Source organism: Saccopteryx leptura, chromosome 1 (assembly GCF_036850995.1).
Source record: "Saccopteryx leptura isolate mSacLep1 chromosome 1, mSacLep1_pri_phased_curated, whole genome shotgun sequence".
Lineage (NCBI taxonomy): Eukaryota > Metazoa > Chordata > Mammalia > Chiroptera > Emballonuridae > Saccopteryx > Saccopteryx leptura.
Genome location: NC_089503.1, coordinates 309753841 through 309873784, shown reverse-complemented (window position 1 = coordinate 309873784; position 119944 = coordinate 309753841). Strand labels below are relative to the sequence as shown.

At 51.3% G+C, this 119944-nt stretch overlaps 5 protein-coding genes and 2 pseudogenes across 13 annotated transcripts; 3 read left to right on the top strand and 4 right to left on the bottom strand.

Annotated features, from left to right (window-relative positions):
* The first annotated feature begins 429 nt into the window (after window positions 1-429).
* On the top strand, window positions 430-2437 carry LOC136388397 (PAT complex subunit Asterix pseudogene; annotated as a pseudogene).
* Window positions 2438-4378: 1941 nt separating this feature from the next.
* Window positions 4379-10126, bottom strand: PDXP (pyridoxal phosphatase). The gene is made up of 2 exons (XM_066358357.1): window positions 9510-10126; window positions 4379-5720 (listed from the first exon to the last, which is right to left on the bottom strand). Exons 1-2 carry the CDS (start codon window positions 10069-10071, stop codon window positions 5404-5406), a joined length of 879 nt encoding a protein of 292 aa, XP_066214454.1. The 5' UTR covers window positions 10072-10126; the 3' UTR covers window positions 4379-5403.
* A 6293-nt stretch (window positions 10127-16419) lies between these two features.
* Window positions 16420-30217, bottom strand: SH3BP1 (SH3 domain binding protein 1). 2 transcript variants are annotated; one of them, XM_066358355.1, is made up of 18 exons: window positions 29722-30217; window positions 28515-28557; window positions 28171-28275; window positions 26913-26989; window positions 26492-26603; window positions 26328-26404; window positions 25700-25844; window positions 25210-25278; window positions 24960-25050; window positions 24377-24522; window positions 23524-23635; window positions 23105-23186; window positions 22937-23017; window positions 21240-21356; window positions 20487-20584; window positions 20004-20163; window positions 18637-18731; window positions 16420-17251 (listed from the first exon to the last, which is right to left on the bottom strand). In XM_066358355.1, the coding sequence occupies exons 1-18, from the start codon at window positions 29778-29780 to the stop codon at window positions 16839-16841; spliced, it is 2082 nt and encodes a 693-aa protein (XP_066214452.1). In that variant the 5' UTR covers window positions 29781-30217; the 3' UTR covers window positions 16420-16838. The 2 variants fall into 2 exon arrangements, with proteins under 2 accessions (XP_066214452.1, XP_066214453.1); XM_066358356.1 differs by having other exon boundaries at window positions 28484-28557; window positions 29722-29779.
* LOC136390322 (U6 spliceosomal RNA) lies at window positions 22690-22790 on the top strand (annotated as a pseudogene).
* A 5883-nt stretch (window positions 30218-36100) lies between the features above and the next one.
* GGA1 (golgi associated, gamma adaptin ear containing, ARF binding protein 1) lies at window positions 36101-57855 on the bottom strand. Of its 4 annotated transcripts, XM_066358354.1 has the most exons (18): window positions 57674-57750; window positions 56132-56235; window positions 53011-53095; window positions 51823-51898; window positions 50705-50803; window positions 49602-49725; window positions 49013-49113; window positions 48255-48335; window positions 45495-45635; window positions 45336-45417; window positions 43783-43890; window positions 43109-43261; window positions 39887-39951; window positions 39249-39415; window positions 38597-38781; window positions 37519-37688; window positions 37199-37309; window positions 36101-37107 (listed from the first exon to the last, which is right to left on the bottom strand). In XM_066358354.1, exons 5-18 carry the CDS (start codon window positions 50786-50788, stop codon window positions 36997-36999), a joined length of 1683 nt encoding a protein of 560 aa, XP_066214451.1. In that variant the 5' UTR covers window positions 50789-50803; window positions 51823-51898; window positions 53011-53095; window positions 56132-56235; window positions 57674-57750; the 3' UTR covers window positions 36101-36996. The 4 variants fall into 4 exon arrangements, with proteins under 4 accessions (XP_066214451.1, XP_066214448.1, XP_066214449.1 ...); XM_066358351.1 differs by lacking the exon at window positions 56132-56235 and having other exon boundaries at window positions 57674-57855; XM_066358352.1 differs by lacking the exon at window positions 56132-56235 and having other exon boundaries at window positions 43109-43210; window positions 57674-57855.
* Window positions 57856-80100: 22245 nt separating this feature from the next.
* LGALS2 (galectin 2) lies at window positions 80101-84788 on the top strand. The gene is made up of 4 exons (XM_066358345.1): window positions 80101-80256; window positions 82982-83064; window positions 84140-84299; window positions 84467-84788. Exons 1-4 carry the CDS (start codon window positions 80251-80253, stop codon window positions 84611-84613), a joined length of 396 nt encoding a protein of 131 aa, XP_066214442.1. The 5' UTR covers window positions 80101-80250; the 3' UTR covers window positions 84614-84788.
* Window positions 84789-85281: 493 nt separating this feature from the next.
* CDC42EP1 (CDC42 effector protein 1) lies at window positions 85282-104309 on the bottom strand. 5 transcript variants are annotated; one of them, XM_066358341.1, is made up of 4 exons: window positions 92988-93149; window positions 92253-92393; window positions 87694-88448; window positions 85282-86402 (listed from the first exon to the last, which is right to left on the bottom strand). In XM_066358341.1, the coding sequence occupies exons 3-4, from the start codon at window positions 88154-88156 to the stop codon at window positions 85801-85803; spliced, it is 1065 nt and encodes a 354-aa protein (XP_066214438.1). In that variant the 5' UTR covers window positions 88157-88448; window positions 92253-92393; window positions 92988-93149; the 3' UTR covers window positions 85282-85800. The 5 variants fall into 5 exon arrangements, with proteins under 5 accessions (XP_066214438.1, XP_066214439.1, XP_066214440.1 ...); XM_066358342.1 differs by lacking the exon at window positions 92253-92393 and adding an exon at window positions 90137-90279; XM_066358343.1 differs by lacking the exons at window positions 92253-92393; window positions 92988-93149 and adding exons at window positions 90137-90279; window positions 91381-91748.
* Window positions 104310-119944: the final 15635 nt, after the last annotated feature.

Here is a 119944-nt window from a genome sequence, read left to right as displayed (position 1 = left end):
TGTCTAGCTGTTCATCCCTATCCTTTATGGTATCCTTTATTACCTAATAAACCGGCAAACATAAGTGTTTCCCTGAGTTCTGTGAACCATTATAGCAAATTATCCAACCTGAGAAAGGGGATCAGGGTACCTCCAGTTGGTCAGAAGTACAGATGACAACCTGTGACTTATGATTGGCATCTGAAGTGTGCGGGGGGAAGTCTTGTGGGACTGAGCCCTTGACCTGTGGGTGCTGCACTAATTTTAGGTAGTATCAGAATTAAATGAAATTATAGGACACCCATTTGGTGTTCGCAGAAAACTGGAGACTTGCTTGATGTAGAAAACCACACTTGGTGTCAGAAGTGTTTTGTGGGGAGAGGAAAATTTTCTCCTTTTGTTGGTGTCAGAGAAGTGGGATTTGCTAGAATGGCTCTGGCTCATGGAAACATGTGGTTTGGGAAGGGAAAGGAAGAAATAGAAAGGAACCTTTGATTCCTGGGTGACGCCTCATCAGTCACCCATGGCATGGAGCAGTAGCTGTGCTCCACAGCTACTGTAAAAGCTGTCGACAGAATTTACAGATGGCACTAACCTTTGGGGAGCTGGTTTATGAGATGCATAGAAAATACAAAAAAAAGAGCAAAATATATAGTCCTTGCTTAGGGTTATTGGTAACAGCTAAAATGAAATAGAGTTGTGGACCTGACCAGCTGGTGGCGCAGTGCATTGAGTGTTGGACTGGGACACAGAGGACCCAGGTTTGAGACCCTGAGGTCTCTGGCTTGAACACAGGCTCATCAGCTTGAGCGCAGGGTTGCTGGCTTGAGCATGGGATCATAAACATGACCCTATGGTCACTGGCTTGAGCCCAAAGGTCGCTGGCTTGAAGCCCAAGGTCAATGGCTTGAGCCCAAGGTCGCTGGCTTGAGCAAGGGGTTACTTGCTCTGCTGTAGCCCCCAGTCAAGCACATATGAGAAAGCAATCAATGAACAACTAAGGTGCCGCAATGAATAATTGATGCTTCTCATCTCTCTCCCTTCCTGTTGTCTGTCCTTATCTGTCCCTCTTTCTGTCTGACACACACACACAGTTGTGGGGCTTGAGCCCAAGGTTGCCGGGTTGAGCAAGGGGTTACCGTCTCAGCTGGAGACCCCCGCCACCAGCAAATACGAGAAGCAATCAATAAACAACTAAATTGCCACAACTTGAGTTGATGCTTCTCACCTCTCTCCCTTCCTCTCTGTCTCTGGCAAAAAAAAAAAAAAAAAAAAAAAAAAAGTGCGGAAGTCCCGGGTTTGATTCCCGGCCAGGGCACACAGGAGAAGCGCCCATCTGCTTCTCCACCCTCCCCCTCTCCTTCCTCTCTGTCTCTCTCTTCTCCTCCTGCAGCCGAGGCTCCATTGGAGCAAAGATGGCCCGGGCGCTGGGGATGGCTCCTTGGCCTCTGCCCCAGGCGCTGGAGTGGCTCTGGTCGCAACAGAGCGACGCCCACAAGGGGCAGATCATCGCCCCCTGGTGGGCGTGCCGGGTGGATCCCGGTTGGGCGCATGCGGGAGTCTGTCTGTCTCTCCCCGTTTCCAGCTTCAGAAAAATACAAAAAAATAAATTAAAAATAAAAAGTAGTGGGTGGAAACGATGCTAGATCAAGCTCATATTTCAGTGAGTCTAAGCTTGGGCCACAGCCTCAAAGCCACCCACAAAGGGAAAAATTACTCAGGGACAACAACACCTCTAAGACCTCTGGTTTCCAAGAAAGGAGTCAACATGGTGGGGGAGGCAAAACCGGGAAACTACTGAAACTGGGGGGTATAGCATGAACATATTGTTTCATCTTGTGGATTGGTGTTATCAGCTTCCCGAAATATTACCTTGGAATCCAGGTGAAGGGTGTTCACGGTACCATTCTTGTGCTTTTTCTGTCAGTTTGTAAATTCTCTAAATTAAAAGTTTAGAAGGAAACAACCACAAGTTCTTCCCATCTTTTTGCTCTGCAGAGTCAAGAAGCAGAGAAATCTGTTGGGTCACACATTCACAGAATGGCTATAACAGCTTCTATACCCAAAGCTAGAAGAGTGAGTCTCCACTCCATGTCCTTTAAAGGTGGGGCAAACACGTGAACAATATGTCAGGCCCATGGAGCCCGAATAAAGTGCTGAGGTAGAAGCCTCTGCCAAGTGAGTATAACCCAGCCTTGGACAACCCTTCCTCTGTCTCTGGCTTAAAAAAAAAAGTAGTGACACCAGACCATGTGAACCTGCTCGGCATGGTCTTCAGCACATGTGGCCTCGTGCTCAAGCTGAAGAGATGTGCTTGGGTCAGTTCATTGCTCCTTCATCAGCTTCATCAATTCCTGGAGCTTTAAGGATACTAAGCAAATGATGAGTAGCTTCATGCTGTCCATCTCTGCCATGGTGATGCTGTCTGCAGAACCCTCAGCCTATGACACCCCATTAGTGATGTCACACTAGAGGGGTCACATGCTGGACCCCTCCATACACCTCCCTCCAGGGCTGACCCATGGCAGCTCAGCCTCCTGCTCTTAGCTGCCGGTTGCCCTGGGCTTCCCTGGGTGGGACAGTTGCAGGGCCTGCAGCTGGATGGAGGGATCTGAACCTTTCCCTGAGGTCCCACTTCTGCTGGGGCAGAGAGGAAGAATACCTGAGGCCTGCTCCTCCTGCCTTCCTTCCCTACCCTGCCTACTGCTGGGAGAGATGCTGTCCATGTTTCTAGGTATAACCATTCATTTTCTTCTTTTTTTTATTTTATTTTTTTAATTTCATTTATTCATTTTTAGAGAGGTGAGAGAGAGGGAGAGAGAGAGAGGAGACAGGGGGGTTGGAGCTGGAAGCATCAACTCCCATATGTGCCTTGACCAGGCAAGCCCAGGGTTTTGAACCAGCGACCTCAGCATTTCCAGGTTGACGCTTTATCCACTGCGCCACCACAAGTCAGGCTCATTTTCTTTTTTATTTATTGATTTTAGAGAGAGAAACATTGATCTGTTTCTGTATGTCCCCTGACTGGGGATCGAACTGGCAACCTCTGCACTAATCATCCAAGCTATCCGGCCAGGGCTCCACTCATTTTCTTGTTAAAATCAGTTTGGCTGTTTTAAAAAAAAAAGAAAAAAATGTGAGGCACATTCCTAGAATCTCCCCTCAACTTATTGGTCAGAAGTGTACCATGAGTCCATGGTTAAGCCAATCACTGGCTAGAGGGAATCAAATAACCATAACTGGCTTAGACTCAAGCTTTAAACAATTAAGATTCACTACTGGGACAGGGATGCCCACCCCATCTGACTCACGTGCCACCAAGTGCTTCCCTGAAAGAAGTCAGGATTCTGTCAGCAAGAACGTGAGCATAGCTATGTCCACAGGGAGGCAAGTACTGCCCTCCTCGGAGGGACAGGGCTCAGGCTGGTCAGCAGCTACACTCCATCCCCTTGGGCACAGGTTCTAAGATGGGCATGAGACCCAAGCCAGGCCAACCCATCTGCCCTGAGATGTTGGTCGAGTGAGGCACCCCATCTTGGATGCAGCACAGCTGAGAATACACCTGGAATGCTGGACCACCTCACTGGGAAGCCATTACTTCTTCATGCCTTAGCCAGGGTGAGCTGGAAGTCACGAGGACAATTTGCTGACTTCAAGATGTCGCCAGGTTCTGTGAAGCACTCCCTCTTCCCAACTGTAGATAATTCTCCAGACCTCTAAGACCCACCCCTCATTTTACAAATGAGGAAGCAAGCTGAGCAGGAAGGGGCTTATGTAAGCTCAAGTGACAAGTAAATCGGTGACAGCCAGGCCTAGAACAGTCACAGTATCTCTGCACTCGGAATCTGATGGCCGTTCTGGGCTGCCCTGCAGCCAGCTCACAGCTGAGCACCCCTCCCAGGAGGAGCTGGGGAGACGGGTGTGCGCCTGGCCTGGAAGAGCTCAGGGCCAGCAGGGCAGTCACAGTGGCACCGTGGTGTGAAGGACACCCCGAGGGGGATGATGCTACAGCGAACGGAGGACAGACCTGTCTCCCTTGTCTCTACCAAGAAGGGGCTGTAGCCTCCTGGAGCAGCCAATACAAGTACAAATCCTGTCTCAGGCGATCACTCTTTCTAGATGAATGCCCTGTGAAAGTTAGCATCACATTTCCAATCTTCATTCCCCAAGTACCTTCCTAAAATGGGATGAGTGATACACTAGCTGGCTTTTCTGAGGGACTGAGATAAATCGCTAAAAGCCTCAGTGTTACTGAGTTAGGTATTACTGCAGAGAATACCCTGGAACCGGGACGAATCACTTCATGCAGGGAAGGCTGTGGTGGGCCAGTTCTGGGGAGACCAGGCTCAGCCAGGGGCTCCACCTCCGGCGCCACCGCGGACAGACTTGAACCCACACAGGGGCTCCCACTCGCACTTTATTAAGTCCAGGAGGACTAGTTACAACAGGGGTGTAAGGAAGGCCCAGCCCCCACCCCCACCATCACTGGCACATAATACATAAATAAATAGCTGAGGCGGGGACAAGGGAGAAGTGGTACAGCAAACACTGACGGCACAGGGAGGGACACAAAAGCCCCCATTCTGAGCTGTGGCCACCATTAACACTGGACCAGTACCATGGTCAGGGAAGGGCAGGGCTCTCGGCTACAGAAGCCCCCAGAGCTGTTAAGTGGGCCCTGGACAGCAATCATGGTTGGGGGTGTCCTTAGTATGCAGACCTTATTTACTGACAGAAATCTGGAACCCTGGCTCATCCAGTCAGACCCAGATTGTCATGGACCCACTGATTGTCAATAGTCTTTCAGACTGCTGCTCTATTCAGGATCCAAAAGACCAATGGGTTATTATTATCTGCTGTCCTGATTGGTCTACCTAGGATCCAGGACACGAAAGGGTCATTGTCACTTATACTACCAACTGGTCCAGTCAAGACCCAACATCAGTGAATCACTATGACTTAGTCTTCTCATTGGTCCATTCAGGGCTCAGGACAGTACTGGCCTGTGGTTACCCAGACCTGATTGGTCAACAGGAACCCAAGGCCAAGACCTGGGGAGTAGGTAGAGCTCTAGGCCCCAGAGAGGGTTGAGGGAGTTAAGTGCTATGATTGGGGGAAATCTTCAGTGGGCATCAGGGCCCAGATTTCAACAAGGGGAAGTCACAGGGCAGGAAATAAGGCCACCTTGGCTGGATCAGGCCAGGCAAACCAGTAGGGTGAGGGGAATAGCTTCTGGGACAGCATAGTGCCACCCCTGGGAGGGGGTACAAGGGCCCTAAAACCTTCCCTGGGTCCCAGCCCCACCAAGGTGTAGATAGTGGGGCTGGAGAGCCAGTGGCACTTAATGCAGCTCCCAGCCCATCACCTCCACCTACGGGGTCAGTGTGGGGAAGGGGTGGAGCTGCAGTTGCAGGCCAAACGGGCTCAGTCCTCCAGCCCTTCCATTAAGTCTGCGATGCTCTCCACATAGTAATGGGGCACCAGGTCATGCTTGCCGGCTGCCAGGTAGGCTTGGGCCTCCTCCAGACGGGAGACACCTGTGAGCGTGAGCACGGTGGTCATGCCACAGCGGTGGCCGAACAGGATGTCGGTCTCCAGGCGGTCGCCCACCATGAGCGTGCAGGCAGGGTCCACGCTGAAGTGCTCTGTGATGCACTCGAACATGTAAGGGCTGGGCTTGCCCACCACCAGGGCCTGGCGTCCTGAGGCTATCTCCACAGCAGCGGCCAGGCTCCCAGTGCCTGCAGGGAGATGGAGACTTGGTCAGTGAGGGAGTGGGGTGGAGTGGGCAGCAGGGAAGAAATACAGGCCCTGAAACCAGAATTCTCAGGGAGGCAGCTTGGCATGGGGATACAGTTATAGGCACTGGAATTAAAATTTTCCAAGTCTTACTATAGTGGTAAAGAGTCCAAACTCTGCAGGCAGCTGCCCAAATTCAGACTCCAACTCCACCTTTCGCGGGCAGGCTGTCTAACTCTCTGTGCGTCATTTTCCCCATCCCTAAAATGATACTTATCTTATGGGGGTATTGGAAGGACTGAATGAGCCACGCACATAACTGGGCCTGGCTCAGTCAGTCCGCAGGAGGTTCTCTATTTTACCCTGGAGGCTGTGTGCCTTCGGGTAAGCCATTCCACCTCTCTGAGTTTCCTTGGGCTTGCAGGCAAAGGGGATCCGAGTGACCCTTCAAAGAGGCACTGTGGGTATCACAGGAGCAAATGCTTTGGAAACAGAAAAGCACTTCAAAACAGCAGTTGTGGTTATTGCAAGAATGTGCACCCCTGGCATCTGACACTGGCACAGAAATGTTCGCACCTCTGACCCAATCTCAGCCTCCGCCAGGACAGAAGTCACAAGACAAGAGTTCAGACTGGAGACAAAAAGCTCCATGCTTGAAGATGCCTGTGGCCACAATAACTATAATACCCAAAATCGTGGAGCAAGCCCAACTGCTAACAATAGGACTGTTTAGAAAAGGACAGTTCTGACTCCTGGCCACCCGCCCCACACAATGAGTCCACTGTGCCCATCCCACAGGCACATCTTGGTGCCAGAATGTTCTGCCTTCACAGTAATGTTCCTGAACAAATGATGATGATGATAATTATAATTTACTGAGTACATTCTAAAGTGCCAGGGGCTATGCTGGGTGCTTATGGAAGCCCATTTTATAGATGTGAAAGCTGACACTCAAGTGACGTTCAGTAACTTATCCAGAGTTACACATCTTAAAAAGTGGCAGATAAATTGTATTCAGGTGGGTATGACCCACTCATGTGCTGGGTCAGCTTGGACTCCTTTGGGAGTGCTGAGTGTTTCATTTTCAAGAATTCTGTGAGCTGGGGTTAAATAAAGCCATTATTTAAAGTCCACTTATATAAACTTACCATCAAATGAGTTATGTTTAAAACAAACATAATAAATTCTTAAAACTCATCACTTACTAAAGACTTTCCCATTATCTGTACTCTTAAGATGATTTATATTTTACCAATAGAAATACTATATGATGGTGTGCACGCATCTGCCCAAGTCTGTATTCAGTGACTTCACATTGGTAGCTTGAAAATCCAATGTGCTGCGAGTATTTACACCAGACACTGGCAAATGGTATAAAGCAGGGCTCCCCAAATTACTACACATTTATCAGTATACCATTGGTCTGATCCCTAGTGCAGTGGCCTCCTATCTCCCTTCTCATAGCATAGTTAAGTCAAAGGCTCGAAGGTTCAAGTGGCCCCAGATAAGAAATAGGAACTTCCCCAGTGTAACAGGGCAGAGCTGACCTACAGCAACACCACTGAGAGGTTCTGTCTGACATCTGACTTAAAACTTGCCTACTTAAGAACTGGGTAGGAAGAAAAGCTATTTGCCCCATGTGAGAGATTTCTGTCCAACTGAGTCACCTGAGTGTTTCTCTTGGTTCAAGAAAGTTCTCAACTCTCACCTCCTTCCTTTCCCACTAGGACAGAGCTGATCACCCTTGGCTCCTCATGTCCCATTTCATCCACTTAGCTAACATTTACTGAGGCCCAACTACACATCAGACACTGTGCTAGGCACTGGGATAGAGCAGTGAACACAACAAAGAGCTCTCCCCTGGGGGAGCAAGCTTCCTAGCAGGGGAGTCTATGGACATAATTTTGTCTTCAGACCACCATGACTGCCTTCTCTCAACATTCTATAATCCGAGACTGTCACATGTTTTGGTGGTGACGTATTTCTAAGACAGCAGGCATTTCTATTCGCCAGCTCAGTGGTTGCCGTATGGTTATAAGGTAAACATACAAAATTTAGGAGACCAGGAGGAGGGGAAATTGGAGTGAGAGATTTGCATTATTTCAGATTTTATGCATAATAGAGGCCTTTATTAATAATCACATACCACTGTCTCAAAGCTGCATCATTCAGCGTAGACACGATAGCAGCGCTGTGTTTCTGTATTTGGTAAGCCTCTGCCTCCCCCTCTAGGCTGTGGGAATGACCAGCAGGCCGGGCAGGCACAGCCAAGTGGGTGCTGAGATGAAGACACCGGTGTGGGCAGGGCCTGGTCTATTCCCAGCTTGTCTATACCACCCTTCCTGAGTCCTGGGGGTCTCTTAACCCCCAGTCTTAACCTGAGATCTGAGACTTCCAGGGAAATACTACTTACTTTTCATAGCATGGACTAAGACAAGTAGGAGCTGCTATAGCTGGGGGAGCCCTCACCTTGGGTTTATGGGAAAAGTGAGGCTGAAGTGGTCATGCAGCAAGTAGATATGCAACAAAGCTGGGACAGACCTGTAACTATCGATTCCCAGGCTGAAGCTGGTTTTTTTTATGATTCAAGCCCTGTTCCATGTTTCATCCCCTAGCACCCTGTTCTTCTATTTATTTTTTCATTTTAATGGGGTGACACTGATCAATCAGGGTACATAGGGCACCCTGTTCTGCAAGATGTCTCCTCTAGGTAATCTTCCCAGATCTCCTAAGGTCTAGGCTAGGCCCTTCTTGCCACCCCATCATATTAGTGTCTGATCCTCAATGAACACCACCCTGCCCCACCAGGATTTAGTATCGACTGTCTGGGTCAGTCATCAGCAAGGAGGGAGTGAATGGGAGATTTACTCCTGCCATCAGCCTACTGACTGGGGTACTGACTTGTCCATTACACACTCACTACTGTTGGCCTCTGCTACCATCTGCTCTTGTGTAACTGGAACCAACCGAGATGTAGGAGCCTCCGCTTACTCCTGCCTCCTCTGCAGGTCTGAATACCAAGATGACAGCAGTGAAAAATGACTTGCATGGAGGAGGTGGGTGGCCACATGATCCAAGTTCAAGTCCCTATACTCTTGGGGTAGCTCACTCTCCCTCAGCCTCAGTTCATCTAACTGAGAAGTGGGAAAATACCAGCATCTCGAGTAATTTCGAAACTAAGAACAGAGACCAAGGTAACATGACAGGGCTCTGGAAACAACTTACATCTGAGCACCTATGCACACAGATCATTCTCCCCTCGGATGAAAACTGGCATGGTTAGCATTCCCAGAGATGCTTTAAGGTTATGTAACGTAGTAACAATACAGAGCCCTGGAACTGGAAGTGGACTCAGGTCAAACTCCAACCATCTCCTTGTTCCTGCATGCCTGCCTACAACCTGACGCTGGACATGACGTTCCAACTCTCCAAAAGGAAGACGATCCTTCTAGACTTTGTTCCCAAATCTCCCACCTCACTCCAACAGCGGGTGAATCAAAATGACAGGAGTCCGTGAAGCTGGTTCATGAAAGGTTAGGGTTGGGAGTTGGGGGAGCTGGATTCCGGCTGCAATTCCAAGAGCGACAGTGGGCCTCAGTTTCCTCATCCGTCAAACAGGGACACCACTGCTGTCCCTCAGTGAGGCGGCTGCAAGAATTACCAGACCTCGACACGAAAGCACCCTGGGTTCTTGCTTAGCGGGTGCCAGCAACCCTCCTGTTCCCTGTCACCTGGAGATGCCCCTTCTCCGACCTTCACCTCCAGGTCGCTTCCGCCATCCCCGCGCTCACCAGGGGTCCGGCTGCCGTCGCTAAGCGGGTGCCACGGATCGCGGTCGGTGGCCACGAGCAGGCAGTCGGGGTCCCGCAGGTGCGCGCACGCCTCGCTCAGCTTGGCAAAGGAAAACTGCTCGTCGTAGCCCACGAGCACAGCACGTACGCGCGGGGCCGCGCCTGGGTCCCCGGCCAAGCGCAGCCCCGCCGCCCGCAGCTCCGCGCACAGCCCCTCGCCGCCCAGTACGAACACTGAGCCCGGTGCGTCCGGCGGCCCGAGGAGGCGCTGGTGCAGCAAACGCGCGGCGCACAGCGCGGAGCTGAAGAGCTGCTCGGCGCGGAGCCCCCGGAAGCCGAGGCGCGCGAAGCGGAGGGCCAGCTCTGGTCGCGCGCGCCGGCTGTTGTTGCTCACGAACAACGCCGCCTTGCCGGCCCGCGCCAGCCGCTCCACCAGCTCCGGGGCGCCCGGCACGGTCCGCTCGCCGTTCCACAACACACCGTCGCAGTCAAACAGGACCCCCTGCGCCCGGCCCAGCACGTCGCGCAGGGCCGCGCCGCGCAACCGCTCGCAGCGCGCCATGCAGCCAGCTGGCTGCCCGCCCTCCCGCGCCGCGCCGCGCCGCTTTCTTTCCGCGGGCACGGTGCGCTCTCCCGTGTCCCGCCGGTCCTCCGTACCTGCCAATCGACGCGCTGGAAGGGCCAGGGGGCGGGGTCAATGGCTGGCCTGGGGCCAATGGGGGTGAAAGTCTCGGAAAGGAGGGAAGCCGCGAGCAAACGGAGCTTGGAGAAAAGGGCGGAATTGCGGTTGGCACTAGGAGAGGGGACCAATGAAGATTTATTTCACTTGGTTCTTCGCCCCCCGGCTCGGCTGGCCCTGTAGCTGCTGAATTTTAACCCGGATTAGTTTCTTGGAGGGGTGGGAGCCTAAGAGAGTGACGCTCTTCTTGGCCAATAACGAATTAGAAGTAGGAAATACCGGTCGGAATCCTGCGTCTCCCCAGGCAATCAGAAGTTTAGGAGAGCCCTGGCCGATTGGCTCTGTGGTAGAGCATCGGCCTGGCGTGCAGGAGTCCCAGGTTCGATTCCCGGCCAGGGCACACAGGAGAAGCGCCCATCTGCTTCTCCACCCCTCCCCCTCTTCTTTCTCTCTGTCTCTCTCTTCCCCTCCCACAGCCAAGGCTCCATTGGAGCAAAGTTGGCCTGGGCGCTGGGGATGGCTCTATGGCCTCTGCCTCAGGCGCTAGAATGGCTCTGGTTGCGACAGAGCAACGCCCCAGATGGGCAGAGCATCGCCCCCTGGTGGGCATGCCGGGTGGATCCTGGTTGGGCGCATGCGGGAGTCTGACTGACTGCCTCCCCGTTTCCAACTTCAGAAAAATACAAAAAACAAAAAACAAACAAAAAAAAGTTTAGGAGAGCTTGTTGCCAAGTAAAAACAGATGCTAAAGGGGATGTTGTTTTTGGATCAAATCTCCTCGCCCTCTGAACCGTGGATGCTACAGGTCTGAGCGAAGTCCTGATAAGTGTGTAGTTATGACGGGGAGAGAGCAATGGAGCTCTTGGTCTACACCAGTGGTTCTCCAGGTAGAGTCTTTTTTTGTTTGTTTGTTTGTTTTTGAAGTTGGAAACGGGGAGGCAGTCAGACTCCCGCATGCGCCCGACCGGGATCCACCCGGCACGCCCACCAGGGGGCGATGCTCTGCCTATCTCGGGCTTTGCTCTGTCGCAACCAGAGCCATTCTAGCGCCTGAGGCAGAGGCCATAGAGCCATCCTCAGCGCCCAGGCCAACTTTGCTCCAATGGAGCGTTGGCGAGAGACAGAGAGGAAGGAGAGGGTGAGGGGTGGAGAAGCAGATGGGTGCTTCTCCTGTGTGCCCTGGCCGGGAATCGAACCCGGGACTCCTGCACGCCAGGCTGACGCTCTACCACTGAGCCAACCCGCCAGGGCCCTAGGTAGAGTCTTTTTGAGCACTTGATATTTTTAGATATAATTAACGTACAGTAGGATGTGGAGATCGTATGTGTAAAGTTTGATGATTTTTTTTTTCTTTTCACAGAGACAGAATCAGAGAGAGGGACAGGAAGGGAGAGATTAGAAGCATCAGTTCTTCGTTGCGGCATCTTAGTTGTTGCGTTGATTTTTTGTTCATTGATTGCTTTCTCATATGTGCCTTGATGGACGGGGGGGGGGGCTACAGCAGAGCGAGTGACCCCTTGCTCAAGCCAGCGACTTTTGGGCTCAAGCCCGATGAGCCTGCACTCAAGCTAGTGACCTCCGTGTCTCCAACCTTTGTTATCCGCGTCTTAGTCTGACGCTCTACCCACTGCACCACCACCTGGTCAGGCTTGATGCTTTTTAAAATTTTCAAATGCTTTTTAAAAATTTCATCTACTGAGTATTTATTTATTTATTTTACAGGGACAGAGAGAGAGAGTCAGAGAGAGGGATAGATAGGGACAGACAGGAATGGAGAGAGATGAGAAGCATCAGTAATCAGTTTTTCGTTGTGACACCTTAGTTGTTCATTGATTGCTTTCTTATATGTGCCTTGACCGCGGGCCTTCAGCAGACTGAGTAACCCCTTGCTTGAGCCAGCGACCTTGGATCCAAGCTAGTGAGCTTTTTTTTTTTTCTCAAGCCAGATGATCCCACGCTCAAGCTGGCGACCTCCTGGTCTTGAACCTGGGTCCTCCGCATCCCAGTCCGATGCTCTATCCACTGCACCACCGCCTGGTCAGGCTTATCTACTGATTTTTAGAGAGAAAGAGAGAGAAAAAACATCCATCTGTTTCTGTATGTGTCCTTACTAGGGACTGAACCAACAACCTTTGTGTATCAGGATGAGGCTCTAACCAACTGAGCTATCTGGCCAGGGCAACAAATGCTTTTTAAAAATACCAGTGTGTGGGCCCTGGCCAGTTGGCTCAGTGGTAGAGCGTCAGCCTGGTGTGCGGAGGTCCCAGGTTTGATTCCCGGCCAGGGCACACAGGAAAAGCGCCCATCTGCTTCTCCACCCCTCCCCCTCTCCATCCTCTCTGTCTCTCTCTTCCCCTCCCACAGCCAAGGCTCCATTGGAGCAAAGTTGGCCCGGGCGCTGAGAATGGCTCTGTGGCCTCTGTCTCAGGTGCTAGAATGGCTCTGGTTGCAACAGAGCAACGCCCCAGATAGGCAGAGCATCACCCCCTGGTGGGCATGCTGGGTGGATCCCGGTTGGGCGCATACAGGAGTCTGTCTGACTGCCTCCCGACTTCCAATGTCAGAAAAATACAAAAAAATAAATAAAAATACCAGTGTGTGGTAAGACCCCAGAGAGTCTGCTGTAATTGTCTTGGGTATAATCTGGCATTTTTTGGTTTCTTTTTAATTACCAAGGATTCTACTCTGAGGCCAGGGTAGAGAGGCACTGGGCTAGAGGCAGCCTGTCACCAAGCACCCCGGGAAGGGAAGGAGCCAGAGCAGTCGTGGCCCTTGATGGCGTGGCCTGGCTGTGAGGCCCTCCCTTTGGGAGGGAGGTCTGAGAAGGCTCTGGAGACCTAGTTGACCTTCAGGAGCAATTGGAGCTCCAAAGACCTGGGAAACGCCACATCCCATAACCCAGACTTCGCAGCTACTTTCTGGTCCTCAGTGCTCTGGCCTGTTCCAGGTGCACAGATGGTCTCCATGGCTTGGAATCTTCTTCCTTCTTCCCTTTTATACCTGGCCAGCTCTTGAAAGACTCCCCTTAACTATGATCACCTCCAGAAGCTTTCTTTGACCTACACACTCCAAACACACTCTACCAGCCTTGGTTAGATGGCTTGATTCTAACTAGGCCCATATGGGCTCCATGTTATGTCACTTGACTCTAATTATCAGTTGTTTGTATGTTTCCAGGAACAACTTGGGTGTAGGGCTGAGTTGGGGACTAGCGCAGGGTCTGACAGAGCGGCCTGAGGGAAGGTTTGCAGACAGACCCATCCAGGCTCCTGCGGGAAGCCTTCCCTGCCTTCTCTAGGAACACTACAGACTGGGGGACTCAGCATCAAGAGCAGCCATAACTTATAGGTACTTTTGTATGCAAGGGTGTTGCTTTGGTCTTGACAGGAGTGTCTCATTTAATCAACAGAGCAACAATTCTGCAGTGGAAGTTGTTACCTGATTTCCCAGATGAGGAAACCAGAACACTAAGAAATTAAGTAAATTGCCTAGGATGTGAGTGACAGACCCAGGCTCTGGATTCAGTCAGACGTGGGTCCTAATCCCAGGTCCATGCCTCACTCACCGTGTGACCTTGCCAGGTCATGTTCTCAGCCTGTCTCACCTTTAAGAGGTCATGGGATTTCCTTCTTAGGGAGAGGATTAAATGGGAATCATGCACAGAAAAGCAGTGTGTAGCCTAGAGCAGTGGTCAGCAAACTCATTAGTCAACAGAGACAAATATCAACAGTATAAGGATTGAAATTTCTTTTGAGAGCCAAATTTTTTAAACTTAAACTATATAGGTAGATACATTGTTATTAACTTAATTAGGGTACTCCTAAGCTGGCCTTTGCTAAAAACGTCCTCAGTCTGATTGAGGTACGTTCGCTGAGGTCAACCCCTTCCAACTCTCCCATCCACACTCGTCTTGTATACTTGTTTCATCTATCTCCTTTCGTTCATCCTCTCTGTATGTCCAAACCATCTCAACATACCTTTCTCAATCCTTGACACTACATCTTCTTTCACTCCATAACACTCCCTAAAATTAACTTAATAAACTTTTAAGTTTTTTTTTTTTTTTTGTATTTTTCTGAAGTTGGAAATGGGGAGGCAGTCTGACAGATTCCTGCATGCGCCCCACCGGGATCCACCCGGCACGCCCACCAGGGGGCGATGCTCTGCCTATCTCGGGCTTTGCTCTGTCGCAACCAGAGCCATTCTAGCGCCTGAGGCAGAGGCCATAGAGCCATCCTCAGTGCCCAGGCCAACTTTGCTCCAATGGAGCCTTGGCTGCAGGAGGGGAAGAGAGAGACAGAGAGGAAAGGAGGGGTGGAGAAGGAGATGGGCGCTTCTCCTGTGTGCCCTGGCCGGGAATCAAACCCGGGACTCCTGCATGCCAGGCTGATGCTCTACCACTGAGCCATCCAGCCAGGGCCTAAACTTTAAAGTTTTTTTTTTTTTTTTTAAGATACCATGTTTTATTTTTTTATTTTTATTTTTTTCTGAAGCTGGAAATGGGGAGGCAGTCAGACAGACTCCCGCATGCGCCCGACCGGGATCCACCCGGCACGCCCACCAGGGGGCGATGTTCTGCCCATCTGGGGCATCGCTCTGTCGCAACCAGAGTCACTCTAGTGCCTGGGGCAGAGGCCAAGGAGCCATCCCCAGCGCCCGGGCCATCTTTTGCTCCAATGGAGCCTCGGCTGCGGGAGGGGAAGAGAGAGACAGAGAGGAAGGAGAGGGGGAGGGGTGGAGAAGCAGATGGGTGCCTCTCCTGTGTGCCCTGGCCGGGAATCGAACCTGGGACTTTCGCATGCCAGGCCGATGCTCTACCAGAGCCAACCGGCCAGGGCCATTAAACTTTAGTTTTAAGTCTTAGTTAAATTATAGGTACGTTGAATAAAACTTGATATACTTAATAAAGATATTATTTATTGATAAAATTAAATTGTAAGGTATCCATAAAATTAAATCATGACAATGACTGACAAACACTAATGTGAACAATGGCCTTGCATCTCCTTGGAAAGTTTGGGTAAGTCAGGTTTGTATGTTGTTTTTAATTTTAGACACTATTCTAGGTTCTCATCAATAAGACAACTTCTCAATTTACTTTTTTTTTTTTTTAAGTTTTATTTTGCAAGTGTGTGTGATTCTTTTTTTTAATTTTATTTATTCATTTTAGAGAGGAGAGGCAGAGAGGAGAGAGAGACAGAGAGAGAGAAGGGGGGAGGAGCTGGAAGCATCAACTCCCACATGTGCCTTGACCAGGCAAGCCCAGGGTTTCGAACCGGTGATGTCAGCATTTCCAGGTCGACGCTTTATCCACTGCGCCACCACAGGTCAGGCTCAATTTACTCTTGATAAGGTTCATGCTTGAAAATGATTGTTCGCATGAATATGTAGACCCGAATAAGGAAAGAACAGCAAATGCTAGTTTTTTCAGCTGATTATACGAGTCAGGAATACTATTCCAGGTGTTAAAAATCAACATACCTTCCTTCTCCAGGTCTTTCAAAGCAGACCACTTGTGCTGTGAACTAAGTTTACATTTGTTTTTCTCCAATATTTCTTTATTTTTAATTTTTTTAAATGGAGACAGAGAGTCAGAGAGAGGGATAGATAGGGACAGACAGATAGGAACGGAGAGAGATGAGAAACATCAATTATCAGTTTTTTTGTTGTGACACCTTAGTTGTTCATTGATTGCTTTCACATATGTGCCTTGACTGCGGGCCTTCAGCAGACAGAGCAACCCCTTGCTCGAGCCAACGACCTTGGGTCCAAGCTGGTGAGCCTTGCTCAAACCAGATGAGCCCGTGCTCAAGCTGGTGACCTCGGGGTCTTGAACCTGGGTCTTCCGCATCCCAGTCCGAAGCTCTATCCACTGCCTGGTCAGGCTTTCTCCAATATTTCTTTATGCTTCAAGTAGGTACTTTTGTCACCCACGCGATTTGCGGACGTGACTAGCACTAACCACTGCACGAGACTGCTGACTGACTGGCTCACTCAACTCGTTCATTAATCGCATGCCTTCCCCGTGCTGCATCTCCCGTTTGCTGGCCAACCTACGATACCCCCGCGCATACCTGCGCGCTGGCTCGTGGTATTTTGTGAAGAGCCGCACTCAAGGGGCCAAAGAGCCGCATGTGGCTCGCAAGCTGTGGTTTGCCAACCACTTGCCTAGAGTAAGGGCTTAAAAACTTCTGCTGTTATTTCGGACAGGAAAAAGGAGAGAAGGCAAAGAACAGGCAATTTTCCCCCTTTATTTCGAGTACAGAAAATAAAGCTATCTTTTGGGTAGCTGCTCCAGTTTCGTCCAAAATAATTTATTTACCTGCCTTACAAAAAAAATACGTTGGCAAGAGAAACATCAAAGTCCTGTAGGAGCAATCAAGATCTCCTTCCTTCTGGTGGCACCCCTGGGACCTTGTCAGAGTGGGGAGTTGGTTGAGCCCCCCAAGCCCTGGGTGAGTCCAAGAGGAAAAGGACTGGAAGTGGAGGACTGTCCTGAGTCCTCCTTGCCATGGAGGCTGACCCAGCAGGCACCAAGGCACTTGAAGGCAAAGTGGGTCCCCACTCCTTGGGAGGGGTGAGGGCTGTGTCCTGGGAGGACAAGATAGGAGGGAGGGGACACTGAGGGCTGTTAGGGAGGAGCCACCAGTTCATTCAGTCTCTGAGGCAAGGCTCCTGGGCCGGGGCTGAGGGGGCACAGCTGTGGGAGTTGGGGTCCTGCCTACGGCCTCAGGGGTCCCTCCATCCTCTGTGGCCACCCCCAGGTCCACCTGCGTAGGCATGCTCAGAGAGACAGGGCTGGGGGAGGCCGGACCTGGGGAGGTCTGGCTGGGGGAGGCTGGCGAACGCCGGCTCTGGCGCCGGGCAGGTTGGGGTGGAATGGGGGGCAATGGGGGTGGCACTGTGGGGGCCCGGAGGCTGCTACCAACCAGACGGCGGGGCAGAGCCCGGGGGGTCACGGGGCTGCCAGAGCCAGGGGGCAGGGGTGGAGCTGGAGGGGAGCAACGGGTGCTGGAGACCTGGGGGGGCGGCATGGTGGGCCGGGCTGGTGCTGGGCGCTTGGCTGTAGAGGAAGGAAAAGGGCAGTAAGGTGTCCATATCGCCTGTGGCAAACCCACCGAGCTCGATCCCATTTCAGGAGCTTGGCATCTGCTGTTCCTTCTGCCGAGAACTGTTTCCACGGCTGGCTCCTCATTACTCAGGCCTCCCTAGCTGTCTGTCCCCCCCACCAGCTAGAGTATTCCCCCGCCCTGTCACATTTTCCAGTTCCGCTTTCTTTACAGGACTCTGTCCTCTGAAATGATCTTGCCAGTTTTTATTTTGCTTTGGAATTACTTGTCTCCCCTATTAGAACATAAACTAAGTGTGGCCATCTTGTGTGCGGCTGGCTAGCGCAGTGCTGGATGAGGAGCAGGTGTTCAGCATACTCCTGTTTAGAAATGCTACCTGTTCCCCTGACATGTGGGTCTTGCTCCCCTCTTCTCACAAGCCCACCAGAACTACCCCACCCCAGCTTGAAGATCCCACTGCACAGTTCTGATGTCCAGAGGCAGCTGGAGGGCTAGATGGGGCCAGGAGGTCCGGACTCTGGTCCTAGCTCTGCCTCTACCCACTGTGCGAATCATCTGCTCCTGGGGCCTCAGTTTCCTCATTGGTAAGATGGGATGAACGCCTCAACCTCCTAGGGCTGCTGTGAGGACCAGCTCAAGTGATGCAGTGACAGTCCCTCAACTTGTGCGCAAGTGAGCAAGTATCTCACTTGCCCCCCATCCAGGAAAGGTGGCTAGTCGCCCACCTCCTGCAGGAAGGTTCCTGTGCCAGCCACCAGCTCCTGCTGTCAAGAGGCTCCTGCAGCTGCTCCATCTAGCCTGGCTCTACACTGTACACCCAGGTGGAAAACTCTAGAGCCTCCTGGGCTGGGTGGGGCCTCCCAACAGTCCTAGTCACCCGGGCAAACTTTTGTACCTGAACCCTTGGCTTTCTTACCTGCCTGGCTTTCGCCCAACTCAACAGGTGAGTGCACCAAAGGGTTCAGAAGAATCCCCCCAGGTCTCTCCTCCCCCACTGCCCTTGGAACTGTCCTCCCTCCTCACTTTGTGACCTTGGGCTTTTTGAGGAACTGGAGCCCACTGCTCCCCACGCTCAGGATAGCTGACCCTTCTCAGGCATTTACTGTGTGAGCCAGGCAGCACCATTTAATTGTCCAAACAGTTCTACAAGGTAGGTGCGGTCATTGTCCATTGTCCATGCAGTCATTATGCAGAGGTGGGAGCTGAGGTGCAGAGAGGTGAAGTCACCTGCTCAAGGTCACAGAGCTGGACTTTGAACCCAGAGTGTTTGGCTGCTGACCTGGCTTTTAACCCCTGGATTCCTGGCCTTCCCGGCTGCCTGGAAACATGAGAAGATCTAGATTGCCCACCCCCACCCACCCTCTGTTGGCCAACTCACTCCTCCGAGCCATGTCCTCTGCTGGGGTGGCTGCCTCCGGGGAGCTCCTGCTGACCTTGGGGGAGGCCGGTCTGGGGGGTGCCTCAGACTCTGTCCTGTAAGAGGAGAGGGTCAGGGCAAGGTTGACCATTTCTCAGATGTCTTCTGTAGTCTTGGGGAGACCTCCAGCCAACAGGCTGAGTTTGGGTCCTCCACCTGGTGGCCGGGCCTGGGATCTGTCCCCAGGCTGCCCCCTGCCCCCAAGACACTTCTGGCATTGGTCAGGGTTTGCATCCACCGAGTCTCTGGCTGCTGTGACAGTGTCCGTGGTCCACTGCGGGGCAGGAAAGGAAGTTAGAGTGCAGGACCTCCCTTCTCAGCTTCCTTGTGACTTTAATGGGATGGCCCAGCCACTAGAAGCCAGAGTGGACAAGAAGCAGAGAAGGCTTCCTGCCTTCCTCCAGGTCTCTGCTCAGTTGGCTCCTCCTCAGGAGGCCTTTCCTGACCCATGTTGGAAGCACTTCCCTCAGTCTCCTACCCTGCTCTATTCTCCTTTAAATCAGTGGTCCCCAACCCCCGGGCCATTTAGTACCGGTCCGCAGAGAAAGAATAAATAACTTACAAGAATAAATAACTTACATTATTTCCGTTTTATTTATATTTAAGTCTGAATGATGTTTTATTTTTAAAAATGACCAGATTCCTCTGTTACATCTGTCTAAGACTCACTCTTGACGCTTGTCTCGGTCACGTGATAACATTTATCTGTCCCACCCTAAAGGCCGGTCCGTGAAAATATTTTCTGACATTAAACCGGTCCATGGCCCAAAAAAGGTTGGGAACCACTGCTTTAAATCACGCACCCCTGCTGATGTTCCCTTTTTTTGGTGTACTTGTTGATTCTCTCTCCCTGCCCCTGGAATACAAGCTCTACGGCAGCATTTGTCTATCTTGCTCACCTGAGGAAATTCATGGTTTGGGCCCCAGCAGTCTGTGACTACTGAACAATACCTGCTCGGTATGGAGGCACCATGGTACACGCAGCCTTTCCAGATTTCAAGGATCAAAGGGAAGACTGAAAGGTATTTACAAATTCCAACATGTTCAGCTTTCTAGTTCCCTACATCCTTGGGATCTGAAACAGCACCCAGCACATAGTAGGTGCTCAGTGAATAGCCACACAACAAGCAAAGAAATACGTCAGACGCTGGGAGGAATTTTACCTCAGAGCTTCTACCTCACCCACTCCAAACTGGGAAACCTGGTATTTTGGGTGAAAATACAACAATTACATTTCCTAAAATGCTGCTGGAAGCCCTGAGAGATGGTGCCTCAGGCTGGGCACCCTGGGGTCAGGACAGGGGCCATTTGTATCTGTGAGTCCTTACCTTTCCTTGGTAGCCACTGAGGCTGGCGTAGGGGCTGGGGCTGGGGCAGCAGCTGGGGTGGGCACGGCAATGGCTGGAAGCTCCTCAGAGGTTGGTTTGTTGCTGACAGTGTCCTGGGGCGCAAGGGCTGGGAACAGGCCTGACACGTTGAAGTTGATGTCTGCAGGCAGAAGGGAGTGGGCCTTGGCTTTCAGAGTGTCTGCCAGCCCCCCTTCTCAGCCAGCGCCAGGACCGCTTTCCCTTTTCCCTGACCCTGGACCATGTTTTGCCTTCCCCTCCCACAGAAGCCCCACAACATCCCTTAAAGCAGGCAGCAGCATCCCCATTTTACAGATGAGAAATTGAGCCTCAGAGTGGAGAAGCAATTTTATCCAGGCCTCATGGGGTGTGTAATGGGCGGCCAGGGACTGAAGCTAGTCTGGTGGGTACCAAGTTGGGCACAGAGGGCACAAAGGGGCATGTGTACATGGGTAGGAGTCTCACCTCCAGGGAAGAGGGTGTCTGCATTTTGTATCAGAGCCTCCACCACACCCACCACCTGGATGGATGACACTGAGGCTGCATCCAGCTGGGCCTGGTCCCTGGGACAAAAGGAAGTGACAGTGAGTTATCATTTAGCAAAGTCTAAGTGGCCCCAACAATCACTCAGTCACATCAAGTCCCTGTTCTTAAAAGCTCACAGACACCGTGGATAGCAAACATGTCGCTCACACACGACAGGCATCAGCAGCTGGTCATGGCTCCTGTCCTCACAGTTCTTGGACCTAGGTAGCCTCTACCAAAGAACTGTATTCGGCAAATGGATGGTGTCCTTTTGCCATCCATAGCCAGGTGAATGACGACCCTTCACAGATGACAGCACTTTACAGTTTATAAGGCATTTCTCCTTTTGTTATCTCACTTAATTCCCAAAGTAAAAATCCTCAGACCTTGCATAATTTCTAATTTACAGACAAGGAAATGGAGGTTGAGAGAGTGACTTCCTAAGGCTGTCTCTGGTGGAGGTGGGGCTAGAACCAGATCTTGGGTAGCCAGCCTGCCAAGCAGCCCATAGCTACCATTACTCAGAGTGCTCTCTCCAGAGCCCTCAGGGGTCCAGGATCCCTTTGGGCTGTCCTTCAGCCTTGAGAATATGAGCTGCTCAACTCATTCTAAGGATGAGGAAACCGAGGCCCAGGAGAAAGACAACAGAGTTGGGGTGGGAACTGCCACCTTTCCCCCACCCGTGCTCCTCACCCTTCTTTCTCAGGGGGCCACAGCAGGTTGGGCCCCAGGACGATGGCGATGTTGCTGGGTGTCATCTTGTTCACCTCCTGCTCCTCGGCCAGACGTGCCAGGAACTTCATTAGGTACCTGGGAAGGCGGGAGGTGGGCTTGGCTAGGGGCACAGCATCAGGCCACAGACATCCATCAGCAGCCCCCAGACCAGAGACTTTCCTAGGCTGGGTTTTCCAAAGTGTGGCCGAGACAGCACATGGGCTAGTTTTAAAAATTGTACTAAATTAGCCTGACCAGGCGGTGGTGCAGTGGATAGAGCGTCAGACTGGAATGCAGAGGACCCAGGTTCGAGACCCTGAGGTCGCCAGCTTGAGCGCAGGCTCATCTGGTTTGAGCAAAAAGCCCACCAGCTTGAACCCAAGGTCGCTGGCTCCAGCAAGGGGTTACTCGGTCTGCTGAAGGCCCGCGGTCAAGGCACATATGAGAAAGCAATCAATGAACAACTAAGGTGTTGCAACGCGCAATGAAAAACTAATGATTGATGCTTCTCATCTCTCTCCGTTCCTGTCTGTCTGTCCCTGTCTATCCCTCTTTCTGACTCACTCTCTGTCTCTGTAAAAAAATAAAAAAAATAAAAATAAAATCGTAAAAAAAAATTGTACTAAATTAGCTGACCTATTGAGTGCCACCTCTGTGTCAGGCACTGAGCTAAGTTTACAGGGTAGGGATTTTTTTTTAAAGATTTTATTTATTGATTTTTAGAGAGGAGAGAGACAAAGAGAAATGGGGTGGGGGGGGGGGAGAGGCATCAACTCATAGTAGTTGCTTCCCATATGTGTCTGGAGTGGCAAGGCCAGGGATTTGAACTGGTGACCTTGGCATTCCAGGTTGAATGCTCTACCCACTGCACCACCACAGTTCAGGTGGGAGGGACTGTTAATGCTCTGCATTTTCCAGCCTAGGTACAGAGAGGTCAATTTACCTGCTTGGGACCATGCAATGACAGAGGTGGGATTTGAAACCAGGTGGTGTAACTTCTTTTCTTAGACTTTACTCATTTTAGAGAGGAGAGAGAGGGGGAGAGAGACAGCGAGTGAGAGAGAGAGAAGGGGGGAAGGAGCAGGAAGCCTCAATTCCCATATGTGCCCTGACCAGGTAAGCCCTGAATTTTGAATCGGTGACCTCAATGTTCCAGGCTTTATCCACAGCACCATAGCGTAGTCAGGCTGATAGTGTAGCTTTCAAGGTTCAAGATACATGTTTAATTCAATGTCTAGTAAAAATATGACTAGTGCCCTGGCTGGATAGCTCGGCTGATTAGAGCTTTGTCTGGGTTTGTGCAAAGGTTGCCGGTTCAATCACCAGTCAGGGCATATTCAGGAACAGATCGATGTTCCTGTCTCTCCTTCTCCCTTTCTCTCCAGTCAATAGATAAATATTTAAAAGAAAAAAACCCATGACTAGTACAATGCTTGTTTTGGCAGCACATATACGAAAATTTGAATGACACAGCTTAGCATGGCCCCTGTGCAAAGACGACATGCAAATTTTGAAGTGTTCCATATTTTAAAAATATAATTTAAAAATATATGACCAGTACACCTAAGATGTACATCTGAAATATTGCTCAGGACAAGGAGGAAGGACTGAAACCCAGGCCCCAGAATCTCAGCAGGGCCTGGCTCCGCGGAGGCCTGGGCCAGCGTGGGGCTCACCTGAGGTTACCGAAGTTCTCCTGCGGCAGGCGACTGCATACCTCTTGGAGGGCCTCCAGCCGGGCTCCGGGCTCCTTAAGGCTGGGGAGGGGGACAGACCTGGTGAACCAGCTGAGGGTAGCACCTCTACAGCCTCCTCTCCCCCAGGACCTCTACACCCAACCTCACCTGGCTGCCCTCAGCCAGTCGTCATAGAGGTCAAAGGTCATGAGGGGCTCCGGCAGCTCCCGCAGGTAGGACTTGAGGGCGCCTGAAGTGGTGGTGTAGCTCAGTCACAGCCAAGCCTCCACCTTCACCCCAGTACCCAGCTCTCTCCATCTGTTAGGATTCGTTAGGCCCTGTTCACACTAACACATCTAGGTCTATCCTTTCTTGGGCCATGGGGCCTTTAAACAGAATAAAGACTAGTGGTCTTTCTCAGAAAAGCATACGTACATTTCAGGAGAGTCAACACAAACCCTACTTTAAGGACCCCTATGTCTCCTCAGCAGATTACCAGGCCTTGAACCAAACTATTATGGGATCATTCAGGTATCTGGTGAAGGGATTTGGAGGACGCCCCACTCAGGGCTCCTTGTAGTGGGTACCTGCCATGGCGTGGGGATCAGAGCAGAACTCCTGCAGGCTGCACGGGTCCGAGGCCATTGTCTGCTTGAGGCGCTTCAGCACTGAGGCCCCAGCAGTGAGGCGGAAGAGGCCCTGGGGTGTGAGAAGGACCAGGTGGGGTCATGGAGGGGTGGCTGGGACAGGACACCCTGGTCGGACTACCCTGCCTCACTCCTGGCTTGAGGTAGGTGGCTGGCTGCACCCCCACTCTGGCAGACAGAGTGGGCACCAGTGCCCATGGATCCTCTCAAATCATCAAGTCTTGGATTCTGGGCAAAGGGGGAAGTCTGGGAGGGGCTGGGAAGAGCAGGAAAAGAAGCATCTGGTTAGGAGTAGAAGGGAGAAAGGGAGCCCTGAAGGATTGTGGGAGCCTCAGTCTTTTGAGTAGTTTTACCTCCTAAGGGTCTGTCCTCAAGAAAGGAGCCAATGGACTAGCAACACTGAGGCACAAAGCATGGATGAGGGCAGTGTGCAGCAGTGACTGCACCTGAGTCCCTGACTTCATCGGCACCTTCTCATGGGCCACTGAGCATGTCTACCTCTTGATCTCCATCTCCCCTTGTGAAAGGAGCAACAGGGCTCCCTCCAAAGGTTACTGGGGTAATTCAATGGACAATTAAATTCCTCAATGCAAAGGGCTTACAGCACAAGCGCCTGGCCCACGGGAACATCACCAAGTGGAGGTGGTAGCACTGTAGCAACACGAGGCTGTGCCTTCTCCTGGGACTAGTGCTTGAAGGGTGGGATTATGGGAACAGTACAGGCAGCATGGGGGAAGTCTGGGACGACTGAGGGCCCCAGTGCTCCCACCCCACCTGCCCCAGTGGGTCCCACCTCTTCCTTCACGCCCTCAGAAAGCAACATCAGGACACAGGCTTCAATGGGCAGGGCAATGTCCCGGCCCAGCTCTTGCAGGTGAGCTCCCAGTGACACCCCATACACCCTGGAGAAGGGGGCGGCCGTCATCGAGGGGGAGGGGTCTGTAGGGATGAGACAGATCAGTGGCCCAGGTTACTCCCACTTGTGGAAAGCCAGGGGCACCCCCCAGATATCCTCAAATGACTATTGCTTTGGCTAACAGTACCACCCCCACCTGACCATCCATGCCACACATCCTGAAATCATCCAACACATCTCTCAAATCTGATCACTTCCACTGCTTCCACCCCAGTCCGGCCACCACCTCTTCCCTTCTGCCTCCTAACAGGTCTCCTGGCTCCAGTTCTGTCCCCGCTCCCATTCCATCCTCCATGCAGCAGCCAGCACAATCTTTCTACCACAAATCTAATCGAGCCCTCCCCTGCTCAGAACTCATGTGTGGCTCCCTATTGCCTTTCAGGATAGAGTTCAAGCTTCTTAACATGCCTGAGCATGTGGGGGTCAGGAGTGTGGGGTCATGGCCCATCTGTGTCCCCACCTGCTTGGCCGTGGTTCTCCTTCAGCTCAGCCAGGGCTGTGTCCAGTGAGCTCAGAGACTTGCGATGGTAATCAGCCTGAATCTCCATGAGCTGTGAGGGTAAAGGGGCACCCCCAGGGGAAATCAGGGTACTGAGCCTCCCTCCAGGTCTATAAGAGCAGATCCTTCCCTCCCACCATCTCACAGAGACCCCCTGGCTCTGGTATCTACCCCTGAGCTCTGGATGGCTGGAGACCAGTCTTGGACTCACGTTTATAAAATAGTTGGCATATGTGTCCTCCTTGGTGGCAAAGTGGTACAGGTCGGCCAAATACTCATCCTTGGGGACAGAGAGGGGAGGGCTTATATCAGCAAGGCTAGGGCCCAGAGGGTAAGCTGAGGCTCAGAGGAGTTAGTAACTGGCGCAAACTGTATGCCAGTTCTCCTCTCTCTGCCAAGGTTTGTACTTGGGGACAGCTCACTGGAAACCCCTTGAACTTCTGAGGAGCTTTTACAGCTTCTAGTCCTCACCGCCATCTCCCTACACTCTTAGCACAGTGCCTTGTGTCATGCACCATTCATTCATTAACTCGCCTAGCAAACACTCCAAGACCCAGCGAGCCCCAACTCTGCTGCTTCCTACTTATGTGGCCCTGACAAGTCTCATCACCTCTATGAGCTTGTTTCCTTATCTGTGAAATGAGGACAATGCCTACCCTTGCCACCCCCACACATCCAGGTAACCCCAAGTGCCCCCTCACCTTGCACTGCTCCACCTTCCTCTTCAGCTCCTCCTCCTCTTCCTTCAGCGTCTCCACTTTGTTGGCTGTGGTGGTATGGCTGTAACTGCCTGGGCCGCCACCTAGGCTGTGACCGCTGCCTGAGTTCTTAGCTGCCTGGCTGAGCCTGGGGATGATTATAAGGTGGGCTCGTCACTGTCCCCATTGCATGTCCGGAGCCAAGTGTCCTCTCCAGATGCCTAACCACACAGGATTCCGGGATTTATAGCTGCAAATCCTAGAGCTCCACTGGGCCTGGGCCGTGAGTGCTTGGGGGCGCCACCTGGTGGTAGACTTGGTGGTCACAACCACCCACTCCAGAGTACAGGGTTGCAGTCTTCCATCAGGGATCTTGGAGGATTATTTAGGGTTATCTTAGGCTGTGAGGTCACCCCTAGCTGGCACGAGCAGGTACACACACACATGCACAGAGACACCTTCACATGTAACATAACCATGTGCATTCCTAAGGGCCAGATGTGTGTACAAATACACACTCTGTACCCAGTGGGCCCTGCGGTGTCCTATTGTAGGAAGGGCCTTGAAGCTATGCGGCCACCCCTATGGGCTGATCTAGGTATGGACCCCACCCCAATGCTGTGGTTCCCACCTGCTCTTGAGGGTATTCCAGTCGGATACCAGCTTCTGCAGGCTTTTCTTGTGCTTGAGGATGGCTGGCAGCTCCTCCTAGGGGCAGGCATGGGAGGGAGGGGATGAGTGGGCTGGGGAGCTGGGGGCTAGAGACTGGGGAAGCTGGGGGTAGGGTAAGGTCACCTCGCTCAGCCTGCTGAGCGGCTGCAGGACATCCTTCTCCAAGGTCATCTCAAACTCAGCTAGGATGCGAGCCAGCTGGTTCTGAATGGCGCAGCTCATCTCCAAGGCCTTCCTGTGGACATAGCACCCAGTGGACCCAGGCTCCTACAGCCCAGCCCCTTGCCTTGATTCGGAAGCTGGGGCTTCCTCTCTCCCCACCACCTCCTGCCCCTTCTAGCTGTCCTTCATCCTCACTGAGCCCGACACCCTCCCAGGCCTGGCTGCCCTCACTGACCTGGACCCTGTCCCCAGCCCAGACACTGCCCCCAGCCTGCCTGGTCATCTTTCCAGTGTGGCTGCCCTCCCTGGCCTGTACCCCCTCTGACCCCAGATCCCTCCTTGGCCTCTCCAGATGAAGGCTAAGGCCCCTGTCTGTGCTCACCCCATGCTGGAATCAGGGTCCAGCTCCTTGAAGCTCTCGGCCATCGTGGTGGACAGAGCCATGAGGGGAAGTTTTTTCTGCAGGGAAGGCAGGGCCAGCTGTGAGCATAAGTGCCTGTGCTTGCCTGCTGGGCCTCCCTTCACCTGCTCATGTGTCTCTTGGGGGCAGAACCTCACCAAGGCACTGGGCATGAACAGGGGAGGGAACCCAGGAGGGTCACAGTCACGGGTGAGAGTGGAAGTAGGATAATGACAAGGCATGGTAAGGGTGACCTTTCCTTGAGACCATGTAAAAGCTCTGACCATGTTGGGGGCCCTTGCTGCTGCCCCCCCAACAGGGCACCTGGAACCCAAGATGTCCTTTTCCTGCTTCCAGAAACCACTTTACTGGGGTAGAAGGAATGATCAAATCCCAATACAGACTAGAAACCTAAGAACAAAGGGCATGGAGTGTGCCAAGGTCACACAGCTGGAGGAAGAATGGAGGAGCTGGGAATCAGAGTGGCCTCTCCCCAGCCCCAGGGCGCATGTGTCTGATACAGCGGCTGTGAGCCTCAAACCTTCCAGGGCACCTATAGCTCCTTTCCCCCAGAGGTCTGGCCACACTGAATTGTTGACTGGTTCCAAAATATGCCCGACCCATTCCCACCTAGAGTTACAGAGAGCACCAGCTTTGGTCAGATGGGTCTCGCTTCAAATCTGCCACTTACTAGCTTGTGTGACACTGAGTGAGTCACTCTACCTCTCTTAAGTCTCTCTTTCCTCAGCTGTACCAGTGCTAAAGAAGGCAGCCGCCTCCCCACATTGCTGTCAGCACTGAGTGGGGCAACGCACTGTGACACATCTTAGCAACAGACTAACAGTCTGTAAGTGCTGATTGTTGATTAATACCAGTGAGCAGGACTCAAAATCTGGCTCAAATGCCAATTCCTTCAAGAAGCCCTCAGAGACCACCCTAGTTGAGAGGGCCAACTCTATTCTAAGGGGTGATTGGACAGAGATGTTCAGGTGCAGTCAGAGGACTGGCCTTAGCTCAGATGATTGGTGCAGAAGGGGGCAGGAACAAGAACAGGATGGGGAAGACATAGGGCCTCATGTGTGGGGTGCCGGAGGGCCTTGGGGCAGAGCAGTGTTTATCCCCTTGGGGCCAGAGGCTCAGACTGGCAGGGAGAAGAACCCAGCCCACCCTCATTCCCTTACTCCCCCATTAGACAGAAGTGTCCTGGCCAGGCCCACTCCACCCTAGGACCCCCACTCACCACCCGCTTATCCATATCTGCCCCGCTTTGGCCCTGCAAACAGGCTTGCAGTCGCTTATGGACATTTTGGGCTGCTCGCTTGGCTGGCTCCAGCCGCTGCTCCACCTGAGAGGGGACACGGGGAGGGGTAGTTATGGATCCTGGAAGGTTGTTGTCCCCCCTCCCCACTGCTTTGTTTTTCCCCAGAGCAGGAACCACCTTTGTCTTCCCTCTTCCTGGGGACCCAATGGCCAACAGCCTGGGGAATGACTCAACTGAGGCCCCCAACTGGCATCCCCACCCGGCCCTCTGTTGACAGCCTGCATAGACCTGCCTTGCCACCAGCAGCTGGCCCAGGCATGTACCTGCTGGAGGTCCTCACCCAGGAACTCGGCAGTCTCCGGGGTGCTGCGGGGGGGGGGGGGGGAGTGAAGGAGGGAGAGAGAGAGCTTCTGCTGAGCTGGTCCAGGTTAGGAAACCCCTTGCCACCCCCCACCTCCAACAGGGCACCTGAACCCCAGGTGCTTCCAGTACCCCTCCCAGTTGGGGCCCGCCCTGGGTGGCCTGCCTGCCTCATCCCAGTCTGAGCACATTCCATGGGGATGGCAATAGGATACATGGTTTTTCCTCCTCCACCCAGAGCTGAGTTCCGAGAGAGGGTGGATACAACCAAAGGAGAGACTGGGGGAGTCACCCCAGGGCCCAGCCTCTCTTTTCTGTCGACCTGAAGAGAGGAGGCCTGGGCTGGCCCCAAGAACGGGAAGTGTGTGAGCTCAGACTCTGGGGCTGTCAGTCACACAGGACTCTGGACTGTAGTGGGGGCAGGCCCTGGGCCCCTTTCCTGGGACACATGTAGACACAAGTCCAGAGAAAGGTAGTCTGACTGCCCAGGCCCAAACAGTGTGAGACTAGAACCAGGTCTCTGGATACCGGGTCACTCTCCCTTGAGCCCAGAGATGGGAAACACCCAAAGCAGGGGGAAGAGGAGAGAAGACAGGCTCCCGGAGCTCCCCAAACTTCCGGCCTCCTCCACCAGCTCAGGCCCTGGGGGTGGGAACAGGGAGGCCTGAGGATGTTTCCACCTGGGGATGGGAAAGCAGAAGCAAGACACAGAAGCAGACCTCGGAGCTGGGGGAAGAGGGGCACACAGCCGGAAGGTAACAGGCCCCTCCCACCACGCCAGGACCCAGTCTCCTCCCCTCCCCCAAAGTCTGGGGCCCCGGACTGCCCCCCCTCCAAGACAACCAGAAATGGTTAACTGTCCCCATTGTACAGAAGGGACAAGTGAGGCGAGGAAGGAGCGTTCACTCTGAGGCCTATGAAGGCAGAGAAGATTCAGAATCCTTGATGCTACCTGCACCCCCTCTTATCAGGGGTGGGGGTGCCCCTTCACCCAAAAGCCAGCGCTTTTCCTTCTATTTCTGGCTGGAAGATTCAGAAGGGAGGAAGAGTGGCAGGACTCTGGTTAGTCAGGGGGTGGCTGTCTAGCTATCCCCAGCCTCCCCCACTCCACCTTCCCTCGGGTCATGCAGGGGTGAGCGTGGGGCTCGAAGGGACGGGGTGGACACTCACCGTCCCAAGCTGCCCGTGTGGGCCAGCTGCCGCATGCGATGCAACTGCCTCTTCATCATCTTGGGGGCGAGCTGGCGGTTGCGGGGTCACGGTGGGGCTCGAGGGCCGGTAGCCCCCGGCCCAGCCTGCCTTTGCCCGCAGCTCTCTCGCCGGGGTTGGGTGGGCGGCGCTCTCCGCTTCCTGGGCCAGCGCACTCCCGCTCGCGCTCGCTCCCGCCTCCCCGCTCCCGGCTCCGCCCCCGGCCCCCAGGTCACTCCTTTCTCCAAGTTTGGGTTCTCGCTCTCTTGGTCTTCCGGGCTCCCCACGGCCCCTGGCCGTCCTGGAGAGTGTAGGTCGGTTGGCTGCCTGGCCATCCACAGGTAGTGTGCGCAGCTCCTCCCCGGCCGCCTCGCCCAGCCCCGGTGGCGGGAAGCAGGTAAGCCCGCTCCTGCCACGGTGCCTGCCCCAGGTTCCTGCTCCACCCACCGGCCTGCCCGCCGTGGGTATAAATAACCTTTACACCCCTCTCAAAGGGGAAAGAGGGTTCCATGCTTAGGAGACAAAGCCAAGGAAAGGCCTAACCCATACTGGCACCATCCAAAGGATGCTGCCCTGGACTCCCTAAAGGCTCTCCTGGCCTGCTACCCTGCTTGATGATTGGCTGGGGTCTTTGGCTTCCGGGGGCCACCCTGCTGCTGTCTGCCCTTGGACAAGTCCCTGGAACTTATGACTTGTTCTAATGGCCTGATGGGCCAGCTGTCCTCACCCTGTCTGACCAAGAGTAGACGGGATACCTCTGCCCACTCCTCCAGCATTCATGCTCCCCCTCCTTTCAAGGAGGGTGTCCACCACCCTGCAGCTCCAGCAAACACTCCCAGATGACACCCTGCTCTCCCCCAGCCCCAGCACCGACAGTTTTTCTCCATCTGTAAAGCCCCTTTTGGCAAACTTCCTCAGTCCCTGCCCTTCCTTTCTGTAAGGCATTAATGTGGGTGCTGCTGTCCCTCCAAACTCAGTAGTAATTTCTGGTTCTGCACACAGTTGGGCATACAGTAGGTGCTCCATACTGCTAATTAATACAAGATGAGAGCCTTTGGGAAACAGTAGGTTCTCCTTACTCTGACCCCTTCCTCCAGAGGTGGGGTTAGAGGGAGGGGCATAGGGTAGAATCCTGCCACATGCACTGTACTTTGATCTGCTGGAGTTTCTGTTCAGTTTGAGGATTACTTGAGCACCTACCTATGTGGGTGGGCAGACTGGGCAGTTCTTTAGGGCAGGAACTTGGCCTCAGGCATCTGTTTCTGTGCCCAGCATGGCACCTCATTCATAGTGGGTACTTGCTGGCCTATGGCTGCCTCTCCACTCTCCAGAGGGAAAGCCAGACTGGCCCCAGAGGGGTAGAGAAGGGAGTCCTCTCAGCTATCACCACTTGGGCCAGAGGCTCCCACTTGGAATCCTGGCCAGAAGTTGGGAGGCTGCTGGATTTTAAAAGCTCATGCCAGGATGAGGAGATTCCAGGCAAGGTTCCCTTGCCCACCTCCCTTCCCCCAACTGGAAGGCCCCTGGAGGGGATTCTAGAGAGGGGACAGGGCTTGAAGAATGCCTCCATAGAGGGAGACACCTGAATTCAGTGTAGACCTGGCTTTTTTTAAAATTGTTTTTAAGGTTTTTATTCATTTTAGAGAGGAGAAAGAAGGGGGGGGAGGAACAGGAAGCATCAACTCCCATATGTGCCTTGACCAGGCAATCCCAGGGTTTCTAACCTGCAACCTCAGTGTTCCAGGTCAATGCTTTATCCACTGCACCACCACAGGTCAGGCTAGACTTGGCTTCTTAAAATGTGGAGCTGGTATAGCAATGTCTGAGTTCTAGTCCTATCCTCTCCACCTTCCTCACGAGCCAGAACCCTGAACTTTTTGGTGGCTCAGTTCCCCGTCTCTGCAACAAGCACCATCTACTGTGTGCAGAATTGGGAAACTGAAGACTCCCAAGCCAGCAGCTGGACACCAGGTTACCACTGTCCTGTCATCTGGGAACTCTGCAGGCTACATAGTGTCCCCATCCTGTTTCAGCCTTGCCTGCAGCCTGGACCATAGTGAGTCTGGACTTGTCCACTTCCCCAGCTGTTCTGAAGGTCCCTGAGGGTAAGGCCTGGCTTCTACTTCTTTTCCTCCTAGACTTGCCCAGGCCTGAGCCCTGGCTCCAGCCTGGGGAGGGTCAGTCCATGTGGGCTGTACAGCTGCTGCTGTGGAAACACCCTGAGCCATAATCAGGCCACTTGAGCTCCAGGCTCCCGTCCAGTCAGACTTAAGAGTCTCCACGAAAAGGCACCTGGCTCTTTCCTATAGGCCTGGGGTGAAGCTGCTGCTGTGCTCTTTGGCTAGGTGAGGGGTACACTTTAGGGTATATTTAAACTTGAGCACACTTGGATGTTGAATCATAAAAGATTGGAAGCCCCACAGGTTGGATCATAGGCTGTTCCTTCAAAGGATGTTGTAAGCAGAGATCTGTGGATTCAGAAGTTTCAATCCATGGATGTTAAGATTGTAGTTTTAGAACTGCAGATGCAGAAGGGGGACCTTTAGAGGTCACCAGCCACCCCCCATTATAATCATAAGACCTTTCACTCTGCACTGCAAGAGCTTGTTGACCTTGCTGGGTGCCTCTCCATGAGGGCTTAGGTCCTATCTGGCTCATGCTGAAGCCTATGAGGCTAGCAATAGCCCATTGTCTAGGAGCTCAAAAAAACACAGCTAACTTGAATCACAAATAAAGATACTGCATCAATGGACTTACTTCCAACCCAAAAGTCAGCAAGAACAGAACTTAAAGGTGTGGATGGAGATTGCTAGCTGGGCCCAGCCTCTCAGTTGCTGGGTGACCTTGGGTGATGTAGTTTACTTCTCTGAGCCTCATGGTCCTCCTTGGTAAAATGGGAGTAATGATAATAACATCTGCCTATTATGAGGATTGAATTAATATGTAAAATGCTTAGAACAGGCCCTGCTAGTTGGCTCAGTGGTAGAGCCTCAGCCAGGCATGTGGATGTCCCAGGCTTGATTCCTGGTCAGGGCACACAGGAGAAGCAATCATTTGCTTCTCCATTCCTTCCCTTTCATCCTCCCTCTCTCTCTCTTCCTCTCCTGCAGCCATGACTTGATTGTTCTGAGCACATCAACCCCGGGCACTGAGGATGGCTCTGTGGAGTCCCAGCCTCAGGCACTAAAAGTAGCTCAGTTATAAGCATGGCCCCAAATGGGCAGAGTATTGGCCCCAGTGGGGGTTGCTGGGTGGATCCTGGTCAGGGTGCATGTGGGAATCTATTTCCTGTCCTCTCACTTAGAAAAGAAAAAAAAATGCTTAGAGCAATGCCTGGCTATTTATTATTCAGCCTGCAAAGTCAGGAACGTAAGGCCCCCTTATACCCATTCCTGCTTCAGTTGCCCCCTAAACGTGTCCCGCTTCTATGGGACAATGGCACTTATCGTGTACTTTAGCACATCCTCCTGTGAGGTGGTATTGTCCCCATTTTACAGGTGAGCAGATCAAGGTTCCTGGGTAAGTGGTGGAGTCCAAATTGGAAAGCAGATCTGACACCAGGTCCCTAAAGCCCACCAGCTCTCCTTCTGTGTCAGAGGGCACCGCCCAAAGACCCAGAAATGCTGGCCCCTGCTCTCACTTGAGTCCCCATAGCGGCGTGAGGAGCTGAGGCTCAGGACAGGCTGAGAAAACCTGTGACAGTCTGGAACGTGTCTGCTGGTGAGCTAGAGCAGGATGTGGGCAGGAAGGCCAGTGGCTAGGCAGTGAAGTGGCGGTAGCAGGGGTCAGCTGTGGGGCCACAGGACTGAGCAAGAACATCCAATTTTAGACACATTGATATATTGCTTGTTTGTGGCCATATCAGTGCTGCCCTCTGAGTGGAGGCTTCGGCCCAGAGCAGTGAGGCATGTGGTATGATGTCTGGGGCTCTAGAACATTCTTTGACTCCTCAAATCAAAAGGACAAAAGGACTTTCCAGGAAACCCTGGGGTAAGCTGAGGCACAAGGACTACAGCACAGTCTTGAAGACCCTAAAGAGCCTGTACCTTTAACCACAGCAGCAGAGGCAGGCAGTGGACAGGGTGGTGTGTGTGTGTGTGTGTGTGTGTGTGTGCCCACGCAGGTTCAAGAGGCAGGTGGCAATGTGCCCTCAGGACAGATACCCCACAGGAATGATGCTCAGGTTTGGGCCCTACAATGTATACATAATACCGACCCTGGAGGGAGTGCTAAAGTACAGGACAAGTGGCCTTTATATACTCTGAGCCTGCTTCCCATCGCCACTGGGCATTTATGAAGATTCAGGGACAGGTTGCATGCAGCAGGTCTAGCACCGTGCCAGGCCTATGAGAGGCTCCTGCCACCTGCCTGGCTGTGCCTGTGTCCCAGCCAAGAGGCCTGTGAACAGCAGGGCAGGTTCCCAAGGCAGCAGTGGCCTGTTTCTCTCGGCTGCCACGAACAGATGAGCACAGTGTGCTGTGTGGTTGCTTAAAAAAAAAAAAATTAGCTTCTGCCTCCAGCCACACAAATAGAAGTGGAAGTGTGGCTTCAAGGTGGGAAGTCCCACTGCTCCTGGGGTGGTGGTGGGGTCACCCTTCAAGAGGCAGAGCACACTCCTTCCCTGTGCCCCTGGTCCAGCCCATGTTCACCAGAGGCTCTGGGTTTCCTGCGTTGGGCTCTGAACCTCTGCCTGAAACAGTATTTGGGAATGACTCCTCCAGAGCGTAGAAGCCAAGAGTCCCCTCCTCTGACCAGATTCTCGAGCCAGCCCCTCAGATGTGGGCCTTGCTGGGCCTCGTGCCCCTCCCTCCCAGCCCTCATTCAGTGTGTCGTGCTGAGCTCCTGGTTCACAGGTTCCTTGCCAAGCTGTGAGTAGAGGACAGGGCCGTGCCTGGCACAGGGGCTGCTCAAGAGGCACTTGCAGTACAGACAGACAGCTGGATGGATAGAATAAGAGTGGGGAAGGTGAGAGGTCTGAAAGATGGAAGGAATCTCCATGTCCCTGTAATAGCTGACAGCCTGGGGAACCCTTTTGCTCCTACTCTTCAGAGGGTCCTTACAGCTCACAGGGCCCCTCCCACCTTTTCAAGCAAGGAACCTAAAGGCCAAAGAAGGAAGAACCTTGTTCAAAAATCACACAGCAAGCTGGGGATCCCACCGGAAGGAGTCCCAGACTACCAGCTGGCAGTCACACACATCCTCACAACCTTTCTTCATCAGCCAGCATGAGACTGAATGCTTCCGGGACCCACGGAGACCTTACAGGGGATAGTTGTTTCATTTAAAGGAAGCTTCCAACTAGACTACTGTCTTTTGGGGCCATCACAAGTGTTAAGGGGTTCTGCCTGGGGGGAAGGGGCAGGAGCTGGGAGGGCAGAGTCTGGGGAGGCTAGAAGGCTCCAGCAGGCAAAGAACTGGAAGAGCCACTTGTCCCCTCAGCAGCATAGCAGATGTGGAGAAGCTCTCCCTTGACCTTCAGTGTGTCACCCGGCACAGAGAAGCGGGATGACATCCTCACTTGCTGGATGGAAGCTGGGAGCCAGACGTGCTAGGCTGTCTCCCAGTACATCTCAGTAGTATCCAAGGAAAGGGGTTCGGTGGCCCAGTTCAGATGGGACCACTAGGTTAGACGTGTAATGGCTTTTCAAATTCAGGTCTTCCCATCATCGGCTAGGGAGGAGAAATGGCAGGCAGCCTGCCCTAGACTCATCTGAGCAGGACCCCTCTCCTGCAGAGCAGCATAGAGGGCCGGCTCCACACCACTGGGCAAGTCCCTGTACTAGCTCCCCTCAACTTGGCACTGGGTGGCTCTCCGCTGCAAAGCCTCCAAGCCTTCCCTGGGCCTGGACCCCAGCCTCCCAGTTAAGAGAAAACACTAACACCAGGGGGAAATGAGCTGCAGCTGGGAGTGGCAGGAGGCCCAGTGCAGGGTCCCTGGGCTGCTCTAGCAACAAGCTGCTGTTAGTACCTTCCTTCCTGGGAGCAGCTTCTGCGGAAAGTGAGAAGCTGAGGCATGTACCTCTGGGCTGGTGCTGCACTGCAGTTGTGTTTTGAGGTCTGTGCAGCAGGAGGAAGTTGTGAGCAACTAGGGTTCCTGGCAGGCCCCAAGCAAGCAGCCACTCACTTCCAGCTGGGATGGCTCTGGGCCCTCCATAGCCCTAAGCCCTCTCTGGTGACTCAGCAGTGGCCACGGGTCCCCAAGCAGGGCCTCTTCCTGTGCAGGGCTCAGGGGTGGTGAGGAGAGGAACCATGGCCTGATCTCCAAAGACAGAGGTAGAGGTCTGCAGGGTTGCACCGGGACCTCCCACTCCTGGACCCCTCCTGTCTCCCTCCATCTCAGAAGGGCCATGAGAGCAGCTGGTCCAGGAAAAAGGACATTTTATTTCCATAAATACTCCTGCTCTCACTTACACACTGACCCCACTTCTGCCCATGTACAGATGGATGGACAGAGGTGAGATGCCCACAGGAGGCCCAATAGAGCCCAGTAGATAAAGGAGACACTGAGAACTCTAGTGCAGGCCCTCCCTTGGCCAGAAGTTTCAGAGCCTCCGGCTGGGGCCACCTGCCTATGGCATTACCCTCAGGCCAGCAGTTGCATAGCCCCCACTGCTCCTCAGGAGATCTGACAGCAAAGGGGCCAGGTAGGTAGAGGAAGACCCCCAGGAGGTATAGGGGACAGGTGGGACTGGCTCCCCCATTGGACCCCCTAACACAGTAACCACAGGGCACTCAGAAAGAAAAGCTGAGAGTCAAACCACACACCAGAGAGTGCAAACAGCTGGGGGTGCACACATCACTCCCCAGTCACCCACTTCCTACAGAGGGGGCCTAAGCTGGTCCCTGGCTCCAGTGTGGCCCCAAGTTATGGCTGGGCCTTCCCATAAGGCATAAGAGACAGGGGGGGATGGCCCCACCCCGGGCTGGGGTCAGGGCTGGGCCTCAGGTCCTGGCCCTTGCCCTGGCAGCCAGGCTTCTTCCGATGACCCCAAGTTCTTCCAAGACCACACAACCCTTCCCTGCTCCAGGCTCCCACCTGTGAAGTCCCCAGCAGTGCAACCCAGGCCCAGCATCCTGCTGGGCTTGGCTCAGCAGGGGAAGAATTAAGGAGGGGCCAGCAGGGGTGAGGAGAGAAGCACCAGGCACAGAGGATATGGCCATGGAGGCAAAGGGTGTCCTAGGCCACCACAGCCTCCTATCAAGGCTAGCTAGTGGCCAGTCCCATTGCCCCCTCCTCCTCTCCCTTTCCCCTCTGTTCTAGAGGCTCCCCCAGGTCTCAGGTGGGGGGAACTGGTCCACATCCCCCATCTCATTGTAGGTCTGGTCGCCCATGGTGAAGAGGAGCTTGTAGCGGAGGCGAACCTTCTCCTGGGGCAGAGATGGTGAAGGCAGGGGTCAGAGGTGAAGAAGAAGCTGCCCCCAACCCATAGTGGCGCCCTGTCCCAGCCGGGCCCCTCACCTTCTGGGGGTTGGCGAGGAGCAGGACCTGGGTGATAGCAGAGGGGTGGACGATGGGGTTGAATGCTGGCAGCTCCGTGCCTGAGGGCGGCTGCAGCTTCACTTTCATGACCTGTGGACAGGAAGGCAGGTCTGGCATAGCTGATCCCGGCTTCTCCCCAGGTCCAGCCTGCACACCAGCTCCTTTTCTGGGGGTCCTGAGGCTCTGTGCTTTGGTTCCTTTCTACCCCTGATCCCCCAGAGAGAGACCCTGCTCCCAGCTGCCCCACCCCAGCCCTGAGTCATCCTGCCTTGAGAGGAGGGAGGTATGACCCATGTCACCTTGGGGACAGCTGACTGGAAAACAATGTTGCGGATGGGCTGGGGAGCAGTGCTCAGCATGGAAACCACCACCACCAGCACGTCTGAGCGCCCAGGCAGTGGGTCTCGGGCAAAGTGGAAGAGGACCCGGAAGCCATGCTGGTCGTACACTGTCACTGGCAAGATGCTGCCTGCCGGAAGAAGGGGAGAGTGCGATGGGTAGTGCCGGGTTCCAGCCCAAGCATACGCAACCAGCTCCCCACACCCGGCTCACATCAGGCACTCGCTCTTCGCTTTTCGACTGGGAACGAATCAACACACACACACTTAGGTCCTTGCCCTGACCCTGGGCAGCAGTGCAGCCAGGGGTACAGACTGCTCAGAAGGGGCAGGTGAACTTGCAGTGTGATGGCAGAGGCAAGACACCCAGCTGCAAACAAAGCCCCACGCGGGGCTCTGCCAGTGCTGCGTGCGCGGCTGCTTTCTGGCATGTTGGAGTGAAGGACTGGGTAAGCTGGGGTCCTGTTCTCACTCTGTGACTGTGCCAGTCATGCTGCTTCTGGTAAGATAGGGGGCACCACTATCTACTTCCTGGGGACACAGAGCATGTGACATCCTTGGTCACAGTGGGCTCACCAAATGGACGAGGCTGAGAAGACAGGCCGTTGTCATCCGTCTGTGCAGGGTCTGGTGCTGCCAGGGGCCCCCTCCCACCCCTCCTGGGTGAGAAAAGCCCAGACCTACACTGGATCTTTATCCTGTTTGGTTTTGTGATCTTGGGGAGGCCCAGGCTTCTGTGTCCTGGCCCTGTGTTCCCGAGGGGTGGCAGGGGCCATCCATAAAAAGTCCTCTTGCCTAAATCCTGGAGTTTATGGTTTTGCAATTACTCTGGGACAGATGAGGAAACTGAGTGCTGGGAAGGGGAAGGGTCTTGCCCAGAGCTCCCTGCTAAGTCAGGCAGTGGCAGGACTAGGAAGAAGCCCCACTTTCCCACCCACTCCCCCAGAAAGAGCTCCTGGAGGGACGGGGCAGTGTGGCGCTGCTAGGCAGTGAGCTAACCCGGCCTAGCCTGTGCCCACCCATGCCCCACCCTACTCACTGGGTTTGATGGACTCTAGGGGCACAGTGATGTTGGCCAGCGAGAGCTCAGTCTGTGTGGGCTGCTGCAGAGGCCCAGGGGGGTCGGGGGACACGGTGTGGAGGCTGGTGGCACTGGAGCAGGGCGAGCTGCTTTTATTCTGCAGGTCCCGGAGCGTGAGCCGGGGCGCTGGCTGCTGCTTCTCCCTTATTAGAGGGTGGTGCATTGAGAGATGACTTTTCGGTGCTCAAGAAATCACGGGCACAGGACAGGCTGGCCTTCCTGACTGTCCCTGACACCCCCCCGTCTCTCTGGCCCTTGTTTCCTCCCCTTGAAATGGGCAGCTCTCTCTCTCCCTCCTTCTGCCCCCCCCCCCTCAGGCTCAGTGTCCTCCTCACTGCTGGCCTTCTAAGCCTTCAATATTTCTCAGGTGCCAGGATGCCTGGGGAAGGACATGTGAGTGGGACACAGGTCCCCTTTCTCTCATAAACTCCATGCTCTGGTCCTATGCCTCCCTTGAGCCCAGCGCAGTGCTTGGCACAAGGTGGTACAGTGTAGCCACTGCTTACAGTAACCAAGCACTGGGCTTCCCCCTGCTCGGTCTGGGCCAGGGAAAGCCTATGTGGTGGGGACAGGGACGGCGCCCCCCATGCCAGCCAGGGTGTGTCCTTACCACCGCACTTGTTGGGACTCCGGGGGCAGTGATTGCTGCAGCAGGGTCTTCCCCAGGAGGTCCAGGTCATCCAGACCACTGCTCACTGGCAGGGATGTCTGCACTGGAGGCCAACTGTCCATGCTGGATGCTGGAGTGGGGGCTGGGGACTCAGTGCCATCGGATGACTGTTGGGCATACAAAGGATGCAGGTGGGTGAGGTGGTGCTGAAAAGATGTCCTTTGTCCTGTGCTGAAAATGAGGCCCCTTCCCCTCCCTGCAGGTGACATCTGGGTAAGCAGCAGCAGGCACAGGGACCACATTCCTGTCAGGCCCAACTCCTCTCACTCCAGGTCTATTAGTGGGTTGGGCCTGGTCTGGGGTTCTACTCTAGAAACCATAATATTCCAGGGACCTCAAAGTCACCCTCAAGAGAAAAGGAATAAGAAACCCAAGGGAGGCCTAAGTCTGAGACAGGCAGGGAGCTGGTCCTGGAGGTGAGAGGACCCACCTGCCTCTCTCTACCCTGGGATGGGTGCCTTAGCCCCTGGGGCCCCACCTCGTGGCCATCCCACCCATCTCTCCCCTCACTGCTCCCTCAGACTCCTGTCCCAGTTGCTCTACCAGGATGGGTCAGACTAGTTTCTGGCCCCTCCTACCTGGAAGCTGTTCCATCCAGCACCATCCAAGCTGGGGCCTGAAGTGGGTGTAGGGTCACTCAGACCTGCAGGGAAGAAAGACAGAGGTAAAGGAGCTGGGTCCCTGAGCAAAGGTGGGAAAGCTGGGATTACCGGGTGCTAGGCTGAGGTCCCTGGCACCTACCCTCCCCGTCCCCCTTCCTTTGAGAGGTTCAGCTCAAAAGGGAAAACCCCCGACTTCAGCACTTTCAGAGGGAACAGCCACAGAACAGAAGTAGAAAGCACGAATCCCGACAGCCCGCTCCCGGGGGCCCACTGCTTCCTCTTCTGCTGCTCAGAAGCCAACTCAAGTCCAGATGTCAGGACTTTCATCTTTGTTCACCAGCTGGCAGCTGCTGGTGGAGGAGTGTGTGCAGGGAAGGGGAGACACCAAGTGAAGTTCCTAGCCTTGCAAAGCCAGGTGGGCAGGGGTCAGCAGCCTGCCAATGACTGACTGGAGGGAAGCTCTCTGAGTGTCTGAAGGGCACTGTGATACAGTGAATGGGGCCCTGCACCCAGGCCTGCCCCAGAACTGGAGCAGCCATGGGCAAGGTGCTGGTGGGTTGTAGTGGCCCCATATGCACAATGCAGGGTGGACTGGGGCAGGCTGTGGAGGCGCCATCCGCCCCGGCACAGGCCAACAAGGCTGACTGACTGGTGTCAAAGAGAGCTGTGTGCCCTTTGGAAGGCTGCTGATCAGTAGAAGGCAGCAGGTCACCAACCAGTCGACCTCTACCTGCCCTGAAGCATACGCCCAGCCAAGTTCACCCCAGATTTTACCTAGAAAAGACAAGTTACCCTGTTTCTAGCAAATAATTTTTTTTTCTCCAGAGACAGAGAGTCAGAGAGAGGGATAGATAGGGACAGACAGACAGACAGGAACGGAGAGATGAGAAGTATCAATCATTAGTTTTTCTTTGCGCGTTGCAACACCTTAATTGGTCACTGATTGCTTTCTCATATGTGCCTTGAACGCGGGCCTTCAGCAGACGGAGTAACCCCTTGCTCAAGCCAGTGACCTTGGGCTCAAGCTGGTGAGCTTTTGCTCAAACCAGATGAGCCCTCGCTCAAGCTGGCAACCTCGGGGTCTCGAACCTGGGTCTCTCACATCCCAGTCCAATGCTCTATCCACTGCGCCACCGCCTGGTCAGGCTGTTTCTAGCGAATCTTGAATAAGTAAGGTCCAACCTGAAGTGCTATGTGACAAGCAAAGGCAAAGCTCAGGAAACTGACTATAAGGTCCCTTCCTCTGGACACACCTCTGACACCAGGGATATCATAATGGTACTAACAATTCTTACACCCACTGATATGTCAGAAACTCAGACCTGGGTCTCACTCCTCAAACAACCTTAAAAGGCAGGAATGGGGTTCTCATCCCTCTTTCAGCGAAAATAGATGCTCAGAGGGGTTAAGTAGAGGTCACAGAGATGGAAAGCGGCAGAGTCAGGACTTGGACAGAGTGTGGCCTCATTGCTGCAGTATGAATCCAGCTCTGCCACTTAGCTATGTGACCCCCAGCTGGTGACAGCCTCCCTATGCCCGATCTGTAAAGCGAAGGCAACAGTAGCACCCACATCAGAGGGCTGTTGTAAAGAATTAGATCAGATGAAGTGCCTGAACATGCTGGCACACCCTCTGACAGGCAGGAAGTCCTTGTTGTCTACCCGCCCCCACCCCTCACCCTTCCTGCCATAAAGTTGTTTAGGAAAAGCCCCCTCTGCGGTCCCAAGGCTTCTCCCACTCCTCAGAGCTGGGCAAGTGTTGCCCTGGCATTTCCAATTCCTGTGCCCACATTTTCTTTTGCCTTTGAGATGAAACCAGAGGAAGCTGGAGGCTCAGGCCTCTGCTGAAATGACACAGGGACAGAAAGTGCACAGCACACCTCGCTTTTTACGAGGGGGTGGCTTTGCTACAGCCACTCACCGTGGGGCTGGGCCATGTAGAACAAGTGCCCGATCAGGTGGCTGCTGCCCAGTCCTGGATCTGGGGAAGATGAGCCGTGTGCACTTGTCCCTGCTGTCCTTTACCTATGATCCAGGGCTGGGGGCCTCCGCCTGAGTCCGCCCTGGCTGTGCATTGCGGGGGCAGGTGGATGGGACTCCTGAGTGATCCCATGGGCAGACCCTCCTAGGAAGGGCGCTGGCTGACGGGCCCTCAGAGGGGAACTGAACCTGGTTCGCTGTCGCCCTCATCACACTCCTCACTCCAAGTCCTCATTTCCCTTTCCCGGCTGGGGAGCTGAGTCAGGGCCAAAGAGAGGCTCAGAGTGAGGTTTCAGAATCAGAATGCCTCATCCAAACCTTGGTGCCCTCTTTGGGCAAGTCACCCAGCCTTTCCAAGCCTTGCTTTCACATCAGTGAAATGGGGATGCCGACAGCACCGTCCCCTGTGCTGCGTGGAGGGCAGCTGCTCTAAGGTAACATGGCACCCAGCAGTGCTCAGGGCAGCGCTCTATACAAACCAGGCTGGCCCACTGGCCCCAGCACAGCACCGCTGCTTCAAGTCTGTCGAGTTTGGTTTTCACCTCAGAACTGGCACAGGAACACACAGTCTGACTCCTGGCTTACAGGTTAGTTTCCTAACACATCCCTTGCGATTCCTTTGACAAAGCCCACCACTTCTCTATTTTTATAACGTCAGGGTATTATGAGGAGGCTGCTATTATACTCTTCTGCTTCTAAGCCCTAAAAACTAGAAACTCCAAAACTGCTTAGCCCCTGGGTACTTTCTGCTTCTTCTTTAGGGGTTGTGACCCACCCTGTAGTGACAAAGGCCCTGCCCAGGACCAGCTTGGGTCACAGAGTGTGGTGCTCTGCTGCAAGCTTCCCTGGAGCTTCTGGGCGCTGTGGAGTGTTCTTCCTCTTCCTCTCGGTGGGGAAATTGCTGGACTTTTGCCTGAGCAGCATCCAATTCTAGGCTCTAACCTGTTGCAGGGAAATCTCTCTGTTTTCCTTTAGAGCCTGGGTGTCGCTGGCTTATCAGGTTCAGGGGCTGGCCAGTCTCACCCTTTGACTGTCTGACCTTGCACAAGTTCCTTGATTTCCTTGAGCCTCAGCTTCCTCAAGCCCACCCTCAAGCTCTATAGCACTTAAGGGAGGAGTAACATGCTAACCTGACCAAGCTCTGCAACCAGTGTGTGCTATAGGCATCACCCCACCTGCAGCTGAGCCCACCCTCCTCCAGGCCTGGCCCCTTCCTCACCCAGGGACATGAGCTCATCATCAAGCAGGGAAACAGAGGCGCTGGGCTGCTCAGGGCTGGCCTGGTCACCAGGGCAGATGGGCATGGCTGGGTAGGTGGTGTCTGCAGGAGGGAGATCTAGGCCTGAGAGGTCCAATAGGGCCGAGGTGCTCCCTGGGGTGGGAAAGAAGAATCAGGTGAGCCCCAGGGTGAGGACACTCAGGTTCTCAGAGTCCATGGGGGCTGAGGGGCAGAAAACTATCCCTTCATCCTTCACAACTCTCCTGCTTCCCCCTCCTTGGCCACATGGCCCTTGTCCCTAAATCTGCCACCAAGCCCTTTCTTTAACACACACTATTCCTCTGTCTGGAACAGATTCCCTACTTCCCTCTACTTGGTGAGCCCTCCCACCCTTTAGGGCCCAGCTTCAGCTCTGCTGCTTCTGCACAGCCCCCACCCCACTCCTCTCCAAAAGGGTTGGTCTCTTCTGTGGTTCCCAGAGCTGTCACTTTACCCTTACTGAAACTGAGCCTGAATGTTTATGTGTCAAACCTCTCTACCACCTTCTGATGATTAAACTAAGCCAGGGTCACCCCAGCGGTCATGCTGCCCGCTCCAGGACCAGTGCACCACCCTGGACTCTGTGCCCCTTCAGTCTGGTGGGCCCTTCCCCAGTTTGCCCGCCACCTCCTCACCTGGGATAGAGCCAGCAGCAGCATCACCGTTGACCTCCTCACCCCGCACCAGCTGCTTATATAGGTTGATCACTTGGGTGAGGTTGTCGTTGGCCTGTAGGATCTCCGCTGGAATGGGCAGGAGGGGAGAGGTCAGTGTGAAGGAATGTGGGAGCCTCTGGGGGGGGCAGACGAGAACCCCACATCCATCCCAGCCCTTGTGAGGGGAGGGGTGGCAGGCATCCCATCGTCTCGACTCAGACTTACTTAGGCCCTCCGTTCCCCCTCGTCCACTGTTCCCGCCACACTGCCCTGTCCCCTGAACAGTGGATGATCCCCACTCCAGGCCCCCACATGGCTGCTGTCTAGATACCCCCCAGATCCCTGGGGGGCTTCATCCCTTCCTGCCTTCAGGTCGGCCTTCTCTAACCCCACCCACATGCTATGCAGTTCCCCTACTGCTTGTTTTTCTACATGTCACTTAGCATCACCTGACAAACTGCCACTGCTCATGTGCTAGGTTTATTAGGCTACAAGCTCCAACAGGTTATGGCTTTTGTTGATTCTGATCACTGCCATATCCCTGAGGGCCTAGAACAGTGTCTGGCACACACTGGGCCCTGGGAGTCAGGGCTTAGAGGGTTCTGGACAGTGAACCTCTTAGGTGGGGACCACATCCCTGGCTCCTGGGAGGTGCTGAGTGAGCTCCTGTTGAATGAGGGGCCGAGAGAGTCCCAGACTGCTACCCAAGGGCCCCTGCTGACATGGCAGCAGAGAACAGGACGAGATCCTGATATGCGGCCTGAACAGAAGCCACGGGGAGTGCTTAGGCCTGTGGAATTCCCTGTCAGTCTGTAGCCCTTACCAGGGAGGCAGTGTCTGCAGGAGAGAGCCCTGCTTCACCCTGGTTCTGCCACTGTTTAAATCTGTGATCTAAGCAAGTCACTCCCCTCCCTTATCCTCAGCTATGAAATGGGGACAATCTTCCCTCCTGTATAGCTATGGGCTATAAACGAGGTGTCTAGAAACGGGCCTGGTCCAGAAGTTCTCTCAACTACTTCAGTCCCTGCTCTCTGCTTGTCTGCTTCCTTCTTCAAGTAGGAGAAACCCAAGGTCAGTGTTGGAGAAAGGGGCCCCCTGGTGGTGATTCCTTCCAACTAAGGATACTCAGCAGGGCCTGTGTGTGTGGGGGGGTGTCAAAAAAGGTGGCAGGGCCTGACCAGGCGGTGGCGCACTGGATAGAGCGTCGAACTGGGATGCGGAAGGACCTAGGTTCGAGACCCTGAGCTCGCCAGCTTGAGTGCGGGCTCATCTGGTTTGAGCAAGGCTCACCAGCTTGAGCCCAAGGTTGCTGGCTCAAGCAAGGGGTTACTCGCTCTGCTGAAGGCCCGTGGTCAAGGCACATATGAGAAAGCAATCAATGAACTAAGGTGTCACAAAAACTAATGATTATTGCTTCTCATTTCTCTCTCTGTTCCTGTCTGTCTGTCCCTATCTATCCCTCTCTCTGTCTGTTAAAAAAAAAAAAAAAAAAAAAAAGGTGGCAGGATGAGCCAGCTCTGCCTGGGGCTCACCTAAGGCCTCATCATTGTCCTCTGTGTCACTGGCCAGTCGAAAGAGCGTGGGCCGCATCCGTTCACAGCGCTGGTACAGTTCCTGGGGGCAGGAGGGAGGGCAGGTCAGGGCCGGCAGCGGCCCTGCAAGGGCCCTGGGCAGAGTGGAGACAGGCGCACCTTCATGAGGTCCTCATTGCTGTGGGCCGCAGCGCCGCCCTGGCTGTGGCTCATTACCATCTCCGTCAGCAGTTTCACATTGTTGTTCACCTCCTCAATGGCACTCACCCGCTTCGAGATCTTCTCCATCCGCTTCTGATCCTGGGCAATCACCGACAAATGCCCCGAAAGCCTGGGTCAGGCCCAGCTGCCCATGCCCCTCTGTTCCAGTGTCTGCTAGCTGAGTGTTACGGCAGACAGTGCGAAGAGCCCCTCGTGCCCAGGACAAGGCACTGTGTGTGGTCCAAGAAGCCTTTGGTCAACCTTGCTCCCTTCCTTTTCTGCCATTGCCCCCTGGACCCAGGCCACTGCACAAGCCCCTAAGAATTCCTTGGGCTCTCAGCCAGAATCTCCAGGGGTGGCCCAGACCTACACCTGTGGTTCTACATGCCATACTCATGTTTTTCCCTTCAGAGGAGGGTCCTGTACTTGAGAGTGAAAGAAGACCTTAGTGGTCACCACGTACAACCTAGAAACTAGTGCAGAGATCCCTCTCAATGTCTGTTAGTGCCTGGCAAATGGTGGTGCACTCATGGCCTGGAAAGGCCCACTGCAAGGAGTGCTCCTACTGCCCAGGCCAACATTTCTTACCATACACGTTCCTCCCTTGCAAAATGAAAGGTGGACTTGTACTGTGCCATCTGACTCACCCCCCTATGACGGGACACCCCTGACGTTCTCTTGGCTGTCAGAGCATGCAGCTTGCCTTTAAGAGGCAACCCAGAACTCTTGCCCTCTGGGCCTCTGGACTGTAACTTTTGACCTGGAATGCTGAGGTCCTCAGTTCGAAACCCTGGGCTTGTCCAGTCAAGGCACATGCAACAAAGCAATGAACAACTAAAGTGAAGCAACTATGAGTTGATTCTTCTTGCTCCACATCCCTCTCTCCTCCCTCTGTAAAATCAACAAATAAAATTTAAAAAAAAAAAGTGAGGAGGGGAGTTAGTGAGACAGACTCCCGCATGCACCCCAACCAGGATGCACCTGGCAACCTGTCTGGGACCAATGCTCCAATCAACTAAGCCATTTTTAGTGCCTGAGGCTGACACAGACTAACTGAGCTATCCTCAGCACCTGGGGCTGACCCTCGAACCAAAAGAGCCATTGGCTGTGGGAGAGGAAGGAGAGGAGGCGGAGAAGAAGAGGAGGGGAAGTAGATAGTTGCTGCTCTGTGTGCCCTGACCGGGAATTGAACCTGGGACATCCATATGCCATGGCCGATGCTCTATCTACTGAGCCACTGGCCAGGGCCTGCAAACTTTTTTGATGACTTGCTCTTATCAATAAATAAAAAAATGTTTTTGGGCCCTGGCTGGTTGGCTCAGTGGTAGAGCGTCAGCCTGGCGTGCAGGAGTCCTGGGTTCGATTCCCGGCCAGGGCACACAGGAGAAGCACCCATCTGCTTCTCCACCCCTCCCCCTCTCCTTCCTCTCTTTCTTCCCCTCCCGCAGCCAAGGCTCCATTGGAGCAAAGTCGGCCCAGGCACTGAGGATGGCTCCATGGCCTCTGCCTCAGGCGCTAGAATGGCTCTGGTTACAACAGAGCAGCACCCCAGATGGGCAGAGCATTGCCCTCTGGTGGGCATGCCGGGTGGATCCCGTTCGGGCGCATGCGGGAGTCTGTCTGACTGCCTCCCCATTTCCAACTTCAGAAAAAAAATTAAAAAAGAGTTTTAGCATGCACCAATGATATACGTATACAGATGGTCCCCAACTTACGACTATTTGACTTTATGATGGTGTAAAAGTAATATGTATAATCGATTACATTATAGTATAAAGTAGGTTTTGTGTTAGATAATTTTGTCCAGTTGTTGGCTATGTGTTCTGAGCATATTTAAGGTAGAGTATGCTAAGCTATAATGTTCAGTAGATGTATTAAAACAATTTTTGACTTAAAACATTTTCAACTTACAACGGATTTATTGGGATGTAACCACATTATAAGTCAAGGAGCATCTGTATTTATAAGTTTTTTGTTGTTGTTTTTTGGGGTTTTTTTTTGTATTTTTCTGAAGTTGGAAATGGGGAGGCACTCAGACAGACTCCCGCATGTGCCTGACCGGGATCCACCCAGCATGCCCACCAGGGGATGATGCTCTGCCCATCTGGGGCATTGCTCTGTTGCAACCAGAGCCATTCTAGCGCCTGAGGCAGAGGCCATAGAGCCATCCTCAGCGCCCGGGCCAACTTTGCTCCAATGGAACCCTGGCTGCGGGAGGGGAAGAGAGAGACAGAGAGGAAAGAGAGGGGGAGGGGTGGAGAAGCAGATGGGTGCCCTGGCCGGGAATCGAACCCGGGACTCCTGCACGCCAGGCCGACGTTCCACCACTGAGCCAACTGGCCAGAGCCTGTATTTATAAGTTTAACATACATTATTCTCTCTCTCTCTCTCTCTCTCTACACACACACACACACACACACACACACACACACGCACACACACACACAAAATGTAGTAAAGCCTAATTTATTTCTAATTTTTATGGAAAAGATAGTCATTCTTGCAAAAGCCCATCCACCTAGGGCAGATAGCTCAGCTGCTAGGAAATTCGTTCCTGTCCTGGCTCAGCCCAGAGTCTGTCAGCTCTTTCACTGCTATGACAGCACTTTAGCTGGGTCATTACAGAATTCCTCTTATGTATACATACAACCCCACCTTGGCAGCCCAACTCAACATCTCCATCCCATCTCCTCCCTGTGCCCTGGGTTGGGCCATCACCTCTTGAACCATCTCCTTGATGAGTTTGTTGGCCGCTCGAAGGTCCTCGGGGTGGGAGCTCTTCAGCAGGCGGGCCAGCATCTGTGAAGACAGAAGGGCGTGACTGTGATGGCAGTGCCTGGGCCCTGGGCCATGCGCTGGCTACCCACTTCCTGGCTGTGCCATATGATACCTAAGCTCTCTGTGAAATGGTGAGAATCTACTGACACCTGATGTGGTGGTCACAGGACAACTACAACACCACGCATAACTGCGCCCCTACAGTACCCAGCAGAAGTAAGTTCTCAACAAATGGTACAAAATATTCTATTATTACCTTTAGAGAACCTTTCTAGAAGGATGTACAAGAAACTTAATAGTGGTTATCCTCTGGGACCAGACTGAGGAGTAGAGAGGAGCTTTTACTTTTTCTTACCTCCTTCTATGTTGTTTAATGTCTGACCCATGAACACATGCTTAACAAAAAGCTAATGAAAGTACCAAAGTGTCAAAGACACAAAGATATGCAAACTCCTGGTCAATCAATGAAATGCCCTCACACCAACCCCAAGGACATAAGACACACTCTCGTGTTTATTAAATGCAGGGGCACTGTATCGGGAGTCCTCAGCATGCAGGAAGTACTCAATAAATGGTGCCTGTCGCCCACTACAGTGGCTATGCTCATCATGAGCCTCTGCTCCAAGGGCAAGGCAGCTAAGGGCTGGAATTCACTGACCCCTATGTGGGCCCTCATCTGCCCCTCCTTCGAGCCTCACCTTGGATTTCTCCTCATCTTCAAAAATCACATTCTTGGGCCGTGGAGGAGGAAGAGGAAAGATGGCATCATCTGGAAGCTTGGGGTCGGACTTCACTATCCCTAGAGGAGATGGGTGGTGGAGGGCTGTCAAAAAGGCCCAGGGACAGGGGGTGAGATGGGGACACGGCCAGGTAAGTGCAGAAAGGAAGGTGGGGGGCAATCCTTCAGCATGCTGGCTCTAGCCTTGGTGGATAGGGCCTTCTATTACGTCCAATTACATGGGGGAAGAGTCTGGGAATCCATACTTTGAGGCTACTCCATGGGAGCCAATCGCTGAGAAGTCTGACCCAAACCTACCTTCTCTCCACCGAAGCTAGCCTCAGGCAGAGCAACAAAAAGGCCTCATAGGCCATATGTTCCTGAAAAGTTAAATAGCAGGCCCATGACCTTGCTGCCAGAAGCCCCTGAAGTTGCTGGATCCCAGCTCAGGGAGGAGGTGAGAAGGGGAGGAAGGGAGGAGGGGAAGAGGGAAAGAGAGGAGAAGGGGAGGAGGGAAAGTGGGGAGGAAGAGAGGAGGCGCTGTCCACAGCCCAGGCTCTGGGCCTCACCCTGCTTCTTGAGCATCTGGTAGGCCTCTGCGATCTTCACCTCCTCCGGCAGGCCAACCGTCCAGCTGTAGAGGAGCTCCAAGATCTTGTTCTTCACCTTCTCTGAGGTCCGAGAGCCCAGGTACTTCAAAGACCAAGGGGAGGGAGGCCCTTGACATTGGCTGGCTCCATCTGCTGCAACCGCAGCCCCAGCTCCAAACTGGCTGTCTCCCTATAACTCCTTCGGAAACCTGGCCCACAGGGTCCTCACATCTCAACCAGGCAGTACAGATAGCTCATCTCCTAGCTCTGTCACTCACTAGCTGTGCTGTGTGCCCCAGTGTGCCCACTGTGAAGTGCAGAAGGTAACAGTGGTGCCATAGTAAGGCTGCAGAGCTGACACAGTTAAGGCACAGAGCCCAGGCTCATTCACGTAAGGCTTCATTCTTGACCTCACGAAGGAGACGCCACTGGACTGACCAGGGAAAGAGCAGCTGTGGAAATGCTCAACCCTGGGTCCCATTCAACCTCCCAGCAGTAAACTAGGCTGTCACACCAGTCACGTTCCGGGAGAATGGGGGCCAGTGGGGCCATTCAGCTGCTCTGGTCAGCATGTCTCTGAGGAAGGACAAAGCAGGTGCAGCCTCACCCAAAGGGCACCAAAGGTGTTCATGGCCTATGGGAGGACTCCTTGGGCTCCGCTGGGAGTGTGGTTATCTGCAGCAAGCAGACTCCATCACTCTGGTTTGGGAGCCACTCTTGGGAGCCGAGGACAGAGAGAACCTCCACTACAGACCCAGAGACCCAGGTGGGACACTATGGCCAGGTCTGCAGGGATTGCAGGGAGAGATCTCAGAGCCAGAGCAGCCTGTGCTGGGACTGCTGTGTGAATTCCATGCAGCTGTCCCTAAGGACCAAGCAGTCAGCGGAAGCCTCTTCTTAGAAATCTGCTGTCCCGGACTCAGCTGTGTGAAGGGGACCAGGAGAGAGGGTTTGTGTTTGTGCTGGGTAGAGTCCGAATGGGGGCCGAGGCAGTAGTAGGAGCGAAGCCCCAGGATGAGGTGCAGTCTGTCAGTCACCCCTGTCTGACGGTGAGGGTCTGAGCTTGGGCTGGGAGCACCCACCTTGGGAGAAACGACCTTGATGAGCTCGTTGAGAAAGCGGAACTTGCCCACCTCGTCGTGGAACCTCTTGCCACAGCTCTTCATGCATGTTTCCAGCACCTGGGGGGAGGCGGGGTGCGGGGACCCCAGGGAGGATCAGAGGACGCCTACCTCCTATACCTCGGCCAGGGCCCAGAAGCCCAGAGACAGGTAGTTATAAGGGAGAAAGTAACCTGTGAGGACAAGAGGATTCTGAGGTTCAGAGGCTCCTGGGACTGACCACCCGCTGGGGAATGAAGCTGGGCAATGCCCAGTGTGGAGCACCACCGTAGCCGCTCTACTGCTTGGCCACATCTGAATGCCACTTGAAAATTACTACATTCTTTGGATTGTTTCTCTAAACTGAAATAGGCACCATCTACCTTAGTCTTAACCTAAGCCATGTGTCTGTGAAATCACAGGACTGGTAAGTATTAGAGGAAAAAAATAAAACAAAAAACTTAATGTATTAAAATACATAACTATTAAAAGGAAAACTTTATTGCCATCACCTAAAATCAGGTTGGCTACAGTCAGATGTTATGCAGCCCATGCTTGGAGGCCACAGACACTCTACCCCATACTCTTCTGCTACTGGCACATCTTCGAAACCTTAGCCTGAGTCCAAGGGTCACCCCGTTTCCCCGTGGGAAGGACAGCGTTGCCCTCTGTCTAGAGACCACTGACAGGTTGGGTTGGCTCCACAATGCCCCTGGGGGCCTTGTAAACATGCAGATTCCTAGCTGCAGGTGCTGTAGTTATGATTCAGCAGCTCTGGGGTGGGACCCCAATTCCATATGTATAACCAGCCTCTTGAAGATCTGAGATACAGCTGGAGTGGGGAGCCCCTGGGCCAGATGATGCTAGGGAGCTTCCTTCCCATAAGAGACGTACCTGTGCAAGGTCTGGGGTGGGAGGCCAGCCCACTGGTTACCATGGGACCCTCAGGGGCTGGCCCAGACCCCCATTCTAGGCCATCTTGGCACAACTCCCTTGGGTCCTGAAGTCTGATAGGACCCCAAAAACCTCAGTCTTGGCCTCCCCTGGTGCTATCCATGTGGTCGGCAGAGGGCCAGCACCCTCTCTCCCCTTCTCCTCACCGTTAGGGCCTGGATGGCCTCCCACTCCTGCGGGGACTGGATCTTGTGGGCTAGTAGCCGGGTGGCAAGTGGAGGCCTGGGTGAGAGGAAGAGACAGAACCAGAATAGCTACAAAGCTCAGGCACCCCAGGGGAGGGCTGCCTCAATACCCGCTAGGGCTGCAGCCTCAGTGCCTTCAGCAAGCAGATGCAAAGGCACAGCTCTCTCTCTGGACTGAGGACAGAGCTGGAGACTGTGGCATGACAGAGTAGGGCCAGACACAGAGTACAGGGACCTTCAAAAGGCATGAGCTCAGCCCCTTGGCCAGCTTTACTAAGAACTATGACCTGCTGTGTCCTTGGCTTGGCATACAGACAAGTACAAAGAGATGACCACAACCTTCAAGGGCCCAGTCTGGCAACAGACTATGACAATGTACTAGACGGGATGGGCAGACATAACTTCTTGGGAACTCAAGGTAGCACACATTCTGCTGGGGCAAATCAGAGCAGCTGCATGGCAGAGGCGGTGATATTGCCTACCAAATCTTAAAAGACCTGTCACTAGTGACGGTAACGGCTAACATGTACTAAGCACTTATGATGTGCAAGGTATACTTTCCTGCCTAGGCTTCCTAACAGCCCTCTGAGGTAGGCGGCGCTATTGCCCTACTTTACAGTTGAAGAAGTGGAAGCTCACAGGCATTCAATTACCTTCCCAGCTAACAGAGGGGACAGAAGTCGCACACAAACAGCCTGAGTACCTACATCACGCGCCTGCATGACCTCCCCAAGTGGAGCACCTGCACTGGGGATGGTGTGGTGGAGGTGAACACATTGAGCTTTGCTCCCCAAACTTCTGCAGCACCTGGGAACCTGCTAATATGTTCACCCCAAACCCCTGCTGGAGAGTCAAGTCTTGGGGCAGCCAGAAAATGTGCATTTTCACAAGCTTAGGACTACCATTTTCTGTGAGATCTTGGGGTGACTGCTGAGTCCCCAGAGCCTCAATTTCTTTATAATAGGTCCAGCAAGGCCCACCTCAGAGGGTGGCTCACAAGCAGCACTCAGTACAGAGCGCCCACTGCTGTCATTAACTTGGGAACACATTATGAATGGAAATGTCTCCGCCCAAGGCCAGAGTGTACAGTGTGCACAGCAGTACACAGTGGTCTGTTGAGTATCAGCAAAAGAGGGAGAAGCCACCTACCCCTCAAAGTCCTCGTTGAGTTGCTCACAGAAGCTGTTGATGCTGACCCAGTTCAATTCCTTGTTCAGGGGGTTTGTGGCTCTGTCTGTAGGAAGAGAAGGCCAATGTGGCCTAGCAAAGGGATCTCTGCCTCTCTCATTCCCTCCCCCAGCAGTAGAGGGCAGGGTGTATGACTGAGCACTCAAAAAGGCCTGTTGCTACAGCCTCAAGATTCGAGTGCTTATGTTTTAGTTAACTCTGTGGACAAAAAGAAGCTTGTTCACTGGCTTCCTCTTTCAGCTTCTCCCCAAAGGGTTCTACTTTTAGAGACTGTGCTCTGGGGTTGTTCCCTTACTCCCTACTGCCACACCCCTATGGCCGGCTGTATGTCTGCTGTGCCTGACCACACCTCTGGTTCTGCTCCTGGAAATTGTGTCCTCACAATCCTCATGGAATTTATGCTTAGAGATCCAGAGATAGGCGAAAAACAAACCCACAGTTCCCCAAGGGTCTGCCTAGCTGGGAAGAGGGGCAGGGGAACTTGGTTTTCAATACAATGATACATAGGGAGGCAAAGGAGCCACAGGAACCAGAGAAAGAAACCCAGTTGAGCCTGGGGTCAGGGGAGGCTGCCTGGAAGAGGCAATACAAACAGGGACTGGAGGGAGATAACCACATGCTGGATATGCATGCCTCTGAACAGCTCAAGGGCTGTGTGAGAAGAGAGGTATATAATTGAACATAGGGCAGAGCATGAAGCACCTTGGTAAGGAACATGGCTTAGGTATCACCTCCTCCAGGACGTCTTCCCTAACCCCCACTCCTGCCCAGGTTAGCACTGCTGCATCAGCTCTTTCTTCTGTGTCCCTCAGACCTGACCTTCATGGACCTAAGCCTGCTACTGCACCAAATTCGGACACTTGTGTACATGCCCATGTCCCCCAGTAAATAAATGAATGAGGGCTCAGCTTGTGGGCAGGCAGGAGTGGTAAGGAGTAGGTGGTAAACAAGGCCAAACAGTCACCTCCCTTACCTCCAACACTGGTTAAACAACAACCGAGTAGGTCACAGAGCTTCCCCAAACCTCTGTTTCCCCATTTGTATTTTCTTATTATTAATTTGAGAGAGAGAGGAGACAGAGAGAAGGAGAGAGAGAGAAAGGGGGTGGGGAGGAACGAGAAGACTTCATTTGTAGAAACTGCTTTGAAAGCCCAGGGTTTCAAACCGAGGTCATCCTCAGAGTCCCAGATTGATGCTTTATCCACTGCGCCACCACAGGTAAGGCTCTGTTACCCTATTTATAAAGCTGGCTTAAAATATGGACTGATTTGGGATGACAAAATTCTTTATAAAGGATAAAGCTATGGGGGCAGCCAGAAATAGATCTTCACTACTTTCCCAGAAGTTATCTCCAAACATCACCCTGTCCCAGCCAGTTCTACCCAAGCCTGAGCATTAAGTCAGAGCTGTGGAATAAACAGAGCCCAGGAGACAGGACAGAGAAGGATCTGCGGACAGGAGGAGGCTAGAGACCCAGCATATGGCAGCTGCCCACTTGGGGTCTGATGCCGTGGCAGGAGGCCTGGAGCCCTGAGAGCCTAGCGCCTGGCAGTCATTCATTCAGTTCATAGTTATTCAATAAATGTTCACAGCAGTGAACAAGACAAAATCCCTGCCCTTTTGGAGCTCACAGCTCGGCAAGGGACACACTGACTACTCAGACAGACAACCCTCCACAGAAAACTGCACTGTTATGAAATGCTATAAAAAAAAACAAAGCAGGGCCTGGATGGTTAGCTCACTAGGTTAAGAGCGTCGTCCCAAAAAGACAAGGTTGTGGGTTCAAACCCCAGTCAGGGCACACACAGGAAGCAACCAATGAGTGCATGACTGAGTAGAATAACAAATAAATGTTTCCCTTCCGCCTCCCTCCTTCCTCTCTATCTCTCATATTAATCAATAAATAAAAGCCCTGGCCAGATAGCTCTGTTGGTTGGAGCTTCGTCCCAGAGTGTGGAGGTTACCAGTTCGATTTCCCGGTTGGGGCACATAAAGGAGCAATTTGATGTTCCTGTTTCTCTCTCAAAAAACAAACAAACAGACCTGTGGTGGCACAGTGGATAAAGCGTCGACCTGGAAATGCTGAGGTCGCCAGTTCAAAACCCTGGGCTTGCCTGGTCAAGGCACATATGGGAGTTGATGCTTCCAGCTCCTCCCCCCTTCTCTCTCTCTGTCCTCTCTAAAAATGAATAAATAAAATAAATTAAAAAAAAAACACAAAAAACAAACAAACAAACAGCCTGACCAGGCGGTGGCACAGTGGATAGAGCGTCAGACTGGGATGTGGAGGACCCAGATTCAAGACCCTGAGGTCTCCAGCTTAAGCGCGGGCTCATCTGGTTTGAGCAAGACTCACCAGCTTGAGCCTAAGGTCGCTGGCTCGAGCAAGGAGTCACTTGGTCTGCTGTAGCCCCCCCCATCAAAGCATATATGAGAAATCAATCAATGAACAATTAAGACTTGATGTTTCTCATCTCTCTCCCTTCTGTCCCTATCTGTCCCTCTCTCTGACTCTGTCTCTGCCACACACACACACACACACAAAAAAAAAAAAAGAGCAGAAAGAACATATAGAAAGTATATGTGGAGGGGGCAGTGCTACTCTCTGGTTTAGCTGAGCAGAGATCTGAATGAAGCATTTTCTCTCTCGGTACAAAATTTCTGTTTCAGGAGCCCTGAAAAGATGTCTCTCAGAGAAATAAAGCCCTGCTGACCATCCAGGGTAACAGGAAGAGGCACCCCCCATAAGAGTGGCCATCTAACTCTGCCTCATATCCCTCCAAATATGGCCAGAGACTGGGGACACCAGTCTGAGGTTAGAGAGAAGAGGGCTGGATATTACCCAATGACATCCAGATGGGGGACCTTAAAACAGGAAGTCGCTTCAAGTGTCAAGGACACGTGAGTATGAGTGCAGACCTGAGCGGCCGGTTCTAGAGTCAGCTCCTGAGTTAGAAGATAGTGAGGAAGCAATGGAATTATGGGACATCAGCTTTCTCCTCTGCAGCTTTCGCAGAGTGAGGTCCTCCGGGTCCAAGGAGATCTGACCAACTTTTTCAGTCCCAACCCCCAGGCTTCTTACCTCTTCGGGGTCAGGAGAGGCACTTTCCCTGGCAGGCAATAGGGGAGAACATCTCCAGGGAGGGAGGAAGATGTTTCACAACAGGGCATGACTTCACCCTGTCACTTCACAGTGGTGCCAATGTCATCATTTACCCATCAGAAGCTACTTTTTATCTCTAAATACCCAAAGGGAAGAGCTTATAATTATGCTAGGGCACAAAGAGAAAAGAAATGTCAGTCCTAATTACTGGGGTCCAGCCTACTGTCAAATGTAGGTGTCTTGATTCCTCTCTGTTTCTCAGAGCAGATTCTGGCCTCTCAGAAAATCCCCATTGTTGCTAAACCTGACACTGTTTTGTATCATCCAAACCTCAAGTCCTTCAGCTTGTCATATGTGTCAGCCAGGGCCCTGCCCATCCCCCCATGCTGCTGCTGAGATCTGGACACTTGTGGCGTTCTGGAACAGTCTCAATGGCCGCTGAGTGCCTCCTTTCCACTCCCTCCTCCCTCTCTCTGCTAGACTGACCCTGAAATATCCCTGCAGATGGTGTGGTTCTGGAGCTAACCTCAGGGTTCAACTCTGCTCACCCTGAGTAGCTCCCTGGGGTCTCGGAAGCCAAGGGGCTGAGCCGAAGGTGGACCCAGAGGCCTCTCTGAGGCCCTGGCACAGACGTGCGTCTAACACTAGCACAGGGAGAAGCAAGCCACAGCTTTCTGGGGCAGAGTCCACAAGTGGGGTTGTGAGAGCCAAGGATGTCGGCAATGGAGGGTAGGAAGCTCAGGTGGAGAGTGCAAGTGTGAGGGCTCAGAAGCCTGACAGGAAGCAGTGTCTGAAAATTCAGAAAGAGGGGTGCAGGGACTTTTCGGGGAAGTTCAGCAAGGGCTGGGAAAGGAGTCTTGGCTGGAGGTGCAGTCTGAGGAGCTGGGCTGGGAGTAGTGATAGCGAACCTGAAACTACTTCTGGAGTCTGAGATGGGCTTTTCCAAGCCTGTAGGGTTTGGGGGTTTCTTACTGTGTGGCCAGAGCTTGGGGAGGTCAGATGAATCAGTGGGTCCTCACTTCCTGGGCGGGGGAACGAGCAAATCTGAGAAATTGCAAGCTTAAGGAAGGGGCAGGAGGTAGTCACAACATGTAGGGCCAGAGAGAGGATTCGGACGCTACAGGGAACAGGAACTCTTCCCTCCAGGGTCTGAGGTGCAGTCCTGCACTCGCCTGCTCCTCCCGGGCCCAAGTATATGACTTCGAGGTCCGCTCCTCGGTGGAGAAGTCTGGGCCTGAGGTAGTTGGAGACTGCTCTCTCCATCCTCGGGCTTCTGGGCGCAGAGTCGGGCGCAGCTTCCCCGGGGGTCGCCGCCCAGGAATAGGATGGGTGGGCGACCCAGCTGGAGGGGGTCTTACTTCATCCCAGAGTCGGAGAAACCGGCTCAGGGCAACGCCCCTCCCGGGACGAGGGCGGGGCGTGAGGAGGGGGCGCCTCGTACCCCGCCCCCGCAGAGAAGGAGCCCGCCTAGTGCCCCCGGTTCCGGTTCCGGCCCGGCCCGCGCCCCTCCCGGACACTCACTGATTCGCGCCTCCAGAGTCTCCGGCTCCATCTCGGGCTCCATCCGCCACGGACCCCCAGCCTCGGGACCACCCCCCGCCCCCCTGAGCTCTCGCGGGAGCTCGTCGGCACCACCCTCCGTCGATTAAAGGGGCAACGACCGCCCCGACGCGCCGGAGTAGCGCGCAAGAGCGCTCGCTACCATGGAGAACAGAACGAACTCGCCTAGAGCGTCATGTGCTGTCCTAACCCCTCCCCCTAGCGGCGTCTACGTCGCGGGCGGGACCCGCTTTCTGATTTCTTGTTCAGCGCGCTGAGGCAGGAGAGAAAGCGGAAGAACTTGGAGCTAAGGGTGGCACCATGGAAACCTGACGGTACGCTCTAACTTTTCTACGTCACAGAGACGCCAGTGACCATTCCAAAAAGGACGCTCCGCGGCCATGTTTCTTAGGGGCTTAGGTCACTTCCTGGGTTCTCAGTTACTTCCGCTTACTTGCCAAAGTGGGCGGGCCCCTTAAAAGGGCAATGACGTTTGTTGGCTTCTGTGAAAATCTAGAGTCGAAATTTGTTGATTGCTTACAACGGTCCAGCATTGTCCTAAGCACTTTTTGCACATTAATACATTTACTTCTCACAACAATCCATAAGCCAGATAGTTTGCGTTAGGTCACACAAGTGGCAGAGCCTGAACCCTGTACTATCTCCTGCATTCATTCCGCAGTCAACACAATCTGCATTTGCTTTGCTGTGTGAAGGGCCTTGGAAAGGCAAAGGCCAGATATTTGTTAAACAGCGTGATGGGGGAATCCCACGGGGTACTGGCCACACAGGAGTAGTGCCTACCCCAAACTGGGGTGTTGGGGGTGTGGGGAGGGAGGTTTCATAGAGAAGTTGATATTTAGCTGAAAGAACAGATTTCTGCAGGTATACCTGGTGCAAAAATATATTCTAGGTGGAAGGAACCAAACCTTTACAGGGTTCACAGGGGAGAGTATGGAGTTCGGGGAATTGAATTGAAACTCTTTCAATACAGCTCCAAAGGAGTTGACCCAGAATTAGGCCATGAAAAGATCACGCAGGTCCCGTGTTTAGTTTTTGGGGTTTTTTTTGTTTGTTTGTTTTTGTAAGCTACGCGTTGGAGGTATCGACAAAGTGAGGCTTTTGTTTTAGAGAGTTGCAGGCGGCCACAGTGAGTTGAAGATACTGGTGAGGACCAGACTGAAATCAGGAAGGGCAGAATGACAGACTTCCCAGCCTCGGTACCTTTTCTCCAGCCGTTCCTCCCTCCACTGAAGACCCTCCTCCTCTGCCTTTCCCACCCGCGGCCTGGGACTCTTGGTGACGTTCACGCCCAGGGGAATGCGGTGCCTGGCCCGCCTGGGTCTGTTACAGTCGGTCACCCCCTGGCGGCCTGCCGGGGAACCGGCGCGTGGTTCCTCCAGCCGCCCTGTACTCGATAGGGTTAAAGCGCGACGGTGAGTAGGGAATTTGGCGAATCCAGTTCAGCTCAGCTGCGGCCTTTGAACGACCTCGATTCACCTTGCAGAACGGCAGTGACCTCATCTGGGAGATGAGCGGGTTTGTGCTGGGTCAGTTTTTCCTTAAACTCAACCATTCAGCAGACTAAGACGGTTTTCTCAATTCTCCGCAGGCTATTGAAGTTATACAGGAAAGTGGTAGATATGCTTATTGCATTTCTCAATAAAAGATGTGACGTAATATAAACCTAGAGTTCTTTTCGTTTGCTTCTTTTATTTGCTGAAATGAATTATTACCGAAATAAAACAACTACATTTACTGCACTGGTTTGGGTTATAAACACGCTGTCTAGAGTCTTTTTTTTGAAGACAGCATAGATTTGATTTCACCTGGGTTCAAATGCTGCCTTCACTGCTTTCTAAATCATGGCCCCTTGGGCACCTCACCCAACCGTCCTATTTCTTAGGCTTCTTAACTGAAACATGGTTGTGAGAATTCAGTGAGAGGGTGTCTACAAAGCGAAGCCCCCAACACACGAACCCCACTCACTTTCTCTGCTGATTTTTCTGGTCAGTACTTGTCTCCACCTTTCTTCATTGTCTGTTGTGTCTTTACCCCAGCAGAATGTAAGCTCCATGAGGACTAGGCATTCCATCTCTTTGGTTCATTGATGTAACCCCAAAGCTAGAAAGAGTAACACACACATAGTAGCTGTTCAATAAACATGCATGAATAAATAAATGAGTAAACTATTATAAGTTTTATGGATAAAGGGGTGCAGGAATGTGCCCAACAGTGCACAGGGAGTATGTGTGTACACACTCCAGATCGTGCTGTTAACAAGGCCCTAGCCAGTGGTTCTCAAAGTGTGCGCCCTAGAAGATTTCCAGGTGTACCCTATGGTATTCCAGAGAAATATGTGCCTGTTGGGGACCAAAAAACCAACAGGGCTTTGGAGTTTAGATTTTTGGGGGACAGAGGTGTGGGGAATTGGCTGTAAGCCGACAGTCGGACCAACCCTCCACCTCACTTGCCTGTGATTAGGTTGCAAAAGACTGTTAAACTGTGGTGCTGGATTGTTTACACTACCCCCATGTTCCTGGGAAAGACTGGAGACAAGTTTCTTCTATCCTTTGGTGTAAAGTTAAGATGATATGTGTGGTGGAGGTTTTCTGCACTCAACACAATTAAGAGTAAAAAGAGAGGAATTCTTCAATGTAGTGACAAGGAAATGAGAGTCTGCCTTTCAATATATGCCCAAACACTGAAGAAATCGCTAGGACACATCAGGCTCATGTTTCTCATACACACAAGAATGAGAAAAAACTTAACACATTTGCACTGGGACCTGCTGAATTTACTAAATCATACTAAGAATGTATCTATATATATAAAAAGATAGCTTTTTTGTTGTTTTTTTTATTTTTTAACCCCTCTTTTTTATGAATTCTAAAAATAATAACTCAAAAAATGTAACAAAATTTTTTAAAAAATATTTTTATTTACTTATTCATTTTAGAGAAGAGAGACAGAGAGAGAGAGATAAGGGAGGAGGAGCAAGAAGCATCAACTCCCATATGTGCCTTGACCAGGCAAGCCCAGGGTTTTGAACTGGCAACCTCAGCATTCCAGGTCAACGCTTGATCCACTGACGCTTGATCCACTGCGCCACCACAGGTCAGGCCATAAAAATTTTTTAATGTCAGGATAAATTTAATTTTGTTGTATTTATTTCGTTTAATTACCATGAAAGCACAGTTGGATTTTATATTTTTTTCTTTAATATTTGACTTAATTATTATAACATATTTTTCAGAAATTTGTATATAGTATGCCTACAATTATTTGTAGGATTTTAAATGCACCCCGACTTCAAAAAGTTTGAGAACCACTGCTCTAGGCTGTGCCTCAGGGAAACCTAGAGAACTGTGACTATGCAGTTTGGGCCTGGCCCAGACTAGGACTCAGGGTATAAAGTATGAAGGAGGAACCTGAGGATGGTGGAAGGAAGGAGGACCAACACAGGAAACAATGAATGCAGAAATTTGGCCTGTACCCCTGTTCCCATCTCCACTATTTGCAAATACACTGCTTACAAAAATAAGGGGATCAGGGAACGTGCAGATGCTCCAGTACTTTCAGCCTTTTGTATCGTGCATTTTCACTAATGAAATAAAAGTTGGTTTTGCATCTCATTTGCATAACCAAACAACTTTCTTTGACTTGTCATTTGCTTTTCTGATGTTCTTGTTTAATAAAAAAAAAAAATCAGCCCTGGCTGGTTTGCTCAGTGGTAGAGCGTTGGCCCAGCATGTGGAAGTCCTGGGTTTGATTTCTGGCCAGGGCACACAGGAGAAGCGCTCATCTGCCTCTCCACCCTTCCCCCTCTCCTTCCTCTCTATCTCTCTTTTCCCCTCCTGCAGTCAAGGCTCCATAGGAGCAAAGTTGGCCTGTGCGCTGAGGATGGCTCCATGGCCTCTGCCTCAGGCGCTAGAATGGCTCTGGCTGCAGTAGAACAACGCCCCAGATGGGCAGAGCATCGCCCCCTGGTGGCCATGTCGGGTGGATCCCGGTTGGGCGCATGCAGGAGTCTGTCTGACTGCCTACCCACTTCTCACTTTGGAAAAATACAAAAAAACAAAAACAAAACAAAAGCTTTTTTTTTTTTTTGACAGAGACAGTCCGAGAGAGGGACAGATAGGGACAGGCAGACAGGAAGGGAGAGAGATGAGAAGCATCAATTCGCCCTGGCCGGTTGGCTCAGCGGTAGAGCGTCGGCCTAGCGTGCGGAGGACCCGGGTTCGATTCCCGGCCAGGGCACATAGGAGAAGCGCCCATTTGCTTCTCCACCCCTCCGCCGTGCTTTCCTCTCTGTCTCTCTCTTCCCCTCCCGCAGCCAAGGCTCCATTGGAGCAAAGATGGCCCGGGCGCTGGGCATGGCTCTGTGGCCTCTGCCTCAGGCGCTAGAGTGGCTCTGGTCGCAATATGGCGACGCCCAGGATGGGCAGAGCATCGCCCCCTGGGGGGCAGAGCACCGCCCCTGGTGGGCGTGCCGGGTGGATCCCGGTCGGGCGCATGCGGGAGTCTGTCTGACTGTCTCTCCCTGTTTCCAGCTTCAGAAAAATGGAAAAAAAAAAAAAAAAAAAAAAAAAAGAAGAAGCATCAATTCTTCGTTACTGCATCTTAGTTGTTCATTGATTGCTTGTTCGTTGATTGCTTTCTCATATGTGCCTTGATGGGTGGGGCTACAGCAGAGCGAGTGACCCCTTGCTCAAACCAGAGACCTTGGGCTCAAGCCAGCGACCTTGGGCTTTAAGCCAGCGACCTTTGGGCTCAAGCCAGCAACCATGGAGTCATGTCTATGATCCCACACTCAAGCCAGTGACCCCGCGCTAACACTGGTGAGCTCACATTCAAGCCAGTGACCTTGGGGTTTCGAACCTGGGTCCTCTGCATCCCACTCCCAAGCTCCATCCACTGCGCCACCTCCTGGTCAAGCCAAATGCTTTTTTTAAAAAATCACTTCATATTCATTTTGAAATATCTCCTAATTTTTGTGAGCAGTATATGTTGTTCTGAGTGACATGGGAACTCCTGGGAAGAGAGGGGCAAGTAAAACTGAGCTGTCCTTGAAGCAGCTATAATCACCTGACCCACGCTGACCTCCAATGGCTTAACACCTCAGACCCTTCCCAGGAAGACCCCTCCACCTCTGGAAATGCTGCTGAGAAGGGCAGGAGAGGAGAAAGGGGAGGTGAGGAAAGACCGTGGAGGAGTGCTATGTGGGAGAGCATGCAGTCCTTTCGTGGGGAAATTGTAGAAGGTTCAGGGGAAAAGCTGAGACATGGCCTTAACTCCAGTCCCTGTGACCGCAGTCAGTTCCTGGCTCACCTCCCCCTTCCAGGTAGACGAAACAAAGGCCCATGGCTGTCATTTTCTCCTGTCACCCTCACAGAGACCTCAAAGTTGGGTATTATTCTCTTTGTTTTACAGATGAGAATTTCGAGGCCTGTGTGAGGATGTGGTTGGCCAATGTCCCCACACAGTCACAGCTTCCATCACCAATCACAAGAGCCCACATAAGATCATGTCCTTACCTTTAAAGGACAGAAAACACAAAAGCAAAGAAAACACATCAAGATAATTAAAAAGCTACCCTGTTGGGCAAACAAATATGTTAGGCTTGCTCGCTTGTACTTTGCCTGACTGGTGCATGAGCACTGGGCAGCGCCATGTATGTATAGTCTATGTGAGGCTGCAGGTGCTTGCCTTCAGGGTGGCAGATTGTAGATTGTGGATTGTCTGCCACCATTGGGAGGGGCCATTTTTTGCTATTGTTTTCTGGAGAAGGGTTTTTTCCCAGTCTGTTGGCTGGTCAGCCAGAAGTGGTTTTTCTGGCCTGCTTCCTTGTCCACCATTGCAAGACTCTAATAAACGGAATGGCCTACCATTTTCCGGCTCCGCAGTTTCTCTACTGTCTGCCCAAATCCAATGTGGATATGCCAGGCCTCGACTACTGGCCGTACCCCAATCAGGTATGAGGACAGTGGAGGCCATGTGATGTTTAAGCTGAGAAGGAGCCAGTTGTAGGAAGGGCATCCAGGCAGAGAGATGAGCAAGTTCAAGAAGGGTTCTGAAGTCAGCTAGGAAGACCAGAGCCAGAATTTGAACTCAAGCTTGAGTCTCTGTATCCAAAGTCTGTACTCAGTTCCAGGAACCACAATTCCAGGTGCTACCTGCTGACTGAGGGGAAAGCAGGCATCAGAAAGATGGTAGAGGCCTTGACTTGTGGTTTAGTAGGTAGAGTGTTGGCCCAGAGTGTGGATGTCCTGGGTTCAATTCCCAGTCAGGGCACACAGAAGTGACCATCTGTTTCTTTACCCCTCCCCCTTCTCTCTCTCTCTCTCTCTCTCTCTCTCTTTCTCTTTTCCTCCCACAGCCATGGCTCCATGGCTCAGTTGGTTCGATTGTTTCAAGCGTGACCCTGGGCGCTGAGGATAGCTCTGTTGGAGTACATCAGCCTCAGGCACTAAAAATAATTTGGTCGGGGCACATGCAGCAGTCTGCTTCATTATCTCCCCTCCTCTCACCCCCCGGAAAAAGAAAGATGGTAGAGTATGTGGAATGTATGTTGTGAACCTCTTATGTATGTATGCAGGAACAGGCAGGGGCTTGTATTTCTGAATCAGAACTAGGCCATACCGTATTAGGAAAATTATTCCCCTGATTTATGAATTTACATAAATGAAAAGGCTCACAAAGTATTACAATTTAGCCCTGTTTCTCTGTACATTTAATAAATTCTCTTTGTTGAGCCTGACCTATGGTGGCGCAGTGGGATAAAGCATCGACCTGGAACACTCAGGTTGCCGGTTTATGGGAGTTGATGCTTCCTGCTCCTCCCCCCACTCCTCTCTCTCTTTCCTTCTCTCTCTCTCTAATCTCTATCTCCTTTCTAAAAATTGAATAAATAAAGTCTTAAAAAATAAAAAATAAATAAATTCTCTTTGTTGAAAGGAATGACTTTTAGGTAGAAGGACATATAAATTCAGAGCAAATATAAATGCCTATATTACAGAAGATGATCTAATTGGTTGTTTGCAATTAACGCTTTCCCAGAAAATCTGGATTGCCTGAAATAATGGGACAGCAAAAATAAGGTTTGGTTCCAGGGAGACTTGGTCATATCTTGTGTGTGAAGGCAGAGGATTGAGGCCACTTGAGAAGCGAACTCGTTCCTTGGGCTTTTCCACATCCGAGGTTGGGGGTTGAGGGATGGGTGAGAATCTCCCTTGTGATGGTTTGTTTCACTGCCTTTGCTGTGATTCCATGATAAAGATGATTTGTTACCAGTTATTTGCTACCGTGACTTACCTGCTGAGTGTCATGGCTTTTGCATATGTATTATACCTTTGAAGTAGGGATTAGTCTCCCTATTTTACAGAGGAGGAAAGTGAGGTCCAGAGAGGTTAGGGAAAGTCTTGATCGAGGCTGCCAGTTAGTGGGAACTGAGACCAAGTTGTGCTTGATTTCAAGGTTGCACCGGTTCTACGCTACTGGTTTTCTCTGAGGGGACTACCTGTATCTAAAGCCCCTGGGAGCTAATGAAAGATGCAGGCTCCTGGACAATTTCATATTCAGTTTTGATTCTCTGGAGCTGTGGCCCAGGAATTTGCAGTCCAAAGTTAGCATTACCCTGTGCTCGGTCCACCCCTTGCTGCCTGAGCCCCATGTTCCTGCCTGCTATGGTTCCTCAAAGACCTTAGATCCAAGATAGGCAGGTCTAGAGTGATACAGACTCACACAGAAGGTCTGGCTGCACAGTGTGGACCATCTCTGCAGCTCAGTGGGACCCTGGTCCATGCTCTTTTAACATCAGCCACTCCCAGCTCTGGTGCTTAGGTGTACAAGGTGAGTCACACTTGCTGGTCAACTGGGTTGGGGGAGTGGAGGAATAGGGGGCTGGGGAGTAGAGTCTGAGCAACCTCCTTTCCCCTCACCCTTTTCTGGAGGGTAGGTAGATGTGGCTTGTAGGGGTGTGTGGCCCTGGAGTCTGCCACTCTGACCCATACCCCACTGGCTAGAAGGAAACCAGAGATCTCAGATTTTACCAATAGAAAGGCAGTATACAAATATTGCCCTTGTTAATTGGCCAATGAGCCATTCATTATGTGCTCTGGGACTGCGAGCTTGTAGCATAACTTTGAGGTAGAGGTTGCACATGAAAACAATTTATGAATCCCCACCTTGTGTGAAGGTCTGTGTCATGGAACAAAGGGGTGAATAAGTGAGGCAAGACAATGCTCTCTTGGAACTTACATTCTAGTAAACTAATGAACACAGAAATAAACAATGTTATTTCAGATCTGGTGATGCATCTAAGACACGCACGAGGGAGCTGGGCAGCACTGTGACAAGTCCTGGACAGCTATATTCTAAGTGCTGCAAAGGAGAGCAAGATCAATCATCGTGGGGGTGGAGGAAGGAGTAAGAGCAAGGAGGTGCCCTAGAGCAGGAAACTAAAGGAGGAGGAGGAATTTCCTCCCTAATATGAGGGGACAGTATGTGGGAAGTAAGATTTTTAGGAGGAAAGTATGACATGGCTGGAGGGAAGGGTATGCATGGCAGGAGAGAGCAGAGCCATGTGACTTTGGGCAAGCCGCTTCACCTCTTGAGCGTCAATTGGCAGAGGATTAGAGATAACATGTAGAACACCTAGTATACAATAAGCACTCAATAACTGCTAAATAAAGCAAGCTCCAAACGGTCACTACTATTGTTACATTAGGAGGGGCCCTCAAGTCTATTCCTAGGTTTGGGGCTTTGGTTCAACTACTTTCTCTTCCCTTTCCCTTAAAGCTTATCCCTTCAGGCCTTTGTCTTCACTTCTCCCCTGGGAACTCTGCACACTGGCACTTTGTCTTCCTGTCTTCCCCAGGGACAGGGCCTCTAAGTACAGCAGGAAAGACTTGGATAAGCTCCAAGAAAGGACTTCCTTGTCCTTCAGTCAGAGTTGCAGATGCTGGGAGTTAGGGGATAGGGAGTGTTTCCCACAGTTAGAGAATTCCGGAGCTGGAAGGAGTCTTTGAGATCATTGTCCAGTCCAGAACTTTCCAATCTTTTTTTGACAGCTATCCAATGCAAGACATGCACTTTACACCAGGATCAGGTAAACTCAAGAATATATAAAATGCGAGCCCTGGCTGGTTGGCTCAGTGGTAGAGCGTCGGCCTGGTGTGCAGGAGTCCTGGGTTCGATTCCCGGCCAGGGAACACAGGAGAAGCGCCCATTTGCTTCTCTCCCCCTCTTCCTCTCCTTCTTCTCTGTCTCTCTCTTCCTCTCCCGCAGCCAAGGCTCCATTGGAGCAAAGTTGGCCCGGGTGCTGAGGATGGCTCCATGGCCTCTGCCTCAGGCGCTAGAATGGCCCTGGTTGCAACAGAGCAACGCCCCAGATGGGCGGAGCATCGCCCCCTGGTGGGCATGCCGGGTGGATCCCGGTTGGGCGCATGCGGGAGTCTGTCTGACTGCCTCCCCGTTTCCAACTTCAGAAAAATACAAAAAAAAAAAAAAAAAAAAAAAGAATATATAAAATGACACATGCAAAATTAGGTATTTACTTAGAGTGAGAAAATAAATTTCTATAAATTACAAACTTTAAAAAGTTGACAAATACCATATGAAATCAGAACAATAAGAAATTTTTACTTAACAACTTGACATGCCACTATGATACATCTTTTTCCTACAATTTTGGGGTGAATGCTCTTCGTATAGCAGTGACTTTATTATCTTTTCTATAAGAAGAAAGTAAAGTCAGACCTTTACATGTTTGATAAGAAATGTTTTTTATTTTAGCATAGTTCTTCTCACTCATAATGTATTGTTGATCATGTCACATAAATCTTAAATTTTTTAATATTGTCAAATTTGGCAAAGTCGAATTTTCCATGTGGTTTCATCAGGAGCTGCCAATTTTGTCAGAACAAAATGTGTTATATGCTGAGAGGGATATTATATATTTCTACATCACCCATGTGTCGTGATGTAGAAAACATTCAATGTCACATACAGGAATAGTTGCTGTTTACAGGACTGTCACAGATTTGTGTCCTATAGCAGAGGCGTTCTGGTCACTTGTATTGCATGTGACTCCCAATAAAAAAGAACCTAGTGTGCAGCCTGACCTGTGGTGGTGCAGTGGATAAAACGTTGACCTGGAATGCTGAGGTCTCTGGTTCAAAACCCTGGGCTTGCCTGGTCAAGGCACATATGGGAGTTGATGCTTCTTGCTCCTCCCTCTGTTCTCTCTCTCTCTCTCTCTCTCTCTCTCTCTCTCTCCCCTCTTTCTAATAAAAATGAATAAATAAAATCTAAAAAAAAAAGTAAAAAAAAAAAAAAAAAAAGAACCTAGTGTGCGATGCATTTATAATTACATTTGCTATATTACCGATCCTCTTCCCAATGCATGGAGTTCCATTGTAACTAGGTGTCAGCGGGAATTGAATCCTCCACTTCTAAGTTTCCATGCCTGAGACTAGCTCCTGGCTCCATACAATCCAGATCTTGGTTCTCCTCCACTAGTCACTAGTCACATTCTTTTTTTGGCAGAGACAGAGAGAGTCAGAGAGAGGGACAAATAGGGATAGACAGACAGGAAGGGAGAGAGATGAGAAACATCAATTCTTTGTTGTGGCTCCTTAGTTGTTCATTGATTGATTTCTCATATGTGCCTTGACCGGGGGACTACAGTAGACCAAGTGGCCCCTTGCTCGAGCCAGCGACCTTGGGCTCAAGCTGGCGAGCCTTGCTTAAACCAGATGAGCTCGTGCTCAAGCTGGCGACCTCGGGGGTCTTGAACCTGGGTCCTCCACATCCCAGTCCGATGCTCTATCCACTGTGCCACTGCCTGGTCAGGCCACTAGTCACATTCTTTCCATGTCAGATGCCTAGGACTTGTATTGGGCTGACATAGTGATGTGACCTCTGTCCTACACCTTTATGTCAGGTCACCAGGTGAATCAGCAGAGGAGGTATGAATGATAAGAGTAATTCTGGAAGCCATTCTTTATATTAGGACTAGGGCTAGCAACCACCTAATTAGTCCTAGAAGTGACTGTGAGCTTTATAACTATAACCCACTATAACCCACTAAACTCAAACTAAATGTATGTCAAATCAACTTCCTATTAGTTGGATCTCAGTAATCAGACCCAACCTTCAGGAAGAGAAAAGTGCTTTACCAATATGGAACAATCTCTAAGACATATTGTTATGAGAACAAAACCAAGGTGTGGACTTGTGTGTATGGCACACTCTCACCTGTGTGGCTCATAGAATCGCTGAAAGACTTGGGAGAGGAGGGAGACTTGCTATATATTTCTAAAGGCCTTTTGACTTTTACAAAATGTTTCCTTCCTTCCTTCCTTCCTTCCTTCCTTCCTTCCTTCCTTCCTTCCTTCCTTCCTTCCTTCCTTTCTTCCTTCTTTTCTTCCTTCCTTTCTTTTATCACATGTGTCTTAATTTTTTCATTTTTTATTTTGAGATAGATGCCTAGCAGTTAACTTTTCTTCCTGATTTCGATTGTTCTCTTAGTGGCCAGCAGGAGGAGGCAAACGCTTTCTTTCTCCTAGAGAGAGGTTATACCCCTTCCACAACCTCCTAAAAACATGGTGACTACATCCCATGGCTGGAACCTGACTCCAGAAAGAGACTTAAACGAAAAATAAGTGAAATAAGTTGGCATTATGACTCCAGGGAAGCTCTGATTTTAAAAATAGCTTTGTTGAGCCCTGGCCGGTTGGCTCAGCGGTAGAGCGTCGGCCTAGTGTGCGGAGGACCCGGGTTCGATTCCCGGCCAGGGCACATAGGAGAAGCGCCCATTTGCTTCTCCACCCCTCCGCCGCGCTTTCCTCTCTGTCTCTCTCTTCCCCTCCCGCAGCCAAGGCTCCATTGGAGCAAAGATGGCCCAGGCGCTGGGGATGGCTCTGTGGCCTCTGCCTCAGGCGCTAGAGTGGCTCTGGTCGCAACATGGCGACGCCCAGGATGGGCAGAGCATCGCCCCCTGGTGGGCAGAGCATTGCCCCATGGTGGGCGTGCCGGGTGGATCCCGGTCGGGCGCATGCGGGAGTCTGTCTGACTGTCTCTCCCTGTTTCCAGCTTCAGAAAAATGAAAAAAAAAAAAAAAGATTAAAAAAAAAATAGCTTTGTTGAGATATAATTCACGTAACATAGGATCCACCTATTTAAAGTGTACAATTCCATGGGGGTTTTTTGGTATGTGTGTGTATGTGCCTTTGAGTCGGCTCTGACTCCTGTAGACCCAGTGACTGAGTGATGTCCGCGATGTCCTGTCCTCAGCAGCCCTGCCCAGCTCCTGTAGACTCACGCCCATGGCTTCTTTTATGGAGTCAGTCCATCTCCTATCTGGTCCTTCTCTTTCCTGCCTGCCTTCTATTTTCCCAGTATTATTACCTTTTTATAAGAACCCGGCCTTCTCACGATGTGCCCAAAGTAGGACTGCTTCAGTTCTGTCATTTTTGTCCCCAGTGACATTTCATGCTTAGTTTGCTCTAGGACTTACTTGTTCATCTTCCTGGCAGTCCAGGGTATCGGTAGAGCCCTTCTCCAATACTGTTTCAAATGAATCAATATTTAAAAAAATTTTTTTTAAAGATTTTATTTATTGATTTTACAGAGAGAGGAGGGGAGAGAACAAGAGTATCAAGTCATAGTTGCTTCACTTTAGTTGTTCATTGATTGCTTGTTGTATGTGCCTTGACTGGGCAAGCCCAGGGCTTTGAACCGGCGACTGCAGTGTTCCAAGTCAATGCTTTATCCACCGCACCACCACAAGTCAGGTGAATCAATATTTTTTTTTATCAGCCTTCTTTACTGTCACGGTATCTGTCCATGGTAATTAGGAATATGTATATTACACTATTAATTTTTTTTAATTTTAGCAAAATATATATAGCATAACATTTTCTATTTTAACCATTTTTCAATACACAATTCAGTGGCATTAATTACACTCACAATGTTGTGCAACCATCACCATCTATTTCCAAAAGTTTTTCATCACCCCAAGCAGAGCTTCTGTGCTTGTAAGACAGTAGCTCCCCATTCCATTTCCTCCAGTCCCTGGTAACCTCCAATTTACTTTCTGTCTCTACGAATATATCTATTGTAGGTATTTCATTAAAGTGGAATCATACAATACGTGGCTTTTTGTGTCTTTCTTTTTTCACTGAGTATAATGTTTTTTTTAAAGGCTTTGATTCATTTTAGAGAGGAGAAAGAGAGAAAGAGAGAAGGGGGAGGAGCAGGAAGCATCAACTCCCATATGTGCCTTGACCAGTCAAGCCCAGGGTTTTGAACTGGCAACCTCAGTGTTCCAGGTTGACGCTTAATCCACTGCACCACCACAGGTCAGGCACATAATGTTTTTAAGGTTCAGCAGTGTTATGGCGTGAAATAGCACTTTGTTCCTTTTCAGGGCTGAATGATATTCCATTGTGTGCATATACCACATTTTGCTTATGTATTCATCTGTTTATTGGCTTTTCTATCTTCTGTCTATTGTGGATAACATTGTTATGCATGTTGGTGTACAAGTATTTGTTTGAGTCTCTGTTTTCAACTCCTTCCAACTCCCCCTAGGAATGAAAGTGCTGGGTCATATAGTAGTTCTATGTTTAGCTTTTTGCAGAACTGTCAATCTACTTTCCATAATGGCTGCACCATTTTACATCCCTATCAGCAGTGTATAAGGGTTGAAAAACCAAACAGGTGTCAGCTGCTTGCCAGGAAATGGACCTACTCTGGTGAACTGATAGTGACAGCTTTTATTCTTGTAGCCTGGGCTGAGGACATAGGGTCTGAAGAATGAGGAAGGAGGGGCAGGGAGCCTTTAGGATTCTGCAGGGAAGAAGAGCTCACAAGTCTGCAAGCAGGCCAGTGGAAGCTCCAGCCCTTGAGGGGAGTGGTGGAAAGAGAGAGAGTAACTGAGACCCAGAGATCACCAGACGTTGAGTTGCTCCTGGTCCCTCCTGCTGCAGCTGGGGAGGCCAAGGATTAGGGCTGTCATGTGTCCAGAGGTTGGGGGGTTTCACAATGGCCAAATGTTTGGGCAACATTCAGAAAATGACAGTCATTAGCTAATAACTACAAAATATTCAATAACAATAGTTAAGAGCCTACCATATGTCAGAGTCCATATGCCAAGCCCAGAAGAAACCATAATGTTCTATGTTGTGCTTCTTAAGAGCGGCAAGAGGAATGTTTCCATTGAGAACATCTCTCTAAAAACTAAACAAGTAAAGCAAACTCTTTTGTTACAGGACTTGTGGTCCTGGACTGCTCTTACTCGGCAGGGCAGACCCCAGCCCTGAGCCTGGTTCCTTCTCCCAGGCCTGGGCCACCCAATCTTCCCGTGGACAGCGAAGGCTGGTACACCTTCATGGCCTGGTCACAGGTGGTGATGGAGTGAATCTGTGGGGGTGGAAACAACCTCTGGATTAAAACCCTCAATTCCCAGCTCCTGGCAAACCCAAAGGCAGGGCCAGATCCTCCTCAGGGCAGGTGAGTGTCTCTTCTGCAAATCCACCCAGCACCAAGTATGTGTGTGTGTAGGTAGATAGGTGTGACCCTGGGAAGGAGACTCCCTGTCCAAAGAGCCCAGATAATATCTGGAGGGAGGTTAAAAGGAAGTGATAATGCTCTATGTCATTAGATTGGAGCCTCTGAAAACACCCACCCTCCTGGGCTCTTTAATGAGTGCTCCCTGCAGCAGATCCACTATTCAGCCACTCAGGCATCCATCCGTCCGTCCATCCATCCATCCATCCATCCATCCATCCACCACATTGCATTAAGATAACATGATAATGTCCGGCCAAGAGCTGGGGAAGAGTTCTTGTGAAGAGAACAACAAGAACACAGGCTTGAGGCTGGAATGGGCATTGTAAATTTAGAAGAGAGGTCAGAGTGGCCAGGGAGCATGTGGGGTGAGATGAGGCTGCAAGGTAGCCAGGACCAGATCAGGTGGGCCTGCCAGCCCAGCGGGGTGATTGGATTATGTTCTAAGGGTGAAAAGAAATCACTAGAGGGTTTAGAGCAGGGTGTTGTCATTGTCATTTTACAAAGACCCTAACAGGTGGTAAAAGGATTATGGGGTCAGCAGTGGAAAGGGGGACAGCTAAGTGGCTGTGGCCCTCCCCTCCTCCTACTTCTCTAACTTCCTTCCTTCCTCAAGGCCTCTCCCCAATTCTAGATAAGGTGAGGATGACCCAAGATCTCCAGGGGACCTACCTACGTGATCCTGGAGGGACACCAGACCAGGAATGCAGCCAGCAGCTGGGGTTCACAATGGGGCCACTGAACCTGGCAATCAGGTTAAACAAGAAGATTCCTGGGCCTGGTGAGGCAAGGGTTCTGCGGAAGTCCCTAGAACAACAGACGGTCATCTGGGCAGAGCTGGAGAAGCAGGGCTGGACATCCTTTCAGGCAGCCTGAATATCCAAACAGGCTTAAAAATAACATGTAGTAAGTGAGCATTTATTCAGCCCAGAGCATGGATTGGCAGTGTCCTCAGTGCTCACATATATTCTCCCTTGAGGTTCACATCAACCCTATCAGGTGTGATAGTTACAATTCCCATCTACAGGTGGTCAAACTGAAGCTCATTCTTTTTTTTTTTACAGAGACAGAGACAGAGAGTCAGAGAGAGAGATAGACAGGGAGAGACGACAGACAGGAACGGAGAGATGAGAAGCATCAATCATTAGTTTTTCGTTGCGTATTGCAACACCTTAGCTGTTCATTGATTGCCTTCTCATATATGCCTTGACCACGGGCCTTCAGCAGACCGAGTAACCCCTTGCTCGAGCCAGCAACCTTGGGCTCAAGCCAGTGAGCTTTTTTGCTCCAACCAGATGAGCCTGTGCTCAACTTGGAGACCTCGGGGTCTCGAACCTGGGTCTAACGCATCCCAGTCCGACGCTCTACCCACTGCGCCACCGCCTGGTCAGGCTGAAGCTCATTCTTAAAACCCTCATTTTTCAGAGAGGTTATGTGACTTTCCCAAGGTCACACAGCTAGAGAAAGTCCTCCTTGGGCCAGAGGCTAACACACCTGAAAGAAGACTTTGGGGATAGGAGGGATTTTGGTCTGCATTGAGCTGGACAGCACAGGTCATGAGCCCCAGGTCTGTCCAGGAGAAGCAGGGCCCCTACCTTCCTGGGATGAGGATCTGGCCCCCTTGAGCTGGTACATCTGGCTTTCACCAGCATCTTTCTTCTCTCTCCCCCATGATCTGGATTCTGGGAGGATGGACATTGGCTTCCCAAGACTTGTCCTCCAGGAGAGCAGAAGGAGTGTGCTCACCAGCCAGAGTCCAGACCACTGGGGGCTGGTGCTGCCCACTGCTCACAGCCGATTCACTCCTTGTGTCTGCCTGGACACCTGCCTTTATCATCTTACGTGAAACATTTACCCATTTAGAAATTCTGTCCAAAAATAAGGAAGCAAGAAAAAATACATTTTATTTATTTATTTATTTAGCATCTGTGATGTGCCTACCCCACATGCTACATAGGTTAACTTTTTAAAATGAAAAATTAAAATTTTCACACTCCCACCAACACCCATGAGGAAGGTACTATTATTAGCTTCCTTTCACAAATGAAGAAACTGAGATTCTAAGTCACTTGCCATGGCTACTAGCTTGTAGGCAACAAAGCCAGCAGGACTTGACATTCACCCTTTTGATGCAAAAACTCTGCTTTCCTTGCCTTCTGGCCTCCCTGCTCCCTGTCATCTCAGAAAGAGGATGTTGGGGAGGGTGAGCAGGGAGGGAAGCAGGGGCGGATATGACTGATGTGTTGATTTGTTTGTTCTTTGGGAGGAAAAGGACAGGAAGGGAGATAGGCAGGGATCTCAGAGACCTCAGGACCAAAGTCCCCAACATCAGGAGGCCACTGGGCAGCAGGTACCAAAAGCCACGGGCTGACATCTCCATTAGGCACAGCAGGCACAATACCTCACTTCAGGGGCCACCAAAATGCTTTAATGTTTTGTAAAATCAGAAGAAGAAAATGAACTTTTAGGTTGAAGAAAATATTTTAATATGTAACATTGATTCATTCAATGCAGTTGTAAAATACAATTATATATGTGTGTATGTTTATATATGTGTATACATAATATATAAATATATTTTTTAATTTTTTCACTGATTTGAGAGAGAAAAAGAGAAGGGGGGAGAGAGAGAGAGAGAGAGAGAGAGAGAGAGAGAGAGAGAAGCATTAGTTGTGCATTCATTGGTTGCTTCTCATATATGCCTTGATCGGGGATTAAACCTGAGACCTTGGCATGCTGGATGACACTCTATTGATTGAGACACCTAGTCAGGGCCATATAATTATTTTTTTAATGTATGAGGGGCCCATGAGTGCAGAAATACCTCAGGCACAGAAAAGTCATAATGGGGCCCTGAGAGGTTGTGAAAAGAACCTTCCTACAGGCCTGAGCACTCAGATATGGCACCAGGTGGGGGTGAGCTGCCTCCCTTACAGCCAACACAGGTGGGACATGGGGCTCTGATAATGATAACAAATATCTGTTAACTATTAACAAAACACCAGGCTTTATCTTCCTTAATCTTTACAACAACTATTGTTCTTAGTTTACAGAGGAGGAGACTGAACTCAGATTAACTAAGTGGGCCTGAGGTCATGTAGCTAGTAAGTAGTGGAACAAAGATTCCAGTCCTATATCATCCTCTAAATGACATTCAAGGGCGCCTTCCTGCCCTGAGAGTCTGGGATGTTCTGAAGGCTTCCACTGCAGTGCAATGAATTGTTTTCTTGTTGTTTCCTGTGCCCAAGCTTGTCTTCCCCCTGCTAGACTTGGTCTCTTTAAGGCCTGCCTGTATTTTATACTTTCTTCTATGGTGGCCATCAATCCCATGCATTTGTTTGTTTTGTTTTTGTTTTTTTTTATTTTATTTTATTTATTTTTTACAGAGACAGAGAGTCAGAGAGAGGGATAGACAGGGACAGACAGACAGGAACGGAGAGAGATGAGAAGCATCAATCATTAGTTTTTCATTGCGCGTTGCAACACCTTAGTTGTTCATTGATAGCTTTCTCATATGTGCCTTGACCGCGGGCCTTCAGCAGACCGAGTAACCCCTTGCTGGAGCCAGCGACCCTGGGTTCAAGCTGGTGGACTTTTGCTCAAACCAGATGAGCCTGCGCTCAAGTTGGTGACCTCAGGGTCTCGAACCTGGGTCTAACGCATCCCAGTCCAACGCTCTATCCACTGCGCCACTACCTGGTCAGGCAATCCCATGCATTTGAATAAAGTTATATGTGTTTGTGTTACCTGAGGGAGAACCTGTGTGGTCAGCTAGGTGATGTCCTTCTCAACACCCAGAAGCTTTGTTATGGCCGCTCCTCAGCATTGCCTCTTCATGCAGCCTGGTGGCCTCAGGTACAATCAGTGAGTGCCCATCACAAAGTCCTGGGAACCTGCTTATGTAGCTGCTTTATTCACTTAACACGGTGCAACAAGCAAGGAAACATGGCCATACATAGTCTCCAAACAATGTGATTTTTGATAGTTCTGTAATTGTTCATTTATATTTTCATTGCATCATTAGCTTAGCCACTTGGTGTATTATTGATGTTTCACCTTCTAACTCTTCCCCTAAAGATTATTATTATTATTGCTATCAGTAAGTCAGTCAGTAATTATTTATTAAGCACTTACTATATGCTGAGAACAACTTTCTGATCATCTGGCTTGATTCAAGGGTAACATTTGGAATACTGAATAGAACATTCTAAAACCAATCAGAAGTGGCCAAAGTGGTAGTCAGAGGAAAATTTATAGCCTTAAAATGCATTTATTAGTAAAAAGGGGAGATGAAAAATTAATGAACTAACCATTCAGCTTGAAAAGCTAGGAAAAGAGCAATAAAATAAAAGAAAAACTAAAAGAAAAAGTTAACTAGCATAAAGGAAGGAAATAAAACCAATGGCTGATTCTTTTAAAAGATCAATAAAGTTTTGATTCCTGGCCAGGGCACACAAGAGAAGCACCCATCTGCTTCTCCACCCTTCCTCCTCTCCTTTCTTTCTATCTCTCTCTTCCCATCCCACAGCCAAGGCTCAATTGGAGCAAAGTTGGCCTGGGCACTGAGGATGGCTCCATGGCCTCCACCTCAAGCGCTAGAATGGCTCCGATTGCCGTGGAACAATGCCCCAGATGGGCCGAGCATCGCCCCCTGGTGGACATGCCAGGTGGATCCTGGTCGGGAGCATGCGGGAGTCTGTCTGTCTGCCTCCCCCTGCCCCCAGGCTTCTCACTTCGGAAAAATGCAAAAAAAAAAAAAATCAATAAAGTATAATGTCTAAACACATGCACAGACTGCAAATTCTTCAGTTAAGAGGCCTTCATGAATATCATTTCTCACCAAGCTTCCTATAACAATTGCTTGGGAAAGCATATTAATTATCTGTTGCTGTATAACAAATCAACCAGAACTTAGAGACTTAAAATAAGAAACTGTTCTGTGAGTTAGGAACCCAGATGGGACTTAGCTGGGTGCCTTCTGGCTAAGCGTCTCCATAAGGCTGCAGTCATAGTGTTGGCTCTACCAGCTATCCTAAGGCTTAAGTGCAGGAGATCCATCGCCAAGTTTTCTCACATGGCTGTTGGCAGGCCTCAGGTCTTCATTGGCAATTGGCTGGAGACATCCACTCCTTGGCAAATAGACTCCTCCACAGGACTACCCATAACATGGCTTGCTTACGTCCTCCAGAGCTGTGGTAGAATGGGGGGTGGAGGGAGGAATCTGATAGGGTTGGGGGAGAGAGAGAGAGCTCATCATCTTTTTGTGATCTTTCTTTTTGTAACCTAATCTTAGAAGTGATATCCTACCATATTCTAGTAGTCTACTAGTATAGAGTCACTGGGTTCAGCCACGTGCAAGGGGAGCCAGTCATACAAGAGTGTGACTACCAGGGGCCATCTCAGAGGCTGCCACTATCCAAAGGGTTTAAGGCAGTGGTCCCCAACCTTTTTTGGGTCACAGACCGGTTTAATGTCAGAAAATATTTTCACAGACCGGCCTTTAGGGTGGGACGGATAAATGCACAAAATAAAATTATGCGACCGGCGTAAAAACTGTGGTCTTTTTAAATATAATTGTCGAACTTACAAGACAAGCGTCAAGAGTGAGTCTTAGACGGATGTAACAGAGGGAATCTGGTCATTTTTAAAAAATAAAACATTGTTCAGACTTAAATATAAATAAAATGGATATAATGTAAGTTATTTATTCTTTCTCTGCGGACCGGTACTGAATGGCCCACGGACTGGTACCGGTCCGCGGCCCGGGGGTTGGGGGCCACTGGTTTAAGGTCATACTCCCGGAGGTCAAAAATTCCTTTCCCTAAGCGAGGGCAGTCATGCCTTGACAGTCACCTGAGCAGTGGGTTGATAGACGAGGCCAGTTATGCTACTTACTAGTTGTATACATCCTAGGAACCTTTGTTCATATTTAAAAATGAAGTAATAATAAAGATCAACTTGAGAATTTGTTGGACTTATTGTGATGATGGCTGGAAAGTACTTTGTAGAGTTCAGAAGGTAGGCGTTATTAAGAGAATAAAGTTGACCTGACCAGGTGGTGGCGCAGTGGATAGAGCGTCGGACTGGGATGCACAAGACCCAGGTTCGAGACCCAGAGGTCGCCAGCTTGAGTGCGGGCTCATCTGGTTTGAGCAAAAGCTCACCAGCTTGAACCCAAGGTCGCTGGCTCCAGCAAGGGGTTACTCGGTCTGCTGGAGGCCCGCGGTCAAGGCACATGTGAGAGAGCAATCAATAAACAACTAAGGTGTTGCAATGCGCAATGAAAAACTAATGATTGATGCTTCTTATCTCTCTCCGTTCCTGTCTGTCTGTCCCTGTCTATCCCTCTCTCTGACTCACTGTCTCTGTAAAAAATATAAATAAATAAAATAAAATAAAAAGAGAATAAAGTTGGAGGTGCAAGGAGAGATGATTTTCTTTCTCCCTCTCTTTCTTTCTTAAAACCTTTCATTGCAAAACATAAACACAGAAAAGTGCACAACGTGTCCTTTGTCTTTAAACACTTTTTTGTAAAACAAGTGAACTTTTATGTTTTTTTTTACTTTGTGCACTTTCCAAAACCTTCTCCAGTGACCTAGAATTACTCTTATACTCAGAAAAATACCACCTTTACAAGGTGTAGTTCTGTTGATTGGAGGGTTTCCATGTATAAAGCATTTACCCCTTATCTTGCTTTACCATGGCCCTGGGAGGAAGGCAGAAAAGGAATTCATTTCCTTGTGGATAAAATGAGGAAATCACGCTTCTCTTGGCACGGGCAGGGGACTGCAGGTGCTGTCCTATTCGAGCACCGGGCAGCAAGCCACCTCTCGGCTCCTGGGCCCTGGAGGGCCCTCAGCCGGGCCAGCCTCCCAGCAGCCTGCCTAGAGGCCAACACCAACTCTAATGGAAAGGGCTCTGGCTCGCCAAACCGGGGCTCTAGAAAAATTCTACTCTGAGAATTCACCCTAAATAAGTTGTCATGATGCAGTCAACCTTTATGTGCAAGTAGATTTAATGCAGCAGTATTTTTAATAGCAAACATTTAGAATTAATGCAAGTATTCAACAGAAGGAAACTGGTTGAATAAATTCAGTCATTGGAAGGTGGAGTATTTCACTGCCTTTAAAATATATCTCTGAAATACAGATTTGTAGGCTTTAACGTTTACTGAATGAAGTCGATTCATCAGGTGTAGAGACAGAGGGGGTATAAATCCGTGGGAAACCGCCAATGGAAGGAAATGTACCAAGAGAGTAACCAGGTTTCCTCTGGTGGTGGGGTGGTGAGAGATACTTTTTCTCCTTAATTAATAGCTCTCATTGCCTGTGGTGAGCATATCAATTCCATAAGTAATAGAAATAAAGAGCAAAGCATTTATATCCCCTGCAACCCCCAACCTTAGCCCTCTCACTTCCTTCTCTGCTTTTAACACTTTGCTGTAGACACTTATAGATGTTTTCTTTGAATCCGCCATGTATTGCTTTTAAAACATCCATGTACAATCAGAAAAGTCATGAGGTAAGGGGTGAAAACAGAACAAGAGACTTTTAAAGTGAATCTCAACATCATGGAAACCAGAAGCTAAGAGGTGCTTTACAAAGTGAGTCACTGTTTAAGGATGAGGAAGCAGGGCTCGGCCATGCTGGGTGGCCCGCCAAGCTCACATGGCATTTGTGCTGGGCTCCTGATGCCCAAGTCCAGCCCTGTCCCTGTGCCCTTGGGCTCCTGGGAGAAGCGGGAGGCGGGGCTGGAGGGAGCCTGGAGGATACTCTGGGCTGGGTGGAGGGGGGTGTGTGTGTGCTGGGTGAGGAGCCTTCTGTCTGTTTGTTCTGGGTACCTGGGACAAAGGGACCAAAGTCCCCATTTATGGCCTTGGGGAGTTAATATATAATATTCTGGGATATAAGCTGAACCAGGAGGTGAGAGGCTGAGCCCAGGCCTCCAGCAGTCACCGAGAGCTGCCTCTGGGAGCTTCCGCCATGTCGGTGAGGATGCTGGCTTCCCCGCCACCCACCTCCTGTCTCCATCTGCATCTTTGCCTGAATGGGAATGGGGTTGCTAGGGATCAAGTATCACTGCCCCTCTCCAGGCCTCAGTTTCCCCATCTGGATAGTGAGGAAGTTGGACAGAAGGTCTCCACAGCCCTTTAGCATCCAAGTTTTTGGCTTCCTCCACCACTGTGCTGAGCCTGTCTCTTCGCCTCTCTGGCCACAGTTCGCTCATCAGTAACATTAATAGCGGCAATAATAATAACTGCTAACATTTACCGAGCATTATAAAAATGAAGAAACTGAGGCCCGGAGATGAAATTGTCCGAGGTCATCTGTAAATTGTAGGGGGTTGAGTGGATGCTCTTTGAGGTCCCTGGCTCTTTGATTTCAAACCTGGCTCTGCCATAGCTTGGTGTGTGGCCTTGGATGAGTCACCGCCCCTCTCTGAGCTGCAGTATCCTGCATTTGGGGAATTGAATTACAGACCAACTCTTCTGAGAATTAGATGGTGTGTGTTTCCTGTGGCTGCCATAACAAATTTATTCTCTTACAGTTTGGGAGGTTAGGGGTCTGAAAGCGAGGTGTTGGCAGGGTTTTGCTCTGTCTGAAGACTCTAGGGGAGGATGCTTTCTCATCTCTCCCAGCTGCTGGCTGCGGCCAGCAATCGGTGCCTTCCTTGGTTTGTGGCTGCAGCTCTTAGTCTCTGCCTTTGTTTTCACATGGCCCTTCTCCTCTGAGTGTCTGTTTCTGGGGCTAAATTTCCTCCTTCTCATAAGGACACCAGTTATATTGGATTTAGGGCCCATCCTAAACCAATAGGAACTGATCTTAACTTGATTACATCTGCAAAGACCCAGTTTCCAGATACAGTAGGTTATATTCACAGGATCCAGGTTAACCTGGTTATTTGGGAGACACAGCGCAAGCCAGTACAGGTGGGATGCAGAGCGTGAGTGCCAGCACGGAGCCAGCGGGGAAGGGATGGTGCTGTCTACCCCCTCAGCCCTCGGGGAGGGACTTTGGGCCCGGATACTTTCCGCTTTCCCAACTCTCTCCTTCTCCTGGTCGTCCGACCTGTCCCCTTTCTTTCCTCCTCCAGAGACCAAGTCTCTAATTATATTACAGATGGGGCTACTGAGGACCAGAAAGGGGCAAAGCTGGCCCCAAGGCACTCAGTCATTTAGGGGCAAAGCAGGCACTAGACCTGGACCTCTGACACCTGCCCCCACCCCACCCCAGCCTTGCCTCTCGCTTTCTCTCCGCAGCTCAGACTTTGTTGCATGGAAACAGGGATGCTGGCCCTGTACATTCCCACAGGCATTCCTATTTGTCCAGCTGTACTACTGACCCTGGATAACAGTTTGCAACCATAATGATGGTTGCCCCTCAATTTGCCTTAGTCTGTGCCAGGCTGTACCTATGCAGGGGTGTTCACAAACACAATCCTGAATTCTCTCAGTCAGCCTGAAGGTGAGTGTTAGTGATCACAGGGCCTCCAACTGCACTGTTGCACAGCGGGCACTCGGCAACCGGTTTTCAATGAATAAATCAAATCAGTTCATTTTATAGGGGAGGAAAGTGAGGTTTGGAGAGGGTTTTGAAGGATATTTTAGACATGTGACTTCTGGAGTTTTATAGATTCCAAGTTTTGGATGAACCAAGATCTGTATACTTCTTTATTTTATTTTTAGATAGAGGAGAGACAGAGAGAAAGAAGGGCAGGGGGGAGTAGTGGGTAGCATCAACTCGTAGTAGCTGCTTCCCATATGTGCCTTGACTGAGCAAGCCCAGGGTTTTGAACCAGCAACCTCAGCATTCCAGGTCAACACTTTATCTACTGTACCACCACAGGTCAGGCAAGACCTGCATGCTTCTGATACAGTCATTTTCTGTCAGTAAATTGACTCCACATTTGTGCAGGAACCAAATATATCCTCATTTTGGGGATTCTGCTAAGGGCAGCATGCCCTTATGACTTGAACACATTTGGGAACTGTAAGGTCAGCAGGGACAACTGTACCCATTTTGTGGATGGGCAAACTGAGGTTCCCTCAGCTCAGCTTCATAGCTTCAGATCCAGCTGTTTTTCTAATCAGACTGTGATGGATGAGAGCAAAGCAAAATGGGCAATAGGAGGACCCTGGGAAGCTTTGATTAGAGCAGTCCAGCTCTTACCATTCTCAGCTCTGCAGCCTCATGTGGGCAGGGGGAGAGGGAGGCCCATGGTCAGATCACGATGGGATAATGTTCATGAAAAGTATCTGGGCACCAGGCCCTGGCCGGCTGGCTCAGCGGTAGAGCGTCGGCCTAGCGTGCGGAGGACCCGGGTTCGATTCCCGGCCAGGGCACACAGGAGAAGCGCCCATTTGCTTCTCCACACCTCCGCCGCGCTTTCCTCTCTGTCTCTCTCTTCCCCTCCAGCAGCCGAGGCTCCATTGGAGCAAAGATGGCCCGGGCGCTGGGGATGGCTCTGTGGCCTCTGCCTCAGGCGCTAGAGTGGCTCTGGTCGCAACATGGCAACGCCCAGGATGGGCAGAGCATCGCCCCCGGGTGGGCAGAGCATCGCCCCATGGTGGGCGTGCCGGGTGGATCCCGGTCGGGCGCATGCGGGAGTCTGTCTGACTGTCTCTCCCTGTTTCCAGCTTCAGAAAAAAAAAAAAAAAAAAAAAAAAAAAAGTATCTGGGCACCTGTGTGTGGACTGTTTCTCTGTTGGTGCAGGGGCAAGTTGAGATTCTGAACATGGACATGAAGTTGGGGACAACCCTAAAGATCAAGGGCAAGATCGCCAATGATGCTGATGGGTGAGTAAAGGGGAAGGCGGGGAGTGGGGGAGAGAAGAGGACTGGCCACAGACCTGGAGCAGACCAGGAAGGTGGGGGCAGGTGGGGCATCCCAGTGAGATGGTCAGAGATGAGTGACTTCAGGCCAAGCGGGCCTTTTCTACATCCTTGCTCACTCCCACACCCCTACTGGCTCCTCTCCTGCTCATACCTGAGGCTAGGTGTGAGGGCTCTGAGAATTTCACAGCTGATGATGCCGTATGTTATATTCCTTGGCTTCAACAGATACTGAAAGGTACACGTGGAGAAGTCCCTGGAGCTCTGCCCAGTGCCAGGTTGGTCAGGTGCCTCTACAAAAAGCCCAAGCACCCAGGGACACACCACCCTCTTTACCCAGCTGAAGGGTAGAAGGCCCCCCTTTCACTCTTTAAACGAGAGGCAGCCACCAGGGGGCGCCAAGAGTCTCGTTTGCATCCTCTTCGTTAGAAACGGACACCTCCACCTGGCCGGTTACTGCTCAGCACTAGGCTCTTATGTGAGAACAACGTCAGCATTTCTTGAAACTGACTTCCATCACCTTTTGGTTGGGGAGGAGACAGGCAGATGCATGGAATAAAAGCCAAGAGAAAACTCACTCTTTTTCCTGCTTGGGTACCTCAAGGTTGCAGAAAAGCAGGATACCTCTGGTCTGATACCTCCCTATGAAGGCACCCCATGATCCACAATGTCCCACTCTCAGGGAACTCTGAAGGTCTAACCCAGGCTCCTATAGTGATCCTACCAAGAAGTCACACAACCCCTGATTGCATACTTCTAATGATAGGGAGATCCCCACCTTAGGTTGACAACAGTTTATGGCCAAACTTAATAAATCTTCAGATAGCTAAGGACAGCAATTCTCTCCAGGTTAAACACTCCCAATTCCTGAAGCTGTTACCCTCCTGTAGAGAGCCTTAGTCCTGTGCTTCTAAGGCAAGGTGGTACTCCAGTGCCACGTCTGACCACGTTGTCACCTCCCTTGCTTTACGGCACAGACCTCAACCTGTCTTACCCAGAGCTAGCTCCTAATCCTCACCTGTGACCCCTCCCCCTGCAGCTTTGCGATCAATCTGGGCCAGGGGGCAGAAAAGCTGGCCCTGCATTTCAACCCACGCTTTGGTGAATCCACCATTGTCTGCAACTCACGGGATGGCAACAACTGGGGGAAGGAGCAACGGGAAGGCCATATCTGCTTCAGCCCAGGGTCTGAGGTCAAGGTGAGGTCAAAGGGGAAAAGGGTCCAAGGACCATAAACAAAGGAAAAGCCCAGGTGGTAGGGAACCCCGTGCTAGACGTGTGCTGGCACTGTTTGAGCCACCAGGCACTGCCTTGGCCCACTTCCAGGGTGCTGCCTGCCTTTCTGACACCCTCCCTCCCATTGCAGTTCACCGTGACCTTTGAGAGAGACGAATTCAAGGTGAAGCTGCCAGACGGGCACCAGTTGACCTTTCCCAACAGGCTGGGCTACAGCCACCTGAGCTACATGAGCGTGCTGGGCGGGTTCAACCTCTCCTCCTTCAAGCTTGACTGAGTGGGCAGCACCCTTCCGGAGAGACGGACCCTGACACTGACCCCCTATCCTGAGCTTCTACCCAATCGCATGGGATCAGCAGCTGCTGGGTCCTGGCTCCCCACCTGCAGTCTCTGCCCCGCTGACCCCATTTTCCTCCCCCATGACTAAGAACAAGCTTAAGAATTCACCTTTATCTAGTCTGTGTCAAAAACTGTGGTTAGTGTTCCCCATGCATTTTAACGTTCCCAGTATCCTGATGATACAGAGGAAACTGAGGTACAAGATCATACGACTGCCAAGTCGGGATTGGGACACACTTCCAAACACCTCTAAGTGCCCACTCCCGCCCGCCTTGTCCCCTTATCACCAGAGCAATTGCCAAGCTGCCCTGCGGGCTTAGAGGCAGGTACTGGCTCTAGGCACCTGGGCCAGGGGCTGTTCCCGGAACTGCAGATAAGGGCTCCCACCTGGGCCTCTTATCTCGGAACTTTCATTCCAGCCTGGTTACTCATTACTGTCTTGGCCCCTCCATTCACTGGGGGCCCTGGGGGGTCTTTGGCTTCCAAACCCAGTACTGAGGGTACTTAAGCAGGTGGAGCTCATGCTATCCTCCCAGGTCCCCAACATCTTGCACGACACCTTTTATCAAAAAAGCCTTTTTTAAAATCAGGACACAGAGGCAGGTCTGGGGTACACAGAAAGGTGGGAGGTCACACCTGATTTTTCTTTGAGGCTTCCGGGACAAGTGGGGGTTAGGGTGGAAATGTGGGGGAAGCAGCCTGAGCAAGGGTTGGGGCACAGGGTTGCAGTGGGACCCCGCTGGGATGGGCAGTCCCTTTGGGAGGAGACAAAGGCCCTGTGTGGCATACTCCCTACCCCCACCCGCTTCCCCAGCACAAAGGCAGCACTGTGAGGCTGGGCCCTCCAGCCAGTGGGGGCGGGGACAAAGGAATGGCCACTGGGTCCAGAGTGGCAGTGGGAAACAGGTCAGCCCGGCAGGGCCCTTGGGAATACCCGGGCCCCAGGACAAGCCTGGCCTCCCTCCCATGTCTGTCCAGCAGAGGCGCGGAGGGTTTGGGGGCAACTTGGGTTCTCCCATCTATCACTGGCAGGACCCGACCATCAGGTGAGGCTGGCTCTGCACCTGGGTTCTTTGTGGGTGATGGCTTGAAGCTGGGCAGGGTCCTGAGCCCAAGCACAGCTGCTTACACCTTGACCTCATCGTCCTCTTCCGCATCGGCAAACTCAAAGGTGTTTGCTTGCACCGTGCTGGGCACGGGGGCCCTGCTACCTGCCTGGGGTGCCCCCCACTCTTCATCCAGGCTCTCCCAAGAGGCCCGACCCTGGGGCAGCACCTTCACCAGCTCCCGCCGGGCATCCATCTCAGTGTAGTGGCGGCTGCCCTGGCTGCCACCCCAGCCTGCTCCCCAGTGCCTGCCAGGGGCCATGTCAGCAGGTGCACGGGGACATTCTCCTACCAGGCTGGCCCTCGCCTCAGCTGCTGGGCCTGACCCAGTGGTTACCCCATTGGGGCAGCGTCCACAAGGTAGAGGGCTTGAGGCGGGGACTGGTGGGTTTGCAGCAGGAGCTGGGGCTGGGGTCTCAGCTGCAGAGGCTTCTGAGAGGCTCATGACCCCCAGCAGCTCACTGAGGAGAGAGGGCCCAAGGTCGAGGTCCAGGCGGAAGGACAGGAGGGAGTCAGAGCGGCGAAGCTCAGGTTCGGAGGGGAAGGAACTGTCACAGTCTCGGTCACGAGGCTTTTCTGGGCGAGGCACACGTGAGATGGTGCAGAACCCAGAGTCCAGGCCTAGAAGAGAAATGGGGAGCAGGGTCAGAGCTGGGGTTCATAACCAGGAATCGGAGAGAGTCAATACAAACCCCAGCTTGCTATGTGGCCTCTAACAAGTCACTCCCCCCATCCAGACTCAATTTCTCCCATATTACCAATATAGGGAACCCCATGGTCTCTCATGTGATCCTTTCGTCAACCCTGGGAGCGGACAATTGAGATAACCCTCATTCCCATTTTTCAGATGAAGAAAGTGAGGCTTAGAAGGGAAGGGCTTGGCTTGCCCAGGGCCACAGTCTGATGTGGTGGAACCAAGCCTAGAGCTCAGATCTACCAAGTCTCTCTTTCTTTTTTTTTTTACAGAGACAGAGAGAGAAAGTCAGAGAGGGATAGACAGGAACAGAGAGGGATGAGAAGCATCAATTATTAGTTTTTTGTTGCGACAACTTAGTTGTTCATTGATTGATTTCTCATATGTGTCTTGACCGTGGGGCTACAGCAGACCTAGTGACCCCCTTGCTCGAGCCAGCGACCTTGGGTCCAAGCTGGTGAGCTTTGCTCAAACCAGATAAGCCCGCATTCAAGTTGGCGACCTTGGGGTCTTGAACCTGGGTCTTCCGCATCCCAGTCCAATGCTCTATCCACTACGCCACCGCCTGGTCAGTCCCAAGTCTCATTTTGTAGAGTGAACTTGCCCATGGCCCCCTGGTCTCCTGCTAAGACCAGGAGATTGCTGAAGGTTGATGTCTGAAGGTGAACCCACAGTATGTGGGCTGGTCAGAGGGATAGAACCAGCAGCCAGGGTCTGACTGCACGGAAGTCATACTCAAAGGATGCCCTTCAAAAGTCCAGCCAAAGACTCCAAGACTACCAGGCCTGAGACATAGGGGGTTATTGTGGACCAGCCTTCAGTGGGGTTCTGAGCAATGACCTCCAGGGGGAGCACTAGAGACAGCCACTGGTTGTGAGGCAAGGCTGCAGGGTAGGAAATAGCCACCAGGTGGCAGCAGAAATCCTGGTTTCCAGGTGAACTGTCCAAAGGAGCCAAGAAAACCTGCCTCTCATCCAGGTAGGAAGTGTCTCTGACTTCTCAGTCCACGTAAGTGGTTTTCCAAATTGGTTAGCGTATTTTGGAGAGTGGGCTGGTTCCATTCCCTGACCCTTCCCCTTCCATGGTCTGGGGTTTGGACCTGACCGCCAGGGTGATACCAAACTACCTTGGGAAAATAGCTCACTTGGAGGCTTGGTTGAACCATAAACCCTCTGGGTCTCAACACCCGAAAAATAGGCAGATAACCTAGGCCCTCACCATAACTGGAGTGACCATCTGTGGAGCTGGCAGGGCTGCTGTTGAAGCTGAGCTTGCTCACCACCAGGTTGTCGTAGGCAGCCTGGTTGAGCTGGGGCAGGGAGATGGCATTCTTGATGATGGGAGAGATGGCAGGTGGAGCAGGTGAAGATGACGATGGGGAGGCTATCCGCCGGGATGGAGTCCCCACTCTGCGCACCTGCTGTAGCTTTTTGGCCAGGAAGCTGCGGGGTGAACGATGAGTGCTCCCGGAGCTGCCTCCATGGTTGCTGAGGAAGGAGGTGTCGCCAAAGACGTCCCCACCACGACCCACGTGCATGGTGTGTCGGAAGTCCCCGAGTGGGGGGCTGATCATATCTGCAGTCAGCCGCCTCTTCCCCTGTGAACTAGACACCCAGCCCACAGGTGAGAGCTTGCCCAGGCTCATGACGGGGGCCACTCCAGCCCCCTGGGGGCCCGGCATCAGCTTTGGCTCTTCACAGCTGCTGGTCCATGCCTCTGTGGGCCTTGAGCAGATGGTGGGTCCACTTCTCAGTTCACTCCTTCCCAGTGCAAGAGGGTGGGTGGAGGCTGCTTCTCTGTTCTCCTAATGTACTGCCCCCAAATGCTGAGGCTGTGGGGGGTCCATGTCTGGTCTCTCTCTGACACCTGGCTACTGGATCCGTGGAATCAGCTATTGATGTTCTGTCCAAGAACAGAGGAGGCACATGACGTGCCTCAACCGTGGCCAGCCCCTCTCCTGCCCAGCTGGGGACCTGAAAGGGAGACAGAAAGGAGTCGGTAGGCCTGGAGGGTCCTGGGGCTGAATAAGAGTAGCTAAAGAGAAAAACACAATGACAGCCAACAACAGGGGTGGGGGTCACTGACAAAATGCTGAGCGGGTGCACAAAGGAGAACTCACTGTGTGAGCCCATGTATAGGAAATTTAAGGACAGGCAAAACTGAACAATTGAGACAGAAATCAGAACTGGGTTGCCTTTGAGCAGGTATTGACTAGGAAGGAGCACAAAAAATTCAGAGCTGTACATTTACAATGTGTATGAAACACCTAGTAAGTGCCAATGACTTATGCTGGTCACTCATTTAACCCACACAGAGGCACTGACAGAGGCACTATATTAGAGGGGAGAAACTGAGGCAAAAATAAGTGACTTGCCTGAGGCTACAGGAGGAAATGGTGAACAGGGCCCCCGAGACCCAGATCCCTTGAACCCCAAGCTACACTGCCTCCTGCTGGCGGGTTGAGCAAGTCACCTCCCTTCTCTGTCTGTTAAACTGTCTTCCATTCAGAGTGGCCGGGAGGGAGGTGCCCATCAAAGCCTTTGTGAATGTCTGTGTAAACAGCTAAGGCAGAGGTTCCTCAGGACCCTCCGCCTTCAAGGTGCTTCCTGAGAAAAGGATCCTGCAGTCAAAAGTGGCTTTTTCCAGATGTCTCCTGCATGCCTGAGGCTCCGAGAAGGTCCACATGAAAGCCTTGATCATAGTTTGTCACAGTGATGTAAGAGACTTACTATCAGGGATCGGGTTTTGGAAAAAGCTCGGCTAGTACCAAAAGCTATTCTATGCCCACTCCCTCCTCTCCTGGTCTTCCAAGAGCCCAAGTCATCTCTGAACTCGCCAGGGGCCTGACCCTACCTCTTCTAGTATTATAGAAAGTACAGGCTGAAGGACACCGATGGACCTATGGTCCAACCCCTGGTTTTCCTGTAACCCAGAGAAAGTCAAGCTTGCTCAAGGTCACATGAAGAGAGCTAGTCGAGACTTGAACTCAAGAGTCTCTGACTCACACAGCCTTTGGCTCCTAGAGCCCGGTCTCATCTCCCCAAATTGGCAACACATTCTGAGGGTGGGGCACCTGCCTGGATTTTCCGGCCTTCCTCCTTCCCAGCAACCAGCTCGGTCTCTGCACTTGACAAGTGTCAAATCAATACCAGTTTAATCAGAACTTCATGCCACAGAATAACCTAAAAGATCACCCCTTGCTACCGGCCAAATGAGGGTAGGTGGGGGATTTAGTGGCCTCACCCTGTGACCTTGGGCTTATCTCCATGGGCCTGGGACCTCAGCTGATAAAAGCTGATAATAATCCTTAACAAGAACACTTACATCTAAGTCTCAACTTAAAAAACAAAAAAACCCTTTGCTGCCACCTCCAAACATAAAAATCTCAATACTTCCCCTTTGAATATTATTTGAAATTCAAAATAGGTTAAATAACAAGATAAAAACAAAGAAGGCAATAAAACAAAGCTCACTTTGTTTTCCCGACTACATTCTCTTTCCTTCCCACCATCTGATCCTCCCCCAACCATAACTCCTCCCCTGGGGGGGGGGGTTCTGAATCATCCCTTTCCCTGGCACCCCTGGTACCAAGAAGTCCTCGTGGAATGTTTACTGTAGTTGTGAGGCTCACTGCAGTTGGCCAACCATTACATGATGTCACCTGATTCTCCAACAGCTCCACAGAGCTGCAGGGTTGGCCCATTTCACAGGGGGACCCAAGGTTCAGAGGGAAGGGACTTGGCCAAGGTCACACAGCAGGTACATGGCACAGGCTTCCCTGCTCTGCAGATGATGGATGAATGTCTGGAAGAAGAAAGTGGGGTAAGGGGATCATTCTGAAATGCCATGTGGAGGGGTCACTATGTCTGCCATGTGGCCACACCCACTTCTCTCCTAGCCCCCCAACTCCCTAGCTTCTTGAAGCAGCCCCTCCCCTCTCAGCAAAAAGGGCTCTGACTCCCACTGAACCCCCATGGTCACTGTGCCTCAGGAGACCAGCTTCTGCCCCATTTTGTGATGATCCCACCTCCCAAATGCCTCTGGGCACTTCTAAAAGGTCTCTCTCCACCTGCCTGCTGCAGTAGAAAGACCCTGTCATGTTGTGGAGCCAAGGGCAGGGCACTAATACTGGCCACCTGTTTTTCCCACGTGGAAAATAAGAACAGCGTCGAAGGCTGATCCCCTCACCCCACCCTAGGAGTGCTGTAAGAGTAGATGACACTGTAAATAAGTCCCCAGATGATGGAGCAGGGTAGTTCTAGGTTCAAATTCAACATTCTTATACTAACATCTCTCATTCTGGGGACTCTTTTTTTTTTTTTACAGGGACAGAGAGTAAGAAGGAGGGATAGATAGGGACAGACAGGAGAGAGATGAGAAGCATCAATCATCAGTTTTTCGTTGTGACACTTTAGTTGTTCATTGATTGCTTTCTCATATGTGCCTTGACCATAGGACTTCAGCAGACTGAGTAACCCCTCGCTGGAGCCAGCGACCTTGGGTCCAAGCTGGTGAGCTTTTTGCTCAAGCCAGATGAGCCTGCGCTCAAGCTGGCAACCTTGGGGTCTCAAACCTGGTCCTCCGCATCCCAGTCCGATGCTCTATCCACTGCACCACTGCCTGGTCAGGCCTGGGGACTCTTGATGGCAGTTATTTGCCACTTGATGCTGACCACAGAGTATTGTTGGTGATCAGGTGTGCCCCATCTGGCCCTGGAGTAAGCAGGGCTCTGGGTGTCCTGGTGCAAGGCTTATCTCCCCTCACTAGCCCTGGAACACTACCTGCTAATGCTCACAACACCCACTTGACAGGTGAAAAAAACAAGGCACAGAAAGGAATTAACTTGCCCCAGGCCACATAGCAGAAAAGGTGGAACAGCTGGGAACCTCCCAGGAGTCTACTAACATCACAGTAAATGCCAGGGGAGGGTGAAGACTCGGGTTATGAGGAAGAGTTGTTAGAGGAGCCATGGCCAGCCCCTGAGCATGGGAAGGGCAGGTCCAGGAGGCAGGAGACGCAGCTCTGCAGACTCAGTGTGCCTGTGTCCTGAGCAGGACTGATCACCATGCAGCCTTGGTGTCCCAGAAGTCCTTATATTTGCTGTACAGAAGATAGTCAGGCCTGAGCACATGGTACAGTTTACTCAATGGTGGTAATGACTGCAAAGACAAGGTTTGAGGCCAGGCAGGGACCTTGTATAGGAGAGGCCAACAGGGGCCGCTGTGGAGACACATGTGGTTGGAAGGGAAGCCAGGAGCGAGTCTGTCTGCGGGGGTGGGCAGAGGCGCAGGCGGGGGCGGCTGCACTCTGGCGCTCACCTGGGAGTCGACCTCAGGCTGCGGTGTCCGCCAGCGGCGCCACCTCTGCTCCGGAGGCTAGTCGCGTGCACACAGCCCCCTTCCCGCGAGCCTCCACTGGGTATCCCTACCCTTGTCGATGGACTGCGGGACCCTATCCTGATTAGGGCCCCTAGAATAGCGGGTTTACTCCTCGAAGTCTGGCTTCTCACGTCTCTCAAAGACCAGCCGATTCAAGGTGGAGGGACCTGGGAACTGAGGCCAGGAGAGCAGTACGCTGTCTGAAGTCGCAGCGGGGACCCGGGACTAGAAGCGGTTAGGAAGAGGGGGCTCCATGAGCTATACGAGAGGTAGGAGGAAGTGGCGGGGGCGGGGGTGGGGCGGAGAAGAGACGCCTCTAGCCCCACCACCCCAAGTCAACACTGAGTTGGACCTCCCCTCGGCGAGGCGGAGCGGCTGCGGGCCGAGTCTCCCACAGACCTGGGTTCCAGTCCCCGCGCCGCGTTTTGTGGCGCGGCGGCCTCTGGGTCAGTCCCTTCGCCTCTCTGAGCCAGTTTCCAGGTCTAGAACATGGGCTTCAAACTTCGCGGGACTTGCGTGGTTGGGGCAAGAACAGAATATCTGGAGGGCAGTAGGGATTGGAAGTCCGAGAAAGACTTTAGCCATAAAACATTCCCTCTGGGGGGCAGCGGGTTAGACTATGGAGGGTTGCTTCGGGGGAAAGGGGACAGTGGTTGACTTGGCCGGAGGGGAACCGGACGGGATGACCTCATCTGCAGCTTGGGCCTGGAATGCAGCGGTTGGGGAGGGGGCAGGGTGCTCGGTCCATCTGCCCAGCGCTCCCCCGCCCCACTTCCCGCTCTCTGCGCCGGCCTCGCCAAGGAGCCCAACATTCCGACACATTGCTCCCTCCCCGTCCCTTCCCTTCCCCGGGCACGAAGGAGCCTAGACGGGTTCTCTGCCCTCTCTCGCCCCTCCGGTTCTCTGCCCTCCCTCCGCCCGCGGACAACATGGCAAAACCACCCAAAAGTTGGAGCGTCCTCGCGCTGCTCCGCAACCAGCACTCCAGGCCTTTCTCTTGGCACCCGGGCGCCTTCAGCAGGCGGGCCCCCCTATCCCGCCCCAGCCCGCAGAGCCTAGGAGGGTGCAGTCCCCGCGGGTGCCGCGTCCACGCCCACCCGGGGCTCGGGGACCCGCGGGCCAGCTCGCTGTTACCTTCTTTCCGCGAGTCCCGGGGCCGCGGGTGAGAGCGGACGTCGCGACAGTGGCGGCGGCGGCGGCAGCGCGTCCCGGCGCGTAGCCCGGGCGAGTCGCTGGGTCGGTCTGCGCCGCCCTGGCCGCGAGCTCCGCGGGCTGGCTCCGCGGCGGGGGCGGGGTGTGGGCGCGCACCCTCCTCCTGCCTCCCTCCCCCCGGGCGCGGGCGGGGCCGGCCCCCTCCGGGGCCCCTCCCGGGCACCCAGCACGCTTCCTCGAGCAGCAGCCAGAGCTAGAGGGGGAGTGGCGGGGGCGCCGGGCCAGCCGTCCGGGGCAGGAGGAGCCAGGGAATGTGAAGGTTGCCCCGGCTAGGCGACACGGTCGTCTGCAGCCAAGCCCCTCTCCACTGGCTCTCGGCGTGGCCTAGGGGCGCTCTGACCTGATAATTCGTTCCTGGGCTCTCCAGCTGCTCCCTCCGGTGTTAGGGAACTTAGAAGCCTGACCTCGGAGGCCTTAAATGCCCAAGAGACCAACTTAGATCTTGAGTTCTATCAGCTGTGGTGACTACTCTCTTTCTCCCAACCACCCGTTCCTTTCAATCCTATACAGGCCCTGCAGGTGCCAGGACACAGACTTGAGCCAGACTAGGGAACAGGCCACGGCAGGCCACAGGTAGAGTGGTGTGGTGTGGGGGTCAAGAACGTGGACCCTGGAATCCAGCAACCTGCCTTCCTATTCTGCCCTGGATGTTACTTAGCTTTTCTGAGCCTTAATTACCCTACGTAAAATGAGATAATAAGAGCAAGCATCCAGTGCTGTGTTACTAAGTGCTCTGAGCTGTCAGCATCTAGGAGACTTGCTGAATAGGTAAGTAAGATCCTGCCTCAGACAGTTGGGCTCAGGAAGCTTTATTGAGCACCCTCAACCCCAATCCCTGAGGGTCAGGGAATCTGCTGTGCCAGGAACCTGTGCCATCCCACCCTCAAGGAGGGGAGTTATCTCTGATTCCTGCTTCATGTTGTTTTGTTCTCCAATATTCCCCTGGCCGGTTGGCTCAGTGTGGAGCATCGGCCTGGCGTGCAGGAGTCCCGGGTTCGATTCCCAGCCAGGGCACACAGGAGAAGCGCCCATCTGCTTCTCCACTCCTCTCCCTCTCCTTCCTCTCTGTCTCTCTCTTCCCCTCCCGCAGCCAAGGCTCCATTGGAGCAAAGCTGGCCTGGGCGCTGGGGATGGCTCTATGGCCTCTGCCTCAGGCACTAGAATGGCTCTAGTTGCAACAGAGCAAAGTCCCGAATGGGCACAGCATCACCCCCTGGTGGGCATGCCGAGTGGATCCCGGTTGGGTGCATGCGGGAGTCTGTCTGACTGCCTCCCCGTTTCCAACTTCAGAAAAAAAAAAAAAAAAAAAAAAAAAAGAGACACTTGGGTGGGGGTAGGGGAGTAAAAAGAGACAAATATATAGTGACGGAAAATGATTTTCCTTTGGTTGGTAGGCACACAATACAATCAACAGTTCATAAAGCTATAGAGATGTTTACCTGGAACTTATGTACTCATTAATCAATGTCACCACATAAAACTTAATTTTATAAATAAATTGTTTACAGAAGCCAGAAAAAAAAAATACTTCCCTCGGACTGAGCTCCCAGAGGACAAGCAGGAAGTCCTCTGTGCCAGGCTGTCCTTGCACAGACCCCTAACAGGGAAGGGGTGGGGCTCACCAAGGTTTCTTAGAGGAGGTGATACTTGAGTTAAGTTGTAAAGGACACACAGGCAGAGGAAAGGGCAGTGAAAGTGCCCACACACCTGGCAAGAGACAAAAGCCCCAGCGATGGGTTGGGGTTAAAGGTCCCCATGAAGGAGGCAGGCATGGCTGGAGGAAGTGGGATGAGTGTTGACTGGGCTGGGGACAAGGAGCCATGTTTACACACAGATGGAGGAAGCGCGGTTTTGTTCACAGAGTGCTGGGCTTTTTACATTGTCTTCCTGAATCCTCCATGCTGGTCACCAAGGGACAGGATTATTTTCATAGCTGGAAAATGGGGAAACTGAGGCACAAAGAACTCCAGCACTTGCTCAAGTGGCACAGGAGTAAGATTGAGTCTCTAGTTGGTCAGGGCTCTTTTCCTGGGGTCAGGCATTGGGAAAATTGGGAATCATCTCAGAGGTGCTGATGAGCATGGGTAAGAGAGAAGAGGGGCTCCACCTTACAGGCAGAGACCTGTGGGTGGTGGGCACAGTCAAGGGAGAGAACTGAGCCAGGTCTTGAGGGCTTAACCTTGGGCCATGTGTCCAGCCTCACCAAGGCAGGGATGGGGGAGCCAGCAGGCAGCGTGATCAGGTGTGCATTTGGACGCTCTTGAGTAAACAGAATGGACTGGAAGGACAGTGACAGAGGCAGGGACTACTAAAAGCAGTAGTAATACCAGCATTTACTGATTATCTGATGCATACCTGGCCCTACAATCTCTTATATGTATCATCCCATTTAATCCCCATTGAGACAGTACTGCCTGCCATCATGTCCTTTTAGCAGAGAAGCGAAGTGACTTGCCCAAAGCCGCCTACTGTGGCAGGATGTCCGTACTTCCTGGTTTGCCCAGGACAGTCCCAGATGATGCCTACTATCCCAGTGAAATTATTAATAGCACTTCCTTTCAAAGGTGACCTGGTTGAACAATACATTATACGTCATTCTAGTAGTCAGAGGGTCCTCAGAGCAGCTGGCAAAGGAAGCAGTTTGCTGTGATGTCAGAGGCCTGGAATCCAAATCCTGGCCATGGGCTCCTAGACATTGTTTGACTGCAGGCAAGGCACTTGGCCTCTCTGAGCCTCAAGTTTATTGTCTGTAAAATGGGTATAATTTCAGTGCAGCTATTGGCTACTTGTGAGTATTTGCTACTTCTTGTGAGTCCCAGAGAGACAGCTGAGAAAACAGTCTTAACATGGTTACAAGCTGCCCGGGTCTTAAAATGGTTACAACCTGCGCATGTACTCCATGCTCTTTAGCTCACTGGTCTGGGGTGAACAGGGAACCTTCTTACTACCTGCCAGGCACTTTGTCTCTGTTCGCTCACTATGATGCAACCTGTGAGTCAGGAATCCTTTGCCCCATTTTTCAGATGGGTAGACTGAGGTTGAGAGGAGCTCTTATCCCTCATGTCCAGATAGGAGTACCTCTCCAGGTAGGCTGCATTCCTATTCCTGGCTTCACTCCTGATTTAAGTATCTGACTCAGTTTTTTCCTCTGGAAAATGGGAGAAAGGGAGGGTCTGGGCATCCCAGTGAAGGATGCAGGGATGGGTACTCTCTATTTTCCATGGTTTCCTCCTAACCCAAGTTCCTATGGTCCCTGTCGGTCCTTCCCCTGTCAAGAGGCTGTGCGCAGGAGTGCAGGGGTTAACCCTGGCAGAACTGTAATCACCGTGCAGAATGCAGAACAAATGCCTGCCAGCTGGGGATGAGGTGGGACTGGCTGCCTGGAGCTCAGGAGCCCCATCTCTTCCTGGAGGAACCAGCCCCCTCAGGCCATAATCACAGAGCTTAGCTGCCCCCTCACCTCACCCCTGCAGGCTGGGTGGGCCAAGGCCTGGAGCTTATGGGAAGGAGGCAGTTTCTGGGCAGCGAGTCCTCTTTGAAGCCAGAATGAAGGGGGCAGGGCATAGCTAGAGAGGGGAACTTCCCCCTTGGGGACCTAGGAATGCCAGTGGCTGCCCACCAGGCTCCACTGAGGTTTGGAGTGGGAGTCTTGAGCTGAGTGAGTTGGCTTGGCAGTATCCACCAGCCCCCAGGTCAGCCCCTCCCTGGGGAGCATGTACATACCCTTTTCATCCCAAAGTCTGGCTGGGATTTTAGTTAGCTTATGCATCTGCCCAGTGATTGGTCTACCCAGTCCTCTAGCTCATGAGTTTCCACTGGCCCATCCACCACCAGATGCAATTGCCAATCCAGCTGTCTACCCATTGTCCACATGCCTACTTACCCACTTCTCCATCCTTTTACCTGTTTACCCATCTTTTTTACCTATCCATCCATTGACCTTCTACCCACCCATTCAATCACCTAACCACTTACCCATCCCTCAGGTGACCCACTTCTCACACCCCTGTCTGTTCATCCATTCATTCCCACCCATCTATCCACCTACACGCCCATACATCTTTCGACTCCGATTTACCTACCCGTATATCCTCCCACTCACTCTATCCATCCAGCATCCCTTTATCTGCTGTTCACACCTGCACCCACCTACCCACCCTCTTGACCCACTACGATTTACCCACTCATTTCCCCGTCCATCCTGGAATGCTCTCACATTGACTCACACCTGGCCTCTGCTGACCATCATGGGTCTTTGAACATGCCCCGTCTTTCTCACATGCAAAAGCCTTGATCGCCTTCATTGGTGGGTCTCCCTTGGGCAAAACATCCTTGAAGACTGCTTTGAAATGTCACCTCCTCCTGAAGGTCCTCCTTCAGAGTGAGCTTCTCCCCAGCACCTGGTCTATCATCTATATTGGCATCTGTTGCCCTGTGAAATCATCAGCAAGACAGTGATGTCTGTGCTCCTGGCACATCTGGGGAATGAATGGTCATGGCCAGCATAGGAAGGGGTCCTTGTCCCCTAAACTGGTGCCTTCTTCCTGGGACCACTCTAGGAACTGGACTCCTGGTAGAGACTCTGACATGCCTGGGCATTTCAAGGGGAGGGGGCAGTGTTGGCTTCTCCAAGAGGGGTGTGCTGTGGAGTAGTTTCCCAGCTAGGAGAGGCAGGCAATGGGCCACAGGGGCTACTCCCATGGTCCCACCTCTGTGACCCACATGCATTTCCAATCAGATAAACCTGAGTTCAAACCCTGGCTTTGCCTCTCACTAGCAGAGTGACCCTGGACAAGCCTCTTCCTCACCTGGGCCTCATTTGCCTTGTCTGTGGTGCCCCACGAAGTTTACTGCCTGACCTGTGGTTAATGGTCAACAAAGGGTAGCTATTCTTATTACTATTGTTATAATTTTCCTTTCTCTAGGAGGTGATTTCATTTAACACTCACTAAGTAAGTGCCTGCTCTAGGCCAGGCCTGGGGTGGGTCCCCTGTGAGGAGGCAGCTGTGACTAGGAAATGCAGTCCCTGCTCTCAAGACAGAGGCCAGGACGTTGGTGGGTATGAAGGGCCAAGTTAGTAGTAGAAGGGGCCAGGGAGGCAAGGGACTGACTGAGGAGGTCTAAGGAGGCTTCCTGGAGAAGGTGGCATTTGAGTTGGGCTTTGTGTCTTGGGGTAAGATTGTCCATAGGTAGAGCAGGCCTTGAGAGGGTGAGGATGATCTGGAAAGGGTCTACCATGGAGGAGGGGAGAGAGGGATTGGACACAGTACTTTGGGAGGAGGGGTAGGAGGGCCCTTTGTGACATAGGCTAGGTTGGGCCACCACCCTACCCCCAGTGATGGCCGCCCTTAGGGTTCACAGACCCTGGCATGCCTTGAGGTCCTTGATAGGGGTGTTCTCATTAGCAGAGGCCAGGCAGCAACCTGGACCAAAGTTGGGTTTTTTTTCCTCAGCTGACTCTAACACCAGAAATGTGCTCTGAGGCAGCCAGGAATGGAGATCCCCCCTGGGAGTTACTGTTAACCCTCTCTAGTTCCTTCCTCCTGCCGCACTGCCCCTCCAGCCAACACTTGGTGGGGAATTCCAAGGCCTCAGAGGGCTTCAGGGGAGGCTGAGGCCCAGAGAGGGTAGCACTTGCCCAGGCTGCACAGCGAGTCTGCAGGGGAGCTGGGCGGCCTCTGCTGCCTGCCATACATCCTGCAGCTGCCTTCACTGTGGGTGAACATCTGCTGAGTGCCTACTGTGTGCCAGCTCCCAGACGAACAGGTCGAAACGGACAGGCTCACAGATAGTCAAGGCTCAGACAGAGCATATACACTTGGCAGGGCTTCCAGGAAGGCTGCCTGAAGGAGGTGGGATGAGACTTTACACAGACTGCACAAGCTAGAAGGTGTGAAAGCCAGGTTGGGTACATAAAATGTGTTCATCTGGCACAAGTGTGTGCACCATGGGGAATCAGCCAGCATGATGGAGATGCTGGGAGTCAGGGTCCTGCCTGGGGCTGGCCGGAGGCCTGGAGACCAGGTGATGGCAGGTGAGCCCTGGCTGTTTCTCCCATTGCCTGAGCGCGAGTGGGTTCTTGGGAGATATAGGGTCAGAATGGAAGTTAATCCCAAGGGTATTTTGGAGGGCGTGGCCACAGGCCTACTCGTAGAGCCAGGCTGCCTGAGGCAGGCAGCTGTCTGGCTGCCCAGAAACGCCTCTGGAATTCCAGGCTCCGGGACCAAGGCCGGCCTGCCGAATGTGAGGAAGAGTTTTCTCATCCAGAGCCTTCTAGGCCGCCTGGGCTCAGTCCTCCGCAGGGCAGTGGGGGTGGGGTGGGCCCCCCAATCCCACCACCAGGCTCTCTTTCTCCTGGAGAATAGGACAAGAGGCTGGTCGGGGGCTGAGGACGGACGTGGGTCAGTTCCTACAGCTCACCCCTGAGGACAGTCAGATGAATGGACGGAGGGGGCATGGGGTCTGAGGCCCCTATAGCTGAAGGGAGTGGGGAGGGATAGAAGGAGGGTCAGGGCCAGGTGACGCTGTCATCCCAGGGATGATGGGCTGGGTTCTTTAGGGCTGGGACTGGCGTCCAGGAGCCTGGCTGGAAGGGCAGTGGGGAGGGTCCTCCAGGAGATCTTTGTTCTCAATGTGAGGGGGAGTGGGGTGGAGAGGGGGGGGGGACGACAGGAAAAGTGTTTGAGGAGCAGAAACAATGGCCTATTCTCTGCCATACAGCCTGGCTCCAGAGATAGGCCGGTGGGCTGGGGGCCAGCCCTGCCTTGCCCTGACCATCTCTAGTGTCGCCTCCTCCAGCCAACCCAGCCCTGGGGCTTCACATGGTCCTTTCTGGGTGAGGTGGGGGTTCTCCTCTCCACCGTGACCATGGGCTCATTCTTGGATGCAAGGGTCCATACATTTTTCTTTCCACAAAAGCCAGCCCGGCCTGACCGGACGGTGGCGCAGTGGATAGAGTGTCGGACTGGGATGCGGAAGACCCAGGCATCAAGACCCCGTGGCCACCAGCTTCAGCGAGGGCTCATCTGGTTTGAGCAAAAAAAAAGCTCACCAGCTTGAACCCAAGGTCACTGGCTCAAGCAAGGGGTTACTCGGTCTGCTGTAGCCCCACAGTCAAGGCACATATGAGAAAGCAATCAATGAACAACTAAGGTGTCGCAACAAAAAAAAAACTAATGATTGATGCTTCTCATCTCTCTGTGTTCCTGTCTGTCTGTCCCTGTCTATCCCTCTCTCTGACTCTCTGTCTCTGTAAAAAAAATAAATAAATAAAAAAAAAATAGCCAGCCCACGTTGGTTGATGAAGGTTTTTCACGTACATGCCCTCCTTTATTGGGTGACCATAGACAAGGGAACGTAGCCTGGTGGCGGCACCTGCCTATCCCTTATAGAGCTGCGTCGATTCCCAGGTGCTCCTGGGTCCACCCCTACTACTTCTTAGCTCCTGGTTTCCTCCTCCCTTTCCTGGACTGATGATAAGAGAAAGATTATCAGAAGTGAGAGGAGCTAACGCTTAATTAATATTCAGCACCCCCTAAGTGCCAGACGAGAGCTTGAGCTCAGGGCTCCATGCCTTAATCCTCAACACACTATAGTGCAGATGATGAAACTGAGGCCCAGGAGGTAAAAGTGACTTCCTCAGCCTCTCACAGCTTGGACGTGGTCCCCCCTGGATTCTAGCCCAGGTCTGTGGTATCCACAAACACCCGCCACCTTGAGGGCAAAGGCTTAGAGACCATGAAGGGGCCATGATCTACGTCTCAGGATGCGGGAGGGACTTCGGTGTTGTGCATACATCCTCCTGGGGCTGGAGTTGCCCAGAGGCATCCCTGACGATGGGTGTTGTCTCTACTCACACCTCTTTGGGGATGGGGAGCTCACCCCAAGAGGACAACCCTGCTACTCAAGACTTTCTCTCTGAAATGTCAACTCCTCATAAGCTCTGCCCACTGCTCCACCTGCTGGGGCTGCCCACAGATGCCCCCAGCTGTCCCCCTTTCCAAATGTCTGTCCAGGAGTCAGAAGACCTGGCTCCCACTAGTCCCAGCGATGGATCTTGGGAAGGTTTCTTATCTTCCCCATGCCTCAGTTTTCTTGTCTAAAATGGGAATGATAATGCCTGTAATTATTATTGTTATTTGTGGGTAGGAGCTCCACAAACCCAGGCTGGGGTGGTTCAGAGGTTCAGACTCCTTGTCATTTTCTAAGTTGTTTCATGAACTTAACTGTCACATCACAGCAAGCACTCACTAAACACCTACTGGACACCTGGTAACAGGGCACAGCTATGGCCTTTGGAATCAGGAATCAAGAGGGAGGATGCAATGGCTTGTATCATTTCACGTGCAGAGTAACCTTTATTAATCACAAAGACTCTGACCACACCCTCGTGGGTAAGTAGATCTCACAGGTTAGGAAACCGTCCCAGAGAGGTGGAGTGACCTGTTTCAGCATCTTTCTGCAGCGTGACTGACCAGTTGACTCTTACCAGGCCATTGCCCTGTCAGACCTGCAGGGGTTAACTGGGCTGGCTGGTGCCCAAACAAGCAGAGGGAGGTGTGCATGGTGAGTGAGGGGTGGGGAGTGGGCAGCCCCTTCTAGGCCTTGTTGGGCCTGCTTGAGCCTCTGCCAGCCCCTTGTTGACTCAGCCGGCCTCTCTTCTGCCAAGGCCTTCTGGCCAGAGCTCCCATGCGGAGGGTCAGGCTGCATTCTTCTCTCGCTGGAGCCTGGGGCTGGCTGGCACCTTCTGGTAGAGTCTGTGTACTGGTTTGTGGGTACTGGGACAGATGCTGGGGTGAGGCTGGAAAATGTTTTTTTCGGGGGGGACCCAAGGCAGGGGACCCATGGGGACACCTCAGGGTGAATGGATTAGCCTAGGAACCAGGCTACTTGGGCATGTGGCTCAGCTTTCCCATTAATGTGCTTGGTGATTTCAGCAAGCTCTTACCAGATCTTGTGTCCGTCCCCCCTCCCTGCCTCAGTTTCCCTGTCCATCAAATGGATGCAATGATAATAAGCCTAGCCCTTTCTACCTCATAGCTTTTGGGAGGATCAAAGGAGAAAAACGTGTTGGGCAGGAGTGAACAGCCTTTGTAGTTCAAGGGCCCACACACATCGGCTGGCCAGCAGCCTGGCATTCTCTAGGTGGAGTAAGTGAAGGGGAAAGGGTGCAGGGGCAACTCTCAGCTGCAGCCTGAGTGTGCCTGACATCCCTGCTTCCTCCTCAGGCTCGACACAATGACAGTAATAATAATGACACCACCTTCCAGGTACACAAAGTCCTTGAGAGTTTACAAAGTTCTTTCATACTATTATCTCAGGTCACCCCACTACCTCCTGCCTCAGGGCCTTTGCACTGCTATTCCTTCTGCCCAGCACTCTTTTCCCCCAGATGAGTGAAAGGCTAACTCCTTCTCAACTCAAGTCTCACATTCTCAGAAGCCTACCAACCAGATCACCCACCTAAATTCACTTCTCCCTCCCGCCCTGCACCCAATCAGCACCCTTTCTCGCTTCCATACTGACTTTGTTTATATGGCAGAACTACCTCCCCCTAGGACTTTAAGCTCCAGGAAGGACCATAACTGCCTTGATCATTGCTGTGTCAGGAGATGGACCACAGTCTTCCATGGTAGATATTACTGTCCCATCTTACAGGGAAAAGCCTGAGGCTCAGATGGCAAATGACTTGCCCGAGGCCACACAGCCAGGAAGGAAGGGAGCCAGCTGGGGGCTCTTTCTAGAACTAACCCCTCTATGGCACTGTCTGTATCCTCTGCAAGGCCCATCTATCACCACCACAAGGTTGAGCCCACACCTCCTTTCTTACACAGATGGGGTGCTATCCACATAATCTGTTTGGTGGAATGTGGGGAGACAAAGGTTCACTTTACAGAAGAATAAGCCACTGGATCCGACCAAGTACGTGGGCCTCTGGGCTAACACCTCAGGCCAGTGGGGGGCATCCCGGGCCTCCTTACCCTGCTCAGGCAGGCTGGCTGCCTAGTAGTCCTCCTAGAATTGCATCGGCAGCTGTGGTGGCCGGATGCCCCACCCCCGGGGCCTCTGGGCCCTGAGCCCAGGCCCAAGGCGGATCTGTGGCTGGCACTGCTCCTTCGGTTTGGGGTGGGAACACCGCAGGGATTTTAAAAATAAAGGGCCTTGAGACAGTGGCCTGGCCCAGCGGCCATGGGGTAGCGTGGGGGCCAGACAGGGACAATGGGAAGCTGAGACTTGGAAGCTGGCTACCCACAGGGAGCAGCCAGGCCAGGAGAGCCCATTCTCCTCGCCCTGCCAACAGCGTTGCTCTCCCAAGAACACTCCCTCCCTTCCTATTCTAAACAAAGGCCTTTCGCTTTTACCCAGCACCTACTATGTGTTAGGCCTCAGTGACCACAGCTGGAGAACCTCCAGGCTCTTTCCCCAGCTGTGCTGCTTTCCCCAGAGTGGCCCCTCCCCTCCTTTCCTAACCTCAGAGCAGGTTATATATTGAGTGCCTACTATGTGCCAGGCAAGCCTGGCCTCTCCTTGCTTTTCTCCTATGCGCTCACTCCCTCAGGCCTCTCCCCATCTCAGGCCACCTCTCCACCATCTCCGGCTGTTCCTGTCTCTCTCTCCCTCCTCTGGCCCAGCTAACAGGAAGCAGCCAGAGAGGTCAAGGGCCGCTGGGCCTCCAGAGCCCAGCATCTGCACACACAGGGGCCTGTCTGCAGGGGTGGGGGGGGGACTTCCTGTTTATGAGAATCACAAGGACCCCAGGGGCGGTGCCTGGTGCCTCTGACAGGCCTCCTGGCAGCCCCTCTAGTCTAGACCTCAGTCCCAGGGAGGTCCCCACATATCCCTACAGGCACCAAGCTGCCAGCTGAGACCCAGGCGCTGCCCTCCCCCAAGGTGGGGAGGGCGAGAAGGGAGGAGGACTGAGGAGTCTTCGGAATGGCCGGAATGGCCAGGAATGTGGGAGTCGAATGTCCGCAGGAAGCATCCATGGCTCCAGGGCCCAGCCGCCCCCCCCCCCCAAGTCTGGGCGCCCTGCCCTGCTTTGATGGGGGAGGGACTGAGGGAGCAGGAAGAAGGAGGGCAGACCCCATCCTGCCCTGCTAGGGCCACAGGGCTTCATGTCTGCCTGGAGCAGACCCGGGCAGCCTTAGCCTCACTTCTGTGGGGATAGGTGGTAGGTCTGCAGCTCACTCGGTCAGTCTTGGTTCTGGAGTTTCCCTTCTGCCTCCACACCCCAGGGCCTCCATGCCTCACTCAGGCCAAGATGTCACCTCACACCTCAAAAAATCCCTTTTGTTCAAAGCCCCAGATCCAAGCAGGGGCAGGGGTTCACTGAGGGGTGGGGCTGGCCAAAGGTGCCCCTGGGGAAGCAAACAGCTGTGTCCTCCTCCCCGCTCCAGGCTGCCTTCCCATTCCGTTCTGTGGTTGCCCAATAGGTATTGACCAAGGCCCTGAAGGTCAAGGCCAGCTGGAAGAGGCCAGGAAGAGGGTGACCTGCCCTGTTCCTCTTTCCCTACCTAACCCAGAAGGTGAGCCACACGTGTTCTCTGTCTCCTCTCCTAGAGTACCTGGAAACAGACCCTTAGGACACAACATTATCAGTGTGTGAGGCAGTCGTCCCCTAGAAGGCAGTGGTGGTGAGGAGTCAGCTAATAGAGGAGGTAGTCAGGGAGGGCTTTCTGGAGGAGGGCACCCTCTTAAAACGGAAACTTAAAGTTGGGAAAGGATGTGCTGGCCCCAGGAAACAGCCTGATTAAAGGCACAACACTTCCAGAGAAATGCTAGTGAGAAGATGAGGCTAAAGAAAGGTGCAGGTGAGGGAGTGAGAGATTTGCAGGAGTACAGGGATGGGGTGGGGTTGGAGGTGGGAGATGAGATCATTTATCCTCAAGGCCCAGGCTTTCCATGGTTCTGGAGCTCCCTCTTTTGCCACAGACCAGGAGGTGGAGAGGGATGTGGTAAAGGAACCACAGCGATTTGATGTGGCTGTGTGGACATGGTAAAGGAAAGAGCCGGGAGACTGGGACCCGGGCCTCGAGCTCTGTGAAGCTGTCCAAACTGCAGGCTTTCCTGAGAGGCCTGCTCTGGGCTGGAGCATCTGAGCACTTCTCCAAGGTGCTGGGGCTGCTCTCACAGGCCACAGTATGGTGGTGAAGAGTCCTGGCTCTGCCAAGCTCCAGCGATGTGACCTTGGGCAAGTTATTAACTTTCCTGTTTGTTTCCACCTGTAAAATAGGGCTAATGACAGGACCTGTTGCAGAGGGCTGCTAGTGGATGGAATTAATTTAGTAAAGCACCTGGCACTCACTAGTGTTTTCCAGTTAACAAGTATTATTACTAATTGGGAAAAAGAGAAAGTTGGTTTTCCTCCAAGGACATGCAGACAGGTGGGTGGAAGGTGTGTTACCAGAAATCTTAAAAAAAAAAAAAAGGTGCCTGACCTGTGGTGGCGCAGTGGATAAAGCATCAACCTGGAATGCTGAGGTCGCCGGTTCAAAACCCTGGGCTTGCCTGGTCAAGGCACATACGGGAAGCAACTACTATGAGTTCATGCTTTCTGCTTTTCCCCCATTTCCTCCTATCTATTGTACAAATCAATAAATAAAAAAAATAAAGGCTTGATATTCAGCCCCTGAGATTCCCAGACTTGCTTAATTCAAGGGAGCCTCTGGGCATTTGTTAAAAATATCAGCTTCCCACCCCCACACTCTGTCCTGGCAGGCCTGGGTGGGTCAGTCCTCAGGACTTATATAAGGAAGCCCCAGCCTTCTGGAGACAGGTGTGGAGAACATTCCTCCCTGATGACAACAAGGATTCACTCCAAATGCTTCCTCCTTGGGAACCCATTCCTTCAAAACACCGTTAAAAAGCTGCTTTACTGAGCATGCACCACCTACGTTCAGCCCTTTCTGAGTCAACTCCTAGGATCCTTAGAACAATCTTATGATGTGCAGGTACCTAGAGTTGCTCCCATCTTACTGTTGTGGGAACTGAGGCCTGTGGAACCTAAGAAAGTTGCCCAAGGTTGCAGGAAACTGTGATTGATTTATCAGGAGTCAAGCTGGGATTTGAATCTGGACTTGGGAGTTTGTAGTTTCCTCACCTGCCTCTATCCCCTGGGACACTTGATAAGATGCCTCCAGGTGGCTTGGGGTAGGAGCGAGGAATCCATACTTATCACTCCTTTGTCCTTAAGATTGTGAGCCTTGAGACAAAAAATGATTGGGCCTAGGCCCTGGCCGATTGGCTCAGTGGTAGAGCGTCGGCCTGGCGTGCAGGAGTCCTGGGTTCAATTCCTGGCCAGGGCACACAGGAGAAGCGCCCATCTGCTTCTCCACCCCTCCCCCTCTCCTTCCTCTCTGTCTCTCTCTTCCCCTCCCACAGCCGAGGCTCCATTGGAGCAAAGTTGGCCCGGGCGCTGAGGATGGCTCAATGGCCTCTGCCTCAGGCGCTAGAATAGCTCTGGTTGCAAAAGCGGCGCCCCAGATGGGCAGAGCATTGCCCCCTGGTGGGCATGCCGGGTGGATCCCAGTCGGGTGCATGCGGGAGTCTGTCTGACTGTCTCCCCGTTTCCAGCTTCAGAAAAAAAAAAAAAAAAACACCAAATCAAAACAAAAAAAAGACTGGTCCTGCTTTAAAGCCCCCCTGGGGAACAGAAAAGTGGATTCAACTTCCTGTGTCCTCCTTACTTCCTACAGGTGGTCGCAGGTACTTCCTTCTCCTTGAGTTGGTTTTGCTGAGTCTAAAACGGAGAAGCAGCACCTCCCTGGGTGTCATCAGTGAGTTGTCCAGACTAGAGTCTGGGAACTGGTCAGGTTGTGGGTTCTTTGGGACCTGAGTATGGGAAGGAGGGACAGCCAGTTGCTCAAGCTCATCGCACCCAGGGCTGGGCCCCTGTCCAGCTAGTGTCAGGGAGACTCCAGGGGCTGGGGAGGTCACACAGGGATGGCAAAGTTGGGGGTGGCAGGAGTAGGGGAGGTCAACTAGGACCTGGCTTCTCCTTCCTGCCTGACACTCTGACACGCCCTGGCTGGGCTCCTAGTGATTCACCCATTTTAAGCCCTAGTTTCATCTGTAATCAGGAAATGGGCCACTGGAGAGCCTGGGGCATTTTCTGGAGAGCCCAGTACTCTCCCAGAAACCTGGGGGGAGGGGCTAGGAGGGAGAGTGGAAGGGAGAGGGCCAAAAGTCTGACTCAGTGGTGGGATTCAAATAATTTAACAACTGGTTCTCTGCCCTAATGACCATTTTAAGTATAAAAAAAAACCTAAATGGCAGTTTATTATTTCATGCATTTAATACTTAAATAAGAACAATAAAAGAGGTACACAAAACTAGATTATTATGAGAGTTTTAAAATATTGCCTGACCAGGTGGTGGCGCAGTGGATAGAGTGTCAGGATAGAGCATCAAACTAGGATGTGGAGGACCCAAGTTCGAGACCCCGAGGTCACCAGCTTGAGCGCGGGCTCATCTGGTTTGAGCAAAGCTCACCAGCTTGGACCCAAGGTCGCTGGCTCGAGCAAGGGGTTACTTGGTCTGCTGTAGCCCCACAGTCAAGGCACATATAAGAAAGCAATCAATGAACAACTAAGGTGTTGCAACGAAAAACTGATGATTGATGTTTCTTATCTCTCTCCGTTCCTGTCTGTCTGTCCCTGTCTATCCCTCTCTCTGAATTTCTCTGTCTCTGTAAAAAAAAAAAATTAATATTAATAAAAAATTACTAAATAATACCTGACAAAAAGCAATAAAACTGTTATTTAAGATATTTCCATATTCTTTATTGATATCCTCACTTGCAATTTTTTTTCACCTATGGATGGTGAAAAAAATACGGGTGCTTAGAATACGCTGTTGTGCAGATGAACATTAAAAAAGAGTAAGGAGCCTGACCTGTGGTGGTGCAGTGGATAAAGCGTCGACCTGGAAATGTTGAGATCGCCAGTTTGAAACCCTGGGCTTGCCTGGTCAAGGCACATATGGGAGTTGATGCTTCCAGCTCCTCCCCCCTTCTCTCTCTCTGTTTCTCTCTCTCCCCCTCTCTCTCTCCTCTCTAAAAATGAATAAATAAAATAAATAAAAAAAGAAATATTAAAAAAAAAAGAGTAAGGAATGTAAATTTGTGATTTCTACATTGGGCGGCTGCCCAGGCACCCACTTTAGAGAGAACCCTGATTACAAGCGCCATTTTAACAACCGGTTCTCTGAACTCAACAAAAAATTAGGTATCAGTTCTGCCAAACCAGTGTGAACCAGCTGAATCCCACCACTGGTCTGACTCCAGAAAATTTGCATAATTTATTCTTTTCTTTGAGGGGGATGAGAAATCTCCTGGGACCTAAGAGCCCTGGAAACCAGTCACTCATTCATTCTAGTTTATTGAATCCCCTACATCATGCTGGTTACCATGGACCAGTGGTAGTCAACCTGGTCCCTACCGCTCACTAGTGGGCATTCCAGCTTTCATGGTGGGTGGTAGCAGAGTAACCAAAGTATAAATAAAAAGATAGATTTAGCCTGACCTGTAGTGGTGCAGTGGGATAAAGCGTCAACCTGGGACACTGAGGTTGCCGGTTCGAAACCTTGGGCTTGCCTGGTCAAGGCACATATGGGAGTTGATGCTTCCTGCTCCTCCCCCTTCTCTCTCTCTCTCTCTCCCCTCTTTCTAAAAATCAATAAAATAAAAAATATTTAAAAAGATAGATTTAACTATAGTAAGTTGTTTTATAAAGATTTATTCTGCCAAACTTAGCAAAAATCCGACAAAATTACTTGGTAAGTAATTATTATTATATGCTTTAACTTGCTGTAACTCTGCTTTATAAATTTTATAAAGTAAAGTTACTTCCCTACTTTATAAATCACCATTACTGTGGAACTGGTGGGCATTAGAAAGTTTTACTAGTAACAGAGATACAAAAGTGGCTGCATCTCTGTTGACTACCCCTGCCGTGGACCTAGGGAAGTGGAGTAGAGTTTTCCAGGAGCTTCCTGGCAGGGAGACGACCATGTAATCGTGTTTGTAAAATTCAGACTTCACGGAAGAGAGTGATTCATTTGGAGTAGGGTGGTTGCAGCATGGATAAGAGGCATCAACAGTTCAGGCCCACAGTCTGAGGCCCCCAGGAGGAATGACAATGCAGGCTGGTTTCAGATTCTTCTGCCACTTCTGGACGATTCTTCTCCCATTTGGGCCGGAGTTTTCCCACCTGTGAACTCAACACCATAATGGTGTCTTTCTCCTGGGATTCTTTAGAGAATTCAAATGGCTGCCTGACCAGACAGTAGCGCAGTGGATAGTGTTGGCCTGGGATGCAGAGGACCCAGGTTCAAAACCCTAAGGTCACCAGCTTAAGCGTAGGGTCACTGGCTTGAGTTTGGGATCATAGACATGGCCCAATGGTTGCTGGTTTGAGCCCAAAGGTCTCTGGATAGAGTCCAAGGTCTCTAGCTTGAGCCCAAGGTTGCTGGCTTGAGCAAGGGGTCACTCGGTCTGCTGTAGCCCCTTGCTCAAGGCACATATGAGAAGTCAATCGATGAACAACTAAGGTGCCTCAATGAAGAATTGATGCTTATTTCTCTCCCTTTCTGTTTGTCTGTCCCTCTCTCTGTCTCTGTCTCTCTCACTAAAAAAAAAGAAAAAAGCTAAGGGTCATCATGTGTAAAGCACTTATAACAGCATGTGTTGTGTGGTCAGCCTGGTCACCAGTTTAGCTGTTGTCACTACTGAATGGTGGGTACCTCAGAAGGGGCTGCCTGAGACATGGGTTAGAGTGTGCCTGCTGGGCAAGGAGAGGGCATCTGGGTGAAGGGCATTGCCTATTCCAAGGCCTGGAGTGTGCATTGGTGGGCTGGGGTGAGGTGGAAGGGGCATTTGAAGTACTGTCATCCCTTTTGAACATCCTCCTCAGGGCAGCAAGGAGCTATTGAAGGCCAGTGAGCAGAGAAGTGACGTGGGAGATCTGAGCCCCAAGGCCACAGAGTGGTGATGGATGGGAGGAGCAAGCCTGGGGAAGTAGCTGTGGGGATGTGGGGAGCAAGCCTGGAAGAAGAGGCCGGAGATGAGGACTTGGGGGATACATAGCTGAACCAACAGTGATGGTACAGTGATTGAGTAGACACTGCTACTGAGTTGGAAGGAGGATTCGAGGTGTGCTAGAAGCCACTGAGTCAGCATACACTTATATACTTAGAAGAGGATGTTTAAGGAGGGCCTTGAAGGTGGATAGGAGTTGTCCAGGGAAGCCACGAAGGAACAGCAGCCCAGACAGAGGGCCACGAAATGCAAAAGTTTAGAGCTGTGAAAGAGTCTGTGTTTGGAAAGCAGTGGCTGTGGTGGAGTTTGGGGTTGGGAGGAAATGATGAAAGGGGTCAGGAGTTGGGGGGCCTTGGGTGCCATACTGTAGGCGATTGGGGCGGGACAGTAGACTGAGTAGCAGGAAGAGAATGTGGACTTCTGTATTAGTTTCCTATGGCTGCTGTAACAAATCGCCACAAACTGGGTGGCTCAAAACAACAGAAATGTATATTCGCCCCATTCTGGAGGCCAGAAGTCTGACATGAAGGTGTGCCGCAGGGCCATGCTCCCTTGGGAGGCTCTGAGGGAGGATCCTTCCTGCCTCTTCCAGCTTCTCTGCTCCTTGGCTGTGCCTACATCCCTCCAGTCTGTGCCTGTTTCTACCTGATCTTCTCTGTATCAGTGATAAAGATACTTGTCATTAGATTTAGGGCTTACCAGGGATAATGCAGGAGTGGGTTATCCTAAGATCCTTACCTTAATTACATCTGCAAAGCTTTTTTTCCAAATAAGGTCACATTTGCAGATTCCAGGTGGATTTATATTTTCTGGGCCACCATTCAACATATTTATAAGATCCTAAATTCTAGCTTGACCAGGCAGTGGTGCAGGGGATAGAGCGTCAGACTGGGACAAGGAGGATCCAGGTTCAAAACCCCAAGGTCGCCGGCTTGAAGCCCAAGGTCTCCGGCTTGAAGCCCAACAACCCCCCCCCCCCCCGCCTGCTGCCCCGGGTCAAGGCACATATGAGAAAGCAATTAATGGACAAGCAATCAACAAACAACTAAGATGCCACAGGAAGAGTTGATATTTCTCATCTCTCTCCCTTCCTGTCTGTCTCTGTCTCTGTCAAAAAAAAAAAAAAAAGAAGAAGAAGAAGAAGATCCTAAATTCTAATTCCAAATTCTAATCCCAGATGGAGAGGATTTCTCCCTTCCCCTCCTTCAGGGCCTCCCAGCCTCTCCAGTCCAGCCCTGCCTCCTTGAGCAGGGATACCGCATTCATTCACCCTTCCATCCCGACCCCAATATGAGTCCTCCTGTTCAGAAGTGGCTCCCTCCCTTCCTCTCCGGTAACCAAAGTGCCGGAACTCGCTGGACCTGTAGGGAACGAGCGCCACCGTGCGTCTGTCTTGGAGCAGTGTGGACGAAAGTTCCAGCCGGGTCCCTGCCCTGCTGCCGGAAGGTGCCAGCCGCTAACAGAGCTTCTGTTGTCCGACAGCCACTCCACTCACGGTCTCAGCAAGAAGTGGGGTTATTACCCTCACTTTTTCAAACGAGGAGACCCCGCTCCGAGAGACTGTGACATGCGGAGGTCACACAATCTTTCAGTTCCATCTGACTCCCAAACTTCATCGCACTACCCACCAGAAAAAACCAAACGTGTGCACTGCGTTGGGTGGGGACTTGTAGACAGCGTGACTTCTCAGGGTCTCCCGTTTCCCTATCTCTAAAGTAGGTACGGTGCACGTGAGCCGCCCTGGGGTCCCTTTACAGTTCTCAGACTGCAAGATAAACCTGAAGAATCCAGAACTCAGCCTTTTGCTGGGGTATCCTGTGGACCTTGCTGCTTCAGAGTACTTTCTAACATTGGTCATTTTTTGTTGTTGAAATTACGTGTTCAGCCTGACCTGTGGTGGCGCAGTGGATAAAGCGTCGACCTAGAAATGCTGAGGTCGCCGGTTCGAAATCCTGGGCTTGCCTGGTCAAGGCACATATGGGAGTTGATGCTTCCAGCTCCTCCCCACCTTCTCTCTCTGTCTCTCTCTCTCTCTCCCTTCTCTCTCCTCTCTAAAATGAATAAATAAAATTAAAAAAAAAAGAAATTACGTGTTCATTATTTTTTCCTAAACGTTTTCATATAAGTAAACTATTTTATAATTAAAAACTATACTTACTGGGTAAGAACTTTATGCAGACCACCAGTTCCTGTCAGAAAGGCAAGCTGCTGGCAGTTTCTTTCACGTTCTTCCTGGAGTGATAGTGATGTATGCATAAGCATATATACGAATACATACACACACACACACACACACATGTATGATTACCACCTCCCCCATTTTTTTTAAGTGAGAGGAGGGGAGATAGACTCCTACATGCACTCCGACCTGGACCCACCTGGAAACCCCTGTCTGGGTGTTATTCTCTCAACACTGGAATCACTGGGTGCGAGAGGGGAAGAGAGAGAGAAGGAGGGAGAGGGAGAGGAAGAAAAGCAGATGGTCACTTCTCATGTGTGCCCTGACCAGGGATTTAATCTGGGATGTCCGCAAGCTGGGCCAAAGCTCTATCCACTGAGCCAACTAGCCAGGGCTGCACCTCCCTTATTTTTAAAAAACAAAAGATGGCATGCAATATACATTTCTGCACTTGACATCTTTGCAATGGACTCCATATGATTACATATAATTTATTTGGGGGGTTAGAGTTTTCTATTGAAATACAACATATATATATACACACACACACACACACAACTCTTCTAAGCATATACAGAGTGGCCACAACATGTAGCCAGCGCCCAGATAAAGACCGCACACAACCAGCCCCCACGAGCCCACTTGTGCTCCCTTCTAATTCCCTGCAACGGGACCACAGTCCTGACCTCTTTGGTTTGGATCTGTTTTGCTGTGTGGAATCAGGTCCTCTCTGTGCAGCTGCCTTTGCTCACCATAACATCTGTGGGAGCCACCTGTGTTGTTGCATGTAGTTGGTACAGTATTTATTCACATTGCTGTGTGGTACTCCAGTGTGTGACTATACCAGATTTTATTTTATCCATTTTATAGAAGCTGCCAAAAGTCTTCCAAAGTGATGGTAACAACTGACATTCCCACCAGTAAGTTCTGATTATGCCACGTCTCACCTGCACGTGGTGTTGTTTGCCTTCTTCACGTTAGCCAATCTGGCAGGTGGATAGTGTTATTGCACTGTGGCTTTAATTTGCATTTCCCTTATTACTAATAAAGCTGAGCACCTTTTCATGTGTTCATTGGCCATTTGGACTATATTCTCTTTTATCTGTTCAAGTCTTTTTCCCATTTGTCTATTGAGGTGTCTGCCTTTTAGAAATTATTTTTTTTCTGTGTGTATATATTGAAAATATCCTCTCCCACTTTGTGGGTTGTCACTGAACTTTTCTGAATGTATTTTTTGTTGAACAAAGTTCTTTATTTTAATATAGCCTAATGTATCTCTCTTTTTTTAATGGTGAGTGCTTTTGTTTGTAGTTTAAGAAAACTTTGCCTGTTCCAAGGTCATGAAGATGTTTTCTTCCTAAGGCTTTGTTGTTTTAGTCTTTCATATTTAGGTCTGAATTTATTTCTGTGTATGGTGTGAGGGAGGGCTTGTGGTCGGCTAGAAAACGAACTCCCAAAATATGGGCACATCCTTATCCCTGGAGCCTTTGAATGATACCTTATGTGGCGAAGTGTTTGTAGCTATGATTAAGTTAAGGATCTTGAGATGAGGTGATTATCCTGGATTTTCCAGCTGGGTCCTGTAATGCCGGTGTCTGTAGCCAGGCAGGTTCACATTGGATTCGGGAAGATAGTAGAGGAACTGCAAAGCCAGAAAGCATTGGGTGATGCCTGTTCACTGGAGGCTCACAGAGACAGGTGAGCAAATAAGCAAAGGAAAACTGCTTTTCACAGTGGAGGGCAAGGGATCAGGAAAACCCCCATACAGTGGTGGCTGAGGGAATCAGGGAGCTGTACCTTGAGGTGGCGGGAAAGCACTCTGGGAGAATTGCCACTGAAGGAAAGCACCCATAGCTTTTCATAGAGACTAATGCACTAATCGTGCAAAGTGTTTGTAGCTGGGAAACCAGTGAGCAAGCCTAGCCACAGCTGTTTCCCCACAGGCCCTAAATATAATCACATGTATTCTTTTTTTTTTTTTTTGTATTTTTCTGAAGCTGGAAACGGGGAGGCAGTCAGACTCCTGCATACGCCCTACCGGGATCCACCCGGCATGTCCACCAGGGGGCGATGCTCTGCCCATCTGGGGCGTCGCTCTGTCACGACCAGAGCCATTCTAGCGCCTGGGGCAGAGGCCAAGGAGCCATCCCCAGGGCCCCGGCCATCTTTTGCTCCAATGGAGCCTCAGCTGCGTGAGGGGAAGAGAGAGACAGAGAGGAAGGAGAGGGGGAGGGGTGGAGAAGCAGATGGGTGCCTCTCCTGTTTGCCCTGGCCGGGAATCGAACCCGGGACTTCCGCACGCCAGGCCGACGCTCTACCACTGAGCAAACTGGCCAGGGCCTAATCACATGTATTTTTATAAGAGAGAGGCAGAGAAGCCTGACCTGTGGTGGTGCAGCGAATAAAAGCATCGACCTGGAATGCTGAGGTTGCCAGTTCAAAACCCTGGGCTTGCCTGGTCAAGGCACATACGGGAGTTGATGATTCTTGCTCCTCCCCCCTTTCTCTCTCTCTCTCTCTCTCTCTCCTCTAAAATGAATAGATAAAAAAATCTAAAAAAAAAAAAAAAAAGAGAGAGAGGCAGAGGGAGATTTTTACACACAAAAGAGACTATTGAAGATAGACCAAAGAGAGGGGGCACAATTTGAAGTTGCTGGCCTTTCCATTGGACTGATACAGCCATTAATCAAGAAGGCTGGGCCCTGGCCGATTGGCTCAGTGGTAGAGCGTCGGCCTGGCGTGCAGGAGTCCTGGGTTCGATTCCCAGCCAGGGCACACAGGAGAAGCGCCCATCTGCTTCTCCACCCCTCCCCCTCTCCTTCCTCTCTGTCTCTCTCTTCCCCTCCCACAGCCAAGGCTCCATTGGAGCAAAGTTGACCTGGGCGCTGAGGGTGGCTCCATGGCCTCTGCCTCAGGTGCTAGAATGGCTCTGGTTGCAACAGAGCAACGCCCCAGATGGGCAGAGCATCGCCCCCTGGTGTGCATGCTGGGTGGATCCCGGTCGGCACATGTGAGAGTCTGTCTGACTGCTTCCCTGTTTCCAACTTTAGAAAAATACAAAAAAAAAAAAAAAAAAAAAAAGAAGGCTGGCAGCTCCAGAAGCTGGAAGAGGCAACGATTCCCCACTACAGCCACCAGAGGGAGCGTGGCTTCGCTAAAACCTCGATTTTGGCCCAGGATTACTGATTTGAGACTTCTGGCCTCCAGAACTATAAAGGTATCAAGTTCTATTGTTTTAAGCCACAAGTTTGTGGTAATTTTTTTTACAGCCGCACAGGAAGCTATGAAAGGGGTCAAGATACAATATACTATTCGGTTCACCAATATTCTATCTTTCCAGTTGACCCAGCACTATTTACTGAAAAGATCATCCATCTCTCATTGCATGGCACTGTCACTTTGTCATAGATCAAGTGTGGGTTTGTTTCTGGTTTTTTTTTTTTTTGTTTTTTTTTTTTTACAGAGAGAGAGAGAGAGAGAGTCAGAGAGAGGGATAGACAGGGACAGACAGACAGGAACGGAGAGATGAGAAGCATCAATCATTAGTTTTTCATTGCGCGTTGCAACACCTTAGTTGTTCATTGATTGCTTTTTTTAAATTTAATTTAATTTTATTTTATTTATTCATTTTTTTTAGAGAGGAGAGAGACAGAGAGGGAGAGAGAGGAGAGAGAGACAGAGAGAGAGAAGGGGGAGGAGCTGGAAGCATCAACTCCCATATGTGCCTTGACCAGGCAAACCCAGGGTTTTGAACCGGCGACCTCAGCATTTCCAGGTCAACGCTTTATCCACTGCGCCACCACAGGTCAGGCCTGATTGCTTTTTCATATGTGCCTTGACCGCAGGCCTTCAGCAGACTGAGTAACCCCTTGCTCGAGCCAGCGACCTTGGGCTCAAGCTGGTGAGCTTTTGCTCAAACCAGATGAGCCTGCGCTCAAGCTGGCGACCTCAGGGTCTTGAACCTGGGTCTTCCGCATCCCAGTTCGATGCTCTATTCACTGCGCCACCGCCTGGTCAGGCATGTTTCTGGGTTTTATTCTGTGCCATAGTCCATTTGTTTCTGTACCAACACCGCACTATTTTTTGTTTGTTTGTTTTTTTACAGAGACAGAGAGTCAGAGAGAGGGATAGATAGGGACAGACAGGAACAGAGAGAGATAAGAAGCATCAATCATTAGTTTTTTGTTGTGACACTTTAGTTGTTCATTGATTGCTTTCTCATATGTGCCTTGACCGTGGGGCTACAGCAGACTGAGTAACCCCTTGCTCCCCTTGCTTGAGCCAGCAACCTTGGGTCCAAGCTGGTGAGCTTTGCTCAAACCAGATGAGCCTGCGCTCAATCAAGCAGGTGACCTCGGGGTCTTGAACCTGGGTCCTCGGTCTCCCAGTCCAATGCTCTATCCACTCCGCCACCGCCTGGTCAGGTTATTTATTATTATTATTTTTTTTAATTTATTTATTCATTTTAGAGAAGAGAGACAGAGAGAGAGGGAGAGAGAAGGGGGAGGAGCAGGAAGCATCAACTCCCACATGTGCCTTAACCAGGCAAGCTCAGGGTTTTGAACCGGCAACCTCAGTGTTCCAGGTCGACGCTTTATCCACCGCACCACCACAGGTCAGAACACTGCACTGTCTAAATTCCTATACTTACAATAGTTCTTGATGTCTGGTGCAGTAAGTTCTCTAGTTTTGTTTTTTATTGTGGTTTTTTATATAAATGGCTTTTTGTTTACATTGTCATATACATTTTAGAATCAGCTTGTTAAGTTCAGGGAAAAACCTTCTGGGATTTTGATTGGACTGCATTGAATTTATATAGTAATTTGAGAAAAATTGATATAACATTGCCTTCTAGTCCTTGAAAATGATATATCCTTCAATTTATTCAGATCTTGTTTAATTTCACACAATAATGTTATTAAAAATTTTAAATTGAAGTATAACTCATGTACCTAAAATTCATTCATTTAAAATAAAGTATGCAATTTAGCCTGGCCTGTGGTGATGCAGAGCATCGACCTGGAATGCTGAGTTTGACTGTTCAAAATCCTGGGCTTGGCCTGACCTGTAGTGGTGCAGTGGATAAAGCATCGGCCTGGAACACTGAGGTTGCCAGTTCAAAACCCTGCACTTGTCTGGTCAAGGCACATATGTGAGTTGATGCTTCCTGCTCCTTCCCCCTTTCTCTCTCTCTCTCTTTCTCACTCTCCCTCTCTAAAATGAATAAATAAATAAATTAATTAAAACAAAATCCTGGGCTTGCCCAGTCAAGGCACATATGACAAGCAGTCAATGAACAACTAAAGTGAAGCAATTATGAGTCAATACTTCTTGTTCCCCCACCCTCTGTAAATTCAATAATAAAAAAGTGTACAATTTAATGTTTTTTAGTATATTTACAAATATGTGCAGTCATCACAACTGTCTGATTTCAGAATATTTCTATCACTCCCAAAAGAAACTTCATAGTCAGTCATTCCCTAGTCTCCTTCCCTCCAGTCCCTGGCAGCCACCAATCTACTTCCTGTTTACCTATTCTAGCCATTTCATATATGGAATCATATGACTATATGGCCTTTTATGTCTGGCTTGTTTCACTCAGCATAATGTTTTCAAGTTCTATCCATGTTGTAACATGCATCAGAACTTCATTCCTTTTTATAGCTGAATAATATTCCACGACATACATTGTATTCATCCATGCATCAGTTGATGGATATTTGGATTGTTTCCACTTTTGGGCTTTTATGAATAATACTGCTGTGACCATTAGGTGTGAGTTTTTGTGTAGACATATATATATTTTTTTAATTTTTAAATTTAATTAATTTATTTATTTAAAATTTTTTTTAATTAATTAATTTTTTTTACAGAGACAGAGAGTGAGTCAGAGAGAGGGACAGACAGGGACAGACAGACAGGAACGGAGAGAGATGAGAAGCATCAATCATCAGTTCTTCATTGCGCGTTGCGACACCTTAGTTGTTCATTGATTGCTCTCTCATATGTGCCTTGACCGCGGGCCTTCAGCAGACCGAGCAACCCCTTGCTGGAGCCAGCGACCCTGGGTTCAAGCTGGTGGGCTTTTGCTCAAACCAAATGAGCCCACGCTCAAGCTGACGACCTCGGGGTCTCGAACCTGGGTCCTCTGCATCCCAGTCCGACGCTCTATCCACTGCACCACCGCCTGGTCAGGCTAGACATATATTTTTAATTTTCTTGGGTATTTTATACCTGGGAGTGAAATTGCTAGGTCAGATGGTAACTCTATATTTAACTTTCTTGAGACATTACTAAACTGTTTTCCAAAGTGGCCACACCATTTTACATTTCTACCAGCAATGTGAGAAAGTTCTAATATTCCACATCCTGGACAACACTTATTGTTTGTCATTTTATTATAGCCATCCTGGTGGGTGTGAAATGAGATCTAATTGTGGTTTTTATTTAGATTTTTCTAATGACTACTACACAATAGCAATTCGTAGTTTTCAGTGTAGAGGACTTGCCCACCTTTTGTTCAATTTATTCCCAGGAAGCTGATGTTTTGATACTCTTAGAGGCGGTTTCATTTTTAAAAGCAGATTTTTTGTGTGTGTGTTTTATATTCACAGTAAAATTGAGTGGAAAAATACAGAGTTTCCATATATCCCCTGCCTATACACACACACTCTCTCCCTCTCCCTCTCTCTCTCTCTCTCTCTCTCTCTCTCTCTCTCAACACCCCATTGTTTCAATCAATGAAACTACATTGATACATAATCACCCAAAGTCCATAGTTTATGTTAGGGTTCACTCTTGGTGTTGTACACTCTACAGCTTTGACATATGCGTAATACATGTATCCATCAGTATGATATCATACAAAATAGTTTTCACTGCCCGAAAAATCCTCTGTGCTCCATTCATTCATCCCTCCCTTCCCCCAATCCTGGCAACCATTGCTCCTTTTACCGTTGCCATAGTTTTGCCTTTTCTAGAATGTTGTATAGTTGAAATCATACAGAGTAGCCTTTTCAGATTGGCTTCTGTCACTTAGTAATATACATTTGAGTTTCTTTCATGTCTTTTCATGGCTTGATAGCTCATTTCTTTGTGGCACTGAATACTATTTTGTTGTCTGGAAGCACCACAGTTTATTTATCTGTTCACCTCCTGAAGGACATCTTGGTTGCTTCCATGTTTTGGCAATTATGAATAAAGCTGTCATAAACATCCGTGTGCGGGTTTTTGTGTGGACTTAAGTTTTCAACACATTTGGGATAAATACCAGGAAGTGTGATTACTGGATCATATGGTAAGATTATGTTAAATTTTGTAAAAAACTGCCAAATTGTCTTCCAAAGTGGCCGCACTACTTTGCATTTCCACCAGCAATGGATGAGAGTTCCTGTTGCTCCATATTCTCACCAACAATTGGTATCGTCAGTGTTTTTGGATTTTGGCCATTCTAAGAGGTACAAGTCGTAAATCCTTGTTGTTTTAATTTGCAACTCTCTAATGATAAATGATATTGAGAATCTTTTGATATGTTTACTTGCCATCTGTACATCTGTTCAGATCTTGACACTTTTTAGGCAGGTTGTTTATTTTCTTATTATTGAGGGTTTTTTTTTAATCTTTTTTTTTTTTTTCATTTTAGAGAGGAGAGAGAGAGAGAAAGAG

What these genes read in the sequence shown, in the direction of transcription:
- PDXP (XM_066358357.1), bottom strand. Translation starts at nt 10,071, where the DNA reads ATGGCGCGCTGCGAGCGGTTGCGCGGCGCGGCCCTGCGCGACGTGCTG. An exon ending in CGACGGCAGCCGGACCCCTG is followed by an intron (nt 5,721 to 9,509) that starts GTGAGCGCGGGG and finishes ATCTCCCTGCAG; the next exon opens with GCACTGGGAGCCTGGCCGCT.
- SH3BP1 (XM_066358355.1), bottom strand. Translation starts at nt 29,780, where the DNA reads ATGATGAAGAGGCAGTTGCATCGCATGCGGCAGCTGGCCCACACGGGC. An exon ending in GAGAACTTCGGTAACCTCAG is followed by an intron (nt 21,357 to 22,936) that starts GTGAGCCCCACG and finishes CCGCCTTCCCAG; the next exon opens with GTACCTAATGAAGTTCCTGG. An exon ending in TGGCCCCCTGAGAAAGAAGG is followed by an intron (nt 20,585 to 21,239) that starts GTGAGGAGCACG and finishes CTTTTGTCCCAG; the next exon opens with GGACCAGGCCCAGCTGGATG.
- GGA1 (XM_066358351.1), bottom strand. Translation starts at nt 57,716, where the DNA reads ATGGAGCCCGAGATGGAGCCGGAGACTCTGGAGGCGCGAATCA. An exon ending in GACTCTGGAGGCGCGAATCA is followed by an intron (nt 53,096 to 57,673) that starts GTGAGTGTCCGG and finishes CTCTTCCTACAG; the next exon opens with ACAGAGCCACAAACCCCCTG. An exon ending in CTGGATGGAACAGCTTCCAG is followed by an intron (nt 39,416 to 39,886) that starts GTAGGAGGGGCC and finishes TATGCCCAACAG; the next exon opens with TCATCCGATGGCACTGAGTC.
- LGALS2 (XM_066358345.1), top strand. An exon ending in ATCGCCAATGATGCTGATGG is followed by an intron (nt 83,065 to 84,139) that starts GTGAGTAAAGGG and finishes CTCCCCCTGCAG; the next exon opens with CTTTGCGATCAATCTGGGCC. An exon ending in GCCCAGGGTCTGAGGTCAAG is followed by an intron (nt 84,300 to 84,466) that starts GTGAGGTCAAAG and finishes CTCCCATTGCAG; the next exon opens with TTCACCGTGACCTTTGAGAG.
- CDC42EP1 (XM_066358344.1), bottom strand. Translation starts at nt 88,156, where the DNA reads ATGCCGGGCCCCCAGGGGGCTGGAGTGGCCCCCGTCATGAGCCTGGGC. An exon ending in AGATGGTCACTCCAGTTATG is followed by an intron (nt 86,403 to 87,693) that starts GTGAGGGCCTAG and finishes TTTCTCTTCTAG; the next exon opens with GCCTGGACTCTGGGTTCTGC.